This window comes from Salvelinus sp. IW2-2015, linkage group LG15, assembly GCF_002910315.2.
Source record: "Salvelinus sp. IW2-2015 linkage group LG15, ASM291031v2, whole genome shotgun sequence".
Taxonomy (NCBI): Eukaryota; Metazoa; Chordata; class Actinopteri; order Salmoniformes; family Salmonidae; genus Salvelinus; species Salvelinus sp. IW2-2015.
This window is the reverse complement of record NC_036855.1, coordinates 19,563,820-19,707,998: the sequence shown is the minus strand read 5'-3', so window position 1 is coordinate 19,707,998 and position 144,179 is coordinate 19,563,820. Positions and strand designations below refer to the sequence as shown.

At 42.4% G+C, this 144,179-nt stretch overlaps 2 protein-coding genes and 1 non-coding gene across 5 annotated transcripts; all 3 read left to right on the top strand.

The window, feature by feature from the left end:
* Positions 1–23,875: 23,875 nt before the first annotated feature.
* On the top strand, positions 23,876–24,840 carry nanos3 (nanos homolog 3). Its single transcript, XM_024003096.3, has one exon. The coding sequence runs from the start codon at positions 23,893–23,895 to the stop codon at positions 24,535–24,537; it is 645 nt and encodes a 214-aa protein (XP_023858864.1). The 5' UTR covers positions 23,876–23,892; the 3' UTR covers positions 24,538–24,840.
* A 13,421-nt stretch (positions 24,841–38,261) lies between these two features.
* lmx1bb (LIM homeobox transcription factor 1, beta b) lies at positions 38,262–105,823 on the top strand. Of its 3 annotated transcripts, XM_024003173.2 has the most exons (9): positions 38,262–38,507; positions 38,783–38,902; positions 39,685–39,871; positions 98,440–98,672; positions 100,167–100,342; positions 101,211–101,288; positions 101,717–101,783; positions 103,927–104,088; positions 105,226–105,823. In XM_024003173.2, exons 2-9 carry the CDS (start codon positions 38,839–38,841, stop codon positions 105,375–105,377), a joined length of 1,119 nt encoding a protein of 372 aa, XP_023858941.1. In that variant the 5' UTR covers positions 38,262–38,507; positions 38,783–38,838; the 3' UTR covers positions 105,378–105,823. The 3 variants fall into 3 exon arrangements, with proteins under 3 accessions (XP_023858941.1, XP_023858940.1, XP_023858942.1); XM_024003172.2 differs by having other exon boundaries at positions 38,262–38,902; XM_024003174.2 differs by lacking the exons at positions 38,262–38,507; positions 38,783–38,902; positions 39,685–39,871 and adding an exon at positions 57,984–58,136.
* A 10,163-nt stretch (positions 105,824–115,986) lies between these two features.
* Positions 115,987–116,042, top strand: LOC111975214 (U7 small nuclear RNA). Its single transcript, XR_002878779.1, has one exon. It is a non-coding gene; the product is annotated as a U7 small nuclear RNA (small nuclear RNA).
* The last annotated feature ends 28,137 nt before the right edge of the window (positions 116,043–144,179 follow it).

The window sequence follows — 144,179 nt, the reverse complement described above, 5'->3', positions numbered from 1 at the left end:
ACTGTTGTGCTGGAGTGTTTGTGGCCAACTCACTGTAGGTGTTGCTCGCTCTGCCCACTTTCTGGAAGACTGATGGACCAGCACCCTACTGGGACTGCCTCCTGGCTTCCAACCCAGAACCAGATTTCAAGGGCTGCTTGTCACACAGATGGAAAAATAACTCCACTCCCTCCTTGCTAAATACTCCTCCATTTTCCCTACTCTCTTTCTCTGTGTAAACCTGGGAGTGTGTTTAGCAACCCCACTGCTGCCCCTGAGGAGTCTACACAGACACTCATATAATCCACCTACTGTATAATAATGATCAGCTGCACTGAGACAGAGAACCATGCCCTCCAAACTATCTGGGACTAGCAGACCCCTCTGTTCAGTATAGGAATTGGCATTTCACAATTGTCTCCATTTCATGAATATTTCTTTGGTATCTATTTTTGGTGACTGCATCTATTTAACTGTTAGGAGGGTTGCAATTCTGAATTAGTAAGTGCATTGAGCCAAATGTCATTTTGCATTTACAGTAATCATTCAAAATAACACTTTTTTGCTTCTCCATGGGAGATTTTCAGAATTGCTTTAAGGAATTTCCCCCCCGATCTCCCCTATGCTGTCTGGAGGAATGGAAAAAAAAGAGAAAGGAGAAAGAATGGAATTCATAGAGCCATAGTCATTAAAATGATCTGAAAATAGCAACGCGCCATCATCTGTTCTCATAGCACGGGTCAGGAGCTTTGACATCTCCAAAATTCCTCCTGTCAGGGTAGGGGGCCATTTGTATTCTCTCTCATTAGGCAATTTGACTAATGACCTGCCGTGGCTGCAGAACTACTAAGGGACCCTGCGCCTCACGCCCTCTCTCCTGCAGCAGCCTGAGCACACAGCCTCTATTGGAACGGCACAGATGGCATGCCCGGGCGACAAAATAAACTACAATATGTCTCAGAGATGCTGTCGGGACTGGCCACTATTTCTCATGGCAGAGTCTGGGTAAGGGCTGTGAGTGGGCAGAAGAAGTCCTCCTCCACTTTCTTTATGTGGATCCACTCTCCATTTACCTTAAATGAGGCAGAGAGCATGGAACATAACCTAGAATAGAGTATTTGGACACTGGTGTGGTTGTGCACAAAGTTTATATTGTAGAGTTAGGATCAGAAAAATATATATAGTAGATGCATAAATCCTAAAGAAGGGATACATGGTTAAGATCATGTCTAAAGGGAAGTCCAAGTGCTTGAATGGAAAGTGGAAACTCTTTCACAATAGAGTTAATAGAGGTCATAACTTTTACAAACTGAGTCTGTGATAGATTTTGGCCAACGGGGAAGATTCAGTCGGTTTTTCACCATCATATTTCACAAACTCGCTCCCGCTGTCCACTCACTGTATCTCAGCAGAATTACCACAGTAGTGGTAGTGTAACCCAAACATTACTATACATTGATTCATAGTCACTTTCAAAATAGCCACATGCATATAAGATTGTATTGAGTAAATATTCAGTACTTACACATGATACAGGAGTCAGCCTGATTCAGCTGAATAATTACACTGGTCACAGATCAGTGCAGTTATGTTGAATAATTTTTTATTTAACCTTTATTTAAGCAAGAAAGACCCTTGAGGTTAGAAACCTCTTTTACGAGGGGGACCTGGCACGAGGTCAGCAGGAAATAGTCAGCATGTACACATTACACAAGAGCACATTACATAAAAATTGCAATGGTCAACAACATTTTCTTCTATCAGAGCTTCAAACTCAGACAGCAACACCCTCTCCTCCAGATGTAAAGTATTTTGTAGCTCATTCCAATACCAAGAAGCATTGTAGGATGATTTTTTGCTTATTCAGTCCTTGTCCTTGGACCTGTGAATTAGAGCCCTGYCTGAGAGTGGAGGCTGTAGGATTGTGATGTTGTTGCTAGCAAAGATATGTGAGGAGTAGCCCAAGCACCGCCTTGTGCCAAAATATGTGCCAATGTGCTCAAGCTTTCTGGTAGGAAGGGAGGGCCACTTCACCATGTTGTATYGTTCAGTCTGGCATTGGTTATGAACCTAAGCGCTCCGTGATACACTGCATCCAGCACCGTAAAAAGGCAAAGGCCATAAAATGAACCCTTAAGAGATTCCTTTTGTGATCTGTCGAAACTCTGATTTCATGCCCTCCAGTGCAACACTCTGGGTTTTGTCAGAGGTAGTTTTGGAACCAATCAAAAGCTCCAGCAACAAAACCATGTGTTTCTAACCTATGCAGCAGCAGATTCACTTCAAGTGTGAAAGAAAAGTTCATCAACATTTTTTTGTTGTTGTTAAGAATTGTGGTTCAAGTTATATGAGGTACACTACATGACCAAAAGTATGTGGACACCTGCTCGTCGAACATCTCATTCCAAAATCATGGCCATTAATATGGAGTTGGTCCCCCCTTTGCTTCCATAACAGCCTTCACTCTTCTGGGAAGGCTTTCCACTAGATGATGGAACATTTATGTGGGGACTTGCTTACATTCAGCCACAAGAGCATTAGTGAGCTCGGGCACTGATGTTGAGCGATTAGGCCTGGCTCGCAGTCGGCGTTCCAATTCAACCCAAAGGTGTTTGCTGGGGTTGAGGTCAGGGCTCTGTCCAGGACAGTCAAGTTTTTCTGCACCGATCTCGACCAACCATTTCTGTATGGACCTTGCTTTGTTCATGGGGGCTTTGTCATACTGAAACAGGAAAGGGCCTTCCCCAAACTGTTGCCACAAAGTTGGAAGCACAGAATCATCTAAAATGTCAATGTATGCTGTAGCGTTAAGATTTCCCTTCACTGGAACAAAGGGTCTTAGCCCGAATCATGAAAAACAGCCCCAGACCATTATTCCTCCTCCACCAAACTTTACAGTTGGCACTATGCATTTGTGCAGGTAGCGTTCTCCTGCCAGAGAACGTGTTTCCACTGTTCCAGAGTCCAAAGGCGGCGAGTTTTACACCACTCCAGCCGATACTTGGCATTACGCATGTTGATCTTAGGCTTGTTTGCGGCTGCTCGGCTATGGAAACCCTTTTCATTAAGCTCCCAACAAACAGTTATTGTGCTGACGTTGCTCTCAGAGGCAGTTTGGAACTGGGTAGTGAGTGGTGCAACCGAGGACAGATGATTTTTACACGTTACGCGCTTCAGCACACGCCGGTCCAGTTCTGTGAGCTTGTGTGGTCTACCACTTCACGGCTGAGCCGTTGTTGCTCCTAGACGTTTCCACTTCACAGTAACAGCACTTACAGTTTACCAGGGCAGCTTTAGCAAGGCAGAAATTTGACGAACTGACTTGTTGGAATGGTGGCATCCTATGACGGTGTCACATTGAAAATCACTAAGCTCTTCAGTAAGTCCATTTTACTGCCAATGTTTGCCTATGGAGATCGCATAGCTATGTGCTCAATTTTATACACTTGTCAGCAACGGGTGTTGCTGAAGGGTGTTGCTGAAATAGCTGAATTCACTAATTTGAAGGAGTGTCCACATACGTTTGTATATATAGTGTATGCTCGATCACCCACGCAGAGTCCTCCATTAGCCAATGTCTGAGCATTTCCCAGTAATCTGTGTGTGAGTTGGTTGTGGCAGTTGTGTGTGTGTGTGTGTGTGTTGTGTGTGTGTGTGTGTGTGTGTGTGTGTGTGTGTGTGTGTGTGTGTGTGTGTGTGTGTGTGTGTGTGTGTGTGTGTGTGTGTGTGTGTGTGTGTGTGTGTGTGTGTGTGTGTGTGTGTGTGTGTGTGTGTGTGTGTGTGTGTGTCAGTCAGTCATTGTCTGAATATTACCCTGTCGGCATTAATCTCTGTGTGTGAGTAGGTTGTGAGTGTGTGTGTGCATGCATCTGTGTGTGGGTGTGCGTTAGAGCCCTGGAGATGCTGTGTATGGGTCATAACGGGACTGAAGCTGAGGTCCTCGGTGACAATGTATCCAACAATAGAAATATGAGGGATTAGTGCTCAGCGCAGTGTACGAGGAAGCCCTTCCGTCCTGAAACAGTCATTTGTCTGCACCAAGGGGCTGGAGATGACAATGCAGCCATTCCTCATCGCACCTGACGAGCCATTAATAAGGCAATGATCCACACGGGGCGCGTGCTGACTCCGTTCTTTACACTACCATCAGTCAGGTCACAGGGCCCTTACTCGCTAACACCACTGCACTCATCTTCGTCCTCATTGTTATCATCTTCATCATTGTTATCGTCATGATCAGCATCTTTACATCATAATTTTCATTAGGAGAGTCATAATTTGAGCACCTGCACATTTTTGCATGGGCTCTGATGTTATAGAAATGGCATCCCACCAAATACATAATCACTCTATAATGCACACATTTCTACTGCACCATTTACACAAATATAGATTGGACCACACGACCAATGGTAAAATATTTAGAGAATCGCTAGCACAGACTGGAATATGTTCCGGGATTCATCCGATAACATTGAGGAGTTTACCACATCAGTCACCGGCTTCATTAATAAGTGCATCGATGACGACAATTCAGGACAAGGGCTGGAACTGGTTCAGGGAACAGAACCGAAAACCGGAAAATAAAAACATTGTTTGACGGAACAGAACCCACACTGAAAACTAAAGTAATCTATACTGTTCCGGAACAGAACCATTCATTTGAAAGCATGGGCACGGGTTAATAATGTTATTTTATGTTCAGGGCATTTTTTTTTGAGTCCCACAAAAATCGCAACAAAGCGTCTATGCGAAGCCCTTATTCTGTCACTCAAACTTATTGCAGCGCATGCCTGCCAGCTGGAAATCTTTGCCAGTGGGTGTGCATGTGTGTGTAGGCTACCTGCCACTAACCCTCTGAAGCGTAGGTTACTGTAGCCTACTGATGACATTACAAGCGTAGTTCAGAAATTAGGGAGAGATGTTTAATTTTCAATGCCAGTTAAGGATACTATAGTTATCATGTTTAAAATTTGATTTATTAAGTACTACTTTTTAATTCTAGTGCTGCTCTGTACACACAAGCTTTTTAGCTAGCTAGCTAGCAAACGTTTGCTCTATTCCAACGTTAAACCAACTCAGAATTTCAAAGACATTAAAAGTTCCTCCATATAAGGACTAAGATCGAATCCTAATACGCCCGCTCTGACGCCGTCGGATGTGGCAGGGCTTGCAAACTGTAATGGATTACAAATGGAAACCCTGCCACAAGCTGCCCAGTGACACAAGCCTACCAGACAATCTAAATGCTGTCTAAGCTTGATTCGAGGCAAGCAACACTGAACCATGCATGAGCACCCCCAGCTGTTCCCGTATGACTGTGTGATCTCACTTTCCATAGCCGATGTAAGACCTTCAAACAGGTTAATAACATTCAGACGGATTACCAGGATGCATACTCAGAGCATGCGCTGACCAGCTGGCAAGTGTCTTCACTGACATTTTCAACCTCTCCCTGACACATTCTGTAATACCTACATGTTTCAAGCAGCCCACCATAGTCCCTGTGCCCAAGAACGCCAAGGTAACCTGTCTAAAAGACTATCATCCTGTAGCACTCATATCTGTAGACATGAAATGCATTGAAAGGCTGGACATGGCTCACATCAACACCATCATCCCAGACACCTGGGCCCACTCCAATTCGCATACTGCCCTAACAGATCCACAGATGACGCAATATCTATTGCACTACACACTGTCTTCTCCCAACTGGACAAGAGGTACCCCTATGTGAGAATGCTGTTCAGTCACTAAGCTCATGACCTTAAGACTGAACACCTCTGCAACTGGATCCTTGACATCCTGACATACTGCCCCCCAGGTGTTGAGGGTAGGCAACAAAACATCCGCCACGCTGACCCTCAACACAGGGGCCCTTCAGGGGTCTGTGCTTAGTCCCCTCCTGTACTCCCTGTTCACCCACGTCTGCATGGCCACGCACGACTCCAACACCATCACCGACAACAATGAGACAGCCTATAGGGAGGAGGTCCGTGACCTGGCAGTGTGGTGCCAGGACAACAACCTCTCCCTCAGCAAGCCAAAGGAGCTGATCATGGCCTACAGGAAACGGAGGGCCGAGCACGCCCCCATCCACATTGATGGGGCTGTAGCGGGTCGTGAGCTTCAAGTTCCTCGTGTCCACATCACTGAGGAATTAACGTGGTCAACACACACCAACACAGTTGTGAAGAATACACAACAACGCCTCTTTCCCCTCAGTAGACTGAAAAGATTTGGCATGGGCCCTAAGATCCTTAAAAATTTCTACAGCTGCACCATTGAAAGCATCTTGACTGGCTGCATCACCGCTTGATATGGCAACTCCTAGGCATCCGACCACAAGGAACTACAGAGGGTAGTGTGCACGGCCAATTACATCAGTGGGGCCACACTTCCTTCCATCAAGGACCTCTATACCAGCCGGTGTCAGAAGAAGACCCTAAAAATTTACTCCAGCCACCATAGTCATAGACTGTTCTCTTTGCTACTGCATGACAAGTGGTACTGATGCACCAAGTCTGGAACCAACAGGACCCTGAACAGTTTCTACCCCCAAGCAATAAGACTGCTAAACAGTTCACCAAATAGTTAGCCGGACAATCTTAATTGACCCCCTTTTGCACATAAAAATATTGACTCATCACATATGCTGCTGCAACTGCTTATTATCTATCCTGTTACCTACTGTAGTCCCTTTACCCCTACCTAAATGTACTGTACATCTCTACCTCAATTACCTCGTAGCCCTGCACATCGACTCGGTACTTGTACCCTGTGTATATAGCCAAGTTCCTGTTACTCATTGTGTATTTATTCCTTGTGTTATTKTTTTTCTATTGTTTTCTTTTTCTCTCTGCATTGTTGGGAAGGGCCCGTAAGTAAGCATTTCACTGTTAGTCTACACCTGTTGTTTACGAAGCAAGTGACAAACGTAATTTTATTTGATTGATTTGAAATTTGTTTTCTTCACACAAATTTCTGAAACCTGATTCATTGCCCAGACAGACTAGCCCTGYCCATTTTTWTTTTTTTATGTTTTATTTCACCTCCATTTAACTAGGCAAGTAGGTATTATTTATTTAACATTTGAGTAGGTAGTGTATGCTTTAGACTGGGATTGTTTCAACCAGGAGATTGGACTAACATTACTTCAGCACTTTCCACAACTATACTATGTGTCGCTGGTAAATTATCAATTTCTCGCCCAGTGCAATCAGCTCCAAGTTCCTCCATTCATCTGGGTGTGAGATGGACCCTCCAGTATGGATGGTGGGGGGATACTAAGTGAAATGCACCCCAACTAACAATAAAGAAGCACCCCAGCCTTCAGTTCTGGATTAATCTGTCTGCTACACCCAGACCCATCAAAAGGGCACAATCTGCACTTCCAATTGCTGGGTATAGATTCTAATGTATTCCCCCACCTACCTCCCTCTTTGCTCCCAGTGACACAGTAGCACATGTTTATTCACTTGTTTTTATGGGCTTAAACAAGCCATCATATCCACCCAATCAACCAGCCCTGCTGCTGCAGATAGCCCTTCAGCTAGCACTGCTGCTAAATAGTCCCGCTCTGAGCGGGGTGAATCACACATGCCAAGGCTAGCTTTCTGAATGGCTATAGGGTGATGGTAAATGAGAGCCAAAGGCTAGCCTCTCATCAGTCCTWTCTCAGGGTTTAATATTACAGTAGTGGATTGTAAATGTGATGGTGGATTTCAGGGAGAGGTGATATTCAATGTATTTTTCTCAGTGCTTTGTAGTCATTACATTATGTGAGGTCATGGGTAGATGACAAAAATCTCATTGTAGCAAAATAAAAATCTAATTTCTGGGTGGAAGGTCCAGTGTCATGGATCCCTACTGTTGAGGTACACAAAAAGGCAGTCATACGTGTCAGAATGAAGGATCATTCAAATGCCATTGTTTGAAATACTGTTATTAAGTTGTATTCTCCACAGACTAATATCAGATCCAAAAATGACTCATGAGAAGCTTTTGGTTACATTTATGAGTTCCTTTTCCTGTGCCAGCAGGATGATGGACTATGGGTAAAAAAAAACACCAGTTGGAAGGTTGGCCTCTTGATATTTGTGGCCCCTCAGAGAGAGAAAGAGAGGAGCTGGAATTGGTGTGTCTCGTGATTTTGGAGATTTTAAGTGTAGCCGAGCTGTGGCAGTTAGTTCCCCCCTCTCGTCTGGAAAGGAACGAGAGCCTTTGTGTCCCCTGTCACCCTGTGTTAATTTGGGCCCTAATGTATTTTATAAACAAAGGACTGCTCTCTAGCCTGACAGTCGTGACACTGAATCCTGTGCAGGCTGCCTGCAGTATGGGGTTACACTATTAATAATCAACTGGCAGCCATCACACCATTTTAACCATGATCATTATGATAAAGGGCATACACTTAATTACAGGCCTGCTTAATTATAGCTCTGTTGAAGCTCATTTGTTTGGTGAAACGCTAATTACACCACCACGCTTTTGGCAAGTCTTCATTTCAATCCACTTTTTGCCTGCCGAACACTGTGGCTTATTTTCATGCAAATCAGTATCCGGTGAATGCTTTGTCTCCCTTCTTTCCCTTTTTCTGTGCAAGTGTGAGTGTGTCTTTGTTTAAGAGTGGAACATCTCTCCGACAAGACAGAATCAGGAATAATCAAGAGTAATTAAAGTGGAGGAGGGCGAGGCGAGGATTTTGGTAGAAGGAAGGAAGTGGGAGGGTGGAGGTACTCAAATACAGTGGAGAATAAAAAGTATTTCATCTTCAAGCTATTGCGGGAGGGTTGAGGTGGGAGGGGGGTTGTGGGGGGTTATTCATCTGTTATACTTTATACTCCTACAAGGTTGAGATGATTGGTTTTGTATGAAATGTATGAATTGTGTTGTCATGTTTATATTCTCTTATGTTTCCACTCAAAGTTGTATTGTCTCTTTTCAGCAATGGATGGCGTGCCCTTCACAATCTCTGAGAAATTTGCAGAAGTAAGTGTTTACAAAAAGATTTAGAATTATGCTAACTAAAAAGTATTTTTCTTTTAATCACCTCTAATTTGTTAAACTTAACTTCCTCTGCAGTCCTCTCCTCTCCAATCCTCTCCTCTCCAGTCCTCTCCTCTCCAATCCTCTCCTCTCAAGTCATCTCCCTCACCTCCTCTCCTCTCCAGTCATCTCCCTCACCTCCTCTCCTATCCTCTCCTCTCCTCCAGTGTAGACTGACTGATTAATACGTGCAGCCAGGCAGAGCTGGTTCAATGCAGTCCATTTGGCTGGCGGCAGCTGTCACTATAGCACCGTTTGTATTGACACAGAGAGAGGATGAAAGATTTGAAGCATGCTTACTTAGCCATGTGCCTAACCACCATGTTTCTTGTTTTTATCTCTCTCTCTGCTTTTGATTGCAGATGCATTGAGTCAATTGAATGGGCATTACGATCAAATCCTTGGCAGAGATCGAGGAGGAAGTGAGTAGGGGCTACAATGCTCGGCTGCCGCAGACGCCGTTGGCCCAGAATGTAAAGCAAACGTTCTTGGGGGTTGTAATTAAGTGTCTGAGATGGGCAAGGACCTTTTGGCTCCACTAAGCCCAGATTGAATTAGAGTACGCCCAAGCTGGGGCTGGGCAGCCACTCTCTCTGAGAACTGACTAGTTTCACTGTGGAGAAACCAAGGAGGCCATTGTGTCCTGTAATGCCTATCCATCTAATGCCTGTAGGGTTGGGTAGGTTACTTTTCTAAATGTAATCCATTACAGTTACTAGTTACATGTCCAAAATTATTACAAGTAATGTACATTTTGGATTACCCAAACTCAGCAACATAATCTGATTACTTTCATTTACTTTTAGATTGCTTGCCCATAAAAGAAGACGAAAATGATCTGTCAAATGCCTTTAGTGTGTCATCATAGTGGTCTCTGATTTGTGGTCAGACGCTCAGGTGGAACAAACTTAAACTTACACCTTTTTTCAATGCTGAATTGATTGTCATTGAGAAAACAGAAAGGTGTCATCATGTATTTTATTTCTCGCAAACATCCTTTCTGAATTTTTGAGAAATCAAAGAAGTAATGATCTAATTTCTGAAAAGTTTCTGTAATCTGATAACAATATTTTGCTGGTAACATACAGTAAGTGATTACAGTTAAAGTTTTTTGTAATCAGATTACAGGTACCTGATTGCATGCCTGCCAGAAATTCAGCCCTCTCACTATAGAAACTGATTGCCAGTATGAATCAAATCAAATCAAATCAAATTGTATTGGTCGCATACATATTGTTAGCAAATGTTATTGCGAGTGTTTGCGAAATGCTTGTGCTTCTAGTTCCGACAGTGCAGTAATATCTAACAATTCCACAACAAATACCTAATACACACAAATCTAAGTAAAGGAATGGAATAAGAATATATAAATATAAATATATGGATGASCAATGACAGAGCGGTATAGGCTAAGATGCAATAGATGGTATAGAATACAGTATATACATATGAGATGAGTAATGCAAGATATGTAAACATTATTAAAGTGGCATTATTAAAGTGACTAGTGTTCCATTTATTAAAGTGGTCAATGATTTCAAGTCTTTATGTAGGCAGCAGCCTCTCTGTGTTAGTGATGGCTGTTTAACAGTCTGATGGCCTTGAAATAGAAGTTGTTTTTCAGTCTCTCAGTCCCAGTTTTGAAGCACCTGTACTGACCTCACCTTCTGGATGGTAGCGGGGTGAACAGGCAGTGGCTCGGGTGGCTGTTGTCCTTGATGATCTTTTTGGCCTTCCTTTGACATCGGGTGCTGTAGGCGTCCTGCAGGGCAGGTAGCTTGCCCCCGTTGATGCGTTGTGCAGACGGCACCACCCTCTGGAGAGCCCTGCGGTTGAGCGTGGTGCAGTTGCCGTACCAGGTGGTGATACAGCCCGACAGGATGCTCTCAATTGTGCATCTGTAAAAGTTTGTAAGGGTTTTAGGTGACAAGCCAAATTTCTTCAGCCTCCTGAGGTTGAAGAGGTGCTGTTGCGCCTTCTTCACCACACTGTCTGTGTGGGTGGACCATTTCAGTTTGTCTGTGATGTGTATGCCGAGGAACTTAAAACGTTCCACCTTCTCCACTGTTGTCCTGTCGATGAGGATAGGGGGTTGCTCCCTCTGATGTTTCCTGAAGTTCACAATCATCTCCTTTGTTTTGTTYACATAGAGTGAGAGGTTATTTTCCTGACACCACACTCCGAGAGCCCTCACCTCCTCTCCGTAGGCTGTCTCGTCGTTGTTGGTAATCAAGCCCACTACTGTTGTGTCGTCTGCAAACTTCATGATTTAGTTGGAGACGTGCATGGCCACGCAGTCATGGGTGAACAGGAGGGGGCTTAGCACGCAACCTTGTGGGGCTCCGGTGTTGAGGATCAGCGAAGTGGAGATGTTGTTTCCTACCTTCACCACCTGGGGACGGCCCGTCAGGAAGTCCAGGACCCAATTGCACAGGGTAGGGTTGAGACCCAGGGCCTCAAGCTTAATGATGAGCTTGGAGGGTACTATGGTGTTGGATGCTGAGCTATAGTCAATGAACAGAATTCTTACATAGGTATTCCTCTTGTCCAGATGGGATAGGGAAGTGTGCAGTGCAATGGCGATTGCATCGTCTATGGACCTATTGGGGCGGTAAGCAAATTGAAATGGGTCTAGGGTGACAGGTAAGGTGGAGGTGATATGATCCTTGACTAGTCTCTCAAAGCACTTCATGATGACAGAAGTGAGTGCTATGGGGTGATAGTCATATAGTTCAGTTACCTTTGCATTCTTGGGTACAGGAACAATGGTGGCCATCTTGACAGCAGACTGGGATAGGGAGAGATTGAATATGTCCGTAAACACACACCAGCCAGCTTGTCTGTGCATGCTCTGAGGACATAGCTAGGGATACCGTCTGGGCCAGCAGCCTTGCGAGCGTCAACATGTTTAAATGTCTTACTCACGTCGGCCATGGAGAAGGAGAGCCCACAGTCCTTGGTAGCGGGCCACGTCGGTGGCACTGTATTATCCTCAAAGCGGGCAAAGAAGGTGGTCAGTTTGTCTGGAAGCAAAATGTCGGTGGCTGGTTTTCCTTTGAATTGCGACTCCACTTTGTCTCTATGCTGACATTTTGCTTGTTTGATTGCCTTGTGGAGGGAATAACTACACTTTCTGTATTCGGCCATATTCCTGGTCACTTTTCCATGGTTAAATACGGTGCTTTGCGCTTTCAGTTTTGCGCGAATTCCGCCATCTATCCACGATTTCTGGTTAAGGTAGGTTTTAATAGTCACAGTGGGTACAACATCTCCTATACACTTCCTTATAAACTCACTCACCGAATCAGAGTATACGTCAATACTATTCTCTGAGGCTACCCGGAACATATCCCAGTCCGCGTGATGCACCTACTGCATGTGCTTGGTTTCAATTAACCTTACTTGATCTTTCTTACCCAACAACATAGCCAGCATACAGACAGTAGAGATTGAAGTTCATATAGAGCAAATGAAACAATACAAACAGTGTACTAGAGGTCTTTGCGGGTACAGCAGCATAAATGATGAAATATCTCTCTCTCTGACTTATCCGGGCCCTTCCGGATAAGTCAGTTAAAATTACACATACCCGAGACCTGTGACAATCATATCTGATCCGACCCGTGTCAATATTTAGAAATCCGGACCCTCTGGGTCCTTGATCTGGTCTCGGGTAATGGTGGATCTGTGAAGACCTCTACAGTGTACTGTTACAAAGTGACTGCCCAGTGCTGGCCCCAGGCATAAGCAACATAAATGGTCGCTAGGGCCCCCCAACCAAATCTTGCTTAGGGCCCCCAAAAGGCTAGGGCCGGCCCTGTGACTACCCTACAGGCATTCTTAGTAAGGAACAAATTAGAAAGTGTGTGTGTGTGTTTTGGATTTTTGGACATTTCGCTGGTCCACAAAAGGAAAGCTACTATTTTAGGCTTAGGGGTTAGGGTTACAATTAGGGTTATGATTAGAATTAAGGTTAGGAGTTAGGGTTAGGGTTAGGGTTAAGGTTAGGATTAGGTTAAGGGTTAGGTTTAGGGTTAGCTTTAGGGAAAACAGAATTTTGAATGGGAATTAATTGTTTGGTCCCCACAAGGACAGTAAAACAAACATGTGCGTGTTTGTGTGTGCAATGCTGTGTGTGTGTGTTTGGGTGTGTTGGGGTGTGTGTGTGTGTGTGTGTGTGTGTGTGTGTGTGTGTGTGTGTGTGTGTGTGTGTGTGTGTGTGTGTGTGTGTGTGTGTGTGTGTGCATGTGAGTGTGTGTTCATTCTCGTGTGTGTGTGTTCTCACACTCTTATTGTGTGTGCACTAAAGAGAGTGACATCCCCCCACCCTCTCTCTCATTAGCACGATATCTGGGTATCAGAACTGCCAGGAAGTGACAGACCACTGTAAACGAACAGGTGCTGTTGGGTTTGAGATGTGTTACAGAGCAAACACTCCCTCATCAAACTGGGTGTCTGTTCTGCTCCCTGGTTCTGTATTCTGTCACATAGTATAGAAATCACACAGAGTCGCCATCTTGTCATCTGGTCTCTGAGAATGGAGCTCATTGTCATTGTCAACTCAGGTACTAATATTGTGTGTGTGTGTGTGTGTGTTTGGCCACTGTGGACTGCTGATGGAAACAGCCTGGCAGCTCGTCCCGTAGGCTCGCTCTCCTCTCAGAGAGTGTGATTAGCAGCAGGACACATGGCGAGCTGAGCCGGGGAAGTGAAGGGAAGGGCGCGAGGAATCATTCATTACCACGGTGGTAGCTGGAACTGATGAAGTAAATGTGAGATAGTGTAACACGCAGGATTTAGTGAAGTGGAGGACAGCACAAGATTAATGGTGGGGCCAGGTTGATGGYGATGAAGTCACAGCTTAGCTTGATAATTAGTTTCCAAGAGGAAACATCCCTCACCATTGTGTTATTTTTACTTCTTGCTACAATATCTCTAGAGATGGGAAAATATATAATCTTTCAGTTTGATATTACACATGCCAAATATATTTTCAGGACTTTTGGAGTGTATATTTTTTGTTAAATATGAAAAATATATGTCATATTTGAAAGTAGGGCTCCAAAATGTAGATACGGGTTTTCTGTTCTATCGTAATGTTGAAGCTAAAATACCCAATCAATAACTGAGTACCCTGTACTTACTAGTAACACCTGCTCAAATCAGTTGTTTACATATATTTACAGTTATCAAAAGATTAGTAGTATTTGGGGCGGCAGGTAGCCTAGTAGTTTGAGCGTTGGACTTGTAACCAAAAGGTTGCAAGATCAAATCCCTGAGCTGACAAGGTAAAAATCTGTTGTTCTTCCCCTGAACAAGGCAGTTAACCCAGTGTTCCGAGACCGTCATTGAAAATAAGAATTTGTTCTTAACTGACTTGCCTGCAATTTTTTTGGGGGGGGAATATTCAAGGAACTAGATATCTTTTTTTTCAGTGGATCAAATCCAATACCTCTATCAATGTATCTATTTAGTGCGTGCAGCTTTTATAATATGAAGACACATGAACAGACCGTTCTTGTTCACTTGTGAGTGGTTTTCAGTTGTCCAGCAGAGGTCACTGTCAGTGTACACTTACTGGAGGAGTTAGCGTTCTCTCTTCAGGGAGAAGAAAGCCTTTACGCTATTAAGCACATTCTAATTGACTGATTTCGAATTTCATTAAAAATAGATACATAAAAGAGAGGTTCTTGGTGGTATTTATCATTTGCACATGTAATTGAGGAAAACTGTTGTAATCACATACAGTGTTGTAGATAAGAACGTTTCCTAGGCATCAACTAAGCCATATTTCTTAGATGATGTTGGTTCCAGCAATTAGGCATTCTTTTCATTTCCCAAATGACTCGCAAAACTTGTGGAGATTATAATTGCTTTTAGCCACGCATATCTAATTTGTGTCTTTTTAAGTGTTAATTAGTAAGAGATTTGAGCTGACGTCTTTATGTAGTTTGCACTGCTGAAAATTTTTGTTATTGGCATTTGGCTAATGATTTTCAGAGTTAGTGTGTGAGAGTGTGTCTGTTAGTGTGGATGTCTCTCCATATGTGTGTATGCATCTGACGGCTCTTTTCATTTGCACGTGTGTGTGTTTCCGAAGTAAACTGTGTGTGTGTGTGTGTGTGTGCGTGCGTACGTGTCTTGGTGCATATAGTGTGTAAGAGAGACAGACAGACAGAGAGAGAAAGACAGAAAGACAGGAGAGAAGAGAGAGTAGGAGAGAGACAATGAGAAAGAGAGAGAGACAGACTGAAAAGGAGAGAAGAGAGAGAGAGAGCTCCAAATAGAGGTGGAATTGATGAAGACAACATGTCACATATTTTTGGCAGTGGAGCAGGGACAGGAAATGAAGCTCTGCTCATCTGGGTGACTGCCGCCCATGTTCTTACATGTCACTGTCCTGTCAGCCCACGTGTAAAAGTGGCAGACAGTGATACATGCTCTTCCTGATAACACCCCATTCCCCCATCCATCATCCACACAGACACACGCATGCTCACACTTACTTCTATTTGTTTATTTATTTATTTTGCGAGGTGTCGTGGCTCAATTTAATTATAACTAACCGTCTTGTGACATGTGATGCGTAACTTACATTTTCCTGAAAGACATAGGGGTGTTGGTTGGACGTAGAGATCCCCAATACATCCATTGTGCTTAGTTGGGATCTTGGAATGTAGCTAGATATTAAAACATATGTTATGATGTTGCAGCATCACCTAGAGCTGTTCCTCAGTATTGCAGATTAGACTATTAAAGTGATGGGTTGGTATTTTGTGGAGCCCAATTATGGGAGCAAAAACGTCTGTCTGGATTTATTCTTGGCAGAAACAGAGATAAATCTACAAGAGGCACTTCATTGTTATTGTTTGTCTGCTTGCCTGTTTTAGTAAAATTCCAGTAGGAGCAGTTCATAGGTGGTACTTCTCTTTAAACAACCTAACTATTAATTCCTGGAGTTTAAAAAACAAAAACGTTTATAATTGCATCCAAATATGTTATAAACTGATTTGAATTGCTTTCCTTGACTGCAATTTGTTTTTATTCTTGCGTGTGATGTGGCCTCAAACTAAACATAGAAATAGGAGATATTTTTTATCCTTTGAGAAAGCCTAGAAGAACAGTGTGATGTATAAAATGAACACATCTGGGAGATGGATTGTTTAAAGCAAATTCAGAAGTCTTGTTATTTTCCCCTCAYCCCATTTATGCACAGTGTCGCCTTTCCTTTTTGCATTATTTTCCATTCTCATCTTATTCCACAAGGTGACAGTATWTGCTCATATTTCTTCTTTCGGGTTATACCCAAACCCACTACCCCATCCTGTAATAGTAAAGGCAAAGTGCTCTGGTTCTGAGAGGACTGCTTATACGATGCTTAATCAAACCTTAAATTGAGTTTTCCTTGAAAAGATCTGTCAATGTGAACTAATATTACCTCACAACATATCTGAATGGGTTTGCAGAGGTGTTTTCCTACATAAACTATTTGTACTGGATATACTACTACTGTATGTTGTATCCTTCTATTCTTCTATTGTGTTTCAGTATGAGTACAACTTCAGCATGGAGCACAGCATCAGCCTGTATCTGCCACCCAGGCACACCCAGAGCCAGTACTGAGAGAGCCTTGCATGGAGTGAGGAATGCTCTGGAGGGACAGGGTATAAGACTACAGAACCTTCATGAATGGTCTCCCAGTCCACAACAGCAAAGCACTTACTGGAATGATTTCTTTAATGTCCAGATTAGAGCACACATTCACAATAGTRCACAATATCAGAAGTGGACTGGATTCAAATTTATCTTAAAGGAACAGGTAGCAGAAACCTCATGAACAGGATGTGAAGTTTAAAATAATTCTAAATATTATAATATTGGAGAAAAATATTCTAAATGTGCATTTTCAATCTCTTCATAGCTCTATATATTTCAGAGTTATGGTCTAATTTGGGAATTTGTGATCAAATTTGTGATCGCTTTACGCTTATTAAATTGTTTGTGCTCACTTATTGTTTGCTTTTGCTTGATAAGAGCCACAGTAAAAAATGTATCTCATAAACTCAGCAAAAAAGAAACACCCTCTCACTGTCAACAGCGTTTATTTTCAGCAAACTTAACATGTGTAAATATTTGTTTGAACATAACAAGATTCAACAACTGATAAATAAACTGAACAAGTTCCACAGACATGTGACTAACAGAAATGGAYWAATGTGTCCCTGAACAAATGGGGAGGTCAAAATCAAAAGTTAAGTACTGCAGTGCATCTCCTCCTCATGGACTGCACCAGATTTGCCAGTTCTTGCTGTGAGATGTTACCCCACTCTTCCACCAAGGCACCTGGAAGTTCCCGGACATTTCTGGGGGGAATGGCCCTAGCCCTCACCCTCCGATCCAACAGGTCCCAGACGTTCTCAATGGGATTAAGATCCAGGCTCTTCTCTGGCCATGGCAGAACACTGACATTCCTGTCTTGCAGGAAATCACGCACAGAACGAGCAGTATGGCTGGTGGCATTGCCATGCTGGAGGGTCATGTCAGGATGAGCCTGCAGGAAGGGTACCATATGAGGGAGGTGGATGTTCCCTGTAACGCACAGCGTTGAGATTGCCTGCAATGACAACAAGCTCAGTCCGATGATGCTGTGACACACTGCCCCAGACCATGACAGACCCTCCACCTCCAAATCGATCCCGCTCCAGAGTACAGGCCTCGGTGTAATGCTCATTCCTTAGACGATAAACGCGAATCCGACCATCACCCCTGGTGAGACAAAACCGCGACTCATCAGTGAAGAGCACTTTTTGCCAGTCCTGTCTGGTCCAGCGACGGTGGGTTTGTGCCCATAGGCGACATTGTTGCCAGTGATGTCTGGTGAGGATCTGCCTTACAACAAGCCTACCTCAGTCCAGCCTCTCTCAGCATATTGAGGACAGTCTGAGCACTGATGGAGGGATTGTGCGTTCCTGGTGTAACTCGGGCAGTTGTTGTTGCCATCCTGTACCTGTCCCGCAGGTGTGATGTTCGGATGTACCGATCCTGTGCAGGTGTTGTTACACGTGGTCTGCCACTGCGAGGACGATCAGCTGTCCATCCTGTCTCCCTGTAACGCTGTCTTAGGTGTCTCACAGTACAGACATTGCAATTTTTTGCCCTGGCCACATCTGCAGTCCTCATGCCTCCTTGCAGCATGCCTATAGTTCATGCAGATGAGCCGGGACCCTGGGCATCTTTCTTTTGGTGTTTTTCAGAGTCAGTAGAAAGGGCTCTTTAGTTTCTTAAGTTTTCATAACTGTGACCTTAATTGCCTGTTAATGTCTTAAGCTTAGGGATCGGCGTCCCGTCAACAGGACAATTGTAAATCATGCAGCGCCTTGTGTCACGATCGCAGATGTTATAGAAACAACAAATGTTGGTACAAATCAAATTTCAAATCAATTTTTTTTATTTGTCACATACACATGGTTAGCAGATGTTAATGCGAGTGTAGCGAAATGCTTGTGCTTATAGTTCCGACAATGCAGTAATAACCAACGAGTAATCTAACCTAACAATTCCACAACTACTACCTTATACACACAAGTGTAAAGGGATAAAGAATATGTACATAAAGATATATGAATGAGTGATGGTACAGAACGGCATAGGCAAGATGCAGTAGATGTATAGAGTACAGTATATACATATGAGATGAGTAATGTAGGGTATATAAACATAAAGTGGCATAGTTTAAAGTGGCTAGTGATACATGTATTACATAAAGATGGCAAGATGCAGTAGATGATATAAGAGTACAGTATATACATATACATGTGAGATGAGTAATGTAGGGTATGTAAACATTATATTAAGTGGCATTGTTTAAAGTGGCTAGTGATACATTTTTACATAAATTTCCATCAATTCCCATTATTAAAGTGGCTGGAGTTGAGTCAGTACGTTGGCAGCAGCCACTAAATTTTAGTGGTGGCTGTTTAACAGTCTGATGGCCTTGAGATAGAAGCTGTTTTTCAGTCTCTTGGTCCCAGCTTTGATGCAACTGTACTGACCTCGCCTTCTGGATGATAGCGGGGTGAACAGGCAGTGGCTCGGGTGGTTGTTGTCCTTGATGATCTTTATGGCCTTCCTGTGACATCGGGAGGTGTAGGTGTCCTGGAGGGCAGGTAGTTTMCCCCCGGTGATGTGTTGTGCAGACCTCACTACCCTCTGGAGATCCTTACGGTTGTGGGCGGAGCAGTTGCCGTACCAGGCGGTGATACAGGATGCTCTCGATTGTGCATCTGTAGAAGTTTGTGAGGGCTTTTGGTGACAAGCCGAGTTTCTTCAGCCTCCTGAGGTTGAAGAGGCGCTGCTGCGCCTTCTTCACAACGCTGTCTGTGTGGGTGGACCATTTCAGTTTGTCCGTGATGTGTACGCCGAGGAACTTAAAACTTACTACCCTCTCCACTACTGTCCCGTCGATGTGGATAGGGGGGTGCTCCCTCTGCTGTTTCCTGAAGTTCACAATCATCTCCTTTGTTTTGTTGACGTTGAGTGTGAGGTTATTTTCCTGACACCACACTCCGAGGGCCCTCACCTCCTCCCTGTAGGCCGTCTCGTCGTTGTTGGTAATCAAGCCTACCCCTGTAGTGTCGTCCGCAAACTTGATGATTGAGTTGGAGGCGTGCATGGCCACGCATCGTGGGTGAACAGGGAGTACAGGAGAGGGCTAGAAGCACCTTGTGGGGCCCAGTGTTGAGGATCACGGGTGGGAGATGTTGTTACCTACCCTACCACCTGGGGGTGGCCCGTCAGGAGGTCCAGTACCCAGTTGCACAGGGCGGGGTCGAGACCCAGGGTCTCGAGCTTGATGACGAGTTTGGAGGTACTTATGGTGTTAAATGCTGAGCTGTAGTCGATGAACAGCATTCTCACATAGGTATTCCTCTTGTCCAGATGGGTTAGGGCAGTGTGCAGTGTGGTTGCGAGTGCGTCGTCTGTGGACCTCTTGGGTCGGTAAGCAAATTGGAGTGGGTCTAGGGTGTCAGGTAGGGTGGAGGTGATATGGTCCTTGACTTTCTCTCAAAGCATTTCATGATGACGAAGTGAGTGTCAGGGGCGGTAGTCATTTAGCTCAGTTACCTTAGCTTTCTTGGGAACAGGAACAATGGTGGCCCTTTGAAGCATGTGGGAACAGCAGACTGGGATAAGGATTGATTGAATATGTCCGTAAACACACCAGCCAGCTGGTCTGCGCATGCTCTGAGGACACGGCTGGGAATGCCGTCTGGGCTGCAGCCTTGCGAGGGTTAAAACGTTTAAATGTTTTACTCACCTCGGCTGCAGTGAAGGAGAGCCCGCAGGTTTTGGTAGCGGGCCGTGTCAGTGGCACTATATGTCCTCAAGCGAGCAAAAAAGTTACTTAGTCTGTCTGGGAGCAAGACATCCTGGTCCACGACGGGGCTGGTTTTCTTTTGTAATCCGTGATTGACTCTAGACCTGCCACATACCTCTTGTGTCTGAGCTGTTGAATTGCGACTCTACTTTGTCTCTATACTGGCACTTAGCTTGTTTGATTGCCTTGCGGAGGAATAGCTACACTGTTTGTATTCGGTCATGTTTCCGGTCACCTGCCCTGGTTAAAAGCAGTGGTTTGCGATTTCAGTTTGCGCGAATGCTGCCATCAATCCACGGTTTCTGGTTTGGGAATGTTTTAATCGTTGCTGTGGGTATAACGTCTCCGATGCACTTCTAATGAACTCGCTCACCGAATCAGCGTATTCGTCATGTTGTTGTTGGACGCAATGCGGAACATATCCTCCACGTGATCGAAGCAGTCTTGAAGCGTGGAATCAGATTGGTCGGACCAGCGTTGAACAGACCTGAGCGCGGGAGCTTCTATAAGTGTCTTATATCGGCTGAAAGCTTAAATTCCTGTTAATATAACTGCACTGTCCAATTTAAAGTAGCTATTACTGCTTACTGCTATTGTTTGAGGAGAGCTACTAACAACAATACTTTTTTCACGCGGATAGGTTTGATAAATTCACCTCTGAGGTGAAATGTGTACTTACATTCTGAAATCTTGCTCTGATTTATCCTCCCAAGGGTCCCAGAGTTACATGAAGTGTCGTTTTGTTATATAAATAATTTTTCATATCCTAAAAGGTCCATATAGCACGCACGATCGATTTTGTATTTCCACTCGTTCAATTTGCAAAGAATGTAATCTGTGTAAAATCTAACTTTTAAACGTTGTTTCAACCAGTCAAATCACGTTCATATGTATTCCTCAGAGATCCTAGAACGTAACCAGACTTCACTATATCATTAGGGGTGTAGTATATCCTATTCGATACCAAATTTGGTCAGAGAGCGTCGCCTTCATGGCACGCCGATGACACGGCCGATCTTCATTTGATTGACTGTATCTTTGTCAAATAAGCACCAATCGGGGTCAAACAAAGCTAGCTAGATAGCCTATGAGCTGGGCTTTACGGGAGTATCCAGAAACCCTGTATCTGTTGCAAAATGTAGGTGCTAACCTTTTGCGACAGCATGCCTTTTCCTTTTGAACAAAAATTATTATGTTATGAAGTTATGAAAACTCGTTGTTTGCAAATGTTGAACTTATAATATAGCTACTAATACTGGAAAAGCTAAATCAAAGTCCAAGTATACAGATTGGATGATAATCTTGCAGAAACATGTCATATGAAGGCAAATGTCTCCTTCACGATTTACCCAAATGTACCTGGGTGACTTCACACTAAATGTCATGTACTCATACTTCAAGTTATCGGAAATGTATTTTTAATCCTGTAGTGCAGGTACCCCCAGGTGTACGCTCAATGCCGTCAAGGGTATGCCAATTAAAAAAGTGATTAACATTTTAATTTAAAAATATATATATGTATTTTTRTTWATTAAAATGTGAATCACTTTAAAAAATGTCATAAAAAATGCCATTCCATTTTTTTTCACATTTTCAAACAGTACATTTATATTTTCCAACTGGGCTATACATTTGTGTGAGCTTTTTTTCGCGCCTGCGTAGCCTCGTTTTACTGCCAAAAATAAAATGTAACCATCTAGTGTTCAGCAAAATAACAACACAATGTCAAATACAGGTAGCCTAGTCAAATAATTAACATCCAATCACATTAACCGTTACTCTCTCCCGGGACACGTTCACTCTTGCGCATACATTTGGAATTTGAAAAATATTTGACAATTTGAAAAATAAGCCAAGGGAGTTTTTTGAGCGAGAATAAAGATGGCTTTCGAGTAGTAAGACATGTATAAAAGCAACAGATWCCATTAATAAAAAGGGGKTAGAAGCGTCTTATGTGGTGAGCTACTGAGTGGCTAGGACAGGCAAGCCCCATACTATTGTGGAGGACTTAATTCTTCCTGCTGCCGCGGATATGGCTGGGACAATACTGGGTGAAAAGGCCCCAAAAATATACAAACAATGCCTTCATCAAACATTACTGTTTCACGACGCATCAGTGACATGGTAGGACGTGGTTTGAAACAATTACTGCTTTGCATATAAGCCAGTGAATTATATGCATTACAGCTGGATGAGTCAACAGACGTGGCAGGCCTGGCACAGCTCCTGGTATATGTCCGCTACGTTTATGGGGGGTCAATTAAGGAAGACATCCTTTTCTGCAAACCACTGGAAACCAGGACAATATGAGAGGATATTGTTAAAGTACTGGACAGCTTTGTGACATCAAAAGGACTTTGGTGGTCAACATGTGTTGGTATCTGTACTGATGGCGCAAATGCCATGACAGGGAGACATAGTGGAGTAGTAATGTTAATCCCGACGCCACTTGGGTACACTGCAGCATCCACTGAGAGGTTCTTGCTGCCAAGGGAATGACTGACAGCTTGAAAGACGTTTTGGACACTACAGTGAAAATGGTTAACTTTGTTAAAGCAAGGCCCCTGAACTCTCGTGTATTTTCTGTATTATGCAATGATATGGGCAGCGACCATGTAACACTTTTACAACATACAGAAGTGCACTGGTTATCAAAGGGAAAAGTATTGACATGTTTTTTTTAAATTGAGAGACGAGCTTAAAATTTTCTTTACTGACCATAATTTTCACTTMTGTCAGACAACATCACTTGCATGATGATGAGTTTCTCACATGACTGGCCTATCTGGGTGATGTTTTTCTCGCCTGAATGATCTGAATCTAGGATTACAGGGACTCTGCAACTATATACAATGTGCGGGACAAAATGGAGGCTATGATTAAGAAGTTGGAGCTCTTTTATGTCTGCATTAAGAAAGACAACACACAGGTCTTTCCATTGTATGATATTTTTTGTGTGCAAATGACCTCAAGCTTACGGACAATGTCAAATGTGATATAGCAAAGCACCTGAGTGAGCTGGGTGTGCAATTACGCAGGTACTTTCCTGAAATGGACAACACAAACAACTGGACTCGTTATCCCTTTCATGCCCTGCCTCCAGTCCACTTACTGATATCTGAACAAGAGAGCCAAATTGAAATTGCAACAAGCGGTTCTGTGAAAATGTTATTTAATCAGAAGCCACTGCCAAATTTCTGGATAGGGCTGCGCTCAGAGTTTCTTGCCTTGGCAAATCGAGCTGTTAAGACACTGATGCCCTTTGCAACCACGTACCTATGTGAGAGTGGATTCTCGGCCCTCACTAGCATGAAAACGAAATACCGGCACAGACTGTGTGTGGGAACTGATTTAAGACTCTCTCCAATACAACCCAACATTGCAGAGTTATGTGCATCCTTTCAAGCACACACTTCTCATTAGCCTGTGGTGAGTTATTCACAATGTTTGATAAACAAATAAGGCTTTAGTTCTCAATTCATTGAACCATGGCATCGTTTAGTTATCAACTCCAACATCTACCGAAAATGGAGTCCGAAAATAAGACTTTCCAACTGTGGCGGGACTACATGAAGCTAGCGGACGCAGTGCGGGAGATGAAGTTAGGGAACTTCACATCAGAACCGTCAACRGTTGACGGTCATCACTCCAGTATATGCTCGACCATGGTGGAATTTGAACAGTTCCCGCCGCGAGCCTTGCTGTCGCCGATAGCACCGGTGGCGACACCACCTCTYCGYCACGAAAAGGAACCCCTGGGTTCCAGCATTGTCCCCTTGCMTAAAGACGCTCCTTTACATCCGAGCCGCAGCGAGGGTCCCGAGCCCCCTACAGCAGCATCCAGACCCTCCGRGGGCACCCGGGGCCAGAGGGAGAGAAAGAAGGCGACCCGCTCCAAGACGCCGGAGGAAGTGCCATCGCCTGAGCGCAAGATCTGCAGCTTCTGCAAACACAACGGGGAGTCAGAGTCTGTGTTTGAGTCCCACAGTCTCAAGAACCAGGATGGGGACGTGGTGTGCCCGTACCTGCGGCAGTATATCTGCCCTCTCTGCGGGGCCACCGGGGCCCAAGCCCACACCAAGCGCTTCTGTCCCCGGGTGGAAACCACCTACAGGTCGGTCTATGTCAAGTGATAGAAGCGCTAGCTCTGGTCCAGGCCGTTACTGCGCTACCCTCTAGACCTACTAACATAGTCAACTTGTTGTTGCGAGATGGGTGGGACCAGAGCTAGAGAAGCGCTGAAGAGACTGCTGTTGTGTTGGCGACTTCCTTTAGCGTCTCTAACACACTGGATGCGGACAGTTGTAAGAGGATTTACGAGTGGATATTTAGCTTAGAAGTCGTTTGGAACAGGCTGACTAGTTTGTAGACTATGTAATAGCCTGTTAGTCGTGTGATTTGTTTTATTTATTGCCTTTACTTTTTCTCGTGTGTTTTCAACTTTGTTTCAACTATGTGTTTATAACGTGTGGGCATTCCCCACGGGGGGACCAGGATGAATATGTATGAACTTTCCAATTTGTAAGTCGCTCTGGATAAGAGCGTCTGCTAAATGACTTAAATGTAAAATGTAAATGTAAATATGTAAGATGGCTAAATAAAGAGCAAAATTATTGATTATTATTATTATTTGTGCCTTGGTCCTATACGAGCTCTTTGTCACTTCCCACGAACTGGGTTGTGACAAAAACTCACACTCATTCTTCTGTTTATTAAATGTATCGTATAGTGTGTGTGTGTGGCAGGCATACAATGATGGCTAAAAACAACATTTGAGAGTGCGCTGACTCTGGTGCTGGATGGGGTACGCAGCTGGAAGTTGAATGTTTGTGAATGGGTACGGACTATTAGAAGTTTTGGAACCACTGCAGTAGTGCATCTCCAAATATGATAATCTTTTCTATTTTTTATTTCGGAAAAATTGCCATAATGAGTTGGTACAATCAAATAGGCTATACACATGTTATATTCCTATTCTTGTTGAACTTTTTTAACTCAAATGTTATTGTGTACATTTTATACAGACATTTTATACAATGTCTAAGAATGAATAAACTGCTTACAATTCTCATGACTACCACTGAATGTCATTGTGTCTCCCTTTTGGTTGTCATACTAACATTTAGGATTGAGCCTGTGTACCAGTAGCAGGGATTGAGACTGCAGGGAATAAATGGAAGGCCGCATCACTGCTCTGCTCTCTCTGAGAGAGAGACAGATCCAGTCAGCTAGTCAGTTCTCTTTGAAGGTGTACTGTATGAGGAACAAGCACAGACATCCATCACAGAGTCCATCATGAGCACTGTGCAGCAAGAATGAGCAATGCTTCATGATATGTGAGCCACCACTTCAGAGACCCCCCCCCCCCCCCCCCACACACACACACACACACATTCCAGCAAATTGTATAATATGTTATCAAAAATGAAGTATTCCCTGCCCCCCCATTGTAGTCCAGTTTCACAAAGGACCTAACCTGTAATCTCCCTTTACCTCTCCACTCTAGAATCACACCTCTTTCTCTTTCCAAGGGCCAGTGCTTAAGTTTAAATGGTAGCATGTTGTCTCTTCATTTTACAACATTTTAACAACAACTGCTGAAATGTGTCATTCTGAACGAATGGAGATAGCAGAACCTATTTGCTCATCTCTGCAGATTTAATTTGTTTATGAAATTACATTAATGTAATGATTTGCTTCCTTAATTAGACTCGCTTGTTACCTTGATGAATTAGTGATTTCTGTATAAGCAGTGTTAATATGATTTCTACCGAAACTCCTAATGACTTTTGGTATTCCCAGGTGTTTAGTGATGTGTGCAACAGATGACAACCCTCTGTGTTGTGACGGTCTGTCTCCTGTTCTGCTGTTCAAGGTGACACCCATCACCCCATATCAGTGAAGCCCTAAAGCACAGTGACAGCCCGAGACCGCACCCTCACACACTCCCCCAATAAACTACACACAGCTACACTACATTCATTGTATTTATTTAACTTGGCAAATCAGTTAGGAACAAATTCTTATTTACAATGATGGCCTACCCCGGCCAAACCCTAACCCGGACGATGCTAGGCCAATTGTGCGCCGCCCTATGGGACTCCCAATCACAGCCGGTTGTGATACAGCCTGGAATTGAACCAGTGTCTGTAGTGATGCCTCTAGCACTGAGATGCAGTGCCCTGGACCTCTGTGCCACTTGGGAGCACCCATGCACACATACTCTACACAAGAATATACAACCTCATAGGTTTCACTGTAGAGGTAAGCAGGGTTAAGTGTTTTACTGTAGAGGTAAGCAGGGTTAAGTGTTTTACTGTAGAGGTAAGCAGGGTTAAGTGTTAATACCAACACATTGCTCTCTTCACAGTTTGAGACGCTCTCTATGCAGTTTGGGAGAAGGCAGGAGGAGCACTGTGTTATGTGACAGTGGAGTGACAGTAATGACAAATATGAGTGTTTGCTATCAGCCAGCCACAGTAACTGTTGTCTCACACTCTAGTCAGCATTAAACCCATTTTCACCTGATCCATCACATGGGAAGCAAGCGTTTGACAAACAATGTGAGTGAGACTGTTTTTTTTTAATGATCCCTTGCCCCCTTAAGACTAGTCTTTTGTTGTCTAATCTTTTATCGATTGAAAGGTAATAATTGTAACACAGATCCAATTAGACCAGAATAGAAGCACAGCAGGTCAGATGTGATTTCAGGGCTGAATTTGTACACTTAGACTGTGGCGGCCCATGTCACTTTGTGGGGGCGCATTGCTGCTGAGCTGGGGACTGTGGCTGGCCAAGCCACAGCTCAGAATAGGCCCTCCTCCATCAGAACCACAGCTCCTTCACAAGCCATGCCCAGCGCCCCTTCAAAAAGCTGCCTCACATGGTTTCACTTTTCCCTCTGCTCCACTTTGTGATATTGAAAAATAATAATGATATTCAGAGACCACACTGTAAAATCAGAAAGGAATAGGTCTATATTTTGTCCCTGTTTTGTGTAAACCCATGCCCTAGTTAAAAGGGTAGAGGCTTGCACATGTGTCTTTAGCGGATCTATTTAAAGGTATCTCTTTGTAACTCCCCTGCTATTTCTGGCACTGCTATATACAACCATTGGCATGGAGATCTCTTCATTTTCAGCTACAATACATGTGAGATTTGATTTAAGGAAGTTCAACTGAACTCTGGATCAGCACTTCAAAGCTCCGCCTTCTGAGAGTCAGGCCAGATGCACCATAGTCATTTTTTACCTCACACCCAAGACACGGAACAGTATGTAAGCATGTAGACAGAGGTGGATCTGCCAGTTGGAAATTGGAAAAGGAAGCCTGTATTTATGAGGTGGTTTGAGGGGCTGTGTTAAGACTGGCTTAGCCTCTCACTCTCCCTCTGACAGGCCTGCTTCCTCTGTGACCAGGGAGAGGGAGGTAAAGAGAGTGACGGTGTGAGGCTTGTCAGGGGCAGGCAGCCCGATAGACCCAGGGCATACAGCAGGCAGGCAGGCAGGCAGGTCTCCTGTGATCCAGCAGCCCACTGATAAACTCTGCCTCCAATGTGAAAAGGAGCACAGGGAGCCATTAATCCCAGAGCATGTCGGGCTGTTTTTCTATTTGATGTGCTGCAGAGACCATGTCTCTCCCGCTGGCACAGAGGGTCTGATCAGTAGCAACGGCATACACACAACTTCCACCGATACACCACTAATCTGATTATAGCAACGGCACACGCACAGTCCCAACACACCCAACCTACAATACGCCTCTACACCACAAATACTTTTTGCATTCGCAAGATATGGATAAGCAAGAAGTTTAGCTTTGTCTTTTATCATACTGTAGCTTAACACGTGATCTATGATCTGGTAGGTTAGGTTAGCAACACAGATATTATTACCATCTAGAAAATGTTTCCTGCTTTACGTGCAGCAACACGTGACACTGTAGTTTGTTTTAATGGGCTTAGCGCTGTGTACCTGGATAGGACCATCCATGGTAGAGGGAGGTGGTACTGCTCTAAGTGGTACTTCAGTACTGTTTGAAGTTCACCTAGAGGCCTCTAGTCTCTTTGTTGTTTTGTGAGTGTCGTCAGGTAGTGGAATGTCCAGCCTTTTAGAGGGGAGCTTGAACGTGTGGTCCTCCCTGCACCTCTACCTTAACAAGCCTCAACAGGACTCAAGGGAGAGAGGGATATCAAAACCATCTTGGCCAAGTACAGCAAGCGCTGTGGTGCAATGAGTGATCTCACAGAGGAGAACAGAGCCCCACGGCTCTCCTCTCCTATCTGCCATGGCGTCTGGGCCATGTGAGCCACATTACTGTAATTGAGCAAGGATGGAGCCGGGCGTGAGGTGATCTCTCTCTCCCTCCCTCTGATATTTTTCCATATGTGAGATGACCAGTCAGAATCTTTTTTTCCCTCCTGGGAGAGTAGGCCTTCAACGCAAAGTGCCTGTAACACAGAGATCAATTAACTCCTTTCATGTGAGATCAAAGGGCCAATGTGCTGTGTCCAGACCTCAGCAGAACCTGCAGCCTCATTAAGCTCTTCTGATTGGACACATGAAGGGAGTAAGCTGCCATGTGTCTCATATGTGTGAGCTAGTCGTAAACAATGGTGATGTGATTGACTAGGACGGATGTTTGCAAACAAACCAACTTGGTAATGAGATTTTGTATATTTCAGATTATTTAGATCATTCAAAATATGTGTACAACAAATGCAAACATCCCTTCAGGCATATGTTTGCAATAATCAACAGTCACACAAAAATGTCAAGGAATAATGTGTTTTCATATCTACTGGACGTCAAATACTGTAGTGAGACGTTAAAACTCCCCTCAGTGGAAATGAGAGATTAGTAGTTGTTATGTAGTATAGTACTACTATGGGAGAGTTAATGCCACCAGATGACATTGTATGACAAGCAMGGAGGGGCTGGAGGTGGTGTGGTACAGCAAGGTGATGGACCATGGGGAGAGAGGAGAGACTTACTCCACAGACAGGTGCAGTGACCCCGCACACCCCTGGAGGTGCTACATGCATTTTATTGGACATTTATGGCCGGGCAGCGTTTTTTAACACAGCCACCTGGATGCAATAAAGGGTCAGCTTCTGAGCTCCGGCTGCCCATAGGATTTCCAAGCAACTCCCGTGGGACGCTTGCCCAGTTAAGATGTTTATTAAGCTGAAAGTGGTCCGGAGGGAAAACACAGAGCAGTACTGAGAGATTTGGGCAGCATTTTTCTTGTTAGTTGCAGCGCTCTACAGAGGATGGGTTTATTTTCCCTGCTGAACCCAGAGGGAGGACAGGGTCAGTTCATAGGGCACGAGGTTGCCAAAGTGGTAACTAGGCACATGAACTCCAGGAAGGAAATTCCAGCAGACCAGCAAGGTCACTTTCTAACAATCACCCTCTCAATTACTCCCACATTACTGAGGGGGGTACTTACCTACATACGACTTCCATGCAGACCTGACCCGTAGCATGTTCGGTGTACATTCCTTTAATTTTTACAAGATTTTTTGTGACTTGCAGAAACAAATTCTAAATGGTACCAAATGTATTTTAAGATCCTTTTACATGAATAATCATTCAAATATTATTAGCAAGAAACCCTGTGCTGTATTACTACACTATAGATGATTGTTTTTCTAGTGACCTCCGTGAGTACCACTAGACCACTAGTTCAAAGCCCTGGTCTTCAGCCCCAGGTGGGGGCTCTAATAACTTCATTTAGCCTGTTAGCTCTCCTTTAAGGGGCTGAAAACACCCACTAATATATTCATTAGACTTTATGGTTCTCTGCTCTGGCTTTCTCATCTTGACAAAAGCCAGATAGCCTTTTCCCCTCACTCACTCACTCACTCACTCACTCACTCACTCACTCACTTCACTCACTTCACTCATTCACTCATTACTCAGTCCCTCTCACACTCTCTCTCTCTTCTCTCTCTCTCTCTCTCTCTCTCTCTCTCTCTCTCTCTCTCTCTCTCTCTCTCTCTCTCTCTCTCTCTCTCTCTCTCTCTCTCTCTCTCTGTCTCTGTCTCTGTCTGCTGTCTCTGTCTCTGTCTCTGTCTCACTCTCACTCTCACTCCCACTTTCACTCTAGGTATATGTAACTATTCAGTCAGACGTTCCAAGTATTTCTTCGTTTCTGGGAGGGATATGCTGAAGTTGTGGTCAGTACATAAGGAGCAGCACGTTGTGATGGAGAGGGGTTTTAGAATACTATGCCTAATGTTCAGGACAGATTGCAAATGTTCACTTGTGAGAGATGCTGTCTAGTTCTTCACTACCAGATCCACCCAGCGGATAAACATCTGGTGGATTTCTACCTTTTCTCTGAAGCCTTTTAATGGGAAACACACTCACACACACACACTTCCACAAGAACACTGTGTTACACCTATGGACTGCACAAGAAAAGTGACGTGTTCGTGAAGTAATTAACTCAATTATATAACTAAAAATAATAGTTTAAGTACTTTTCTTAGTAACTCTGGCCCCTAAGCCATTGCACAGTAGGTGTGACTGTGCATTGCCTACAGACATCTACTAAACATTATGGACTTACGTTGCATGTATAACTGTGCAATAAATTATGAAATCATGTCTAGTCTCTGTTTAGCATAATTTGTGATAGTATTGCAWGCAATGCATGTAAATGCCTTTGGATTTGATGTCAATTGTCTCCAAGTACCTCTGTAATGGATTCCCCATAGTGTGGTGTTCGTCATGATTATACAGCTTTCAGGACTCCTAAAACTAACATGGTGTTATGACACAGCATGGAGTCTGTAGATCCATTTAACGTGTCTTTCAGTGCTCTAGCCACAAGGTCTGTAGGCACATATCATTTAGAGAGCTCATAGAGAATTTATGCGTCCCACATGAGAAAGATCTGCTTATGCCTGTTGTAAATGGCACATATCCTACAATCATGCTAGGAACCTCCTGCAGCCTTGCTTTCTGTCAAGGGAAACATTATTGTTCTGGAGACAAATCAAATGAACAACACAACCATCCGATGAAAGGCATTGTAAATCGTGCTAGAAGTTGAGAAATGTTTGCCATCGCTAGAGCCTCAAAGCAGGCGAAAATATATTTCTGCAGCTGTTACACTCACTTCTTCTATAATTATTTCCCAGGAAGGACACTCTATCTGTCCATTTTTGTGAGCAAATGGAACGTGTACTGTATGTTCTCTATTGTTTCAGCTGAGTAGTCTCTGCTCTGGCCTTTCTATCATCTCCCACTCACAGACACAACTCCCCTGTCTGTCTATTTGGCCTATTAACTTCTCCAGATGTGGCTTGGTTTTCTATGTACTGTTCTACAGCTTCGTTCTGCACTTACCTCAGATGCTTAATGTTTCTTAGTCACAGCACTATACATATGCCAGATGGATCATGGCAGCCTTTACCAACAATGGAATGGTCAACTATGGTCACAACCATCTGGGTAGTGGCACGGAGAGATGTTGGGTGACTGACAGAGATTTGGTACTAGCACTGTTTTGTTAATACAACATCTTGCCATGTGTTTTGGGTATTTGATAAGTGTTTGGCTGTATGAAGACGTGTTTTACAATACCTTGTATATATGACACAAAGCAGAGAAGAAAGATACCCATATCCCTGAAAACAAAGCCTTTTCCAATGCTGGTTTGACACTATGTTTCATCTGTTGCTATCTTTCATCTGCTCTCTCCKCAATGATTGGAGGAGGACTTTTGGTGGGGAAAGTTGTTTGATCTATGTGAATGGCATGCCATAGGCAGACACATTTTGTGTGTTTTACGAAACTCTGCAGTAATGGCAAGTAGAACAACCCTTCATTGGCAACCCAGTATTCTTTACGCCATAATACATCTATTCATCGGTGTTTGGATAAGATGTGCCAGTCTTGAATTTAGTCATTTTTGATGATATTGTTATTTATTCCTATTAAATATTGCTCAGATTATATTACTCACTCATTATAGTCAGATCCAAAATGATTGAAATCCTTGATAAAATTGAGCAAAAAAGACTGTATAAAATAAATAATACAAGTACTGAGCTATATTGTATGCAACAAAAAAATAAGAATAATTGCCCCCCCTGTTCTATGCAACATTAAATTGCTGTTCACTGTAACCTTGTGTAGCAATTTGACATTCTCATTTATTGTGGATAACACTTATTCAAGATTTTGGCATGACACATTTTGTGTATAACGTTATTATGATCTCTTACCATATTAAATTGAAAGTAGTTCTGGAACAAAAACAGTAGCTCATATTTCTGCAGTGTGTGGGAATTAACCATAAGTGAGTCACATGTAACTGTTAGATTGTACAGCAGGGGGCATCATTGTAGTTCTGAAAGAGAAGAGAGCCATCGTGCTTCATCTTTTCTCTCAGGGGGGGTGTAAGGCTGGCGCTGTGAAAATTATAGAATTTCAGCACTGTTGTTTTGCTGTTCTTTTGTTGTTGTTGATTATCTATGTTATATTATGTTTGTTTTTATTGATGTTGCCTGTACTTTCTGTGTACTGTATCTGTATGAGTACATTCTGCTGTGAAAGCGACCATGTGTTTGCTGTTTGTTCAGAAAGGAGTAACCAGTGTATTTTAAAAAATAATGTCGTTTTGGGATTGCAGCATGATATACATATAATATGCACTCATATTTCAATATTTTTTAGACATTTTCAGTGTTTTAATGGCAAATTATTTCCCTTTCATATATTTAGTTGACTATTAAACCCATGTTTGATTAGGCTAAATCAAGGATGTTGTTTGTAGTTTTGGATATGAGTGTATCAAAGAGGGCATGATTGAGTTGCATGATAAAGGATTCTGGTGGTCTATACTGGCCTCCAGGAGGGGCCTTCAGAAATCAAGAGTTGAATAAACAACACCTAGTTAATAATATATTATGGCCATTTTGTATGATATCTCAGAGATCATGTTCTGTGTACCTCAGCCGATGCTTGTAAGCAGCTATTTAAGCTACAGTAAGCCATATCTTGTGTGGGGCTCGGGAGCTTTTATCCTTGCCTTTAAAGACACATCATGGAGAGCCAGGGGTTTTGAGGAACATTCATTAAAAGATCAAAGTGAGTTAAACCACCAAAGTCCTCCACCACTGCAATTTACTGTATGTATCTGGTGTATGCTTTCAGTCAGGAATTGGCTRTTTCACTAGGATCTCTAGACTAAATAAGTCACATTTACACATTTTTAAAGGGAAGTTTGATTTGCGTTCCTGTATTTGTATATCCTTTTGTAGCCATTGTCAATATTTTGGAATACTATTTATCTGACATTAATATAATCCGATCTGATGTATTTAAAGTATAATTATAGTGTTTTGTAGAGTACAGGATTCCAGTAAAAAGCTTTACAAACTTTTCCACAAAATGTACACTCTAAATGGTTATTCTCATTATGTTGATTATTGATTATGTTGGATATGTTGAACTGAAAGCCAACCTATCAATTTTACTGATTTGACCAATTTTAACTCAATTAAACGCATTATGTTTGCCCTACAATGTCATCATCATTACTTAAAATCGTATTTTGTGCCCCATGCACATTATTGAAATCGAAAAACTTTTATATTGGTGAGAGCAAACTAAATTGAGGTAGCCTATAGTTACCAGAAGTTTGTAGACGTTAAGTGTATTAAAATGTACCTTTGAAATACATAACAATCAAATGCATGTTTATACTTGGCTACATTATACCACGATTTTAGGTTTTGTGTTTGTATTATTATTATTATTATTATTTAAGGTAACAGTAATAACAGTAAATCAATAACTTAAATAAAACGATTTTTTTTGTGTGTAATTCAAGTAGTTATCACTATGTTTGAGACCCGTTATTATGATGGTGGTAAAGATATAAAGTTGATATTTGAATTGTTTTATCAATATATTATCTATAATATATATTTTTATATAGTAGTTATAACCCGTGTTTAATTCCTTGTCGGTCTATTATAGAAGGTTTGGCGATGAAAATAACAAGTAACAGGTTCTTCGAGCCGATAATGAAATAGGTATTGACCTGACCCTTCACATCTCTCTCAGTGATCTCACAAACACACACTCTTTGCCCCGGGCTCTGAAAGTTAACTGTTCACGGAGGGGAAAAACGTGCCGAATAAAGAATACACCACATTTGGTTGTCATATCACTGTTGATCTATATATACGATAATAAAACGATTTAGATATTTAACGAATTTATTAGCAGATTCAGTTTTTGTCTATTGATTATTGGTCTGTTGTACTACAATATCGTCTATTTTACCATAAGATACATGTAATCACAATGGACACAATAATAAATTACAGTTTGTAACCACCAATTAAAAAATTTGACTCAAATTAGCATTAAAAATAGGAGTTAGCAGTTTATTATTCGGTTATTTGATTCTTTCTCTTATGTCTTGAATGGCCTGTTGCCTATTTAAAATATACATCAAGGAAATGTTGTTGTTGCTATATAGGTCTGCAACGAATTCAACTTAAACTTGCATGCATTTCATTTCATTCAAACAAAACCTCTTTATAATTTCGGTGGATGCAATAGAAATGGGTTGTTTTACTGAAAACAGAATCTTCTTTGCATACTATTGGGACCTTTCCCAAGGTGCACATGCAGCACACCTGCTGCGTGAAGTTTCTTCGAAAGTAGGACTATAGCAGGACCGGGTTCTCACGTAGAGACCATTAAACGCCGCGGGCAAAAACACAGCTTTTGGTTTAGTATTGGCCTATCCGATAGCCAGTAGTTGGTGTTCATGATAAGCACGTATGACTTGTCTTGTCGATATGATGCAATGAGAGTAACATATATACCATCCTCACAGAAGGCAGGTCAATCCCATAGGCCTACCGTTCAGGAAGCTTACTATTGTTCTATCTATTATAGACCTATACTCTTCTATTGTACGCGAATTAACTATTTCTCAAAATGCGTTTTCTGAATATGACATAATACCTTTGTCTGATGCCTCTGACATACAGTATATCCTATAAGCAAAGTAAATCCAACATTAGTCTCTGTTGAGGCAGTAGTTTTGTAAGAGAACCGAAGCATATAAACAAATATATTTACCAAATCAAATCCAGCCCAATCCAGAATATGTCTAAATAGTCATGCACGAATAATTATTGTTCAGACAATTCTTTATTAGACCCAGTCGTTAGTAGTTCTTCTTCTGAACGCCAGAGGGCATCGGCTTGAACATTGCAAAGTAGGTTCACTGTATGTTCCACAAAGGATATCAAGAACAATATGGATACCAGGTAGCTCTAACCTAAAACTAAGACTACACACTGTAGTATCATTCGATCACGTGTAGTACTTTTTTCATAGGATTATGTTATGCATTTTATTTTCAAAACGGCATGTTTAATTTTGTAATTTGTCTTTCCTATTATTTTCTATAGGCCTATGTGTAATAAACCTGGTTATGTTTATATATGTGTAATATAGGCTGCCTGGTTATGTTTAATGCCTTTACTACGATTGTAAAATTATTATTATTTGTAGTAGTAGTAGTAGTAGTATTATGTTATTTTTGATTGTTGTTTTGGTTATTTTGTATTTGATGTGGTTGCTAATTATTGTGTAAAATTCTATCGAATTTTAGCTCAAATAATTTGCATCGGCCAACACATCATTGGCATCTTTACCATATTTCTTATTTATTAGCCTATATGTATACATATCCCAWCTTTGGCTTTGGTTGGATCAGCCCTGCAACAACATGAAGCAATACTATTGGAAAAAAAGATGGGCTAAATGCAATAAACTATTACCACCTGATTTAGGTCCTTTAAGCTATTTAAACAACGATGAAAATGTAGCCAGTCTCTTTTCTATCGCTGACAAGTCGGTTTGAGTTTGATCTAGTATTTATTTGACTACTTGGACATTTAGGATATCCTTTGGATTTAGACGCGCGGCGATAAATAATAGCTGATCCAAGTAATTAACTTAAGCAGAGGACGTCTCTTCCAACCCACCTCCTGGCCGATGTTGTGCTTGATCACATTGAGATTAGAATCACATTAAACCGCTGAGCTGAGGAATCTCCAGACCTAAAGCCATGCAATGGGCGACGGAATGGTCAAAACCATGAAGGTGTGCGTCTATTAGCCAATTCAAGACTTTCTAGGCCTTTATTTGGTGTAGAGATATAGAGAGGGGTGAGGTAAAAGAGGTAAGAGGCCTTGTATCTCAGAGTGACTGCTTGAAGTGTCGTTATGCCTCTGAGGTACTGAATCCCTGGAGTACTGCGAAAGGGGAGGCATGACGAATTATCTATAGCACCCTGTGATTTAAGCTACGGTCGACTCACATTCCTCACCTTTGCAGACAACTTAAAACATGAAGCCCGCATTGGAAAGCTAAAATATTTGCATAGCCTTTAAGACAAACATGATGTTATAGTCTATAGGCCTACACAATGGCAACTAGTTGCATTTAATAAAACATGGTTTCACATGGTTTCTTTTTTACATATGTATCATTGGTTAAAATTGGAAATAATTGAGGAGTGCTTCTTTTCTTTTGTGGGGGATACTATTTTCGATTCCAAGGCTTGCTTTTCTGAGCCATGCTGTCATGAATAAATCTGGTTCCAAGTCCTGTGCATCTCAATCACAACCGAGGACACGTGCAATTGATAAAAAAAGATTAAAGGAATTATAGCCCTCTGCTGAATTATAATGAAGGCCTGTGTCCGGCACAGAACAGCATTGTGTCAGTATGAATAATTAGTATAACTACACTTGTTTGTTTATGATAAATATTGTAAATAAAATGCAATTTTTTAAAACCAAAATTAGTTCCGAAAATTACACCACAATAATAATATTTTTGATTCCTCGGGATGCACACAACCAAAAAGAGAAGCATGTCCAACTGTGTACAATCACTAGGCTTATGCAAATAGGTGCATAGCCAAACAGGTCGCATTCCATGATGTATTAGGCAACAATATTACTAACAATTTAACATAGACCTAAATTATGAAAACGATAGCCCTAATTTATTGAATGAGATAAAAAGGGTTCCATCCTGTTTTTAAAATAGATTGTACGTGGATAAGCTCTAGCAACATGATTAGAGGAAGAAAAAGTCAGTATAGGCTACTTTCTAGACGGGCTACTTTCAAGTATGTTTCAGTGGAAGCCACTCTCACCGTCGGCATCAAGGCTGCACAGTGCTCAGTTATCGCCACCCATCGCCAGGTGCATCGGCTGTACAGGAGTCACTAGGTTCGAGTCTTTGTAGCGCACAGTGGACACAATACCACAAAGCATGTGAACGTCGAAAGCGTATTGGTCCAGTACTTAATTTCAAAGCTTTTACTAACCTATATGAAGACATGAAGAAGAAAAAGAAGAAGCATCAACAACAACAACAACAAAAAACAACAAAAACAACAACAATAGGCCTACTAGGCTGCTTATACTTCTACTGTAAGAATTATAATAATAATTTATGTATTATTATAATTATTATAATATCAATTGCAATAAAGAAGTATTATCTTAACAATGGTTCACTTTTAACTAAATAAAGATATATTGCAAATGGCCATAGCAAGTTAAATTACTTGATATACCTTTAGATTACAATGTACAGTATTTGAGTTGTTGTACACTGACTGTATTTTTGTTTCTCTCACCATATTGTGTCTATAGCTTTGTTCAAAGTGATAGGCGAAACATAGTTCAACTTTTAGAGCGCACCAAAAGTGAGCACCAATAGCATCTCAATGTCAGTAAATAGTCTAAAAAAGTGACGCGGCRCCAGAGGGGTGGGAGGAGGATCCATTCGCTTCAATCTCGTAATGCAGACTTTTCAAGCGGCAGGGATCCGTCCAAGGGGCATAGCATTTGAAGAGTTACCATTGGAACATTTCACTCATATTTTCTGGAGTTACAATTGTTGTTGTTTTAGTAGTTTTTCTTGGTAGAAACATACGTCTCGAGCGGATAAGCTACATCCTCCATATAATTCTCTTCTGGTCACGCGCGGGTGCAAACAAGAAGATAGCCTACAGTATACATATTCAGTCCAAATTAACAGGTGACTGCTCCAAATAGTGTTTGTCAGGTTTATTGTCGCTTCTCATCCGATTCTGTGACATATGACGATTCTGCTTAGGATAGTCCTACAAACAGTGGCGCCTGTCTTAACATTGGGACGACTTTTTTAAAATATTTTTTTTTTAAGTTAGCGATCTGGGAAAACGCATTGTTTGTGTATGTGTGTGCAAGTAGCCTCAGCAAATATTGTGGCATTTAGCTAGTATTTGAAGCGAAGGAAAGTCTGACAGTACATTGTTATGGATATTGCAACAGGTCCGGAGTCACTGGAACGCTGTTTCTTGAAGAGAAACCAATCCAAGTACCCAAGGATGTTAGACGGTATAAAGACTGAAGATCATCCCCATCGTCAAGCTACCCTTGGAGTCGTGCTTGGTAAGTCCGCATAGTTTCATCTGCATCTAAAAGAGCCCGGAGACAGATATCACACACAATACGAGAAAGTTCTAGAATATACTTAAGTGTGTGTCCTGCAGCTATACGTGCAGACTATCCTCTCACGAGGCATAGGCCTCCTTAACATTTGACATCTTTTACCATTTGCTTTAGTTATCATTTTAATTATGAATGTAGTGCATTTACTGTAGGCCGGCCTGTTTAGCACAAATAATACCACAAATATATAATTGTATTTATGATCTCCCTATTACACTGACAAACTAGCCTATTTCATTATTTTGTGAAATTATCACGATTTCAAATAATTGGATTACCGTTACAGCAATTGATTGCTGTTTTTTAGGCATATCACATTTAACAAATAGTGTATTTTCACCGCAAACTGATACCTTCTCTTTTCAGATTTTGTGGTTGTGGTATAGATAGCCAATTTAAACACGTTCATATCTTAGGTTTAGAATATTTAGATAATTCCAATTATAAGATTAGGTAGGCCCTAAAACCGGGTCTTGTAGTGTGATATGGACTGTTTGTGTCTTTTTTATAGTTACCTGTTTATGACATGTTTATAATCTATGACCTTATATTTATTAGCTAAACTGAACATTTACATTGTTTAGCTAATAAATATAAGGTCATATAGATTATAAACCGGTAACTATATAAAAAAAGAGACACACAGTCCATAAAGTATAGCTAGTATGCATACTATTGTTAAAATATTTTTGCCCTTTTAACTTATTTTACATCCATTTTAGGGACGGAATGCCATCACCAATCTGTATGTGAAGGATGCCAGCGTCCAATATCTGACAGGTTTCTGATGAGAGTCAACGATTCCTCATGGCATGAGGAGTGTTTGCAGTGCGCTGTGTGTCAACAACCTCTAACTACCAGTTGTTACTTCCGAGATAGGAAACTGTACTGCAAACATGACTACCAACAGTAAGAAAAATAATATTTACATATAGACTATTCTCTGGTTGTTTTACGCACAATGAAAGATCACCAAGTAGGCTAGGCCTATTCACTTGGGCCGCATGAATGTAATTATATTTAGAAGGTGTCCAACAATTGTATAATTCCAGCCAAATAATCAATTTCAATTGAACTTTATTCATCCCATGATCTATCAGTAGGCCTACACTATACGCTGATGTGTAAATTTTTTCCAGTATTGTCACTCTCACACTGTGCGGTCCAGATACGCGCTCCGACTACTTGTCAGTTGCCAGACGCTCTTTAGAAAATATTGCCTACATTTATTATATACCTATAATTGAGAACATTTTGCTTTTCAATCGTTTCTCTCTATTTGTATGGCATGTGATAATTCACTTTAGTGTTAATCGTAATACGTTTCTAACGGAGATGTATTCTTATAGCCTATCCAGTATCGACGACTTAGTCAAAACTATAGTCAGTCACAAAACGATTGCTTTTACTGGCACTTAATTATCTGCAATTTTGTTGATATTTTCTGAGTTGTTATGACAAGGATCTCTTGGATTGGAGACCGATGATGGTCACTGCAGCGTTTAGCGGAGCATTTATCCTAACCGCTGTGTATGGTACGTGGAAAGCACAATTCAATTGAACAATTTTAGATTTAAATGTAGCTACACCTTTTGTTCGTTTCAAGATAAAACGACAACCAAAACATATCGACCCACCTTGTGGAATAGTTTCTTGGTATTATTTCGTTATTAATCCAATATCATGGTAATAATTACACACACACGAACAAAATAGAACTAGAAGGAGCTATAAGCCTTTTCGAATAAAGTGGGCCTATATGAAAATACTGGCTTTAGTGTTGTTCCTTTCTTACATTAGAAGAATAACATGTGAGCATGCGACCATTAAAACAACTCCACGCGCAAAGCAACAATGGCCTGCTAAAGATTTGTGGCCTTCGTGGTCTTCAAATGGTTTTACACTCTGAGAACTTAAACTATAATTCCTTGAACTTATTATTATTGTTATTATTATTATTTGGTCTTTACAACTTTTCGGAAATGTTTAATTGGTAGACTAATAAGACTTGAATGGAAATGTATTGTGAAATGATTACACAAACGACATTTATTTGTGTAGTTATTTATCTATAACCAACAGTAAGAACATGGGCACATTTCAGTTATGGTATTTTGCTGCGGATTAGCCGACATGCATGCGTGGAAAGGACAAGAGAGTCCCGGAATTCTATTGGCAAAGTTACATTTGCGCGCATCCAATCAGTGCGCCTTGATAATAGTGAAACTCACTGGCTGGTGACGTTTGCTGTTGTCTCGATGGGAGGCTTACGTTTATTCCGCCTCACTGACTGTGTGCAACATGTGGCCCTATGTCCCCACTCATTGTATTAGTGCTCTTCATGCTTGTCACTACATTTTAAACTTTTTGTGTCAGGGTTTTTTAACATTGCTACTTCAATCACTGGGACATTATAGCTCCCTGCTAGATGCCCTGCAACAAACAATGAGCTACATATATTGCCCTGCATCACTGTTTTTGTCAGCCATTCATCCTGCTCTGTCCGACATGACCATAGGCAGTTAGTGGTAACAATGTGGATTTCATAGCAGCAGCTCCAGGATGCCATTGCCTGGGAGATGCAGTCAGGAAACAGTGACATAGACAAACGGTGCAGGCCAGCAGAGAGGGGTCCTCTTATTTTACCACCTTTCTCTCTGTGTTCTTTGCGAATAGAGAATGTGTGTGTGTGTGTGTGTGGGGGGGGGGACCAGAAGTCCCCACAAGAATACTAAACAAACACAAATTTGACCAACTGGGGACATTTTATTGGTCCTCACAAGGTCAAATGCTATTTCCAGGGGGTTAAGGTTAGAATTAGTGTTAGGGTTAGAATTATGTTTAGGTTTAGGGTTTGGAGCTAGGGTTAGTTTTAGGGTTAGGAGCTAGGGTTAGGTTCAGGGTTAGAGTTGAGGTTAGGTATTCAGGTTAAGGTTAGGTTTAGGGTTAGGGGTTACATAAATAGGATTTTGAATGGGACGAATTGTGTTCCCCACAAGGTTAGTTGTCAAGACTGTGTGTGTGTGTGTGTGTGTGTGTGTGTGTGTGTGTGTGTGTGTGTGTGTGTGTGTGTGTGTGTGTGTGTGTGTGTGTGTGTGTGTGTGTGTGTGTGTGTGTGCGTGCGTGCGCGTGCGTGCGTGCGTGCGTGCGTCGTCCGTGCGTGCGTGGCGTGCGTGCGTCGTGCGTGCGTGGTGTGGGTAAGAATTGTGTATGAGGTCTGAACAGGCAGTAATTTCTAGTCACATTTGGGGTGTTGTTTTGGCCGTGAACTTGTTGTAATGGTGTGAGCTTCGAGGATATCCAGAGCCTCTAAACAGCAACCTGCTGATTCCTGTCATGTACTCCCACACTATTATCCATCATTACACAATCCAGCCTCCCTTTCTTCACCTTCCATCAGTCTCAGGTCAACAACGAGCAGGGGGGTCCCATGTGTACACAACACTACCTGTATTTGTTTATTTCTTTTGCATTGATGGGATACTTAGAGATGTAATTGGCACCATTTTGATTTTTATGACACCAATTTAAGGTGCATTTATCAGCCCACAAACTGTCGTGAGCTGCAAGGCAGACTCCTTGCCATACAACAGGAGATGTGCCTAATTACATTCCTACAGAAATTGATTCATGCCCCATAATCATATCTGGCTACCGTAAATCAATGGATTGGCAAACGTTTATTTTCACACCTATAACACAATTTATGTATGTTCAGACAGAGGAGATTTTATGATTTTGTGTCCCAGTAAATTCTCCCTCCAATGTATTTTTACAAAACCTGTTAGGCTGAATTATGATATTTTAGGATGAAGGTACAATTTAATTCTATAAATGTTCAGAAGACCGCCTGTTGATATTAACAACTGGATTGAGCATTTTCCCCCGCGTTATCGGTCTGCTAATATAGGACTAGTAAAGGCCCTGTGCAATACAAACACAAATACAAAAATGCAGATTTTTCAGGGGGTGCAGCACCCTCAGCATCGCTACTTCCCACAACTATGATGTGTAGTAGTTTAAACTAGTATAGGTAAATGTAAAGTAAAGCCACTACTAACCAAAGTAAATAGTTGTGGTTGGTTTTGTTGTCTGCTGGGTGGGAGCTGTAACCATAGAAACCATGAGGTGGTCATTTGTCTGTCGGTCGGGGAATGAGATGATGTGTGAGAAGTGTAGTGGAAATACACCATCCCCCTGATAGCTGCTTCTGACCTGGTGTTGGGAGTTCAATTAGACATCATTAGAGGACACACATCTCGCTGAGAGGGGCGTTTTCCCTAACCAAGCATCTGGTCTGAAAATACCCGTGTAATAAGGGTGTCACTTCACATGTGTTGGACAGTAGACTACTATTGAGGAATGTTGAGCATTCTAATGGTCTGGCTGTTTTGTCCGTTTATGAGAATATTAAAGTGTATTATTTCTGAAGATATATTGTTGTCAACTATTATATTGTGATGCTCAGACAAGTGCAGATGAGTGACAACAGATCTAGGGAAATATTAAAATTAGAATGCATTGTTTTGCTGAATAAATATTTCTGCTATCTATTGCAATATTACGATTTCTAATCTATATTGCTAACCACTTGATCCACTATATGAATATACAGTATGTTGAAGCAGCAGTATTGTTCAATTCACTAGCCACATTATTTTAACAGACCACTGAACTCATAACACCAGAGCCCCCTTACCTTCACTCCTTCCCTCGTAATTCTCAGTGTTGGACGATCCCCTGGTGTGCTGATAGGTGCTTTTTATGCTGGATTGGGGTGTCCTCCTGTGAAATTGTGTTTTTTAATTAGCTGTGTTTGGGATGCGGGGTGGTGGATAGGCTACATGCTGACGGCTAGGTTTCTACATAAGCTGCACTAACTTACTGTGTTCCACTCACTGTAGTGTACTACACTCCGGCGTGGCCTTTGTTCTCGGTGTGAACAGGGATGCACGCAAAATGGAAAAGGTTTTCTCCTGCCGCAAAGCTACTCTTACACATACATACTGTAGCTATGGCATGGTGTTCAGATGATAGGATAAAAGACTAGGCAGGTCAGAAACAGTGAGATGTATTTCACAAGACGTAGTGTTCTTTATTCTCACATTTTTCCAAAAGAAAGAGTGAAAGGGGGTGAAGAAGTAGCTACGGCTAGTGCTGGTGTCGAAGTAGAGGGCCCCTGCAGAAAGACAAATCTAATATTAGCTGGTGTAAGCTGGATAATATTGCTTCAGCTTGCCTGGATTCTTGGTGCACTGACTGGGTTAGCTGTATTCCTCTGTAAGGAAGTATTGGGTTCTGTGTCAGCATTGCCTGGCCTATCCTAGCAACATAAAATGATGCAATCATCTGTCATTTCATAATGTGCAAACCATTTCCCCCTACACATTGTGACCTGTTAAGGATATTTTATGGGTATTAATGTGTAATGCCGTATGCACTTTGTATTCACTTGGTGCATTTCCCAATGGTTAATTGAGTTTCCAATTATAAGCTTGTAGATTAAATTATTAATATTTTATTGAACAGGTCATAATACCCAACATAATATAGGCGTAGTCATTCGTAAACTAATACTTTACAAAATGGTGTGTTTAATATGTCTGCAACAACGTCTTGCTTAATCACAATGTGTGTGTGTGTGTGTGTGTGTGTGTTTGTGTTGCGTGGTGTTGTGTGTGTGTCTGTCTGTCTGTCTGTCTGTGTGTGTGTGTGTGTGTGTGTGTGTGTGTGTGTGTGTGTGTGTGTGTGTGTGTGTGTGTGTGTGGTGTGTGTGTGGTGTTGTGTGTGTGTGTGGGTGTGTGTGTGTGGTGTGTGTGTGTGTGTGTGTGTGTTGGTGTGTGTGTGTGTGTGTGTTGTGTTGTGTGTCTTTGTGTGTGGCTTTGTGTGTGCATGCATGCTTGCACGTGTGCATGATAACAGTTGAAAAACAAAGAGCTAGCAGAATACTTTGGCAAGCCACAGAGGCTCAACCATGTTAATGCCCATCAACACTTAAGAGGCCAGGCTGATGGGTAGGGATGTGGGGCTACACCTCTGTGGCTTGGTGTGGGGGAGCTGTTGGCCTGAGGAAGAGAGGAGGGGAGTCAGACCTGTACTGGGAGCTGTCTAGTGGGTTCACATGAGAATGATAGCAAAGGATGCAAAGCAACTCAAGCATGCAATTTGTTGGTAGCCACAATAACCTGATCTACTAAAGTTGTTTGTTAGGGARCCAGTGAGGGAGCCAGCGGGACAGGTCAGTCAGATATTAATACTCCTCAGCTACGGTAAAGAAACTAGTACATGGTGATTTTCATCAGCAGCTTCAACTCTTTAGGGGATCAAATGTATTTGCAGAGGATGACAACTATTCAAAACACACCGCAAATGTTTACTGCAATATGCTGCAAAAATGCAATCTAAAAATAACAGCTAGAATGAATATGAAAAAAGCTAAATATCCAGTTGATCATTTCAAAGCTGAGAGAGAAAAACAGAGAAGATACAATGAAAAGGGGAGAGAGTTAATGGCACATTAGTAGAGGTGTCAATTTGGGAAAAGATAGTAGGATTGCCGTTTTTCATWGATTTTATTGTGAAAAATAGATAAATAATTGTAATGCATTTTTTTTACAATAACGTTTTAGTATATGTATCTGCAAAACAGCATTGGCTCTTTCCTTGCCTGTTCTACAAGCACCCCAGTCGAACGTGCATGTGGAATTGAGACAAGGCCTCTTCTGGCTCAGGATTTCAGGGCTGGCCCCCTGCACTCTGTAAATGTGATCCCACTCTGGAATGTTTTTCCAACACGTAGGCTTTTCACAGATACASAAGAAAGGGGTGGCATCAGGGTGGCAAGTGCTGCAGTCCGAGTGCTGTATGCTTGTAGCTCACTCTCACACTAACGTCACACATTCTACAACCACATGGGGTTCTGGGCATACAGTGCATTCGGAAAGTATTCAGACCCCTTGACTTTTTCTACGTGTTGTTACGTTACAGCCTTATTCTAAAATTGATTAAATAAATGTTTTCATCATCCATCTGCACACAATACCCCTTAATGACACAGTGAAAATTGATTTTTTTGAAATGTTTGTAAATGTATTAAAAAATTTAAAAACAGAAATACTTTATTTACATAAGTATTCAGATCCAATGCCATGAGCCTCGAAAATGAGCTCAGGTGCATCCTGTTTCCATTAATCATCCTTGAGATGTTTCTACAACTTGATTGGAGTCCACCTGTGGTAAATTCAATTGATTGGACATGATTTGGAAAGGCACACACCTGTCTATATAAGGTCCAACAGTTGACAGTGCATGTCAGAGCAAAAACCAAGCCATGAGGTCGAATAAGTTGTCCGTAGAGCTCTGAGACAGGATGAGGCACAGATCTGGGGAAGGGTACCAAAATGTTTTACAACATTGAAGGTCCCCAAGAACACAGTGTACTCTATCATTCTTAAAAGGAATACGTTTGGAACCACCAATACTCTTCCTAGAGCTGGCCACCAGGCCAAACTGAGCAATCAGGGGAGAAGGGCCTTGGTTAGGGAGGTGACCAAGAACCCGATGGTCACTCTGACAGAGCTCCAGAGTTCCTCTGTGGAGATAGGAGAATCTTCCAGAAGGACAATCATCTCTGCAGCACTCCACCAATCAGGCCTTTATGGTAGAGTGGCCAGACAGAAGCCACTCCTCAGTAAAAGGCACATGACAGCCAGCTTGGAGTTTGCTAAAACTCACCTAAAGGAKTCTCAGACCATGAGAAACAAGATTCTCTGGTCTGCTGAAACCAAGATTGAACCCTTTGGCCTGAATGCCAAACGTCACTTCTGGAGGAAACCTGGCATCATCCCTACGGTGAAGCACGGTGGTGGCAGCATCATGCTGTGGGGATGTTTTTCAGCAGCAAGGACTGGGAGACTAGTCAGGATCGAGGGAAAGATGAAAGGAGCAAAGTACAAAGAGATCCTTGATGAAAACCTGCTCCAGAGCGCTCAGGACCTCAGACCCCTTCCAACAGGACAACGACCCTAAGCACACAGCCAAGACAATGGAGGAGTGGCTTCAGTGGCCCAGCCAGAGCCTGGACATCTCTGGAGAGACCTGAAAATAGCTGTGCAGCGACACTCCCCACCKAACCTGACAGATCTTGAGAGGATATGCAGAGAAGAATGGGAGAAACTCCCCAAATACAGGTGTGCCAAGCTTGTAGCGTCTTACCCAAGAATTCTCGCGGCTGTAATCACTGTCAAAGGTGCTTCAACAAAGTACTGAGTAAAGGGCAGGAACACGTATGTAAATGTMATTAAAAAATGTGCACAAATTTCTATAAAACTGTTCTAGCTTTGTCATTATTTGGTATTGTGTTTAGATTGATGAGGGGAAAAAACAATTGATTCCATTTTAGAATAAGACTGAAACGTAACAAAATGTGGAAAAAGTGAAGGGGTCTGAATACTTTCCGAATGCACTGTAGCATTAGGCCTACCCTCAATCAGTGGATCTCTCTCTTTCTCTCTATCTCCCTGTTTCCGTTTCTTCTGCCCCTGTGCAGTCTGTAATCATATTTTGTTGGAGCAGTACATTCACTGATAACTCATAAATCATTACTGTGTTACTTACACTCACTGATTAATGAAATCTGTCATGCTCAGTAGGAATGTCATAATTTTGGAGCATTTTGTGACTTCTTTGACATATTTACAATACCAGTCAAAAGTTTGGACACACCTACTCATTCCAGGGTTTTTCTTTCTTTTTACCATTTTCTACATTGTAGAAATAATAGTGAAGACATCAAAATTATGAAATAACACATATGAAATCKTGTAGTAACCAAAAAAGTTTTAAACAAATCTAAATATATTTTATATTCTTCAAAGTAGCCACCCTTTGCCTTGATGACAGCTTTGCACACTCTTGGCAGTCTCTTAACCAGCTTCATGAGGTAGTCACCTGGAATGCATTTCAATTAACATGTGTGCCTTGTTAAAAGTTCATTTGTGATATTTCTTTTCGACTTAATGCGTTTGAGTGTTGTGACAAGTTAGGGTTGGTATACAGAAGATAGCTCTATTTGGTAAAATACCAAGTSCATAGTATGGTAAGAACAGCTCAAATAAGCAAAGAGAAATTACAGTCCATCATAACTTTAAGACATGAAGAACTTTGAAAGTTTCTTGAAGAGCAGTCYCAAAAACCATCAAGCGCTATGATGAAACTGGCTCTCATGAGGACCGCCACAGGAAAGGAAGACCCAGAGGTACCAGCATCAGAAGTTGCAGTCCAAATAAATGCTTCACAGAGMTCAAGTATTTGRATTTATTATGGATCCCCATTGGCAGCAGCTACTCTTCCTGMGGTCCAGCAAAATTAAGGCAGTTTATAATTTTTTTTTTAAACATTACAGCACATTCACAGTTTTCACAACACAGGCCCCTACTCCACCACTACTACATATCTACAGTACAAAATCCATGTGTACGCGTGTGTACAGTGTGTATGTTATCGTGTGTGTATGCATGTGCCTGTGCATGTGCCTATGTTTGTGTTTGTGCTTCACAGTCCCCGCTGTTTCATAAGGCATGTTTTTATCTGTTTTTTAAATCTAATTTTACAGCTTGCARGAGTTACTTGATGTGGAATAGAGTTCCATGTAGTCATGGCTCRATGTAGTACTGAGTCTCCTATAGTCTGTTCTGGACATGGGGACTGTGAAGAGACCTCTTGTGGCATGTCTTGTGGGGTATGCACCGGTGCATTCAAAATGTCAACACCTCTCATAAATACAAGTAGTGATGAAGTCAATCTCTCCTCCACTTTGAGCCAGGAGAGATTGACAAGCATGTTATTAATATTAGCTCTCTGTGTACATCCAAGGACCAACCTTGCTGCCCTGTTCTGAGCCAATTGCAATTTTCCTGAGTCCCTTTTTGTGGCACCTGACCACATGACCGAACAGTAGTCCAGGTGCGACAAAACTAGGGCCTGTAGGACCTGCCTTGTTGATAATGTCACTGGCTCTACTTAAAGCTAGTGGCATGTCATTAATAAAGATTTTTTTTAAATCCTGATTCTACCTGGATTATGTTGGACAGGCTTCCATTAAAGATCACCCTCTGTGTTCTGTTAGACAGGTAACTCTTTATCCATAATCTAGCAGGTGGTGTAAAGCCATAGCACATACATTTTTCCAGCAGCAGACTTTGATCTATAATGTCAAAAGCCGCACTGAAGTCTAACAAAACAGCTCCCACAAACTTTTTATCATAATTTTCTATCAGCCAATCATCAGTAATTTGTATAAGTGCTGTGCTTGTTGAATGTCCTTCACTATTAGCATGCTGAAAGTCTGTTGTCAAAKTAGCATTGAATCAGGTCAAACAATTTTTTTCCAAAAGTTTACTCAGGGTTGGTAACAGTCTGATTGGTCGGCTATTTGAGCCAGTTAAGGGTGCTTTACTATTCTTAGGTAGCTGTTACGTTCTGACCTTTATTTCCTTTGTTTTGTCTTTATTTAGCATGGTCAGGGCGTGAGTTGGGGTGGGCAGTCTATGTTTGTATTTCTATGTTTTGCTATTTCTGTGTTTGGCCTGATATGGTTCTCAATCAGAGGCAGCTGTCAATCGTTGTCGGAGCCCGCCTGGGATTCGCTGGAGCAGTGCGAGGAGGGTTACAYGAGAATGGAGGAGGCTACACGCACACGGCAGSGCAACAGGAGAAAGAGGCAGCCCCAAAAAGTTKTTGGGGAGGGCACACGGGGAGTGTGGCGAAGTCAGGTAGGAGACCTGCGCCAACTTCCCGTGCTTACCGTGGAGAGCGAGAGTACGSGCAGACACCGTGTTATGCGGAAGAGCGCAAGGTGTCTCCTGTACGTGTGCGGTACATAGCAGCACCTCGTATCGGCCAGGCTAGATTGGGCATCGAGCCAGGTGCCATGAAACCGGCTCTACGCATCTGGTCTCCAGTGCGTCTCCTCGGGCCGGGGTACATGGCACCAGCCCTACGCATGGTGTCTCRTGTACGTGTACATAGCCCAGTGCGGCTTATTCCACCTCGCATGGCTACAGTGAGCATCCAGCCAGGTAGGGTTGGGCAGGCTCGGTGTTCGAGACCTGTAGTGCGCCTCCACGGTCCGGTCTATCCGGTGCCTTCTCCAAGCACCAGCCCTCCTGTGGCAGCCCCACGTACCAGCCCTCCTGTGGCAGTCCTCGACCCACACCCTCCGGTGCCCTTACACACGCACCAGGCCTACTGTGCGCTCAAGCTCAGGCGGCAGAGTCTCCCGTTGTCCACGCCGCCTGAGCTGCCCGTCTGTCCACGCCGCTGAGCTGCCCGTCTGTCCTGCGCCGCCTGAGCTGCCCGTCTGTCCAGCGCCGCCTGAGCTGCCCGTCTGTCCAGCGCCGCCTGAGCCGCCGTCTGTCCAGCGCCGTCTGAGCCGCCCTCTGTCCTGAGCCATCAGAGCCGCCCGTCTGTCCTGAGCTGCTAGAGCCGCCCGTCAGTCAGGAGCTGCCAGAGCCGCCGCCAGTCAGGAGCGCCGAGCCGTCCGCCAGTCACCCCTCAGTCCAGTTTACCCCTCAGTCCGGAGCTGCCCCTCAGTCGGGCTGTCTTTCAGTCGGAGTTGCCCTCAGTCCGGAGCTGCCTCTTCAGTCCGGAGCTGCTCTTCAGTCCTGAGCTACCCTCAGTCCTGAGCTACTCTCAGTCCTGAGCTACCTCTCAGTCCTGAGCTACCTCCATGACCTCAGCATGACTACCCCAGTCATGAGCTACCTCTCAGTCATGAGCTACCCCTCAGTCCTGAGCTACCCCTCAGTCCTGAGCTGCCCCTCAGTCTCTGAGCTGCCCCTCAGTCGGAGCTGCCCCTCAGTCCGGAGGAGTTTCCTCAGTCCAGAGGGCCCATCGTCCAGAGGCGCTCCTCAGTCCAGTGGGGCCCTTTATTAGGTTCCAGGCCAAGGTCGGCGGCGAGGGTCGCCGCTCAAAGGACGCTAAGAAAGCGGACAAAGACAATGGTGGAGTGGGGTCCACGTCCAGCGCCAGAGCCGCCACCGCGGACAGATGCCCACCCAGACCCTCCCCTATAGGTTCAGGTTTTGCGCCGGAGTCCGCACCTTGGGGAGGGGGGCTGTCACGTTCTGACTTTTATTTCCTTTGTTTTGTCTTTATTTAGTATGGTCAGGCGTGAGTTGGGGGGCAGTCTATGTTTGTATTTCTATGTTTTGCTATTTCTTGGTTTTGGACTGATATGGTTCTCAATCAGAGGAAGCTGTCAATCGTTGTCCCTGATTGGGACCATTATTTAGGTAGCCTGTTTGTGTTGGGTTTTGTGGGTGGTGTTTTTCACTCTTTGGTGTCTGCACCAGATAGAACTGTTTCGATTGTCACTTTTTTTGTTTTGTATTTTGAGTGTCACCTTTATTAAAACAAGATGAACAATTACCACGCTGGCATTGGTCCTCCGATCCTTCTAACTTATCCTCCTCAGACGAGGAGGACGACAGCCGTTACAGTAGCGGAATGACTTTTGCTTCCCTCCAAGCCTGAGGCACACACTTTCTAGGATTGGCAAGAAATTGGTTGTTGTGACCTTTGGTGCCAGTTAACTGCATACAAGGCATATAATTTTGTTACTCAATTTTGTGCTCTATTATCCTCAGTTGTTTTCCATCCAAGTTGTCAGACCCCGGTGGTTTGTCAATGTTGGTTTGTCAAAKKATTCACCTCTTCCACACTCACTTTACGGAATTCAAAATGACAATTCTTGTCTCTCATAATTTGGTCAGATATACTTGAATGTGTAGTGTCAGCGTTTGTTGCTGGCATGTCATGCCCAAGTTTGCTAATCTTGCCAATGAAAAAAACATTAAAGTAGTTGGCAATATCAGTTGGTTTTGTAATGAATGAGCCACGTGATTCAATGAATGATGGAGCTGAGTTTGCCTTTTTTCCCAAATGTAATTTAAGTTGCTCGAAAGCTTTTTTACTATCATTCTTTGTCATTTATCCTTGTTCCATAGTATAGTTTATTCTCCTTTTTATTCAGTTTAGTCACATGATTTCTCAATTTGCAATACATTTGCGAATCCTAGATAATCAATCAATCAATCAATCAATTTTATTTTATATAGCCCTTCGTACATCAGCTAATATCTCGAAGTGCTGTACAGACACCCAGCCTAAAACCCCAAACAGCTAGTAATGCAGGTGTAGATAAGGCTACTATATTTTAATCACTACAACCGATGGATATGGATACTGCTCTCAAGCAAATTTCTGCAGCATTAGTAAAGATGTGATTAATATATGTTGATGATTTCATTCCTGTGCTGTTTGTAACTACCCTGGTAGGTTAACCTGAATCAGGTTGCAGGCACTGGTTACAGTTTTAAGCTTTTTCTTGAGTGGGTAGCTTGAGTGGGCAGTCAATATTTAAATCACCCAGAAAATATAGCTCTCTGTTGATATTACATACGTTATCAAGCATTTCACACATGTTATCCAGATACTGACTGTTAGCACTTGGTGGTCTATAGCAGCTTCTCACAAGAATGGACTTTAGGTGAGGCAGATGAACCTGTAGTCATATTACTTCAACAGTACTTAACATGAGATCCTCACTAATCTTTACAGGAATGTGGTTCTGAATATAAACAGAAACACAGCCACCAWTGGCATTTCTACATTTTATGTACATTTTATAACCTTGTATTGCTTCCACTGTATCATCAAAGGTATTATCTAGTTTCAGAGATAGTCAGAATATGAATGTCATCTTTTACTAGCAAATTATTGATTTCATGAACCTTGTTTCTTAAGCTATATATGTTAACGTGGGCTATTTTGTGCACTTTCCTTCTGGGATGCTTGCATCTTTTCATTTCTTTACTGGGAAGCTTAGCAGAAGTAGATATGCTCATGTTTTTTTATGTCAGTGCAGGGTGAGCTGCACACAGTGGACTTCCTCCTAGGGCACACCGCCTCAGTGCTAACAGTATAAATATGGTTCATAGGCACATGATTACTGCATACAATCAGCAGTGGCATTCAGGGTAGTTAGAGGGACATAAATTAGGTTACTTACATTGTCTCTATCAACGTCCCTGGTGTAATGTACATTTGCTGAAGCATTATGATAACTCACAATGGTAGGGATTAGCTGAGCTGGGCTTGGGTCATTTATAAGTCATTGTCTCAACGCAGCCTTATAATGCTGTGAAAGGATCCAGGAACCCAAATGATATGGGTGGATTCCATCCTCCTTATAAAACGCATTTTGTTTCCAAAAGGTATCGAAATTGCCAACAAAAGTTACACCCATTGAGCTACAATAATCACGTAGCCAGTTGTGAAGAGAAAGAATCRRGCWAAAGCGRTCAATGCCACGATTCAGAGATGGCACAGGGCCAGATATGATGTGTCTGTTAGTGTCGAGCAGAGAGTCAATCAGCTCTTTAAAATCCAGTTTCAACTGTTCAGAGCTGCCCAWCATAATGTCAGTAAAACCCACATGGACTACGATAGAATCGTAGTACATTCGAGAGTAGCTTAGTAATGTCATTTACACAAGCTCATTGATAGGACATTGTTTTTGCACCAGGAACGGTCACATTTCTTACCATGGAGCTGCCCAAATCACTGCTGGCAAGAAGGACGAGGAAATCCGGCCACTCCCACACTTCATATGATTCGGAGAACCCTTTATGGACGGGCGAGAGGCAGGATAACTTGAGCCCGGCACCTGGTGCAGGCCTCCAACAGATGGAGAAGCCCCGCTCGATCCAGGGCAGGGATGGAAGGTTGCCGATGTTGACTTCGAAATCGTAGTATTAGGCACTGTGGCCGCGGACACAGGCACCCCCAGCAACAAACGTGCAGGAAGATCAGGCTCCAGGACGGCGAAACMATTAATTGTTTGTATCTGCTCCGGGCCTCTCATTGGGAGTGTAGACTGCTTTGCGGGAGGCCGCTGTCTTCGGCTTCCACAGCTCGTGACATGCGACCATCGTTGATTGCCTTGCTCCTCTTGCTGTTCTCCGTCGACTCTGATATCAGAAGGGGGAGCTCTGGGCAACACCAGCCATTAGGATAACGACAAACGACAAGGCGGAGATGCATCCAACAAGTGCAAACGCCGTCTAGCCACCGGCTTGGAAAATGTAAACATTCCACTCTGTGTTTTCCCCAGTTTCTTACATAGACTGGTGACCTGCGTGATCAAGGAAGCCACCTCAAGCCTATAATCCTCGGCAAGCAAACAATTGCCGCATTGGAACCAGATCATTGGAGTGATCTTGTTTGTCCCGAAACAAAGCGTAGTAGATACAGCRCCTACAGCGCTGGAACCGTTCATTTATTTCTTCAAATAAAGAGGGATCCGTTGTAAAACTCATCTGGTACCAACTTCGTTAGCTTGATGGCTAGCAGCTTAYCGTCTCWCTCAAGCAAGCTTCAACCTGTCTGTTAAGCGGGAATCCGGGACAAGAAATAGCGGTCCTAGGTGTTAAAAGCTAACRGCGTCGCGGAATCCACACAAAAACAATTATTRATATTTAATGAATAGCGGTTTTGTTTTAATCAAAAATAACAAACCAAGTGTTTCCAGCATACAATGTTCAGCTGCACACTCAAGTAACAGACACATCTCAACATCAACTGTTCAGAGGAGACTGCGTGAATTAGGCTTTCATGGTCGAATTGCTGCAAAGAAACCACTACTAAAGGACACCAATAAGAAGAAGAGATTTGCTTGGGCCAAGAAACATGAGCAATTGACATTAGACCGGTGGAAATCTGTCCTTTGAGCTGATGAGTCCAAATGTGAGATTTTTGGTTCTAACCGCCGTGTCTTTGTGAGACGCAGAGTAGGTGAACGGATCTCCGCATGTGTGGTTCAACCCGTGAAGCATGYAGGAGGAGGTGTGATGGTGTGGGGGTGCTTTGCTGGTGACTCTGTGATTTATTTAGAATTCAAGGCACACTTAACCAGCATGGCTACCATAGCATTCTGCAGTGATACGCCATCCCATCTGATTTGCGCTTAGTGGGACTATCATTTGCTTTTCAACAGGACAATGACCCAAAACACACCTCCAGGCTGTGTAAGGGCTATTTGACCAAGAAGGAGAGTGATGGAGTGCTGCAACAGATGACCTGGCCTCCACAATCACCCGACCTCAACCCAATTGAGATGGTTTGGGATGAGTTGGACCGCAGAGGGAAGGAAAAGCAGGCAACAAGTGCTCAGCATATGTGGGAACTACTTCAAGACTTTTTGGAAAACCATTCCAGGTGACTACCTCCTGAAGCTGGTTGAGAGAATGCAAAGCTGTCATCAAGGCAAAGGGTGGCTACTTTGAAGAATCTAAAATCTAAAATATATTTTGATTTGTTTTACACTTTTTGGGTTACTACATGATTCCAAAAACCCTTGAATGAGTAGGTGTATCCAAACTTTTGACTGATTTTGTATGTACTCTGACACTTGAGCGAATGTCATTACTTCAAAACAAATTCTCTCTCTGCCACTCMTTTTCTTCATCTCTTAATGAGATTAGCTTCCAAACACTGTCTGCCCAAGCTGACTGACAGAGATCTGCACTTTTATCATAGACTGTGACACTAAGCTGTGCAGTGCTTTGTCCTGGGTAGAGGGCCTGACGGAAACAGGGGCTCCTAATCCCTTTACTTGTGTCAGGTCCAAAGAGGAGGAAGAATGGAGGCAGAATAGGATGGGGCTCCATAATGCCTCAGCTCCAACTTCCCCCTAAGCCTTCTACCACAGCCAAGTGAGCAGGGGACTGATCTTATGAGTCACACCCCCACAAACATTCAACTCATATCCATAGTTCAGTGAGTTACGGAAATGGTGGGGGGGGGGAACGGGGGGGGCCACTACAATGTCGTGTTGTGTTAACCCTGGAGCCCACAGGTATGTGTTTGTGTTATATGAATGAATGCATGATTTGACAAGCTGAGGTGCGCCAGGAATCTCATAATAAGCCCGGCACGACCAGTTCCATGTAGCAATCCCAAAAATAGGCCCTCGCTGCAGCATGAATCGGGGTGCTAACACTTGCGTGTACCCTTCAGGTAATTACGTACCTCTCCAGACAGCGGAGTCAATGGGCAAACTTTTACCATCAACAAAAGACCCTCACTAGTTTGGAAGTGCTTGTTCGACTGACTCACTGAACATCAAATCGATACTTGAACCATGAGACTGCAATCTCCAAGCTTTCTTCCGATCATATGTGCTGAGATAGGAACTGGCAGTCGGGCCGGTTCAATGGCAGCTCGATGTCTGGCATCATCCTCTCTCTGCCCTCCTTGACCTGTATCCACAGCGCCTGTCCTGTCTCCAAGCCAATGGCGTACTCAGAGTCCAGGTTCACTATATGCAACTTGCGGCCTGTAGACGTATGAACCTCCAAAGTTAATTCAGTATTGAAGTGAGGACGAGAGTTCACTTCATAGCAGTACAGGGTGGCCTGCAAATAAAGTGTTGGTTGATGGTTCTTCTAAAATCTGATTCATGTTTATAAGGTACAGTGGGCGGGGCAACTGAAGTAACAGTAGACAGGTCTCGAAGATACTGTTGTACATTTTGGCCCCTGCCTCAAACTGCCATAATCAAGTAACAAGCGAACGGGCAAGTGATGTGTCACAGTGTAAAAAGCGAACAGCTCCGTTTTATTGGAAACCAGGAGAATGTATTGTGTTCTCCCATCTATCAAGGAGAGCCAGGGCCCTGGATCGGCGGCTAAATCCGAAGCCAGGCCACCAGCAGGCCTGTCAGCGACTAAATATGCTTAGGCCTATTCCCTGACCAGGAGGAGGAGAAAGGTTTAAGGTAAACGACAACGATCGACACTCAGACCAGCGAGTTCCTTAAACCTCCTCTTTGTTTGGGGATCCACCACTGATTGACCATCGTGTCTTGGCAAGAAAAATAACCCTGGAATGAAAACATGGCAGATTAGGTTCCATGTTCCTCTCCCAGACCTCTCTGTCAAGCCCCACACCACAAAAAGATTGTCCGCAGGCCCGTGAACCGATGGAAGCTTCAAAAGCCAACGGAGGGGAAATATTTGGATGATTAAGAATGAAGGGAGCTGGAGAGAGGAGAGGAGGCAGGTGTGTGGGTCTGATACCCAGCTGGCAGATGCTGAGCTGGTTAGTGTAGTGAGAATGCGAAAGTGTTACTAGTGTCTGATGGCTGCCTGCCGCGCCCACCCGGTAGACAACGACACCATGCGGCAGAGAAGAGAAGAGAGGAGAGACGAGAGAGAGAGAGGAGAGGGAGGAAGAAGTGGAGAGAGAGAGAGGTAAGAGAGAAAGAGACGAAGAGAGAAGAGATGAAAGAGGAGAAGAGAGAAGAGAGAGAGAAGAAGAGAAGAGGGGAGAAAGGAGAGAAAAAGACAAGGAGAGAGAGAGAACTGGGATATAAGAGGCATTTCATCATCAGAGAGACTATGATACTGATCGTCTGTGACCCCCTCCCTCCCCCCGCACCTCACCTTCTCTCTCTGCTGGCTGGATCTTAATATTTCCCCGAAAACACCCACAATACATCTTCCTGGGACATTCCAGCGCTCGTGAGTACTGCAAAATGACCCTGCACCTTGGAGAGGGCTGGATAAAGGGATGAAATATGGAAGATTTACAGAATGAGATAGAACATTGTTTCTGATATATTTTCTTATGAAGTGTTAATGAAGATTCATGTGTCTCAATTCTGTTGAAATTGTGAAAGACATTGAATAGGAAAAACACATTTATTCCTCCTTTAATTATTTATTGTTTCTCTTTTTTTCTCTCTGCGTTGTTGGGAAGTGTCACGCCCTGACCTTAGAGAGCCTTTTTTATTCTCTATTTGGTTAGGTCAGGGTGTGACTTGGGTGGGCAAATCTATGTTTCTATTTCTTTGTTGGCCTAGTATGGTTCCCAATCAGAGGCAGCTGTGTATCGTTGTCTCTGATTGGTGATCAAACTTAGGCAGCCCTTTTTCCCACCTTAGATTAGGGGATCTTGATTTTGTTAGTTACTGTGTAGCCTGCAGAACTTTACGTTCGTTGTTGTATTTTGTTGGTTTTTTTGTGTTAATTTTAAATAATAGTTAGATGTTCGCCTATCACGCTGCACCTTGGTCTAATTCATCTAACGACGGGCGTAACAGGAAGGGCCTGTAAGTACTATTAGTCTACACCTGTTGTTTATAAAGCATGTGACAAGTACAATTTGATTTGATATACTGTACTTATGTTTTTGTATGAGAACTGTCACTATATGGATTCTACAGTATAGTCTATGTTGAGAATAGTGTGAATCTTATTTATTGACCTCTGGATGATTTGARGTATTTACCATATGTTGTTTCGTTTGCTCAGTTATTGCCATATCTCATCATGGATAATACTTTTCAAAGAGTTTTACTGTACCCCCACAATCTCTTTGATTTGTCTCTCTTTGGCCCTGTAGCTGTTTACATTTGTTCAATGCCAGTGCCTTAATAAGATTGTTATTTTGAGTCAGTGAGGTGGAAAACCCCATCGATGGAAATACATGCACAGTTGAAGTCGGAAGTTTACATACACCTTAGCCAAATACATTTAAACTCAGTTTTTCACAATTCCTGACATTTAATCCTAGTAAAGAATCCTTGTATTAGGTCAGTTAGGATCACCACTTTATTTTAAGAATGTGAAATGTTAGAATAATAGTAGAGAGAATGATTTATTTCAGCTTTTATTTCTTTCATCACATTCCCAGTGGGTCAGAAGTTTACATACACTCAATTAGGATTTGGTAGCATTGCCTTTAAATTGTTTAACTTGGGTCAAACGTTTCGGGTAGCCTTCCACAAGCTTCCCACAATAAGTTGAGTGAATTTTGGCCCATTCCTCCTGACAGAGCTGGTGTAACTGAGTCAGGTGTGTAGGCCTCCTTGCTCACACAAGCTTTTTCAGTTCTGCCCACACATTTTCTATGGGATTGAGGTCAGGGCTTTCTGATGGCCACTCCAATACCTTCACTTTGTTGCCTAACATATTTGCACAATGAAGTATGCTTGGGTCATTGTCATTTGTAAACATGTTTGCGCCCAGCTTTAGATTCCTGACTGGATTGATTGATTTGCGGATCAATATTCACATATTTTTGTCCCTCAATGATGCCATGCACTTTTTGTGAAATGCACCAGTCCCTCCTGCAGCAAAGCACCCCCACAACATGATGCTGCCCCATGCTTCACGGTTGTTTTCGGCTTGCAAAGCCCCTTTTCCTGCAAACTAACGATGCGTCATTATGGTAAACAGTTCTATTTTGTTTCATCAGACCAGAGAACATTTCTCAGAAAGTACATCTTGTCTCTCTGTGCAGTTTGCAAACCGTAGTACTGCCAAGAGGCATACTGAGTGTTGAAGGTAGGCCTTGAAATACATCCACAGGTACCACTCCAATGGACTCAAATATGTCAATAGCCTATCAGAAGCTTCTAAAGCCATGACGTCTTTTCTGGAATTTCCAATGCGTTTAAGGCACAGTCAACTTATGTGAGCGTTAACTTTTCTGACCCACTGGAATCTAGTGATGTACGCTGAATTAATATGAAATAGACTCCCTGTCTGTAACAATTGTTTTGGAAAGTATGATTGGTGTCATAGACCGAGTAGGATGTCTAAGCTTTGCAAAACTATTGTATGTTAACCTCTTGAGAATACAGGGGTATATTTTCGCATTAGCATAATGTGCTTCTAAGCAGATTAAACTGCTTTATTCAATCATTGGTCTTCGCTATAGTTGGCATATGAAATCATACATTGGAAAGAAGACAATATTAGTTTCGAGAATCCGTTTCAATTTGTCTCTGGAGTGATACATGGAAGCATTCAACAGAACATTTCCCCATACAAAGAAATAAAGATCAAGAAATTTGTAGCGCATCAAAGCTCTGCTATCTATGGTCGTGCCCTATGAGAAACCACAGCCGTCTCCCTTATCTGGTTCAAATGACTCAGAGGAGAAATTCTTTGTTTATTCTGGAGACGGAAAATAGGGAACCCAATGCTTGGCGTGACGAGACCGTTTAATGAATCAGCTCGAAATTTGACTGCGTTGGTGTAGCTGTTTTTGCTGCGTTGTGTCAAACTCTCTACGATTGTGACGATTTGGTTTTGATACATGACCATTATCGTATGTAACTGTTTTATCAATATAGTTTAATCAGATATTTGGAATGTTTCCCGGAGTTTATTTCGGTTAGTCAGTTGTGGATGGTATTTCTTGTGAGAAATTGTGCATCGGCCGGTCTAACCGGTGCTAAATCATGTGGGAAAAAGAAATTCTGAACGGAACCAACGACTCATCTTGACAGGACAACTGGTTGATTGCATCGTTCGATATAGATTCAGCTCATAATAAGGCCAATTAGATTTTAAGATCATATTATGTTGTGCTGTGAATGGACGTTGAGGGCCTAGCAAATCTGCTGGGTTAAACTATGTTCCTTCGCTAAACGTGGTTAGCTAAATAGATTACATATTCTGTCTTCATGTAAAATTTTAAATCTGAATGGGGCTTTATTCACAGAGACTGTATTTATCGGTCCTTGGACTTGTGATTTAATTGATGATTTAGATGCACAAGGTCTTGTGACGCTATGCAAGTCGTCTAATCAGTGGGGTGAGTCTGGGGGTGTACCGGATCAGGGTTCTGACTGTGGGGAATTAACAAGGAAAAGTTTGTGGAGTGGTTGAAAAACAAGTTTTAATGACTCCAACCTAAGTGTATGTAAACTTCCGACTTCAACTGTACATTGTGGTGGGATGCAAATACAAACTCAGCAGTTTAAAAGGCAAACTTGTGGCCTATGGCAGCCCTCTGACAGCCCTATGGATGCCCTATGGAAGCCCTATGACAGCCCTATGGAAGCCCTATGACAGCCCTATGACAGCTCTATGGAAGCCCTATGACAGCCCTATGGAAGCCCAATCTGTCTTCGGCCCCTGTGCTTGTCGCTACCTCCTCCTGAGAGAGGGCGGGTGAGCGGGCCCAGCCCCCTGGGGTGGGCGTCTGTCTGATGTCAGTCCTGCAGGACTGCCGCTGGGCTCTGCCCCTGCCGACACAGGGGACAGGCATCCCACCTCTACACCCCCTAGGCTGGGGTCCAGCTCTGAAACCCAACCCTCAGTCTAGCGTTGTGATCCCAGCTGGAGAGACAGCGCTGGCTCTGACCGGGGCCTCTCTCTCAGTGTGGAACTGGGGTCACGAGTTGCCTCTCTCCCTCTGCTCAGTCTACTCTACACCACAGCAGTGTGCACTGGGACTGGAGAGTCCTCTGCTTTACACAGACTGGCGGTGTAAGACTTGTTATTGGCAGACTCAAACACAACAGACTGATGGGTTGTGTATCTACAGTAAATAAACAGCAGTTACTGTAGACCCAACAGTATTTGTTTGAAAAGTGTCGTATTTCACAATTGCTGTTTGAATATATATTTATTTTAGGGATTCAATATTTTTATATTACTGGTGCCAGCACACGTTTTTGACCTAATAACCAGTATTTACACGATTCTACAATTTTTTTACACTTCATTTTATTCTTTCACGTTCAAAGCCTCTTAAGCAGATGGAGGGGGGACAATATTGTAAGTATACGCATACTGTGTATATTATGTTCATTCAGTGCATTCGGAAAGTATTCACACCACTTGACTTTTTCCACATTTTTATACGTTACAGKCTTCTTATAAGATTAATTCAATCGTTTTTTRCCCCTCATCAGTCTACACACACGACTCCATAATGACAAAGCCAGTGGTGTAAAGTAAAAATACTTTAAAATACTACTTAAGTAATTTTGTGGTATCTGTACTTTACCTTACTATTTATATTTTTGAACTTTTATTTTTACTTCACTATATTCCGAAATGAAATAATATACGTTTTACTTCACACATTTTCCCTGACACCCAAATGCACTTGTTACATTTTTTATGTTTAGCAGGACAGGAAAATTGTCCAATTCACGCACTTATCAAGACAACATGTGCTCATCTCTACTGCCTGTGATCTGGCGGACTCACTAAACACAAATGCATTGTTTGTAAATGTTGGAGTGTGCCCCTGGCAATCCTTAAATGTTAAAAACAAGAAAATGATGCTGTCTGCTTTGCTTTATATAKGGAATTTGAAATGGTTTATACTTTTACTTATACTTTTGATACTTAAGTATATTTAAAACCAAATACTTTTACTGAAGAAGTATTTAACTGGGTGACTTTCCTTTTTACTTCAGTCATTTTTTATGAAGGTATCTTTACTTTTACTCAAGTATGACAATTGGGTACTTTTTCCACCACTGGACAAAGCAGAAACGGAACAAAACTGAAATATCACATTTACAGAAGTATTCAGACCCTTTACTCAGTACTTTGTTAAGGCACCTTTGGCAGTGATTACAGCTACATGCATGGCACATCTGTTTTTGGGGAGTTTCTCCTATTATTCTCTGCAGATCTACTCAAGCTCTGTCAGGTTGGATGGAGAGCGTCGCTGCACAGCTATTTTCAGGTCTCTCCAAAGATGTTCAATTGGGTTCAAGTCCGGGCTCTGGCTGGGCCACTCATGGACATTCAGAGACTTGTCCTCGAAGCCACTCCTGCATTGTATTGGCTGTGTGCTTAGGGTTGTTGTCCTGTTGGAAAGTGAACCTTCGCCACAGTCTGAGGTCCTGAGTGSTCTGAAGCAGGTTTTCAACAAGGATCTCTCTGTACTTTGCTCRACTCAGTCTCGTAGCAAAGGGTTTGAATACTTACGAATTTCTGTTWAATTTTTTWGAAATTTGCAAAAATGTCTAAACCTGTTTTTGCTTTGTCATTATGGGGTACTGTGTGTATATTTATGAGGAATATTTTTTATTTAATCTGTTTTAGAATAAGACTAATGTAACAAAATGTGGAAAAAGTCAAAGGGTCTGAATACTTTCCGAATGCACTGTATTTTGTGTGGTATAATACATTCAGTGAGTGAGTGTGTGCATAATGTCTGTGTTTGTAGTGGATCTGTCCCACAGCCAGGCATTGGACACGGTGTTGGCAGGCGACACAGTCTGTGGCTTCTCCTCCCGGTTGCGCGGCTCTGGATGCAGTAAGCGGTGCGTGCCACCCAAACCACCGCCCCCTCCATCATAGGCAGGCTGGCCCTCTCTCTGCTCTCCCTTTCTGGGCCCTGAGCCCTGGGCTGTGGCCTGTGGATGAGTGCTACATCCTGGCTGTCAGCACAGGGGTTAGCTGGGGATTCGCCTGCGGTGGAGGTGTAGTATCAGGCCCTGTCTGTCAGCTCCTCGTTCTCCTTCCTCTCACCCCTTTGCATGGCCGGCCTGCAGTGGCACAACACACACACCCCTCCGGAAGACAGGACTYCGAGTGACTCAGATCTCTCAAATGAAAATGAAAGGATTTCCCTCAGAATAGGCATATTCATGGCCATGCCAGTGAAAAAAGGCTGTTTAAAACCCTTAAGTGCTCTGGTGTTGTGTTTTCAAACAGACCGGTAAGGCTTTGACAGATGGTTTACTATTTCACTCTGTATTTCATTTCAGTCCTTTTTTGCAGATACGTTCTAGCTTCAGGGGGAATGCACTGACCCAGAGCCTATATTTGCATACAGTTGCTGCTCACTTGTGACCTCTTATTCTGAGTGGCTATACACATTCATCAATTGACAAATGAATGCAAAACGTCAGTCGAGGGAATGTTTGCATAAATGTTTCCTCCAGTCCAGGGGTGTTAATGTGTATGTGTGTGTGTGTGTGTGTGCAGTAAGTTTCTGTACATGAGCATTGTAACATTAGTGTAAATAGCTGAACAGGCTCAATAGGCTTTTGGAGAAAATGGAATAATCTTCATAAATGTCAAAGCTTCTACTCTTACGGAGTTACAGTGTATCTCTATGTCTCTCTCTTTCACATATATACCCTAAACATCTTTAACCCACATGATCAGAGACACGCTTATACATGTTGTAGGATTTGTGACCATAATCAGATTAATAGGTCCATCTACGCATGAAGGCATCTTTTAGCTTTCAACTGGATCCCAGTTACCATGGCACCGGCTGGATGGCTTGTAAGGTCAGAGCATGCTCTCTGACACGTCAGATCTAATGCAATAGATACTACATAGATCTCTATACTGTGACATACCATTTTACAGTCTACCTCCAGTCCTATTTTGTATGTAATCAAATATTCTAACTAATTAAGTTTTATCCATTCTTTGTAAATTGGACATCTCCATATCCTTCTCTTTCAGAGACAGAAGTAAAAAAAATAAAAAAAATACTGTTGGCCTTGAAAAAAGTGCATTAGCTGAAGTATGTTTCTAATCCTTATTAGCGTTCTCCAAAGTCATGTATGAAATACACGTTTGGTGCCACACTATGCAGCATATGTTTTTCTTTTTCTCCACAACTATTTCTCAGAGAGAGATCATCTACACCCGCTGCTCTTCATTATTTTATTCTAGGTTTTAAGTTCACCATAACTCTGAGATGGGAATGAATGCAGAAGAAAGAAAAGTAAAACAGCTCTTTCCCCCTCTCTTTCCTGTTCTAAATGCCCTTCATTGGATAACATGTTTTAGTATAGCTATCAGGGCTGTGATGTAGTTGGAGCTAAGAGTTTTGAATTTTTTTCTTATTGTTCATTATCGGTAGTAAAATAAAAGAGCACAACATCATTGAGGCGACTGCAGAGCTAAGTCTGTGAGCTCATGCCAACTGCGTCAGTCTTTCTTGTCTGCTTCCCAAATGTGCATAGTAAAGACTATAAATTATGTGTGTTTCAAAGGTTTCCTCTTGTAAATCACGTGTATGTGACAGCCCATCGACATWCCATGCAGTATTGAGCTCTTGTAATTACATCAATAACTACAGTCTTGCTGATATCATTAATAGGTGTGGTTTTATATTTACATAGGGGATCATCATGACTATAAGTGCATTGTCAGGTGAAGTTATTCTCATGTCACGGTACTTAGTAGTGGAGTGATGTTGCATAGGGTTTGATGGGTATTCTTTAGATACTGTACACACAGCCGACCCAGAGATGTTCTCCCTCCCTCTCATATCCTGGCACTAATAAACTCACACACACACCACACACCACAGATACACCCCCTCAAAGAATACACGCATGCAGACATGCAGCACTTCTGGGTCCAGGGGAAGCGTGTGGCTTTGGAGCCTGTCAGGGAGTGATGTCCCACAGAGGGATGGCAGGAAGATGGGAGAGAGAGAAGCCAATCTACACAACAACACCCCACTATGACCCTGGGGGAAGATATGGAGGAGGGGTGGCCATCTTTGCCTGGACAGATCCACACACCTTCTGTTGCATTGGCAGGTGATGTAGATGGTCAACATGTTAATGTACATATTATTTGGTAAATACTCAATTGACCAGATATGCCATATCTATTGATTAATATCAAGGATGAATTTGAATCTGAATCCACAGTAGAAATATAAGCAGAGGCAGAGCTGTAATGTACAGCAAGAGCCTTATTATGTCACAACTTTAGCTCTGTTTTCATGGGTTTTCTAACCAACAGCAACAAAAACAGAGAGKGCGAGAGCGACAGACTCTTGGCAGAGTCATTCTCTGCAGTTATAACTTTAGAAACCGCTTATAGTTTGCAATATTTGAGAAGCAATAGTAGCTTTCTCTCCCAGACGATGCGTAATGAGGGAACTGTGGGGTGCGAGAAACAGCGGGTGGTTTCTGGAAGCATCACTAACACAGGGATCAGCAACATTAAAAAAGATTTACACCCCAAGTCCTTGAAACAMTTTTTTTTGCTCAATAGCTCCTCTTTTACAGATATTTCAGGGAAGTAATAAACTGCTCTGAAAAGCGTTTGAGTGGCTCTGAAACATCCCTTATGGGCAGTAGGGCTCCATTTCTGTTGCATCGGCTAATTATGGAGCTGCTGTGTATGGGGGCTTTGTTTGAGTTTTGTCTTGTACAATATTACACTATTGTTATTTGAGTGACAGACATCCTTCAAGACTTCCAATCTTCAGGTTGGTTGCTTGGTTCAACATTTGCCTTAAGCCATAAATGAATTTAGCTCTTATAGGAAAACAATAGTGGAACTAAGTTAGGAATGCTGCTTGGCTCCATGGTAGCCTCATACAGACTCTGTTTTTCTTGATGGTTTAGTTCTTTTGAAGCTGGCTCCACGGTCCAGAATGGAGCCCTGCACAGTGTAAGATGTCATACTCACACTGTGCTGACCAACATGTGCCCATAACATTTAATGGCGCCTTGGCAACTGCTAATGGAAACTTACTTTGCCTAGTAGCAATCACGTTTAGTTCCCCTTCTTCTGGTTGCATTTTTAGTTTTTTACAATAATTATTCCTTTGCTTCTTTGATATACACAGGCATGAACACATGGTTGAGAGAGGAAAAATATGCATTATCTGCTAATTATTAAGATTATTGATGGGATATATAAACCAAAACGAAAGGGAACATTTGTCTTGAGTAAGACACGGTGCCCTGCTCGCTGTGCCCTCGGCCTGAATGTTTGTATTCTTGCTGGGAAAGAGAGGAACATCACAGAGTGTTCCTCTGGAGCTGTGTGCCTGGGACTGTGACAGGGGCTGGAAGGGCAGAGAGGAGGAGGAGGAGGAGGAGGATCAGGTCATGCCATGGCACATGTGTCAGTGTGGGATGAAGAAACTTGTGAAACTCGAACAGGTTGAGATGTCCAAGACTGCTTGTGATTAGTCACTCTGATTCCTTTTGACAAACAATTCCTGTGGTCATCTTCTTCACGCTCTCTGCAAATGTACTTCCGCTCTCACTGTTGTGTGCTGTGTGTTTTGTTGTGGCATGTCTTTGTATGTGTGTGTTTGTGTGTTATGAATAATATTAGATTAGTTATATTGGCCTTTGGATGTTTTCTATATTTATGCTTGTAAAACTGGTTGTTTGGATCATGGATGCTAATTGGACAAGCTGTGTTCCAAGCCATGCTGGCATTGGCCATCACAAGCACACTATGCTCGCTAACAGTTGCTACCATCTGAAAATGAACACTGCACCTCCATAAGAATATCATGTTCATGTTGCTGTTTGAATCATCTCTTGTATTTATCTCAACTCACACGTTATTTCACCTTGCTTCAAGCCTAGTATTTAGTTTGTTACAGCGGGGTTAATATAAGCATTGCTGCCTGCCTGTCCATCCTCAGAAACAATGTTTCACTTTTGATTTTCGATCTCGGTACAATACATAGAGTGAARGGTGCCCAGACGAGACGAGACAACTTTTTCTGAGCCAGGCAAAATCACGCATCAATGTCATTATCATGSACATATCCAAGTAAATGACAAAACAAATGAAAATGCAGCTAGTGTACTGTCATTCCAGGCTCAGTTTGACGTGACTGAGTTAGCTGAAGTTGTCTAGCTAGCTAGCAAGTGGCAAGAACGTTATCCAGCCTGTGTAGCAACCATTTTGTTTAGAACAGACGACCAGGCCTTTGCATTTACATTATTACATTTTAGTCATTTATCAGACGCTCTTATCCAGAGCGACTTACAGTTAGTGCATTCATCTTAAGATAGCTAGGTGGGACAACCACGTATTACAGGCATAGTAAGTACACTTTTCCTCAATAAAGTAGCTATCAGCAAAGACAGAGCGTATAAAGGTGGCGGGCGTGTAGTCATTTCATAACGTAGTCAAATGAAAGTGTTGGATCAGGAATGTATTTTTCGGGGGGGGTTGAGGTGAGGAGGGAGATTATTTATTATTTAAAATATTATTTGAGAGGTAGGGTTTCAGGTGCTTTCGGAAGATGGTCAGGGACTCTGCTGTCCTAGCTTCAGGGGGAAGCTGGTTCCACTTTTGGGGTTCCAGGACAGAGAAGAGCTTGGACTGGGCTGAGCTGGAGCTTCCCTAGGTGTGGGAGGGCCAAGAGACCAGAGGTGGCAGAACTGAGTGCTTGGGTTGGGGTGTAGAGCTTGAGCATGGGTTTGAGCAAAGCAACTATGCAAAAATAATTAACGACTAGGTCGCATCTGTAGCAACATGACCGAAAGAACTAACAACCAGATTTTTGTCCAGACTATATCTTCTGGTGGAAGAATGAAATTGAATGAATTTACTTATCAAAATAAAATGTAAAGCTGCAATATGTAACATTTTTGGTGACCTGACCAAATTCACATAGAAATGTGAGTTATAGATATGTCATTCTTATTGAAAGCAAGTCTAAGAAGCAGTAGATATGTTCTATGTAAGCTATTTCTATGCTTCCCGTTCTTAAGTTTTGGTTTTGTACACCAGCTTCAAACAGCTGAAAATACAATATGGAAAAGATATTTCACAGCGGTTTAGATGATACAATGATTATCTACGCTCTACTTGCTTCTTTTGTCACATAAACTGAAATTAGGCTAACTATTCTAATTTTAGCAACCAGGAAATGGTGGAGTGATTTCTGCATAGTGCATCTTTAACGAAAATATGTAATTAATTGTTATTTATATATATTTGTAACAGTTTTATAAAAGTAATAAGGCACGTGAGGCAGTGCTGTATCATGAATAAATGACATTGTTCGGCCCGACGCCATATACAGCACTGCCTCMTGTGKCTTATTGCTGAATTAAAAGACAGTTAGTATGGTAGTATCAAGATCATGATTATGTTTAGGTCAGGGTCAAAACCACATTGTTTACAATAATGTGTCTGGTTGGCCGTATCAAAGCCAGTCATGTCTAAGCTGTCCTTTTGAATGTGTAGAGATGTCTCACGGCAGAAGGCGTTACGGTGGTTTTGGGGTAATTTTGCAATGCCTTTCAAAGCTTCAGATGAAGCTCTTCTCCTGAAATTGGGTGTAGGTGGCCTTTTGGTTGTGAGAGAAGCCAGGTATCTCTGCAGCACAGATGATATTCAAAGATTAATCTCCCTGTGAATAGCATAGCCTACTGTCACAATGAGAGAACATTTCATAAGATAAAACCTCACCACAACAGCAACGTCTACACAACATTATCTTCAGAAAGCAAGAACTGAAAGGAGTCATTGAATGTCCTTTATCTGTCAGCATACTACAATAATCCCAAGACATTTCAATAGGAGAGACAGTTGTACGATATGTTCTTGTGCCTTGGGATTTTATCTGTTTCTGGACTTCCTTGCAGATGCCTGGCATCAAACCTCATGGCACTAAAAGTGTCATGAGAAGGTACGTGTTTACGGTGAAGATCCATAAGGTTAGAGGGATCAAAGCCCTGTTGAAAGGACATTAGGCAAGGAAACAGYAACAAATAAACAAAATGGCCTTATTTTTGTCATCCACGGTTAATCATGCTATCAGATTTACAACTCATCCCAGGGTGAGAAACCATGCCGGGGAGAGGCCAATTTCTTTACTATATTTTTCTTTATTYCTGTGAAAAAAAGACGGAAAATAAAAACCAGACCACTTGAACATAAGAACAATAGCAGTTAAAAGTAGAGGAGAGGAAAAAACTCACAGAAAACAGTTGAACTGTCACACCACAGACATACAGTATATTCTGTTTTTGGCTCTTTTTTTATTGCTCTGTAATATTTTATTTTCTCTGTCCAGGATTGAAACAGAACACTAATTGGATGAAAATTGTGTTTGACAGCATTTTCATTCTCAATGCGTTTCTGGGTTTGTGAGGAAACGTTGAGCAGAACACTGTGTGAATGAAGCATTCATGTCAGACAAGAACCAGTATGTGGCTCGGTTCTGTTACTCAGCCGTTAAAATACTGGCATTTTCTGGTGCTCGTCGGCTAGGGAAGTCTAATTGATCTGACTGTTTTAGCATGGACTGTCTTTTATTCTTGAAGTCTAGCTGAGCTTGAAGCTAATGGCTGAAATGGTCTTCACTACTTTTAGACTAAACCCCTGCTTAAAAATGCTTTGGAATAGCATCATCATTTTTGGGGTTGTTATTTCAACATTGTGGACAAAATGATAAATGATAGTTTCAGACCTGATGATGTAATGCTTACATCAGTAGAAGAAAAYGTTGTATTTATTTTGTAAAAATGGTACAGACTGAGGACAGTAGGTGAATCATTTTGTAAGTGTTTTATACATCCTGGCAGACAGCTCTGTATTGGAATGCATCTTGTGTGGCTTGGAGCAATGTCTTAACTGAATCGTGTTGTGTGTGCATTTGCGTGCGCTCGTGGGAGTGCATGTGTGTTGCGTGTGTAAGGTGAGATGACAGTGTTCATAGTCAAACCTGTGTTAGGGGCAGTGTAGCCTACCACCCAAATATCTGGACCTGCCCTACCTGGTCATCTACAGTGGAAAGAAAAAGTATATGAACCCTTTGGAAATACTTGGATTTCTGCATAAATTGGTCATAAAATTTGATCTGATCTAGTTTAGGCACACTTTGTTTGTCTATTGTTGTGACTTAGATGAAGATCAGATCAAATTTGATGACCAATTTATGCAGAAATCCAGGTAATTCCAAAGGGTAATTCACACACTTTTTCTTGTCACTGTATTAGACTGGTGCAGGTCTAAGTGGGACTTATTACTTGTGAGATAAGTGTGGAGATCAACCTGATCCTACTCAGGGAGATATATGAGGTGTCGACACTGCAAGAGTTGCACCTGATCAGGAAATGAATGGTGTGAGGGTACAATTGCGACCCCTGGCCCTCTTTCTTCAACCCACYCTGCAGCACACAAGATCATTATCTGACTTACAGGGTAAGGGTAGCTTACACTTGCATCTTAAATTCATCCCTGGGAATTTGTTTTCTTGTATTCAAATTTGATTTTATACAGAAATACAGTCAACAAGATCTGTTTTCTCAGTATGAGTCAGTCAGTTTTTCCCTCTCTGATAAGGTATGTGGGGGAAACATTCCTGGTTGGTTGGTATGAGCCTCAGGGCCTACACAAGTCTACCTCCTTCTTTTGAAGTTCCCCGTAATCCTTCTATATCTCTCTCTGAAACATACCTCTGCCCTCTTACCTTTTTATTTATTAGACAATCACTCACCTGTAAAATATGATGAAGATGACATATTAGAGGTCTTCAGGCAGATTGCTGCTGCTGCACATAGATTAATGGCATGGAGAGTGTTTTCTTAAGCACTTAAAACACATTTGAGCTTTACATTAGAAGATACTTACATGCCAAGAGTGTTTGCTCATTGGCCAGGTGCCAAGACATATTTACAAAAGTCAGACCAGATCACTTCGGTCCTGCATATTAACAGTAACCGTAAAACAAAATGATTACACGTTCATTACTGTACATGATATTAGTCATATCAAAATGTATGGTTACTTAACATACTCATCTGCCTTGATATTTAATAATAATGACTTTAAAATACTTTGGTTATTCTTCTGAATAACAGTAGTTTACATCAGTTTGTTTTATTCCAATTGTATAATGAGGTTTTGGGGACTAAACACACGTGTCAGTGTCTGTTGGTCATCTGATGTGATAAAAAGTCACCGGTTGTTCTTATTGAAGTGAGAGCTGTTGGTTTGACCCCGACATACAGAGAGAGTCTCCTAGGTGGCAGGCATGATTGTCACACAGCTCGGGTAGGTTTTTTAATCATTTGATCTGTGGTGGGGACCTCTCCTGAGACCCGGGCGACGTTTAGCAGTCTGCGGCTCAGGACCCCAGGGCTCGTCTAAGTCATGCCCGTATCTGAGCTGCCGTTATTAGCTCTGCTCTCGAGCGTGCTGCTCATCTCCCCCTCGAGAGTGGCTGAGAAATGGAGAGCGTCGAGCAAGGCTCAGCGGTGGAGGGGCATATAACAGTAATTACTCCATTGATATTCCTCACACAATAATGCTGTCATCAGTCATTTGCATAACCCCGCTCTCTTCACACAGGCAGATGAATGTATATGATATTGTCATGTGCCTCAGGGAGTTTATATTATTTATGGATATATGTTTTTCTCTCCTTTATGCTGCCAGTACTAGAAATACAGAAGCTATGATCAAACAGATGCTGGATTGTGTTTAGTTTAGCAGTGCAACACCATATATTGTGTGTTTAACTGTACTGCCCTCTGATACTGTAATCGAATATAATTGTCCTTTAACAGGTCCTTTGGTCTTTCTGCTGACACAATGGAATTTTTCCACAGGGTGATTTGGGTGAATGGGATCAGATTTGTTGGATTTCTCTTTAACACTTTTGATGGGACATCTTGATAGAGAAAATGAGGTACGATGCATTAGGTGGGTGGATGTCCGTGTGTGACACATTCTCCGTCTCTATAGATGAGGGCTGTGGGGGGGTCACTGGATGCCATAGGGCTTTGCCTCAGCCCTCAGTTAATAGGCATTGGTCATAGGCTGTCTCCTCTTTATTTCCTTTGCTCTCCTGCACCTGTCCTCCCAGCCACGTCTCCCGCTGGAGTAGGGCCCTCAGGCACCGCATCATTTGTTGTTGTGAAGAGCCAGGGGGGTGGAGGATGGGTCGACTGAGGAAGATGTGCTTCAGAGAGAAGCCATCGGAAGGGGTGGGAGAAGCAGGCGTTCCAGTCAAATCTCAGCTGCTGAATATTTAATGATGCCTGGAGTGTTTATTTAGTTAGCCTGTCGATTTTTACTGCTCTGTCAATAGAAGATCCCATGTAGCAGCGTGCTGATGATCTTTATTGTCTTGCCTCCCAGGAGAGGCCCGGCGCTAAACGTAATTATGGATTTTCTTCCACTGCAATGTGTTTGATATTTTTACTGATCTAATTTGCAATCTGGTAGTTTATTGTTTGGCATTTTAGTGGCGCTCAAGTGGCGAGGCAAATTTGATTTCCTCATAATTCTTTCTAACATCATTAATGCTGTTAGCACATTTCACAGATCTTAAATAAAGCCAGAGAATCCTCCCATAGATGAAAACATTCCTTTTTTATTGTCTCTATCCTATTTTCATTTGACTGATTCTGGTTCTAATTACAAATCATCTCGGTAGTTCAATGTCTATGTGAAATATMACATTATAATAGGATTTGAATGGTGGGTCCCGTTGCTCTGCTAAAGGCATGTACTGCAAGTTCAATAACATGTATAGAGCTTTTGTGGGCATGAGAGGGTGGAATCAGAACAGTATTTCTCTCCCTAACACTGTAGGCCACATTCTCAGAGACAAATGAGGGCATTTCTCACGACAACCACAGAGGGTGTTGAGGCAAAAAATCTATCTTATATTTTTAGAAGGCTGCATTGTGGTCCGGGTGTTTTTGCAACAGAGCTAATGCTGTTAGCATGTAGCTCTGTGAGTGATGTGTTAGTTAGAAGCCCAACATTAGAGCTAGCTAATGATGTTAGCATGTAGCTCTGTGTGAGTGATGTGTTAGTCAGACGCCCAGCAGTAGTGCTAATAGTGTTAGCGTATAGCCCTTGAGAGGGATGTGATCAGTTAGCCAATGATGGAATAGTGTCATGTCACCAAGGCCTGCTTCCTCACTCGAGGAGCTGTCACCTTCATAAGTGGACGAGCAGAATTAGTGATGAAATCTGAGTCCTCCTAATCTGATGGTATGCTTGACACACAAAAGTGAAAGAATAGCCCTCCCAACCAGTGATGAATGAGTAATGGCTACTATAAACAGAGCAGTCAAAGCTGTGTAAGGGAGATGGGACTGATACTCATCTTTCCACCTCATTTTGAACCATTCAATATACCTGCAAATGCAAGTGGTACTTGTAGTCTCTCAAAGTGGGGAAATTTGGTGTCTCAATACATAGGATTCGATTCCTATTATACTTTCTGGCCAGCTATGTCTTAATAGCTTGGTTGGTTCTAATCTATTGCATAATCTGTAGCCTCTAGCCTGAGGATCTAGACATAAGGTTAGCTCATCCCTGCTCATCCCTGTAGAATGTATGGCACGAGAGGAGAGTGATGTGTGTGTCATGAAGAGCACACAGCAGCATACCACCAGTGGGGTGACAAGCAGGCCATGTCACACACACACACACACACACGCACACATACACACATACACACACACTCCACATATTCACGCCTGACTTTGTTTCCAAAACAAGCATTTGACACGTCAAAGGCAGACCCCGCCGTGTTCAGAGAACCACATCGCATTAGTGCAACCTTTTCTCACCTGACTGACTGACACACTCTTCAGCCATATAGCTAGCAGGATTAGATGGCTATAATTGGGAGCTATGTGTGACTTTTATTTGCTTTAACAACATCAGATAGGAGTCTAGGCTCACTGAACCTATGACCCAAGGGTTGTAGAGGCCACATTGAACAGGGACTGTACTATGGATGCTTAGAATGATATAACAGTGCTACATTTTGTTCTCACCCAATATTAAATTACTTATAGTTATTTATTTCTGGTGTTGCTTGTCTCAAAGTATATATATTTTTAATTGGGGGAGATTATCTAATCAAAATGTCAAAGGTTTATTTGTTTAAACAGATTTGGACCAGTGGGCCTCAACCATGAAATGTGAAAGTAATACCTTAGAATGTCGTATGGAGTGCGATAATAAACATATATACAGCTATCTTAGAGAATTTTCTGATTTATTCACTGATACTGTTGAAATAGTCTAAAGCTCCCACACCCTGTTTTACACTCTGAGCTCTCTGCCATATTTCTGTCTCCACTACCTATAAATTATTGGAATATTATAATCCCATTGAGTTTGATGTTGATTCATATGAAGTACCCACCTCTTAATATGAAGCTCTTTATTAGAGCACACCATGCTCTATAAAACAGTAAACACATTGTTTTTATTTGCAATAATCCCCTCAATTGCTACTGGTTAAACCCTAGCCTGGAACTGACTCCCATTATTGTGTTGAGACATTCCTGACAAAAGACAAAGTCCTCTCTAAGTCCTCTCTAATTGAACACTCTCATTAAATCATTGTGAACTTCCCCTGCTCTCATCTTATGTCGATTGCGGCTTGGGAAGAAACTCTAGTAGAGAATTCAGAGCCCCTCTCAGCCAAATCTGAGCAGAAACCAATCCAGTCTGAGAGATGAGCAATGTTTATCTTCCAGTCTTTCCCCCGATAAAAAAAATATAGTTCCGTTATCAGAAAAGGCGAGAAGGGGGAGAGAGCTAGAAGGAGAGGAGGATTTCACAGGGAGAGGAGAATGTCATCCCTACATAATAGTTTATGATTCATCCCTGCACCTTTGACTAAATAATGAGAGATGACAATTAGAGCAAGCCATGGGAGTAGGAGTCAAAGGGCTGAGATTCCTCTTGGCAGAGGCAGCCCTGTCTGAGTGTGCTCACAGCAAACTCAATCCAGATGTCATGGCCCGTGCTGCCATAAGCCCAGGCTGCTGCCAGAGCAACACAACAGAGCCTTTCTGCCATCCACCGATCCAATCTCTCAGCCTCCGTGCTGCAAACATGACAGGAGACTCTCCTGGAGAGAGCTGGGGACGGGCCCCCCCAGTCCAAATGAAAGAATTCCAGCTAGCCCCCCTAACAAAGCCAAGGGCTGCAAAGTATCATTTCTGCACATGCTGATTTATCTAACCCTTGGTTTATGTCTGTATCCTTCACCTCCCTCCCTCCCAGCTTTCTCCCTTCTCTCTCCCCTTCTCTGTCTCTATTTCTCACAACTTAAACATGGGAGATCAGTGAAAATATTTGAGGGGTGTGGGAAACACCATCATATACTGTAAGTAGGTCTATAATACATTTACACAGAGCATATTTAAATATCATACATTTAATTAATCCTTATTCATCTATTTCTATTTAATGTTATGCTGAACATCATCTGTTGCTCTATAACTCATTTTAGTTATTTCAGCCAATACATAGCTGGGAATCTGATGAGTTCCTTTTTCTTTATTTTCTTCAGAGAGGTTGGAAGGGGGGGGTGACTTGTCACTCAGCACACCGGCAGCATCAATGGGCCAATACGGGAGAGAAAAGGCCAATAGAGCGCTATTGATATGTTTAACTAATTAGCCGTGATGACGGCAGGTGTGATTGTGGGCATGGCAGTGGGGTCAGCTCGTCATATGGCTGTTAACAGACACGATATTGCACTGTGGCCTGATCTCTCCATTCCCACACAATGGCATTAGAGGCTCCCCAGGGAAATAAAGAGTCCCTCTACCCTATCCCCAGTGCTCTTCAAATTAACTCCCCAGAAGGTTAAGCTCCCGGATTCATAATTATTCAAGCCCTTTCTCCCCATCCACCCTCACCCCCTCTCTGTCCCTGCCACTTCTCCTGAGTGGCACTCGCCTTTTTTGTGGGAAACCCTAGGAATTAGATTAGCTAAGACTGACCTGTGAACATATAGCCAGATGACAGATCCAGCTTGATCTCTGCCTGTCTAGCTGTCTTTCTATCTAATCTAGCTGTCTATCTCTCTGATAGCATGTTATTGCTTGTGTGAAACTCCCTATGGATGAGGCATTTTCTGCCTCACCTTTTCTGTAATTGCATAGGTGTGTGGCTCTCAGAGAGAAGGCCATGGTCATAGATCTAACTTGCATGGATATCTTTATGAGAACAAGAGATGGTAGCTTTTGCTGGTGCTTTAGATGTGAGAGATTACTATTTGTTCCTTTAGCATGTATCAACGTCACAGTCAATACTGTAGTACAGCCAACTAACTGAATGGCATGGTATGAGCATGATGTTACAAAAAAAAAGGAAAATAATACATTGATAGTCCACAAAAAGGAATATTTGAATGCCAATGCGTTATTTTATCTGTATCTAAGCTGTACTTTAATATGTGATTTTTTGGGGCTCTTAGTAGGGTAATAATTTCTTACTCATATCCACCATCTTAAAAGGAATGCTTGTGGTGGTCAGAAGTCAGGCACTGTACTGCTCTTTAAAGCAGCTTCATTTCTAATGTCATCCACAATGATTATTTATGGTTTTCAAGGATTTGACCATTTTGGAGCCATAATGCATTTCTTCCATACAATACTGTATGGATAATCCAGTAGAGGAGAATACCGGAACATTCTGATTTGCTAATAATTGATAGCATAAGAGGCTAACTTGTCTATGTATGCAAACTGAAATATAGTGTAATTCTGCTGCCACTGCAGTCAGTTTTAATCTACAACTATATTTTAGCCTCTGAAATGTATCATTGCCCTTGTGGAAGTACACAGAGACATTATCTGAGAAGCAGAAATACACCCTTAATAGATGTTATGGTTCTCAATCAGTGTAAATCTACTTTGGGTAGGTACCTCTCTCCTCCACCTCTGAAGCAGTGGAGCTGTGTGGGTCTGAAGTCAATTGGGTTTCTCCAGAGGCCTCAGTAATGTAATGAGGAACTGGTCTGAGTCTGACTGAGGGTTGTTGGGCTCCTTCTCTTCTCCACAATCACATAATTAATCTCGTGCTTCTACAATGCACAAGGAGGGAGAAAGAGCTCACCGTCTRCATCTCATGACAGATATGTTTGTATTTGATGCGTCATGGTAGTGTTCTGTGGGTCCTGCATGTCTCCAGTTTTTAAATGGTTTATAAACCCATTCCTTCATGGCCTACAGAGGGTTAGTTACAAAACAACAATGTCCCTTTGGGCCCTATTAGGAGACCGAGAAAAACACACACACTTCTCAACCAGGTARTCTAATGATATGTATGCAGTTTAGATAATGACTGAGAGTGAGATAAAGTGAAATGTGTATTACCGGTAATAGGATCTCCAATGCGCTACCCCTCTTAAGCATCAATGGGCTGTGTATTGTTGCTCTTGTTCCCCCAGTTTACCAGTGGGAGCGTGAGATGAACTGCCAGTGATAAGTATGTCTCTTTAAGTCTTGTTGTAGTGCGGGCTGATTTCCTCAACCAGGAAGTTTAGGACTCAGGCCATAGACATCAACACAACCCACAGCAAATCAAAGCTGGCTTTAGATAAATAACCCCAGAAAACCCCTGACTTGTATAAACACCATGCCCTATATTGGAGAGGGAGGTTCTGCAGTGGCTGAACTCATCGTTTGTTCTCAGCTCTGTTTTTCTTTGTGCTTGCTTTTTTGGGGGGGTGGGGGGTTCTCACATGCATGGTCAATTAGTGATAGATGACACATACCTGGGGCTGTCAGAATGATGGACCTGAGTGGGCTGTTGTCAGAGGTGGAATAGAAGTAGCAGTCATAATAGGAGGTGTCAGGCAGGCCTGTGTGGAAAGGCTTGGGGACCCATAGATGGGTAACATTTCAGAGGCATGATGGAGCCTGGCTCTCCCTTTAAATAGATTAGCTGGCAGTGCTAGACCAGGCCCAGGTCCACCCAGAGGGCCAGGAGGAGAGAGATATACACCACCCCATTACTGTGGAGCTGAGGGTCCAACACAAGCTTCATTAATAATCTGATGATGAATCACTACCTTAATTAACAATTTATAGCTAGTGCCTGATCCCTAGCCTCCTCCTCTCAGCTGACTTCTTAAAGGTTTGTATACAACACTTCCTCATGTATTTCCTTTCTTTAGTGTAGATATGTAGAGAAACTGGTAAAAGACATGGCGATAGTACAAATTGTACAGCGYGTGGTTTGGAATTCCCATAGTTAGAGTCTATGCTGACCATAATATACTACACAACACACATGGCCACATTCATAAAAAAGTGCCATAGTTTACATTGTTACTTAGCAACCAATGTTACCTCTTAACTGCTCGTAGGCGTGCAGTAGACCCGAGACTGCTGCGCAACTCCCCTTGGGACACTTACAAAAAAAGATTGACGTTTTAAAACTGCAGTGAAAGTGCAGTAACTGCAGTCGACTGGTGTTTTGGATAGGCGAACTGTTGCCATTTTGAACCGTTTCATGTGTCTGAAGGTACAAACTCTGCCTTCCAGGTGGGCCCAGAGAGTAAATCTGGTGCACTATATGCCTAACGCTGGCCAATCGGATGGCTCAGATTACCATGTCTGCAGTAAAGTAACAGGCATAAAAGAAAGCTACAGCTAAGTTGATACTGTGAGATTTCAAATCGTTTAAAACCATGACTAGAGAGAGACTGTCAACGAATACAGCAAAGAGCTGCTGTTTTTATGAGTGAGTTCATGTTTAAGTTCTTGCTCAGCACTGTCAACACTTTGTATTCAACACTTTTATAAGCCACAAAATGCATGTTCTTATTTCCACTCAGCGCAACAAGTACTGCAGCAGTAATGAATGAGTAGGAAAGTGTATCTATAGGCTTGCATTGCATTGAATTTGTGCATGAGGCAGAAATAATGCTGTGCGACTCAAGTTTCTCCATCAGCTGGAAAATGGTGTCCCTTTTGGTCAGTGGAGGAAAGGGAGAGCGGAGGGATGTTGAGAGGCGGACCCTCAGTCTGCTGCTCTCTCCGTCTGCTGAGACTGACCATCAGATGCAGGCAACTTCAGCCCAGTAAAATACAAATAATTTAAATATATGCTCACTCAGCTGTGCCTCACAAGTAATAAAACAAAGGATCTATTATCGGTGTGCACATATAGCCTACCTTAAATTTAGAAATATAATTTAAAAACATGGCCTAAACAACAATGCATTGGCAGGGCTATTCAAGCAAAGCCAATATGCGGTGATAATGTACTATATTGGGCCTATAGCTTACTGCACAAACCTCATTGCTACAGTACTGTTTTTAATTGGTTAATGTTGCATAGGCTTATGTTTTTTAAGTAATGTTAAAACATCTGGCTGCTACTGTKGGCTGAATGATAGAACAGCTATTTCCATGTTAAAATGTTATGGAATGCATTTTCTACATTGTTTTTGATGGTAGGCCACTCTGGTATGCATACATTATGATCAAATAGCCACAATAGCCTACTTGGCCACTGTTAAAACTGTAACTTAAAGCGGGTACAGCCTCAGTGTTCACAGTYAACGCAGGCTGGAAGTAGCACAGATTTTCACAAAATTCAAGTTTGCTTTCTAAAATTTTGTCAGTGTCGAAAACAATTAGCGGGAACATTGGTAGCAACGCACTACTACCACTATTACTAGTAGTAGTAGTAGTAGTACTTTTACAGATCCACTGTCTCATTTGCCCAGTRATGCAACTTATAAACWTGATCTCCACTGTTAATTATCTCTTATCTAATTATCTCATTATCTCCAACATTTGCAACATTGTTGCAAAATATGAAATTTGATCTCCGTTGTGTCCCATAATAATGAACGTGTCGGGAGTCGGGAAGAGACAGACAAGCAGCTTTTCTCAGCCAGTTGAAATCATGAATCCGCATAATTTTATGGATATATACAAAGAAATGTCAATAGAAAAACAGGTGAAACGCATCAAAATGCAGCTAGTTTGCCATATTTCCAGCTTCATTCTGAAGTGATTGTGTTAGCTGTGTAGTTGGCTAGCTAGCAAGGGGGAAGAGCCTCCATAGCAACCATTTTTGTTGTTGCCATAGCTACCTGCAAAGTTCTGGAACTATCAACCAGCGCTTGGGTAGTTTTGCTTTACGTGGCAGTCAATATGAATAGAACTAACGACCAGAAAATGCCTAAAATTGCACTTGCCAACCATTGTGAGTGAATGTAGCGTCATGTTTTGTGGAAAAAATGTATGGTTTAGTAAAGAATCGTGCTTTTCAATGCTGGTAACCCGTTGTATAAGAGCAATAATACACTCGAGTCCATGTGTTATGACATTTTTATCATGCATTATTGCTTAAATGTATGATGCCATGCTTAAACAGATGGATGGCAAATAAAGGGAAAAATATCTCAAATGCACTATACCTTTTTCACTTTTACTCCTGTGTGCTGTGGTTCTTTATTTTGAGGGTTTTATTTCAAATATTTTTTATCATTTTCACCAAAATGTTATTTTTTTTGCATGTGAGTGAGTACATGCGGGGTCAAATTTCTTAAACTCTTAACTAGATAAGGGAGGGGCTAATTAAATCAAATTCATTATCCTCAGCTTCAGAAATCAAGCAGTTGTATTGGAAATAAGGTTAGTCTCTCCCTCATCCATCATGCCCTAACTAACCAATTTACAGGCCAGCCTTTTGCATGCAGCATTATTACCTTGTCATAAACAGTTACCTTTAAAATCCTTGAATCAAGCAGTGATAGCAGGAGCTTTTATCACATTAGTATGTGCTACTGTGTCAGCCTCTTTCTGCCTAAAATAAAGTACACTCCAAATAATCCTATTACCAATGCTGGGCAGAGACAGTGCAAACGACCACTAGTTAAAGCTGCCTGATAATTCCCCATAATTAAGATGTATTGTCTCCCACATAAAGGCTTTTTAAATAGGAATATGGTGCTATTTCACTAAACAACGACATCTTTTCCCCTTTATTTTAAATGTTTATGCAAATGTCTTTTAAATGCACAGAGTTTGGTGGATGGCTGTTCCCGCGTCTACATCTTCACGTTTTCGTCTGACGTGTCAATAAGTGAATGCCGGTCTCATGTTGCCTTTTGACTGTTCTAACCACATTAGACACACTCCCAGCGTTCTAATTCTGCAGCTGCGTGTGTCAAGTCACACTGTGACCATTGTCTGAGGGACACAAAAGCCACAAAAATGTATACTCCCAGCTCAATTGAACTGCCTCACTGTTTGTCTCTCATGACAAAACCAGAGGTTCTACCATCTACACATCTTTGAGACACACACTAGAGTCTGATAACACACTAGAGTCACACTAGAGTCTGATAACACACTAGAGTCACACTAGAGTCTGATAACACACTAGAGTCACACTAGAGTCTGATAACTTTTCTTTTGTTTGGAACCATGGTGGTCACAGCATGGTCACAGTGTGTTGTGGATATTATTTATAAGGGTGCACCATAGGGCCAGCAGCCCTTAAAACCCATTCAGTGATGAAAGCGTACTCAGAAGCACATGGGGCTTGTCTTCCACTCTATGCTGGGAAGTGAATTACTGAGTGACAATCTGGAGAGGGAGAGAGGAATCAGAGAGGTGTGTGTGTGTGTGTGTGTGTGTGTGTGTGTGTGTGTGTGTGTGTGTGTGTGTGGTGTGCTGTGTGTGTGTGTGTGTGGTGTGTGGTGTGTGGTGTGTGGTGTGTGTGTGTGTGTGTGTGGTGTGTGAGGGATAGGACAGGGTGAGGGGGGCTCATCACTCAGTGTTTACTCACAGTAAATTGAGTTGAAATAATGGTGTTTCTCTGAGGCCAGACAATGGCCCAGGCCGCGGGCCGTGGGCTCCGGCTGTGGCAGAGCTGGACCAGGGCACTCCAAATGAAAGACTGGGCCTTGGGCCATGGTGACACCAGTCGTGAAGCAGACACCCCTCTGACAGTCACCTGGGAAGGACAGTGGGGGAGGGGTGGGGAGGTAGGAGTGTGGGGGTGACAAGGCCTCAGGGCTCTGTCATTAGGGTATAGAGGTGGGAGGTGGAGAGAAGGGCGACTGCCCTGAGGATAGGAGAGCTGCAGGCCCTGGTGGCGCAGGGGGCCACACACCCCCTCACCCCCCTGGGACTGACCTCGGCTGGTGGGGCGCATCGTCCTTTTAGCCACTCAGCACGTCCCCATAACCTCTGGCTGGGTCTGTGCTTCACCACCCCTACCTGCTGGGTGCTTATATGCATATTGTGTGTGTGTGGGTGCTTGTGTGCATTTCCCCCTACTTTTCTGTGTGTTTCAGATGCTTTTCATTAGCTTTAAGCTCTGCGTCTTCCCCTTTATTTATCATTCTGTAACATAAAGTGCCGCCACTGCATTATATAAACAGCTGCTTTTTGTAAGCAGGGCCAGAGAATGGGCTGCTCCCAGGCACGATGAGGGGGCTGCACGTGCCCAAAGGGAGTGTAAAATTGGCTTGTGAATACACACCCTTTCACTAGCTGAGAGGGATCACCAAGGTTGTCAGTGTAGGAGGATACATTCACTGTCACCCTTTCTGAAGAGAAATCGAGATCCATATCAGTTGTTTTGTATAGTGAGTGGTGTTTGGTAGACAAGCCACATTCACTGCACATACAGCTGGTACAACGTCACATACCCTAGAAAGGTTGGATCTCTGTTAACCAGGATTCATCCTCTTACCTCACAGCTGATGGCACTTACAGGGTATGTTTAGAAAGAAGTCCTGCTGAGGTGTTTTTGGCCTCAAAAGACTTCTAACTAAATGGGTCAAATCCCTTGGTGGACAGTCAGAGGGGTAGTTTGCAGTCAGGAGCCATGGTTAAACCAGTGAGATGTGTTGTGGTCAGTGCTGGTAGGGAATGTTGGGAGTCAGTGTGTGGGTTGGATTGTGGGGAGAGTGGACATGCTCTGCCATGCTTTACCGTTCCTCTCAGTGCCTCGAAGGCTCCACGTGAGGATTTTGTCCAACCTGTTCTCTTCCAGCTGGAGTGATTCACACAAGCACTCAGCCAACCGCATGAAAGAGAGCTGTGTGTTGTGGTTGTGTGTGTTGTGTGTGTGTGTGTGTGTGTGTTGTGTGTGTGTGTGTGTGTGTGTGTGGTGTGTGTGTGTGTGTGTGTGTGTGTGTGTGTGTGTGTGTGTGTGTGTGTGTGTGTGTGTGTGTGTGTGTGTGTGTGTGTGTGTGTGTGTGTGTGTGTGTGTGTGTGTGTGTGTGTGTGCGTGCATCCAACTCACATCCATAGTTCAGTGAGTTACGAAAATGTTGTGTGGGTGGGTCGGGGGCGGGCATCTCAGACAGACAACTCCATTGCCAGATCTCTGGAGGCGAAATGCATGCTTGAATACTTGAAGACATGAACAGAATAGCCTCACGGTAACATAAGATGGCAACAAGTAGTGTGGGAAAAACCCATTCAAGATGAAACACACAAACATACCTCCTATTCAGATATACCAATACAAGTTTCAGCAAGTAAGGGACAACTCAGACAATTATTTATTGTTCTTTTGGGGTTGTTATTTGTTCCTTGCACAATATCTAAACATTACAGTATGTTACTCTCATCGCTGTGATGCAGAGAAATTGCTTTTCATGTTTTTCTCTCTATATTGCAGCACATTTGATGTTCTTTATGCTGTTGTTATAGAAACTTCTGGGCTCTCTGCACATAGTAAATGCAGCCTAATCATTCCAGTTTCACAAAGGGAAAATACTACTCCTCAGGTGCTGTGGCATTTTCAAGATGGAAGGTTTAAAACACAGAACACAGAACACAGGCCTTTAATATTTCTGCTGCTTTACAGTATACAATACAAAGTCTGCAATATTTCCTAACAATAACATTTACAACACTATTTATTTGGTCAATAAATAGTGTTGTAAATGTTATTTTAGGAAATATTGCAGACTTTGTATTGTATACTGTAAAGCATCAGAAATATTAAAGGCCCAGTGCAGTCAAAATTCCGTTTTCCTGTGTTTTGTATTATATTGTACAACAGCTGATGAAATTGTTACCCAGAAATTATTTGATATTGAGATTTAAAAAAAATCTGCATTGTGCCTTTAAGGCTTAATATCTGCAAACAAGGATTTAATTGCTAACCCTCTCATTGCCTGCAGTAACTTACCTCTTAATGAATCTGTGCAGACCTTTCCAAGTGATTTTATGATTGCCCTCTCGTTTGATGATTGCCTCTCAGGGAAAATGCTGAATATTCCTCTCTGATTGTCATCCCTTACTCCAATTACATAACAGTGTCACATCAAATGCGTTAGCCTTTGAAAATAACCCAATACCTAATAAAGTGGTATTTGAGTGCAGGATTTTCTTCCATCGTTTTGATTTGGAGTGGCACCAGACCAGTTCTGTGACTGTATATCTGTGTGTAAAACAAAACCAAGTCATGTCCATGTTTCAGTTGTATTATCATACCATAACTGACCTCGTTATGGCATTGCTGGTCTATGCGTCATGGTGCAGCTTTGGCAGAAGGTCCAGAATGCTTTAGCTAGTCAGTTTCCTGCTTCCCCTAACATTCCAGAGGAATCCTGGGCCATCGCTCTATCTGATCTTAATCTCTGCAGTTTCAGTCTCTGTCTTTAAAAGCTTGCAGCTCCCTGTCATTGGTGCAGTGATATATGAGTGACAATTCTTTGTCAACAAAATGAAAGCACCTGACTTCAGCCTTTATGTGCACATATAGTCCATCTATTTTAGAACACAGACAGTACGTCACAATGTCAATCTTCAGTAAATTGCATGTTTTGTGTGAATGCTTCACTTCATGAATTCACATTTTTTGTATTTAAATCTTCCTCAATTGGCTCCTCTCTTACAAAACATAGACAATACAGAGATATTCAGGCACTGAAAAGCTTTGTGATCTCACAATGAACATTTTCATTTGCCTCGGCCAAAGACACTTGATATTTATAGGTGGTCTGTAGGCAGAACAGCGGAGTAGATTGTGCTTTTGGGGGGAAACAGCAGGTTTTTGGTTAGCTCTGTGGTGTGTGTGTGCCCCTCTCTCTGTCTGACACATTCCAACACTGTCCCCCCTCTCCAAGGCTCTGAGATACCAGTTGGTTTCTATGGCTACGGCCATACATTCATGCCAGCCCTTCACACTAAAGACATATTTGTTTGTCTAGTGTAACTATGTCACACAAAACTTGTTTTAGCATAACACCTGCTAATCTTGGATTTAGTATTTTGAAGGGGCCTGCGGATCAGAAATTCAAATATATTCTTTGTATGCTAATCTCAGTGTTAATCCCTGGCCTTTGGGTCCTGAAACATCCTGTCATTGAAAAATATAGTTTTTTTTCTCCATTGGCTTTCTCTATCCCATCCTGTCCCACTCTCTCTCATTTGTTCTCTCTATCATTTTACATTGTCTGTGGCTTCATCTTCTAAAGCTTTTGCTAACCCTGTCAAGAAAAGGCCTTTCATTATCTTTTTTGAGAGAACCAGAGTTTACAGACGTCCCTTCAGTGAACTCTGTCCCTAGAAGAAGCAGCAATGGGATTTTGAGTAAACCTCCTCCTCTCCCATCAGCATCCCAGACATCTCCCTGGTTAATGTGTGCTGTGCTCCCTGCCTAGAACATGTCCTTTAAAGAACACTGCCTCTGTGTCCTGGCTGTGGCAGGGATGCTGTGGTGTCCTCACGCTGAGACCCTCCAGGACATCCATCACAAACATGTTATAGCTCCTGCCAATGTTGCCATAATTTCCCACAAAACAATCTTTAACCAGATCTCTTAAGAGCCTTACTACAGTATGGTTAAGTTGCCTGCCTGCACTCTGGGCATATCCTGTCAAAACCTTCTTGGAATTAATACTGCACGTTTTTAAGGGAGTCTTTTGTAAATTGTATGACATTATGAAATTATATAAATCGGATACAATATCTGTATAGTAGATTTAATTTTACAGCCCAAATACTTTTTCAGAGTCAACTAGGGGAGTCAGATGAGCAGCTGTTGACTGTATTTCTCTGTGTGCTATGCTGTTCACAGCTAGTTGCCAACCTGCAGTATGCCTATTAAATGTGCATTTGTGTACTTAGCCAGACAGGAACATGAGGGCTGAAGGGGGATGTTCAATTCCGGACCATTGAGAATGAATTAAATATATTTCGAATTTCTGTGATAATTGTGCTGGAAATGTAACATTTTGCTTRAGATTTCTTCTAATCAGTACTTTTCTGTAATTAAGATAATACCCAAGGATAATTAAAGCTGATCTCCATCCAAAGTGATATCAAACCAGTGGATCAGAGCAGTCTGAGTTTAGAGGTTTATGTCGCTAAGAAAGACAGAATCAGTGGAGAGAGGGAAAAAGCAGGAACACAAACAGACCAGTTGGGCTCCCATGGACAATAGCTAAGCCCTGGCTGCCTGGGATTCTTCTCTTATGACTGATTTTAGGCTGAATCTCTGTTGAATAAATTGAGCCCTTCACCCAACAATCCACCATCACAATAATCACCACCTCATTGCTGATAATTAAAACCTGGGCAAACACTTGTCTGCACCAATATCCTAAAGATGAGCGGAAGCAGAGGGGCAAAACACACTTGTGATTCTCTTCCAGATTGTCTGCCTCTCCCGCTCTACCTATTAATCCAGTGTCTTTTCAGCCATGGTAAACTCCACAAGATGGACAGGGCATAGTTTGTGGTAAAGGGGCAGGCTCCATTGGCCTCTGCATGGAGCTGTGGAATTTTTCATTAGTGAATAGCTGGGTCACAAGTGGATCCAAAGCCGTTTTAATATTGTGTTCGCCCACAGATTAGGAGCTGAGAAAAGAAACCAACGCGTGATGTTCTCCACCAGACCCTGTCTTTCCATATTTGCAGAGCACCTCATATTACTGTTTGTTTTATTTCTTAGTCCAGGACCCTCTGGGGTCAATAGTAATTATAAAGCCCTCTGCTCCAAATGTTTATTTTGAACTATTTCACCGCTGAATGTAAAAGCTGATGTTCCATATCTATTTCCCCCCAAAATGTCCCAAAATATAATTCCAGGTTTTTGTTGTTAGAATCCCATTATTTAATACATTTAAACAACCATGTGCATCTTGATTCCTAGGAGTGCTTCTGTATTGTGTTGAGTTGAGTTTATAGAGTTTATAGTTTTTTTGTGTCTTGAACATTTCGTCTTAGATTGGTGTTTGATAGAGGATCAGGTTATTCATCATCAAAGACCTCCATCTTTACTTACAGAAAAAAAACTGGAACTTTAGCCATTACTATTGGTTTATTTTATGAACTGTACTTTTGAAGGATGATGTCAGCTCTCAGATGCAGTGGGTGGTAATGAGCACACAGGCCCAGAGCCTCCTCAGACCTAACTGCTGCCCTAAGTACAGCAGGCCTCAGATCCACTGTCAGAAGAGCCGACTGTATCTGTGGGCAGTTATAGGCAGCAGTATACTCCAAAACATCTTAGAACTATGTATCCAACTGTAGCTAGCCATCACCAGCTCCCTCTCTCAAAAGAAGCAATCACCCAGGATGCCTCATTGAGTGGGCCAAGCCCTTAATGGGGGGTCTGCTACACCTCACCTAGATTAGCTTGGAAGGGACAGACAGAGAGAGGCCCTCAATAGAGTTATTAAAAATATAAAATGGGTGCGGAGGAATTTACAGTGGCTTTAAATGGGAGCTATCCCCAGCCCTCGCTCTGTTCTCGGCAGCTCTCATTTGCAGAGCATGTGCTGTTAAGATGTCAAATCTCCAGCAGGGCGGCAGGTGAGATGGGCCATACAAACAGTTTCAGTTACTTTCAGCTAGACTAACTGGTTTGGAGTGAGAAGAAGCAGAGCACTCTTAATACCAGTCTGGTAATTCACAGCCTTCGGCCTCATTTGTAGAGGAGTAAATTCAGCTGTTTTGAATCCAAGATAAAGGTCCAGTTTAGAGACAGTTACAATTACATAATGGACCTAAACCTTTAGACCAGGGATTGGCAACTTTTATGGGGGTGGGGGCCACAACAAACAAAAAAACATTAAGTTGAGACCGACTGGGGAAATAAATACAAAATTGGAACTCAGTCGGTCTTCCCAGAGCCGCCAGTTGCCTATCCCTGCTTTAGACAGTCGGGTGATTACCGTGAATATTATGCTATTAATTAGCAAATGTACATGTAGATGCAATACTCAGGAAGGTAATCTATTCTATGTATCGTAAGACTAGCGTATTTGGGTGATTTTTTTTCTTCTTCACCCACTCTATTACTCAGAGGGAGTGATGACACTGAAGGGCTTGAATGTGATGTTGCATTGAGCATCCACCTTCAGAAACTACAGCTGTCCAAACAGCACTTGTGTAGCTGGCTGCCTGCTCATTGGCTTACTTGTGTACTCAGCCTCTTCTGCTGGCCAGCCATTTCACTGTCCTTTCACATTTCAACACTAGCTTTTCTCTCACTGTGTGCTACAGATGTAAGATCTTAATTTGATCACTCTTGTTGCTAAGAATTTTCCTGCAGCGCAGGAAATACAAATGAGCTTTGTGATTTGCATACATTCACTGAAAACCAACAATAACACATGGTTGTATTAACAGTATTGCACTTTTCATGTAACCTACTTTTGTTCAGCTAATAGCCTGACCACCGATCAAGCAACATTATGGACTAAATGTTCAAATCATGTTGCTGCAGAATTAGTTTGCTGTGAAAATATATGTCAAATAAAGATCCCAAACCTGTAGAAGTACAACTCTTTCCCTAACATGCATAGAACGCTATCCCACTCGCTCTCTTGACTACAGAGTGAAAAAGATAGAGGTTAACTGTATGGTGTTAATTTGCTTCTGTTATAAACTCACGGGAAAGATGGTGATAACATAGCAGAAGCAGGCCTTTAAACTCAACAACAACACAATGGGACTCCATATGTCAGACTTAAGTAGCCAACGGGTTGATCAATGACTGGAGGAATGTGGGTGTTGTTCTTGGCTCTGTTTTCTGATGCTTGGTGCCGCAGAATGTCTTGTAAATGATAGACATAGCATTACGATAGGCAGCAGTGACATTTTCCTATAGGTGTGATGAGGCTCACCCAGGTCCTTTTATTCTCCCACAGTTGACTGTCAGGTGGTGCCCACAGGGTTTACAGTGTCTGGGGATCCTGGAAGACCAACATGCTATAGTAGAGTACACCTCCACAAACAAATTGCAATTTTAAGGAAACAAACAGCAGCTATAGAAGTTGATACATTTTTCCATATAAAGCGATGTGAAGATTTAATATTGATATCAAAGACGACATGACACAACTGACTAAAAGCAGAGGACTGTTGTGTATAGTTGTGTAATACAGTGTGATATTGCCCAAACTAATATGACTAGCTGGCTGTCTGTGCGGCCAGAGGCTTGACTGAAGAAATCTCTCCGTATTCCAGTATATAGGAAATCGTGTTGTCATAGAAATACTGTGTTAATTTGAGCCAGACCGGCAGTGGGGGTCAAGTGACAAGAATAACACCTCCTCATCCCAGACTGTGGTTCATTATATAATGTTTTAAACATAGTGATATCGCAAAATTGTAATTTTGGGGCAGGTGCATATGAGCTATTATGTAGCTTGCTTCAACAAGGTATCTTAGCAAATGGCAGTCTGGTGAGGGAGTTGTTACATTCAGCAGACACTCTTAACCAGAGACTTTCAGGAGCATTTAGGGTTAAGTTCCTTGCTCAGATTTATCACCTAGTCGGCTCAGGGATTCAAACCAGCAACCTTTCGGTTACTGGCCCAACCCTCTTAACCGCTAGGCTACCTGCCACCCGTTGTTGTGATGGAAAAGGCCCCTTTGGGCCATTAGTGGTGTGCACATTTTCCTCTAATGCGTTTTACTTTTACCTGCTGGGAGTTTAATTAAAAAACAGAGGCTCAATTTAAAGCCCATTACTATGCTAATGTATTAAGAGTGGGGAGGGAGGTGATTAAGCAGCTTTTAGAGCTGACTGGAGCTGGCCCTGGGGACTAGAAGGATGGCATTTCTTATTTGGCTTCATTACTTTCTACACGTATCTATTTACACCAACCTAAGATACATGCTGAGACCTTACTGCTATTGAGCCATATCCTTTAGGATTATTAAAAGTAATGCTGCTCTAGATTACAATTGGATTGAGAGTAAATGAACAAGTTTTGTGTTGATTTGGTTATGATGACAGTCCATACTCTCCCATGTCAATGTAAGCAATTAGACAAAGTAGGGTTGTGGTTCAGGCTGCTATATTTAGAGCATGTGCCTCTGTGATCTAACATAGAGGGTGCTGTATGTAGTAACCAACACAATTGTACATAAAGTCATTTTCTAAAAGGTGAAATAAAGTTGAAAAGGATCGCTTTTATTCATCATTGCATGAAAATAAATCCACAACCAGTAAATCTGTTCAACTGTAAACCTCATCCTCATATGCACGTTGTTACATGCTGACCACACTGCTCGCGTCACGTGTGTGAGCGTTGCAAAATAAATGTACACATACATGTTTATTGAATCATTGCACTCACACTGCTTGAGCTTGTCAACGAGCGTCTGCGTAGCTAGGCGCTAAAATAGAACTTGGTTCTATTTGTGACGCTCGACGCACTGCAGGTCCTGCCTCTCCCATCTCCTCATTGGTTTTTAGGAGCATATACCCACGTGGGGGATTGAAAGATGAACTGAGGTCCACACTCCAGTCCAGTTGGTGGTGGTAATGCACCTTAAAGTGTGTTGCCAACCGCCATATAAAGTCCAAAGAAAAAGAAGAGGTCTGAAGGAGGAGAGATTACTAGAAACGAACTCGGTTCACCGTTTTATCTGTGGATTAATTGTTGGAGTAGAGGACCTTGTGCATTTCAGGTAAAACAGCAACCATACATAGCTAGCTAAATTGCCATAAATGTTTAATGCTTTTCAATCTGTCCCAAATTAATATAATTGGTTCAGAGTTTGTTTTGATATTTCAACCTGCGTGACCTGATCAACGCGGACGCACCCGCGCATGTGCTCTGGTCAGCATGTTACACTCCAGACTTCATTGGAACAGAGTTACCATGGAGCTGCTGTTTATTGGAGCTGTTATGGAGCAGCTGTTTATCAGTAACTTTGGCCTCTGGTCTCCCCCTTCTCAACCTTCTCTCCCTCCACCCTTCTCCTTGGTCTCCAGGACACAGGCAGCTTGGGCTGTTGTTGGGCTGCAGTGGAGATGGATAGTTGGAGAGAAAGGTCAAGCCAGAGATGTAGCCTGTAAATAAATCAATGAACTTCCAGCCATGCAGTGTTGCCCGATCGCTCCACAGGTCGTCAGTCTGCAATCAGTGTCCGGAGGCCTTCCTGTGGCTGTGACCCTGGCCTATACACCTCATCTCTCACGTCTGGCTGATTGACATGGCTAGCCTCACAGGCCCACACGCTTCCCAGTGAAACAAGGAGGATCTTCAAAGTGATAGTTTACAGCTGTTCTGTGGGTTAATCCTGATCCTCTCTTTCTTTTGAAGGGGATGCGGTGACATAATAGCCTGGGCTATTCTTCACTAAATTGTTATGCTATTTCTCTGGTTGTTCAATAGCAAAGGGGGAGTAGGTGAGATGAGAACATGTGTTGCTAAATGTACCATGATTATCAAACCACAAACTCCTCCATACCTCTCTCTCTCCTCTGGCCTCCTCTTTTATCTCACCCACTCACCCTGATCCTTATCACTGCGGTAGAAGCATTGAAAGTAATGTCTTTAGTGGGAAATCATTGGCAACATGTGGTGAAAGCTTAAGATGTTGTCACACTTTAAATTGCCTGTAATCAGTTCAAAGGGAAAGTTCATACTTCTCCAGCGGGCTTTAGCAGGAGAAAGAAAGAAGAGGAACAGGGAGGTGAAAACCCACGACTCCCCAAGGATGAGGCCTCTCAGCTGCACTGAGCTTAGCCTTTGACCATGCAGGGATATTTTTAGAAATATCTTTATCTGACAAAGCTTGTCAAAAAGTTTTGTCTTCTCCATCTGAAGAGGTGCTTTGAGGGTTCATAGCTGCACCATATCGAATACAACTATGCTGTAGTAGTAGGGCATTGCTCTAACCAGGTGAGAGTCTGGGTTCTTGTGAATCTCAACTGATAGAATGTGTACATGACAGAGAGAGAGAGTGAGGGAAGAGAGATGGTGAGAGACGTAAGGATGGAAGGAGGAATTGTGTGGACAAAGGATTGGAAGGAGATAATGATTCCCCTGGGAGCCCTCTTAAAGGTATCTGCTGAGAGTATGTCTTCTTCTAGTGATGAGGTCCAATGCTGAGAAGGCCTGGGTAAATGTTGACACTTTGCTGCTGGAATCGTGATCATCGTGATCATCACACAGGAGGGTCTTATGGGCTAATCCGTGCGCTCAGGTGTGGTAGGAGAGAAACACAGATCCTGACTGCAAATTAAAGGAGGGACAGAGGATCCTGCTGGTGGTCCTTTTTTTGGTCCCTGCTCTATCTCTGTCCTCAGTAAACGTACAGCACACCTGCTCTATCTCTGTCCTCAGTAAACGTACAGGACACCTGCTCTCTCTGTCCTCAGTAAACGTACAGGACACCTGCTCTCTCTGTCCTCAGTAAACGTACAGGACACCTGCTCTATCTCTGTCCTCAGTAAACGTACAGCACACCTGCTCTGTCTTCAGTAAACATACAGGACAGCGGCTGACCACACAACAAACTTCCTACCTCATCTTCCAGAGGGGTTAATATTGGCAGCAGAAGAAACTGATTGATCTTTGGCAGATAGATTTGATTGAGTCAGTTGGTCATTGTTTTGTCTGAGTCATAATCATATTTATACGTTTGGATGAAAGTAATAAACTAACAATGCTGGCCCAACAACTCTTGCATCTCTTCCCTCTTGCCCCATTAGGCCTAGCCTACACTACAAACTGCAGACCCTGTTCTTCTTATGTGTGGAGTCAGCACAACCAAGTTGATGTGTTTATTATAGTATTTTTATGGATCAGCGTAATCATCATAATCCACGTCTTTCCCTTGTCTCCCGTGGGCATATTCTCCCCACCGCCTGGGCCTCTATCTGCTAATCAGGTAATGTTAGGGAGGTTGAATGGCGTGCCTCCCCCTGGTCGGCCTTCACTGCTCACACACTGGTGTTGTTTTAAAGAGCATTCTTTAGGAGCTGAACTTGGAAAGGTATTAAAGCGGGATTAGGGTCCTCCACAATCCAGTGCTTGTGTCATTCAGGGAGCTGTGTTCTCTTCTCTGCACCGTGTCCCTCCACCCCCTTTCTGTTTGATTGTGGCTAGCCACGGGAGTCGGAGTGACTAGGCCTTTCAAAGGAGAGGAGTAGGGTTAAATCCCTAGTCCAGTGCTCCCTGCTAATTCCCCTTGTTCCTTAGAGAAGGATTTACTTCTGCTGCCAGCTTCTGAAAGGCCCTCTCTGCCCATCCGAAAAGTCGCCGTTGCCTTCCTGTGGAGGTGTGGTTGCCATAGAAGGGGCGTCATGCATGGATATTCCATCTGAACCCCACTGAGAATGGGGTACAGGGGCCGACAACAGGCTAGAAGTCTGGATTAGACCAGAGGACAAAGCAGGACAGGAAGATTCCAGAAGGGACAAATAGGAATTACAGCACCAAAAATAATGCAAAGTGACAGAGGGGAAATAGAAAAATAATGGCTTACAAGATTAGAATCGTAGAGGAAAAGAAAGAAAGAAAAGAAGGGTCTGAATAAGAATGTTTTATCTGGGTGAGAAGATTTGAGAGAGCGGTTGAAGGTGAATGTGGAATCTGGGACATATCAAAACCATACTAACAAGTCATTTCCTCTGCCTTTCTCCTCTCAGACGCCAATCATTAGCTAAACATTAGAGCTGGACCTCTGGGCTGGTCACCACACATTCATCCCCTCATGTCCCTCAACCCCAGCATGCAACAGTTAGACAGTCCTTCTCTCTAAAGTTATGAATTATTATTAATCTATCTTGTGAATATTTAGATTTGTTTAAACAGCGATAGCCAACATTCCATGCAACTGTAAGGTTGATCCACGAGGACTTTTTGTTTTACTCCTACACTTTTGCGGTAGATATTGGATTACAGATGTAGGACCTTAATTTGTTCGCTCTTTTGTTGCTGAGAATTTTCCTGCATAGCAGGAAATGCAAACTTTTAGTGTATACAAGGTTTAAGTTTGTAATTTCCACTTTAAAATTTCAGACTTGATATGCCCTAACGAAAAATATATCAACCCCTACAAAAAAATGCCATTAATTATACTCCACATAATAATTCACATTTCCTGTTAATGCAGGATTATTTTCCTGCTGTAGCAAACTGTTTCAAATTAAGATCCTACATCTGTATGTATGTCCCTGCTATTATCGTTTGACACAGCTTGAATATTTAATGTGTAATTGCTTGCTGCCCATGTAATGCAGGGCTGCCTTGCAAAAGATACTTTGGTCTCAGTGGGACTCTGCCTAAACAAAGGTTAAATTAATATTAGGTGATGTTTAAGATGATATGAATTACACATTTTGTTGGATCACAGTAATTTCATCGTTGAGCAGATAAGCATCATTCTGTAGGTCTGCAGGTTGCTTTCACAAGAAGTCAGCTTGTTTGCAAAATGTGCCAAAAATATATTTTTTAAGCGATTATCCTCTAGGTTTTTTCATAGTTTAATAATAATCGTCTTAATGTATTGTAATAATTGAAAGATTAAAGCATGCGTGTGCCAATTCTGATATCTCTGTTGTTTTGCCATTATAGTGAGAAAAGTTTGGCTTGCTGACAACAGTCTGATTTGTAGTAAATGGTCGCTCAAAGATGGAGCTGATATGAGATGTAGAGACTAGAAACAGCAACCAAACGTGTCTCTTGTTTCAACCATGCAAGCAGCTGCTCTACTGAACTGTGTGGCAGACACAAACTCCCTATCAGTTCTCAATCAGCACCTACAATAATATTAGCATGACAAAACCTTCCCTGGGTTTCTCTCCCCTCATATTTAAACATATTCATCACTATCGCTCATCCCTGTCCTGAAACAGCAGATGATGTCAATTGCTGCTCTCTCTCTCTCTCTCTATTCCCTCCCTCTCGCTNGGGCCTCTATCTGCTAATCAGGTAATGTTATGGAGGTTGAATAGCGTGCCTCCCTCTGGTTGTCCTTCACTGCTCACACACTGGTGTTGTTTTAAAGAGCATTCTTTAGGAGCTGAACTTGGAAAGGTATTAAAGCGGGATTAGGGTCCTCCACAATCCAGTGCTTGTGTCATTCAGGGAGCTGTGTTCTCTTCTCTGCACCGTGTCCCTCCACCCCCTTTCTGTTTGATTGTGGCTAGCCACGGGAGTCGGAGTGACTAGGCCTTTCAAAGGAGAGAGGTAGGGTTAAATCCCTAGTCCAGTGCTCCCTGCTAATTCCCCTTGTTCCTTAGAGAAGGATTTACTTCTGCTGCCAGCTTCTGAAAGGCCCTCTCTGCCCATCCGAAAAGTCGCCGTTGCCTTCCTGTGGAGGTGTGGTTGCCATAGAAGGGGCGTCATGCATGGATATTCCATCTGAACCCCACTGAGAATGGGGAACAGGGGCCGACAACAGGCTAGAAGTCCGGATTAGAGCAGAGGACAAAGCGGGACAGGAAGATTCCAGAAGGGACAAATAGGAATTACAGCACCAAAAATAATGCAAAGTGACAGAGAGGGGAAATAGAAAAATAATGGCTTACAAGATTAGAATCAGAGAGCAAAAGAAAGAGAAAGAAAAGAAGGGTCTGAATAAGAATGTTTTCATCTGGGTGAGAAGATTTGAGAGAGCGGTTGAAGGTGAATGTGAAATCCGGGACATATCAAACCATACTAACAAGTCATTTCCTCTGCCTTTATACTCTCAGACTAAGACGCCAATCATTAGCTAAACATTAGAGCTGGACCTCTGGGCTGGTCTCCACACATTCATTCCCCCATGTCCCTCAATCCCAGCATGCAACAGTTAGACAGTCCTTTCTAAAGCTATGAATGATTATTGATCTATCTTTGAAAAAGCAGGTGAAAATGTGGATTTGTGTAAACAGGGATAGGCAATTTTCCAAGCAACTGCATGGTTGATCCACGAGGGCTATCAGTGTTACTGATCTCTTTTTGTTTTACGCGTGTATATTTTTTGTGGTAGATTTTGGATGTTTGATGTACCTGCTATAATCTTTTGATACGCAATGCATGACTATTCATATTAGGCGATCATTAAGGTTGTATGAATAGCATATTTTGTTGTGATCACAGTAATTTCATTGTTGAACAGATATGCGTAATGTAGGTCAGCAGGTTGTTTTCACAAGAAGTCAGCGTGTTTGCAAAAAGTCCTTTTTTTAAGGGATTATCCTCAAGGTTTTTCCATAGTTGAATAATAATCTTCTTAACGTATTGTAATAAATGACAGATTAAAGGATTTCATCAATCCTACATGTGCTAATTTTGATATCTCTGTTGTTTTTCCATTATAGTGAGAAAAGTTCCAATAGCCTAGTTGGTTGGAGCACAGTGTGGGAAAATTAAGGTCGGAGGCTAGTTTTCACACTCAGGTCAAATGTGTTCGCCTCTTTGGATAATAATGCCATATTTTCTATTAAACATTATATTTGGAGGTTATAATCATTCAGAAAATGGCATAGTTGCTCTATTATCAATGTCAATGATCAATTGTGTGATGATACTATTGGATAGCTTGTAAAATGACCCATCCACTGGAGTAGAACCAGTCTGATTTGTAGTACAGTCTGATTTGTAGTACAGTCTGATCTGTAGTACAATCTGATTTGTAGTACAGTCTGATTTGTAGTACAGTCTGATTTGAGGTACAGTCTGATTTGTAGTACAGTCTGATTTGTAGTACAGTCTGATCTGTAGTAAATGGCAGCTCAAAGATGGACCTAATATGAGATGTTGAGACAAGAGACAGCAACCAAACATGTACTATCTTGTTTCAACCATGCAAACAGCTGCTCTACTGAACTGTGTGGCAGACAAACTCCCTAGCAGTTTTAAATCAGCATCTACAATAACATTAGCATGACAAAACCTTCCCTGGGTTACTCTCCCCTCATATTTACACATATTCATCACTATCGCTCATCCCTGTCCTGAAACAGCAGATTATGTCAATTGCTGTGCTCTCTCCCTTGCACAATGAAATAGATGTTCACCAGAAATAGATAGGCGGCTGCCAGCTGTCCTCCAAACCAACGCAAACAAAGAGCACAATAGTAAATCCAGCTTCAAGGCTGGCCAAGATCAAGCACACTCTCTGTTTCCTTGCTCCAGCTAATGGGGCTCCTTCTGAACGACAACAAATGAATTAAAAACTCTCCCAGCAACCAATAAAACAATACAAACAGTTTTACATCTTCATGAAAGGACAGAAAGGAAGATGGAGGTGTTGTCTGGGTACTGGTAATGTTGCAATGTACCATAGAGGCTGGTTTAGGATGGCCAGATGAGGTCTGATATGTAGGAGGAGAAGAATAAACAGATATAGTGGGTGTAGAATAGAATGGGGAGGGGACACAATGGGCATGTTCCACTTCTAGGCATTACTCAAACGGACCATGCTGACAACCTATTGCAACAGTTACATAGGGCCAAATATATCAGATGCTAATCCGACAGAGAAACAGTGATTACGATAAACAAGTGAAAAAGACTTGTGTAGGGTTTTAATGTGTGGATTCTAATTGAGCATTATAACTGACTGATCCCAGTGTTGGCCAGCTGTCTGAGGCTAAGAGGCATTTGGGTGCCCATGACCGAGCGCTGTTGGTGTGGCGTGGGGCTGGGGCAACACTAGGCACTTTAACACATGAGCTCTAGTCAAAAGAATCACTTACTGGTACTGGCTGCCCACAGGATCAGCCCACAGCCTCCTGCTCCCTGCCCCCAAACCCTCTTAATCAAAAGCCCATGGTGACAGGCCAAGCTAGGGAGACTAAGTAGACCCCCTTGATTCTGTGATGAAATAATAATATTAATGTTACATACATTTTCAATGCATCAATTAGTAATGGTACCTTTTCTCTCATCTTCTCCCGTAGATTGTTTGCCACCAAGTGCAGTGGATGCCTGGAGAAGATCGCCCCCACAGAGTTTGTGATGCGTGCTCTGGAGTGTGTATACCACCTCAACTGCTTCTCCTGCTGTGTGTGTGACCGGCAGCTGAGGAAAGGGGATGAGTTTGTCCTGAAGGAGGGCCAGCTGCTGTGTAAGAGTGACTATGAGAAGGAGAAGGACCTGCTCAGTTCTGTCAGCCCAGACGATTCTGACTCAGGTAGGACCAAATCCTATCCCAAAAACATATTCTGGTTGAGACACCCAGTCTTTTGTGATTCATTTTATTCTAATGGATATTATGGGCAGTGAGCAGAAGCCAATTAATGGCTGTTGGGTTCTTGTGTGGGCGGGCTGTTTTGCTGGAAGGAATTAAATCAGTGTATCATGTTGACTGACGGGAGGATTTGGGGCCTTTCTGCGGAGGGCCGAGCGTAGCTCCTCTTATCTGCTCCTCTGTGTTCCTTGCATCCTCGCCTCGCCTCCACACAGTGAGGCATCTCGCCAAGCCTTACTGTTCAGACCCATCTGGCTCTCATTTAAACACACACACAAAGGTAGAGAATTTATCAAACCGTCTGTGCCTGTGTACACTTTTGTCAACTTATAGGAATATTTTTTTAACTTCCGCTCTTCGTTTTCTCCCAGTGTATCACACTGGTATTTTATGGAGGGTCTCCAAAATTCCAGAGTTGACATGAACAGAGTATAACCGTGATGATGATGGGCAGTCAGAATGTTGAAATCAACTGGAGAAATGCAGTTTGGCCTACTACACCACACTATTTACAGTAGAGATGATCAGAACCAGATGACAGCAGACAGAACGGAACCATGATGTATGCATCTCTAAGCAATCACTGGAAGCCCACATCATTTGTTGCTTGAATTGACATTGCTGCTGCTTCTGAGAACACTGCCTTTCACTCACACAGGCCTTGTATTATCTTACTAATGCATTGGGGATACATTATTCAACAGTCAAAGCCATTATGTTTAGTGTTATAATTATGATTATCTTTCTATTACACTGATATTGCTTATTAGATTAGCAGACTATTTTGATGATTAAGCAATTTAACTAGTTTGTTAAGATAGCACTTAATGTATGCCAATAGAGAGAAACATCGAGATCCCTTTATGGACACATTTAATTACCATAGACAATAAAATCTACATCAGCTTTCCACCTTTTGGTAACTTTTGCAATTTGTCTCTTTATGCATAGCGTCCCTTCAGTCTTTTTGTCTGTTGGGACCCAGTGTACATTTTACTATTATTTTCAGGTTCTGAAATCTATATTTGATATTTCCTCTGATGTTTTGAGTTAATTTCCCATATGTGCTCATGCTGCCTTTTCATGTTGGGGTGGATCTGCTATGTAGGATTCTTATCAAAGATTTATTTGGTGTAAAACAACCATTGTAATGAATTACCAATGACACAATGTCAAATCTAATGACAAATGTGCATTTTTCATTATGCTTTTCAGTCCTCTGAATGTCTAAACGTGCATGTGGCCTAATGTTTTTGTAATAAATTGATAAAATGTATTAAAACCACATGTGTCTCCATTCATTATGGATACAGTTGTGGAGTCTGAATCTCTTGGAATTGAAAAGAACAGACCATATATTTATCAGTAGACTGTCAGGGATGTTGTCAGCTCAAACCCATGCTGATATTGGTGAAAAATGTCTGTATCTCCATGCAGAGAAAAGTGACGATGACGATGTGGATATCAAGCAGGAGAAAGGCACGGGAGGCCAGGGGAAGGGAGATGATGGGAAAGACCCCAGGAGGCCCAAGAGGCCACGCACCATTCTGACCACTCAGCAGAGACGAGCTTTCAAAGCCTCCTTCGAGGTGTCCTCCAAACCCTGCAGAAAGGTGAGGCCCTCTCCTGTCCTTCACATGACCTGATCTCTGAGCAGCTCTACTCTCACCAGACAGACAGACAGACACATGCAATACCACTGTCTGCGTACTGTACACTGAACAGAGTGAAAACTAGAGTTTTCAGAGTGAAAACACTGAAAACTAACACTCTATTTAACCTCTTACGCGAAGACAGCTGGCTGCAGTTTGAGCACAAAAGTAGCTGAGGAACAAGTTTATGTACAGAAAATTACCTGTAAGAATGGCCTACATTGGAAAAGCTACTTGAAATGTCTGCATGGCTAGATTATACACGCATTGTGAACTGAAATCTGGGTTTTGTGAAACAAAATCAATCTTTTAAGCTTGCTTTGACGTGCTTTTGTAGTATACGGTCGATACAAATCCACACTAATATTTTAGAATATCCCCCTGGACAGACTGGCATGTGGAGAATTGGATGCATGCCATGAGGCCTACAGTAGTTTTACAAATAAAATTCTCAAATTCAAAAAATCTCCAGCACCTCAGAGCGGTGCTTTGAAGTGGCAAGCAGCACTCTGGTCTGTGTTAACTGAGGTAGAGGGTAACGCAGCCCGCCTGCCCTGCGCCAAATGACATTCTGAGAGAGAGGAACTGCATTTAGCGTAGGCCCTAAAAGCATTCACTGCACCCGGTCCAGAGCTTTGAAGAGGCAGTAACCAAGCAGTCCAAAAAGACCGCCACATTAATTCAACATTTGAAATCAAAGAAAATAGAGAGGCAAGGTGCCCACTTGGAAATATGCCAGAAGTTTTTCAAAAAGCACATACGATTCCAATCTGTAGTTAAGTTTGTTTTCTTGTATGATGTTGAAATGCTTTTGTGTTGACTATTAAAGGTGAGGGAGACTCTGGCTGCTGAGACAGGTCTCAGTGTTCGTGTGGTACAGGTGTGGTTTCAAAACCAGAGAGCCAAGGTGAGAGCATAACCACCCCAAAGGCAGTGTTATTTGAGATAATGATGTTATTTGTTACTAATCAAGAGAACAAAGTAACAACAGCAATGGTGCACACGGATTGGCTGGAATGGGCAAAACATTACTTACTCTAAAACAGCTATCAAATCACCACAGCTATCAACGATAAATTTAACTTTTTCATTGCGTTCCTTTCAACTCTGTAAAGTTAAAGTGCAATGCTTGCAAATCTACCTCAGGCTTCCATTAGATGTCCACACCCACTGCCTTTTTTGATATTATCTTCAAAAGCCTTTGATAATGAAGTACAGTCAGATATGTGTTCCTGTAGTTCACTCAGGGGTGAGCAACAAGGAGCATCATTTTCAAATTAAAAAGAGCACATGTTAGTTTGGGGAGTACATTAAAACTCTGTCTCCTTTTTTCAGATGAAGAAGCTGGCAAGAAGACAGCAGCAGCAACAGGAACAACAGAATTCTCAACGGCTTGGCCAAGGTACAGTACACAGCCTTCAGGTCAGCCTGAAATAGGGCAACAACCACTGTCCCAGTATCATTTTTAATAGCTGTTTCAGTAGTTTAAAAACAGCTGTTATTACCATGACTTTAGACAGTTATTTTGCATTTGACATGATGTTTAAATTGTGATCTGGGATTATCACATAGCGAAATGAAAATGATGTTTCAGCCAGCTAAACGTGTAGCATGACACTTCAATGAGAAGCACAGAGGCAGGATAATCACATACTGCACACCACAGCTCTATGTGACCACTCTAAAACATGGCATTAATTGAGGAACATGCGAACCATGGGAGTAGAACGGTCGTAATAGCTTCTACTCATGTGTGACCCCCCTCATATTATCCCTAGTGTCCACTGGTGTGCGGAGGTGGAGGAGGCTAGCTAGCGTCTGTGGCCCCAGTCAGGCGTGGTACATGGGAGACCGTGTCAGCTGTGTGTGTGGGTGGGGAGATTTACAACTCAAACCCTGTTAAGCATCCTTGTAAATTAGATGACCCGTTCTGTGTGAGTACTGTAGTCTGCATGCTGTAGCCAGGTCCAACTCTCGTGTCCCCATTCAGATACTGCATCTCAGGTAGCCTAGTAGTTAGAGTGTTGAGCCAGTAGCCAAAAGGTTGCTGGATTGAATCCTTGAGCTGACAAGGTAAAAATCTGTTGTTCTGCCCCTAAACAAGGCAGTTAACCCACTGTTCGCTGGTAGGCTGTCATTGTAAATAAGAATTTGTTCTTATTCGTGTTCACAGACAATCTTCAAAGCAAATAAAAACAGAGGAAAATAAAGAAATATTGCAGATAATGCCATGGTAACACACTGCCAGGCAAAATACCTAAAGCAGTTGTAAAAAGTTTACAAATCATATTAGATTGGGATTTTTAGATTAAATTGTGGTAATGATATCATTCCAGTCATAGACAAAAGCTTAATTGCAAAGGCATACATCCACTATGGAGGAAGCATCTCACAATATGGTAAGGAAACACAAGAATTATAACAGTGAGAAGGAAGAATCAAAACAAAGTATACAGTAGACATAAGATTTACGATTTAAGAGATGTTGCACACAGTACATAAATATAGTTGTACAAGCTAAAGCAGCTACCTTTCTTTACTGTGGAAATCCCAAGGCTTACATTGACATTGTATTACTGAACAGACCTTGCCTTGGTACTGAAAAGCCATGAAGATCATTGAATCATTTTCGGTTACAGTATAAACTTAATGTAATAATGCTTTCATTTTATGAACCAGTTTGTAAAACTGACCTTGTGGTGTGTTAATTTATGGACCTTTTGTCAAACTCTCTAGGAAAAGGAATATAGTCATGCCCTGAAATGCCCAAAAGTGCATACTGTGGATAGGATAGTATGGGAGGAGATAGGATATACAGTGCCTTTCAGCAGGACAATAACCTAAAACACAAGGCAAATCTATACTGGATTTGCTTACCAAGAAGACAGTGAATGTTCCTGAGTGGCCGAGTTACAGTTTTGACTTAAAACGACTTGAATATCTATGGCAAGACCTGAAAATGGTTGTCTAGCAATGATCAAACATGTTTTCACTTTGTCATTATGGGGTATTGTGTGTAGATTGGGGATTTTTTATTTTATTTAATCCATTTAGAATTCAGGCTGTAATAACAAAATGTGGAATAAGTCCAGGGGTCTGAATACTTTCTGAAGACAGTGTATGTGTTTAAGATAACAAAATCCACTCTGTGCAGTTCACTTAAACAAGAAAACATCTCAAGAACATATAAAACTTCTGGAACTAAAAATAAATGAACGACAGACATATTTTCACAAGAGCTCACCAATGTAAAGGAAAGTGCAGGGTGGTGAGCTCCAGTCTTAAAGCAACAAGGGCTGTGTGTGTGTCCCACTCACCACTGAGTGAGTCAAGAGCAGCCTTCTATCAGGAAATGCTGGGAGAATCTCCATTGGCCACAGCAGAGCAGGGAGGGTTTCCATGGAGACAGTGCTTTTGGTCTAGTTTCTATATTAGATTTAGAGTCGATGGCTTTCCTTCCAGCTGAAAAATGCTTGTCAGGTAAATGCCTCTTCCACAACAGTCTTAATGTAAAGTCTTTCTCCGTGTGGTTGGCTGTGTTACAGAGGTGATGTCCAATCGGATGGAGGGCATGATGAACTCCTTCACGCCACTGGCCCCGCCCCAGCAGCAGCTGGTTGCCATGGATCAGAACGGCTACAGTACGGACCCCTTCCAGCAGGGCCTCACCCCCCCACAGATGCCCGGAGACCACATGAACCCATATGGTGAGCATCAGTCCCCCTGCCCCTCTACTCAACCTCACATACTCCCCAGTGTGGGACATGTGTTCAGGCCACAGACCCCTGGTTTAGGCCGCTCGCACAAAGTACAAGCACCCCCCCACCCCCACATGAGATGACACAAACAGGCCACTGGTTTATTTTGAAGTTCATTTGTAAATCAATCCAACATGTTTTCTACTACCCTCCTACTCCCACCTCACAATCATTCGCTATATTCTCTCTATGCATGGGGTTTGGTGACATGCTCTGGTATGCTATCTAAAAGTTTGCATTGCAGACTATGTGAAGAGCTTTTAGATAATCCAAAGGGCTTGCGGTAAATTATAATCAAAACAATGGTGACCATGATGAGTATAGTAATGTGCCACGAGTCAAAATAACAATTTTATGTGATTAATATGTGACAATCAGAGCGATGCAGCTGCAAGCAAGAAAAAATGAATATTTGAATCTATCTTGAATCTGTTGTTTTATTCTTCCCTTTACTTACACGGGGTGAAACTGGTAGAAGACAATTCTGAGCAGTGTCTCCAACCCCATAAAGATAGCTTCTTGAACTTGATATCATTTTTTTAAGCCACCATTTTGTTTCTTGCAATTGCAACACCCAAAGTCCCAGTCTCATCACACTCCCTCTATTTTATGGGATAAATAGAGGGAAGGATGATATTGCCAACACATTAAACGATATGCCTCTTCATCACTCTGTCCCCGTCTTGTGTAACAGTGTCATTAAAATCTGGAGTGCAATAAAGTTAACAATTCCCGCAAGGAAAATAATAGGACAAGAAATTATGAGATGCATATTAAGTTCTTTGTTGACATGTTCCTCTCAGATCTATAGTAACTGTCCCAGAGAGGAAGGACAATGACTTCAGAGAGTTATTGTCAAAACAGCTATCAGAATTACACTAGCATGTAATAACAATAATTCAAAGTGGGATTCAAGACTAACAATTATTCATTTTCAAGACAGTCATAAATACAGTACATCATCTGTATTATCAGTGCAATTGGAAGTTGCAGTGTGCTTTTATTCAATGTGCCGTGTTTAGTATTTATTTGTTATGTACATGATTATATTCTTGCAACTTATTTTTCTCTTTCTCTTCTTTACAGGTAATGACTCAATTTTCCATGACATAGACAGCGACACATCTTTAACCAGCCTCAGTGACTGCTTCATGGCATCTTCGGAAGTGAACATGCCAGCACGTGTGGGACCCATTGACCGACTCTATTCCATGCAGAACTCTTACTTTGCGTCATGAAAGAACCACAAACAGAAATGATGTTATGTAATATAGCAGATCATCCACAGAATCTGCTTCTCCACTTCCTCAACTGCCTCACATCAAGGAGTTTCCACGCTGCTATGGACAAGACAGAAGCAACAACCTCTTCCAGTGACTCCTGGATCATTTGCAGACAATGGACTCAAAGAGAGAGAAACTAGTTTCTCAACCGTGAAGATTCCCTGGGATAATTCTATTTTCTCCTCCTTTCTAAAGATTGTTGGTAGCATATTTGTATTGTACTGTCACAGAAGTAGCACACCTTTCTTTGTCCACCTAAAGACATTTCATTGAGCCACTGATTTAAAAAAAAAACTCTTACCAAATACTACAAGCCTACCAGTTCTCTAAATGCATGACTCCATAGTTAATCGTATGACCATAAAAGTGAAAAACCCTTAATAAAAATCATGTGAATTGTTGAGATGTCAGAATGTGGTTTTGAACTCCTTGTCCTCTTTATAATGCGTTCGGCTTGATCACATTGATAGTTTTAGCCCTAAAGAGAAGATATGGTGTTCATAGTAAATAGACAGTGTGTTCACAAGAGAGGATGTGAGTATGTATGTGTCCGGGCGTCGACATATACACCTTTCGAAAAATAAATGTAGTGTCTGTTTAGTGTAAATACTTTCCCAAACAGATTGGTTGTGCATGTTAAAATGGAAAACATTCTATTTATTTAACTATAACATGCTCTTGAAGGTACTTATGAATCTGAAAAGCTTTATTTAAAAGGATAATATTTTGTTATGTAACTAATGAGTACCAGTGGAGGCTTCTGAGGGGAGGAAGGGTCATAATAATGACTGGAATGGAGTCAATGGAATGGTATCAAAAACATATGGTGTCAATGGGTTTGATACCATTCTATTCACTCCATTCCAGCCATTATAATCCATTCCAGCCATTATGAGCCGTCCTCCTCTCAGTAGCCTCCACTGGTGAGAACATGATTATTAAAATGAATTTGTATGCCATTTAATTATGAACCAACCATAACCCTTTTTTTCAGCCAAGCTGTAAATGAGCAAAATTGTGCTATTTATTTCGTACAGACTTGAGACCATGTCAAATGTACATTTTGAATGTTAAGAAATTGCTAAATTACCAAAGTCAATTGGTTCATTGAATAAACAATATTTCCTTCTCCTGATAATAGCTTAATTCATGCTACACTAAAACACTGTTGTACTCAAAAGACTGAACCTCATAATAGCAAATTCWACATTGTATTGTGTATTTTCATTGTATAGTAATAGTTAAAGCGACTGAACTCAAGGTTTATTTTAATTTTTTATTAAACTCTGTGAATGGATGAAATTTGCAATTGCAACCATGTTCATTTATGATTTTATTGAGAGAAGGAGAGAGAAAGAGAGTTGGGGGGAGAGAGAGCATTTTGTTTATTATCTATTTCACTTGCTTTGACAATGTAAACATATGTTTCCCATGCCAATAAAGCCCTTAAATTGAATTGAGAGAAGAGGGAGGGAGAGAGGGGGGGAAATGGGTAATTTGGGTGACCGAAAAAGAGAGCAGGATACTGTAGCATGGCTTGAGTAGGCTCCAGACACACCCCCAGCAGCTGCTTGAATGTGGGCTAGATACCACCTGGGTGATCCTTCATCTCCCTGACAGCCCCTCAATGCAGTCAGGCAAGCTGACACTTCCTCCAGAGCTTTGCCTTGCCTCCTGCTTACTGCCTACAGTCTCTTCTAATCTGAGCTCTATTTTATCATACTAAATGAGGTGATACTTCTGTCAATGCAATTGTATAGTCCTCCTCGTCCTCCCATTCTATGTCCTTTTATGACTGCAGGTTAACATTCTGCAAACAGTGAATCACATGTGTATGTATATTTGTTTAGCTTTTAGCTGCTGTGGTCAGGATGTTCACTTCAATTTTTTAAAATCATAATTGGGTAGTAGCTGCCCTTTCTTTTTTTGCTGTGTGTTTGCTTCTGTGCCTCATGCACAGCGTACATGAGAGTGTGTGTCACGTTGGTATGAATGATTCGGGAGACAGGTGCAGGAAATGTGTAATTTATTTTTTTATTAAGCCCAAATTACGGCGTGCCGTGTAAAGGCACGGGGACGAAGACCAGACAAACACCATACAAAAACACGGTTGAAACCCAAACAAAAGAGCGAGGAGTACCTCGAATAAATAACACTTGCGCACAATGATTAACACACGGGACGAGACCCGTAATCATCTACGCAAACCACAAGGGCACGAAAGCCCAAAACACACAGCACAGGTACTCACATGCACCAACGGACATAGTAACATTAATCGACAACCCAATGGAAACCAAAGGGCACATATATACAAATACTAATCAGTGGGAATAGGGGACAGGTGTGTGTGATGAAAGTTCCGGAGGGATCCGTGAGTGAGTGAGTGAGTGAGTGAGTGAATGAGTGAGTGAGTGAGTGAGTGAGTGAGTGAGTGAGTGAGTGAGTGAGTGAGTGAGTGAGTGAGTGAGTGAGTGAGTGAGTGAGTGAGTGAGTGAGTGAGTGAGTGAGTGAGTGAGAGGTATTAAATAAATGTCCACCTGAAGACAACTCCACAGCAGCTAGAACAATGCGTGCGAGATCTACTGCTGTGATGGTGATGACCGAGGCTTGGAGGGCTTGTGGCGTGAGTGAGCTGCTGAAGGCCTCCTCTCTCTGGTACAGTAGTATATCTCCTTATCAACCTAGAGATCTGACATCACAGGTGTTGGAAGGTATAGGGTCGTTCGTCTTCCCCTGTCTCTCTGTTATTATCCCGCCACTCCTTAAAGGAGCATCGCTTACATTACCACTTCACCTCAGTATCTACAGATACAAATGACAGGGAAATGGGTACCACCCATATCACCTTGTTAATCTATGTGAGTTATGGCCTCTGGCTGAATTGCTGTCATTTCTCCACTATGACAGTCTTACCACAGCCAAATGCAGTTGCCATTTCTACTGTACAATATTAGCTTATATCCTTTTAATATATGTGTGGTATTATTAGTATGTTAGGAATGATTTATTATAGATGAACTAAGACTCTGTACAGCTGTGAAGAGATACAGTACGTCCAGGGAACATGCATCATAATGTCTCCTCTCAGGAAGCAGGTTGATATGATGGGCTCAATGGGCTGAGTTGTGCGTACTGATTACAGAGTGAAAGCCACAGCAAACTGGGATGACAAAGGAGCGTCATTTACAGTAAACATACAGGGAGCTGGCACACCCACGGAGTGTTTGCATTTCAAAAAGACTGTTGGTCAGGACCTCACCTAGTAGACATCAGGCCAGGTGAACCCACAGTGTTGGGCTCTGACAACAACTGTAAGCTCAGTTACCAGCAAACACAAGCATGTAGTGTGATATACTGTACTGTATAGTACTTTACTGTGCAGAGTTGACATCATGTTTATTCATGTTGGATTCCATTATTTGAAGATATTATATCATTTAGTGAATATCACAATATTTTAAACCTTTTCACTCTTAGGCACTTCTGGATCTCAATAATGTACTGGTTGTTTAAGCTTTTCCCAACCATAATTCCTTATTCCATCCACGTGTCTTCATATCCTGTCATTTCAAACCACAAACTGCTTATTGTCATTAATAATGCACCTCTCATCATCAACACAAACCTGAGATTCTAGCTTCTCAAATTAGAGCGGAACTAATCAAGCCAAAACAGTGCAGGCAGTAGTTGAATGCCAGCCTGTATCACTGTCTGCTCTGAGATTCAGCTAGCCCAGAGAAGTCCCTGTTAGGGACTAGTGGGGTGGCTTGGGCAAGAAAACACCACTCCTGAAACATGAGCTGACCTCTACCACTCACACACACCCTCACACACACTCTCATACACACATTTCCACTCTGTTAACCGTTGGCCTCCGTAGAGTTTTCACACATTTTCACCACTGCCGCTCTGGCACCACATAGGAAATTAGTCCAGCGACAATATTTTCATTTGATTACCAAAATCCCCCATTTTCCACCTGAGAGACAGTTGTAGGTCTGTTATTTTCTTCTAGATGTTTTCTTTACATTCCGCCCCAAGAAAAAACATATGTATGGTCCTGTTTGTTTATCCAAAGTATTAGATGAATAGCTACATACATTCTTAGCAGCAGGCCTCTTAAGAACACAGCATGGCTGGAGACAATTGATAGTACTACAGTATGTGTCAGTCAGTGACCTTACAACCATCCTCTCTCCATCACTCAAATCAGAAGAGGCCCTTCATTAATTAATCTACTGTAACAGATGACTGGGTTTGCTCTGAATATCCCACAATACATTGTTTTTATCTGACTATTGTTTTCATATCCACAGCATATTTTAACACAATGAGGTCCTTTAAGGCGTATTTTATCACCATTATTTCCCAACCTTACAATTAGAAGCGACCGAGACCACATTTCCCTCAGCCCAATTAATTACAGGCTGGGCCAAAGACAATCAGGCCTCTGTGGGCTCACCACTGTCTGGATCTCCCTGCTCTCAGCACAATCATCTGAGTTCAGCCCTAGTCCAACTGGGGAGCAGAGGAGCTTCTCTCCGTTTTTGTTGAGCACTTTTCATTGCTTGTGGTTAACTGTTAGGGAGAATGGTGGTAACCAATGTCTGACTCTGACACTTTCTTCAAGCCAGTCATTTTCTTGAAGAAAGAGTCTTGAAGGGCCCTGTACGTGATGAGCACACGACTGAGGCTGACTGACTGTGCTGTGACTGTAAACAAATAGAGAGGTCATAGCCTGCTATCCAGCCAGGTACCGCCCCCCAGAGAAGCTTTGAGTTCAGGCTCTCAATCAAAAATACCACACTCTTCCACAGATACTGTATGAAACTATTTGCGTCGTGAGAGGCTGGTCAACTGTGTCCTTTTGCTGAGAAAGAAATGGAATGTGATTTACCTCTCAGAGGTGTAGATATAGCCTTGGATAGCCCCAGTAATTCTCCCACGCTATTGGACACCATCTGTTTTGCTTTTTTTATTTTTCAGCATTATTAGTCCTTATTTGTACACGGCCGAGGAATGCAGTCTGACTGTTTGAAGTCTGAGGAGGATGGTGAGGCCAGGGGAAATGGATGTAGTAGAGATAACCTCCAGGGCTAACACAAGCCAGCACCCTTAACCTCCTGGAGATCCACCTTTAATGCTGCCCTACAATCCCCAAACACATTTTTGCCACAGACATTTTTGCACTTCCTCGTGGGAATTGTATGTCTTGCAAACTAGAACAATATATTGACCGGGGACCTCAATTTATAGAATAAGAATGACTATAGGAAGAGTTTTCCGTTTGCTGCGTCTAATTAAAATGGACAGACAGACAGTATTATGCTCCTATTATGAAACCTAAGAAAGGCTATTTAATGTGGATAAAGAGAAGTTAATTGGAAAACCTAATATCTTGCTTGTGGTCTTAACTTTAATTAGAGATTTGTTAGAACACTATGCAGTGGCAAAGTCATTGCTTGCATGCACTATAGTGTTTCATAACCATGAAATGCAATGTAAACTGATACATGTGTGCTTACCATTATTACATGACCTGACTTACCTTTTTGCAAATACACAGGACACTGACATTTACTGAGCTAACTTCTAACAAATTGAAGTTCACCTCTGCTGTTGTATTGGATGGACATACGTAAAAAATGAACACAGAATTAAACCTGTCACCAAGTTCTCTCTAGATAAGCTGTCTGTTAACCACAAGACTTGGAAGGGAGTGTGTGTCTGCAGTTTCATATTACTCAGGCAGTTTACAAACCGTCAAATAAAGAGCTCTATTTAAGTATTTTATTCCGTCTCATTTTCTTAAAAAAAAATGGCTTCATGTAACGGAGAGACATAATCAGTTTCATTTGATAGCCTGTTAAAGCCCGATGCCTTCTGCACTCTGTGATCCTATCACACTTGTATAGCTGAAACTGAATAGGAGACAACTTGTCCAGGCACACTCAGGGCAGGGAAGAGTCAGATGACTGGCTCGCAGCAGACTGTGTCCCTGCAGACAGCACATCTAGTCCTCTGGGAAGTAGAAGAGACCTTTCAGGTACCCTGGGATGTAGTACAGGACAAGGTGTTTAGGCTCTCTGCTATATTTCACCCCACGATGTTTTGACAGAAATAGCCATTGGCTAATAAATCACAGGTACTGTAGGCATAGAACTTGCCGTAGACAGTAAATCCTAAAGTCAACAGCCAATAACTAGTAAACTAAACTGTCAGGAATTCTGCATTTGGTGCACATCCTGTCATGTACTTTCTATTTATTACATACGCTTAATACCTCCAATAAGAGACCCTTTTTCTCTGCTTCCTGTAGGCCATTGCTGACTTGTAAGACATACATTTGCTCACAAAATATGAGTTTGCCTCTGTTCTTTATGAGGGAAGTTATAAAAAGCAAGGTCTATATTTGTTTACATAAATTAGCTTAAGTTTTTGTTCATGCCCAAAGGTCTTTGAAAAATAGTAAATCTGCAGAGTGCAAAACTTATTGAAGTGACACTGTGATAATTGTTCTCCTAATCTTTATCATTCAAATCAGCTGATGCCTCGAGTTTGCAGCATCTTTTGCACATATGTTATGAAATAATTTACTCTGATAGAATTGCAAAAAACTTCTAAACAATGAAATAATTTACTTTTTATCTTACTTTATATAATTGACCACTTTTAGAAGAACGTCCTTAGGTCAGTATAAATAATTCAATTTCCTAACAAGAGCAGGAGGGATACTTCTCTTACAGAGAGCGATGAGGGTCTTCCTTTTCAAGCTTTACCACGTCAGTGGCAGTGTGAGCCATACTGTATGACATTCTGAGGGGAGTAGCTACAGTAGTAAGGACCTTTGGGCCATGTTTAAGTGAAATGGTCCAAGGGATTAACTACACCCAGACAAGTCATGCAATGAATCCACAAAAATCTAATTGGCTGACCTCAATTATTTAAGCCCTCGTTAAACCCCACGCTGGAATCCTGCTTAACTCCAGTTGCAGTGACAAAGCTATTCTTTAACAGTGCAAACCTAATGACTATTGGGCTGGATTCTGGATCTTGTCACGTCACCCTGTGTGATCTATGTATGACCTAATTGACCTATCTGATAACGGGTGTTTTCTCAGAGAGGATAGAGGTCCCTACCACTGTCACTTGCGTGCCCTTCCCTCTGACCTTCTCTGAGATATTATGAAGGCTCCGGAGTTTTTGTCAGGACAGCAATGCTATTATTTTAATGTGAATGTGAATGTGTTTTCCATACATGTCTCATAAGATGGATGAATATATAGTGTAAGTACAAGCATGATTCCTTGTGCCTCGTCAGAGAGTCTTCTCTCTATGGCTGTGTCCTCCCAGACCGTATTGACTGTATCAGAGGCCTGACTGAACCCCAGTACCTTCTTCTCTCAGCTGACCAACCGGAGCACCACACCAGAAGACCGTTGCTCTCAGACGGGCAGCTTTGACTGGCTTTGACAGCTTTATTATAAGGCTTTAAACATCCCAAATAAACCTCAGATGAACAGCCCCGCCAAACTTTTCTTCAAAAGGTTAGGACATTCACGATATGGATTTTTATGGGCTTTCTTAAATGTCATGGTTTAATAATTAACTGTGGGGTCGTTTTGGAGAGAAATTGCACTTTTACAATGTCTCTGAGTCTGGTGAAGTTAAGTGTTGCTATTGTTTGTCTTCTCCGTATATATTTGGGGGGATTAACTGGTGGGTGTAATAACATATTCATCTCAATAGATCCATGTTAATATTTAGACATAGAACACCACAACATGTACAGTATGTCAAATCATTTGACGTTTCTTTGATCTCCATGTTATATAAACCTCAATCTCATTGATTGTTTACCTGTCCGTGTTGGGATGGGGATGCATTATCATTTTTTATAGTATATGTTTCTAGCCGGAGCAATAATCTCTAGTTGCAGATTACATCCTAGCACAGATATCAAAGGACATGACCTCCCAGAATGACCTTTGTGTCGATATTGATTACCTTACAGTCAACAGCCTAAGTGGACCTACCAGAGCAGAACATAGAGTTGTGGTGTTTTTCTGAAGAGGCTGTAGAGGCGTTGGTGACCTGCACTGCCCCAGCCTCAGACTCAGCCCCAGCCTCTGAATCCACCAGTACCGCCCGGCCCGGTCTTGTGTAAACAGGTTTTATGTATACATTCTCTCGGTGTGTTTACTCATCCGACTGTGGCCGTGCATGCATTTGTGTGTGTGAGGCTTGAGTTTCACAGACCCTCCCTCTAGTCCTACTCCTCCTCGCTTGGTGCGGTCAGACCGTCACATCAGTGAGGCAGAGCAGGCAATGGAAAGTCAAGGTCGTGATGGATCGGTTCCTCCCGGACATTTACTGGTTCTCTCCCAAGGTGGTGTGGAGGTACATGGGTTCACATGGCTCTGTTCCCCACCTCCCTGCATGTCATCAGACTCCCTGTACCCTCCTGATGGAAGCTCTCTGTTGACTTCCTCTGCTGAAAGGGAGGCCTGACAAGCTATATGGCGTTGAGCGCTAAGCCATGAATTAGGATAAGTAACACACGGTTTTATGTCTTTATGTTATAGCTTTTCACTAAATTAAAACGTTCTCAGAGAAGGGGTTTGAGAAAGATTTATTTCAAATGAACATTACTCATGCTTTGGAAAGCTCTCGTGTCATAGTTTTATGATGTCTGCATATTACTCAGAAACAACCATTCTGTATTAGCTCCTCAAAACAACATTTGAAATACTTCTTGAGCAGATCCAATCCTCTTGTTGAGATGCACATCGGTGGTGTCAATCACTGTGTAACTGGATCACCTGATTTGCCTCTGAGAGGAGGAAAACAATGTGATGCAGCAGCCTTCTGGGAGGGAGCAGGAGGCTCAGGTGAAGGCAGCAGGAGGCTCAGGTGAAGGCAGCAAGCCCTGACAGAGAGAGGGCTGTGTTCCCAGCCAGCCTGGAATGAGTTACCATCGCTCAGGGAGGAAAGGCTACCCACAAACCCCTTGCCTTTGGCTGTACATTTGAAGGTGCATGTCATTTCTTGTCAAGTTGCCCTGGAAACATTGGGTTGCCTCTTCACTGTCTTAAAGTTTGTGTTCAAACTGTCTGGAAGAAGATTCAAAAGATAAGCTGTCTCAGTGTCAGGTGAGGAATGTACATGCTTTAATCCTTCAAGTCCACATGAACTGTTTGTAAGAGTAAAGTGTAAATGTCCCTGCCCAACTAGTCCTGTCACAGGTCTGTTAGATAGCTACAGGTCTGACATACGCTTACAGAATGATGTGTATCCCAAATCTTTCATCCCTTACAGAGAAAAATAGATAATAACATAGTTTGTTAGTGCTCTTCTTGGTCTCCTGACAATAAAGAGAACACCATCTAATCTTGCATTATCCCCGCAGTAGGTTGTATGCCAAACATAACTAGACTCACACTGCAGGGATGATGGCAAACACAGCATATTTGTGTCACCACAGCAATTGGAACAGAACAACATTAATAGACCGTGCGGGTGTTAATACAATTAAGAGAGAAATATGCAAAGTATGTGACTGTACAACTGCCCTGCAGTATCTACATAGACAGGTGTCAGCCATCTTTAGTGTTTACGACAATGCTCCCCCAGAAAATTATGTCATTGTAGCCTAATTGAATTAATGAATGATGTCTGGGAGCTTGGATTTCAGCACGAGTTCAGCCTTGAACAATTTAAAGCTGTTAATGATCTCAGCAGGAGGAGCCCTGCTCTAAAACAATAAACTCATCAGCATTGGACATATAGAAACAACACATTACTGGTGCTTTAGGACCCAGTAGGCTACAAGTGCTGAGCAATGTCTTAATGGCTATTGGTTTCTCTTTTTCTTCCATGTTGACTGGACAATGAGGAAACGCTGATCTAGTATTATGGCCATATCCAATGACCAATAACTTAAGTCTTTAGCAGCCTGCATTACTTCACAGTTGTACACTTTGCTGATTCATTTGACATATTGGGGAAAGAAAGGTCCTACCTGCATACATTTTGTTCTTGTCTAAACATATTTCTTATGGCTCTACCCACATGAAAAATACTACAGTTTACTATAGTATTTACTGTAGTGGTTTTGCGGACTGTAGTATTCTGTAGTACTTACTATAGAATTCTGTAGTAAACGGAATACTGTAGAATACTATACTGTACATTGTAGTATCCCTCGATCATGTGTAGTACTTACTTTAGAATGTTGTTGTATACTGTAGGATACTGCAGTAAATACAACGGAATACTACAGTCCACAAAAACACTACAGTAAATATTATTGTATTGTCTGAAAAAATACTACAGTCGGCAAAAACACTACAGATTTTTAACTATAGTGATACCACAGTATTTAATTTGCATAAACCCTGCCCATTCCCCATATCCCAATTTGTTCCACCCATAAGTGAGAAACCTACATGCCAAGTTTAGACGATGTGTTGTGTTCGCTACAGGTTATAGAAAAGAGCAGAAGCGCTGAACTATCTTTTCAGACCCCAGTCCTACCTACCTACCTACAGTACAGGTTATGAAAAATTTGCTCTTTTAGTATTTGTCCAGTAGTTTTCCTCAAGGAGAAAGAACCCACTTCTAAAGATAAAAACACTATAGTAAATACTACAGTAAGGTTTGCAAAAATACTACAGTAAACACTACACTTTAGTACAATAATGTCCTCAAAAACACTACAGTAAATACTATAGTATATACAAAAAAACTATAGTAATACTACAGTATTTAGACACAGTAAACTGTAAATACTGCAGTTTTCTACATTAATATCTGCAAAAGCACTATAGTACATACTACAATATATTACAGTCCACAAAAACACCACCGTTTTTAAACTATAGTAATACTACAGTATTTAGAAAATAGTAAACTATAGTATTTTTTCAAGTGGTTAAGGCAACCACAACAAAAAGCAAGTTGACTAAAGACAAATATAAAGAATAAAGCAGACATGATCATCAGAAGGTTCTAGCACTTCATAGATGTATAGTAGTTAGAACCATGCAGTGAGCTGTCAGACAAGCAGTGTCTCAGTGATGTGACTTTACTGCCTCTGCCCAAGGACCTGTAACCATTTGACAATTATTGCAACCCCATTAGCACTGCTACCTCTGTCTGGACATGTGAAATGAGACTAAAAGTGTCGCTGTGATGAAAGAGATTCTCTTTAAGGGGCATTCTAGCAAGGTGTGTCAGCAGAGGGGTGATTAAAAAGATTAGGGGCGGGGGGCAGCATTTGTGTGTGTCTTCTTATCTATGTTATGGGTACATATACATGCATAAGATCCAGTGATCTGCTGGGGAAGCTGGGTTTTGTTAGCAGTACGGTTGAGGTACTCTATCATCATCACAGAACATAGAGAGGAGCTGTTCACTTGATATCCATGCAGTGATCCCATGGAGGATTTGACATGAATTGTGATGTTAGCTGGACCACACTGTTGAGTCAGCCAGGTGCATGCCCTCTTGGACCATGGTGGACAAAGGATTCAGGAAACGCTGTTCTAGTTGTAGAAGAAACACTTCATCTTCATCGAGTGGTGGTCATAATAGTTACATTGCCCGACGCCGTCAAGTTGATGACAATAAAATCTGCATTATCATTATGAGTTAAATTGCACAGATTGTGTCACATTTTTAAGTAGGCTTGTTTAAAAGATTAAAATAGCATTGTAAGAAAGAGTTATTTTGGGATTGTGAATCCCACTTTACTGTGTTTAAAAGTTTAAACAGTAAAATATACTGTACATCCACAGAAATTTGGATTGGGTATAGACTTTTTTTTCAAGTTGACTTTAATCAAGAGAATGCATTAATAGCCAGCTTTTCATCTAATAAAAACTAGCTGTCTAGACAACTTCATTGTTGCCACTGTTTCTGTCATTGCTAAATGTTGGACTTTTCACATCTGTCTTTATTTTCATTTGGTTTTTCACTGTCTATCACTGTGTGGTTTCCACATTTGCTGGGTGTTTTTCAAAATCCCCACACGAATCTTTCCAAGACTCTATAATACATTTATTATCATATTTTCTCCATGGTTAACCATATATACTTTATTCATTCCTTCAGATATTTTTCAATAAACAGTCAAAGAAATAAACATGTATCAATTTCTTATGGTCAGTATTTTTGTTGAAAACCATTGAATGCTCTCAAAAGCTAAGGCTTGGCAATACGCACATGGAGTAATACAACTCTTCAACAAAAAAATATTGATATAAAACAAACTACTGTATTTACAAAGAAAGAGAGTCGAAGCCTTTTTTATACAACAATCATACACAGCTATTGTGCCAAGTGTCAAGTTTTCCACCAAAATCCTTAACAGGATGGCTGAATGATGACTTTCTAGTCTCAATAGACCAACATGTTTTTGGACCAAAGTTTCTCAGTGTCCAGTCTTGTGGGCTGTGACCAGTAAGGAGTTAGTAGGATGAAAAAAATGCAGGTTCTAGTGTCTTGGATTAATTATTGTATGGCGGGGAACTCCCTGTTCTGTTTGGAGGGCTTAGCTTGCGCAGGGTGATGTTTTCTTTTGGGCCTTTTCCACAGGGATTGGTTTGCCCTCATCTTTGATAGTTAACCCAGGGTGACCCTGTCCCCAGGGCCCATCCAGCTCCCAACTCCCACCTCCCAGGACCCCCTGCTTCTCATTAGGTCCTGTCCACTCATGGGACCACAGTATATGAACCTCATGCCTCCTTCACAACCATCAAACCACGCCAACATGGATTTAAGGTAACAAATACTGTACAGTCTCTTTTGTAGCTTCAAAGCCCCAGAAGGGAAAACAAATGGTAGTGGGTTGTTCTGGTTCCCTGCTTGTTCTGAATGTTTCAAGTTTCAAGTTTTAGTGAAATGCAAGTACAGTGAAATGCCATTCTTGCTTGCTCTTTAAGTAGAACAAAAACACATGAGAAATAGAAATAAGAAGAACACGAGAGAGAGAGAGTAAGTAAGCTACTGTATATACAGGGTCAGTTCCAGGGTCAGTGCAAATACCATGTTTACAATGTGCCGTTCTGCCTCACTAGGAGAGACCAAAAAATGTCCTCCCACCAAAAAAAACTAGAATGGTCCCAGTAAGCAAAATGCAGTTGAAAAGACATGTAAAATACGTATTTTCTAGACGTTGAAGTTAGGTTCAATTTAGGTTCTGAATGGAAGGTGAAAAGACATATTGTCAGTAAGTTTAAAATACATATTTTGCAGGACGTTGAAAAGGCATCTTTTCCAAACATTGAAAAACATGTATTTTCCTAATATTGAAATCAGCCAAATATTTTGTTCTGAATAAAAGTTCAAAAGACGTAATTTATAGACGTCTGTGTTTGGGCCAAACCAAGGCTGGCCCAGACCCGACAAAATCTGAACCAAACATAGACGTCTGTACGTGCTTACTGGGGTGTAGCCTACCATGTCGGCTGCAATGGACATTTTATGAATGCCCATCCATGTGGTAGGCTCACCATTTGTAAAACAGGCCGTTGCATTGGCTTTATTAGTTCTGATTCCTGTGACTAATCAATTTGGCTATTTAAGCTCTGAAAATCAGCAACTCAACTTTATCAGGTGTTATTGTCAGCCTATTTGCAATGTGTTAACACAGCAGGAAATGCAAACGTATTTTATTTTTGGGTATGATCAGCTTCTCAAAAATGTATCGATACAAACTTGAAACCACTGATCACGACAATGGGGTGAAACTCCTGGACAACAGTTGTGATTGTCCATTCCATATTGTCCATTTTACTTTGACCTGTCCTGTTTTTAGGATATGTTGATTGTTAACATGACAGCTCATTTTTAATTTTTTTAAATTTAGGTTAAGCTATTTGATCGGAGAAACCTGCATGAGGTTAAAAGTGTCCGTCTCATTACACTGTCATACATTTTATCTCCAGCCTGTAGGCTGCAGAAAAGGCTGCATACTCTTTCTACAATATCCTATATCTGCTATATGATTTATGTTAGATACTTTTTTGACGGAATGTTGGTGGAGCGCCGCAGCTCTCTCCAACAGCACTCTGGACATTTTGCGCCCCTGCCTTTGACAAAGTCGACACTGTATCACAGGGTGACATCAGCGCTCACTTAAAAAGCCCATATGCCAATGGTTGAGAGAAATTGTAATTGCTTTTGGGCAGAATTATGTGAGGTTTTATGTGTTGTTGTTGGAGTTGGGTCTTGGTCAGTTTAGCTCAGAAAATGCCGCACTCGTCAATCTGCTATCATAGGCGGTGGCCTAATCCTGCCTAATGAGCGGGCCGGCAGTGGATACCGGAGTGATAGAGGTAGATATGTATAGGTGACTAGGCAGCAGGATATACATGATAAACCGAGTAGCAGCACTGTATCTGATGATAATAGGTGAGTGTGTGTAGAGTCAGTAATAATGTTAATAATGTTATGTACATTTGAAGTCAGAAGTTTACATACACCTTAGCCAAATACATTTAAACTCAGTTTTTCACAATTCCTGACAATTAATCCTAGTAAAAATTCCCTGTCTTAGGTCATTTAGGATCACCACTTTATTTTTAGAATGTGAAATGTCAGAATAATAGTGAGAGAATGATTTATTTAATCTTTAACTTCACTAGGGTAGGGGGCAGCATTTGTAATTTTGGATGAAAAGCGTGCCCAAATTAAACTGCCTGCTACTTAGGCTCAGAAGCTAGGATATGCATATAATTAGTAGATTTGGATAGGAAACACTCTAAAGTTTCCAAAACTGTTAAAATAATGTCTGTGAGTATAACAGAACTGATATGGAAGGCGAAAACCTGAAGAAAATCCAACATGGAAGTACTATTATTTTGAAAGGCTGTTTTTCCATTGAAAGCCTATCCACCATACAAAGACTTAGGACCCAGTTCACGATATCTATTGCTTCCTCTACATGTGGCCAGTCTTTATGCATTGTTTCAGGCTTTTACTCTGAAAAATGAGGGAGCTACAGCACTTTCAATGAGAGGCCAGTGAAAATTTCCAGCCATGAGTCCTGCCATGAGTCCCGGGTGTGCACATTTCTGTTTCTCCTTTTCTATTGGCAAAGCTTTTGTCGGATGAAATATTATTGATTATTTATGACAAAAACAACCTAAGGCTTGATTTTAAACATCAACTTTTATTGTACATTTTTGACTTTTCGTCTTGATTTTGAGAGCGCGCATTGTGCCTTTGGATTTCTGAACTAAACGCACCAACAAAACAGAGGTTTTTGGACATAAAGAGGGACATTATCGATCAAAACGAACATTTATTGTCTAACATGGAGACCTGGGAGTGCCACCAGATGAAGATCATCAAAGGTAAGTGATTCATTTTAATGCTATTTCTGACTTTTGTGAGCCCTCTCCTTGGCTGGAAAATGGCTGTATGGTTTTTGTGGTTAGGCGCAGACCTAACATAATCGCATGGTGTGCTTTCTACGTAAAGACTTTTTAAAATCGGTTAGGATGGTGTTCTTCGGCTTGCAAGCCTCCCCCTTTTTCCTCCACACATAACAATGGTCATTATGGCCAAACAGTTCTATTTTTGTTTCATCAGACCAGAGGACAATTCTACAAAAAGTGAGATCTTTGTCACCATGTGCAGTTGCAAACCGCAGTCTGGCTTTTTTGTGGCGGTTTTGGAGCAGTGGCTTCTTCCTTGCTGAGCGGCCTTTCAGGTTATGTCGATATAGGACTAGTTTTACTGTGGATATAGATACTTTTGTATCTGTTTCCTCCAACATCTTCACAAGGTCCTTTGCTGTTGTTCTGGGATTGATTTGCACTTTTCGCACCAAAGTACGTTCATCTCTAGGAGACAGAACGTGTCTCCTTCCTGAGCGGTATGACGGCTGAGTGGTCCCACGGTGTTTATACTTGCGTACTATTGTTTGTACAGATGAACGTGGTACCTTCAGGCGTTTGGAAATTGCTCCCAAGGATGAACCAGATTTGTGGAGGTCTACACTTGTATTTCTGAGGTCTGGCTGATTTATTTTGATTTTTCCATGATGTCAAGCAAAGAGGCACCGAGTTTGAAGGTAGTCCTTGAAATACATCCACAGGTACACCTCCAATTGACTCAAATGATGTCAATTAGCCTATCAGAAGCTTCTAAAGCCATGTCATCATTTTCTGGAATTTTCCAAGCTGTTTAAAGGCACAGTCAACTTAGTGTATGTAATCTTCTGACCCACTGGAATTGTGATACAGTGAATTATAAGTGAAATAATCTGTCTGTAAACAATTGTTGGAAAAATTACTTGTAGATGTCCTAACCGACTTGCCAAAACTATTGTTTGTTAGCAAGAAATGTGTGGAGTGGTTGAAAAACGAGTTTTAATGACTCCAACCTAAGTGTATGTAAACTTCCGACTTCAACTGTATGTGTGAGCAAATGAAGCGTGTGTGTGCGTGTGCGTGTGTGTGTTGTAGTGTCAGTGTCAGTGTGTATTAGACCTCAGGATAAGACCCAGATGCAGACAGTTCAAATCACATAAGTTTATTTGCGAAACAGAGGGTAGGCAAACGACAGGTCAAGGGCAGGCAGAGGTCAGTAATCCAGGGCAGAGTCCGTAAGGTACAGAACTGCAGGCAGGCTCAGGGTCAGGGCATGCAGAATGGTCAAAACCAGAAGAACTAGAAAACAGGGACTAAAGAGAACAGGGGTACGGAAAAACACGCTGGTACACTTGACGAGACAAGACGAACTGACAACAAACAAACAGAAAACACAGGTAGAAATGCACAGGGGATAATGGAGAAAAGAGGAGACAGAGGGCTGTAAAACAGGTTTAATCCTTGATACACGAAAAGTGGGATGTATACCGAGGGTGCGGGGCAACAGAAGATGAACAGCAGAGGGGCTAAGAATCTTAGATGGGGAAAAGGCCAATAAAACAGGGAGAAAGTTTGCGGGACTCCACCCGGAGGGGCAGAACACGAGTGGACAGCCATACCCTCTGCCTGAGACAATAGCGGGGAGCCGGGGTCCGGTGGCGGTCTGCCTGTCATCGACCCCTAGAGGTGGTCTTGAGAAGAGCAGACCGGGAACTCTTCCAGGTACGGCGACAGCAGCGGATGAACATCTGGGCCAAGGGTACGTTGACTTCTTCCTCTTTCTCATGGAAGAGCGGGGACTGATAACCCATCGACCACTTGAAAGGCGAGAGACCAGTGGCTGAGCAGGGAAGGATGTTGTGGGTATATTCCACCCACACGAGTTGCTGGCTCGAGGTAGTGGGGTTGGCGGAGACAAGGAAGTGAAGTGTCGTCTCCAGATCCTGATTGGCTCACTCCGACTGGCTGTTGACTGGGGATGAAACCCGGAGGACAGACTGGCCGATGACCCAATGAGTGTGCAGAACACCTTCCAGAAACGGGACGAGAACTGAGGACCACGGTCATGGGAACGCATCTGGCTTCACGTTCTTGTACCCCGGGCGGTAGGATATGGTAAAGTTGAACTGTGTGAAAAGCAGGGACCATTGAGCTTGCCTGGAGTTAAGACACTTGGTGGTGCGGGGATATTCCAGGATCTTGTGATCCGTCCACACAATGAATGGATGTTCCGCCCCCTCTAACCAGTGCCTCCACTCCTCCAACACCATCTTCACCGCGAGTAGTTTCATATTCCCACATCGTAATTCCTCTCTGTGGCATTAAGACGATGGGAGAAGAAGGCGCAGGGATGCAGCTTAAGGTCTAGGGCAGAATGCTGGGACAGGACAGCCCTGACTCCGACGTCCGAAGCATAAACCTCCACCACGAACTGACGACACGGGTCCGGATGGATTAATATAGGAGCTGTGGCGAAGCAGTGCTTAAGGTCCAGGAATGCCTGGTCAGCCGCTGGGGACCACGTGAATGACACCTTGGGAGAGGTGATTGCTGAAAAGGGGAAGCCAGGGTGCTGTAACCCCAGATAAAACGGAAATAGAAATTGGAAAATCCCAGGAAGCGTTGCAGCTGCACTCTGGAAGTGGGTTGGGGCCAATCCACCACCATTCTCACCTTTCCGGGATCCATCTGCACATTACCAGTAGCAATGATGTATCCAAGGAAGGAGAGATTGAATTCGCATTTGTCTGCTTTCACAAAAGCTGGTTTCCAGCAGACGATGGAGGACTTGTTGGATGTGGAGAACATGTTCTTGAGCTGAGCGTGACAAGACGAGGATGTCGTCAAGGTAGACAAACACGAACCGGTTCAACATGTGGTGGAGTACGTCGTTAACCAGGGCCTGGAACACAGCAGGAGCGTTGGTCAGACCGAGTGGCATCACCAGGTATTCGTTGTGTCCTCTAGCCGTGTTGAAGGCTGTCTTCCACTTGTCACCTTCCCATATCTGCACCAGATGGTAGGCATTCTGCAGGCCCAACTTAGAGAAAATGGTGGCCCCCTGAAGCGGCTCGAAAGCCGAGGCGATGAGTGGTAGCAGGTAGCGGTTCTTAACCGTGATGTCATTGAGGCCCCGGTAGTCAATGCACAGATGCAGGGTTTTGTCCCTCTTCTCCAGAAAGAAGAACCCTGCCCCGGCGGGGGAGGCAGAAGGATGGATACACCCTGCAGCCAGGGAGTCCTCGATGTACGTTTCCATAACCTTGGTCTCCGGACCCGACAGTGAATACAGCCGTCCCCGGGGTTGGTGTAGTGCCCGGGAGAAGGTCAATCACTCAGTCATAGGGTCGATGCGGAGGAAGCAAAGTGGCACGGGACTTGCTGAAAACCTCCCGGAGGTCCTGGTACTCCGCTGGAATGGAAGATGTCTGAGGCTTCTTCCAAGCCCACAGGAAGACTTGCCGGGGAAAGGCTGTGCCGACTTCAGGCAATGAGCGTGGCAGAATGGGCTCCAGCCCATGATAGCACCAGCAGTCCAGTCGATGAGGGGATTGTGACGCTGGAGCCATGAAAACCCCAATACCACGGGTACCTGAGGAGACTTGATGAGCATGAACTGCATAGTCTCGCAGTGGTTCCCTGACACTCCCAGGTTGATAGGAGTGGTATTGTGGGTGACTCTGCCTATAGAATGCCCATCCAGCGTTCTAACCTCCATGGGAATGGAGAAAGGCTGAGTGGGGATGCTCAGCTCTGACACCAGGGTAGTGTCCATGAAACTCTCATTTGCCCCAGAGTCAATAAGTACCCAGAGAGATTTTGACTGGTCGCCCCACCGCAGGATGGCATGGAGAGGGGTACAAGTAATTCTCCATATGGCCCACCAGAGTACTCGTACCTACTGATGAGCCTAGTCTTTTAATGGACAGGTAGACATGTAATGACTGGTAGTCCCGCAATACAGAAAACTCTTGGTGTTAAATCTGTGTAAATGTTCGGCAGGAGACAACCTAGCCCTGTCGAGTTGCATCAACTCTGGAAGAGGCGAGTCGGCAGACCTCGGAGACTCTCGGGGGAACTCGGGTATCCTCGGATTCTCTCAGAAACGTAGACGCCGGGGACTTCCAGGATTCTTCTGAGGCGAGGTGGAATCCTTGGGCGAGCGAGTGGGACCGGAATCAGATCTTTTCTCCCTCCTATGTTCCCGTAGCCGCCCATCGATCAGGAAGGTCAAGGAGATGAGCTAGTCGAGATCCGTAGGCAGCTCCCGGGCTGCGAGCTCGTCTTTAACCTCCAATAATCAGTTTAGGAACATGTCGAACAGGGTTTCCGCGTTCCAGGCACTGTCGGCAGCCAACGTGCGGAAATCAACAGCATAGTCTGCCACACTGCAGGAGTCTTGACAAAGCTGGAGTAACATCCGGGCAGCCCCTCTCCCGGACAATGAAGAATCGAAAACCTTTTTCACCTCAGCCACAAACTCCTCCAGACTGAAGCACACGGCATAATGTTGTTCCCACACCGCCGTAGCACAGGCAAAGGCCCTCCCGGACATCAGCGTTATGAGGTATGCTATCTTCGAGCGGTCCGAGGGAAAGGACGAGGGCTGCAGCTCGAAGATGAGGGAACAATGCCAGACATGTTCCTGACTCTCCAGCAAAGCGTTCTGGAGGAGGTAAGCGGGGTTCTCGGGATGCTGGGGTGGCCTGGAGAGACGCGCTGCTGACAGCTGGGTTATTGAYGGGCTGGGAGGTTACTGCCATGGCTGGCTGCCTAACAGACAATCCCCGGAATTGCTCCAGCAATGTATTCAAGGCACGTTCATGGCGTTCCGCCAAGGTCTGGAATCCTTCCGTAACTCCTCGTGTCTCCTTAGGAGGAGATGACGTTGTGGAGCTGGTCCGAGTCTACTGGGTCAGTCAGGGCCAGTCCTTACTATCAGACCCCATGATAAGACCCAGATGCAGTCACAGAAGTTTATTTACAAAACAGGGGCCAGGCAAATGACAGGTCAAGGGCAGGCAGAGGTCAGTAATCGAGGGCAGAGTCCGTAAGGTACAGAACGGCAGGCAGGCTTAGGGTCAGAGCAGGCAGATTGGTCAAAACCGGAAGAACTAGAAAACAGGGATTAAACAGAACATGGGTATGGAAAAACACGTTGGTAGGCTTGACGAGACAAGACGAACTGGCAACAGACAAACAGAAAACACAGGTATAAATGCACAGGGGATAATGGGGAAAATGGGCGACAAGCACAAGACAGGTGAAACAGATGAGGGTGTGACAGTGTGTGGGTGTGAGTGAGTGTTTCTGTAGAGTATGCATAGAGCAAAATCAAACAGAAGGTGAGACACTTCCTCTGATATCTGCAGATATCAGTAGTGAGAGCCAGTCCAAAGACATTACGTTCTCATGACATTTCAAACTGCATTATTGCTTGACACTTGAGGCTTTGTATGGGTATATTACTTCCTATTTGGGTTTAAGGCTTCATGTAAATGAGAAGAATATATTAATGCAAGGACAATATTTAGGCTTTGTTTAATTGTGCATTTATCACTCTTCTGTGTGTGTGTGTGTGTGTTTGTGTGTGCGCGCACGCACGGGCACGCGTGTTGTGTAATACAGTCATCACTATTGATTTAGGTGACAGGGGATATTGACGCTCGCTGAGTCACTGCTATCACAGTGTGTGATGATGATGAGACATGAATTTGTCTGGCCCGCCTCACAGCAACACAAAGGGCTGAATAGAGAGCAGGAGGTCGGGATGGGGCCTGTGGCCAGACTGGCGGCAGGCCCATCTGAGGGCCAACAGCCAGCCAACCAGCCAGCCACCTGCATGGTACTGCTGGCCTATTCTCCCTGGAGCTGCCTTCCTCTCTCTGCCAGGCATCATCTGCAACCCAGCCATATCCTGCTCTCTCCTACTCTAATATCTTCTCAGTCCATCTCATCTGTCCATCTCGTCAGCTGAGTTTGTATGTGACGAGTGTCATAGCCTCAGCTGTGATCTGGCTTCTTTTCAGCTGCTTTTCAGCTTTCACAATATGGTAGCCAGGACAAGGATTAGCTGGGCATTTTGTTGTTTGTTTGACTGTGCAACTTGTTTGTTGTCTCATGGCCTTTTGATCTTTTTCACTTTAGGCTTATCTAATATCCATACAATTTAATTTCATAGGACACAAAATGATTGCTTGTTTTTGTTAATGCAGTGGTGTGAATTGTGTTGATTGCCATTGTGTTCAATGAAATGATATAAGGTTTGCTACAAAACAAGAGAAAGTTACTGAATCTGTCATAAAACTATCTTGTACATTTTACTTTTCCTCCGACAATCATTATGTTCCCTCCTGTACTCCCTGTTCACCCATGCCTGCGTGGCGATGCATGACTCCAACACCATCACTAAGTTTGCTGACGACACGACACTGGTAGGCCTGATCACCGGTGAGGATGAGACAGCCTACAGGGAGGTGGTGCCGGAAGAACAACCCCTCCCTCAATGTCAGTAAGACCAAGGAGCTGATTGTGGACTACAGGAAAAGAGCGCGGGGGGGGGGGGGTTATGACAACGGACTGACCCTGTATACAGTGTGTTACTTTCTTGTGAGTTTTTATTTCTCATGTGTTTTTGTTCTACCTTGTTGTTTTTAGTATTACATTGTTATTGACAACTGCATTGTTGGGTTTAGAACTTGCAAGAAGGGCATTTCACTGTACTTGTGCATGTGACATTAAAACTTGAAACATGATGTGAATGTTTTATTAAAATCTTAGAAATGCAAAATCATATTTTGATAATATAATGAGCAGCGGGTGGGGTGGAACAGAGGAACGTTCTTAGCTGTGCCAAGGCAGTAAAAAATAAGGGTTGCTTTTATATTTGATTGTATAAGCTGTGCGATGTATTTCATAAACAATGTGTTGAAATCATATGATCAAACTACACTGCTGCTCTCCCTCTCCAGTTAATTGAGAGAAAAGCAATTGAAATATATTTTTAAAATATGCTATGCTCAACATTGTGACACACACCCTCATTCTTTCTTAAATCCAACTGTGTCTATCTTCTTAAAAGTAAAATAGCTTCACCTGAAATGAGAAATACCAAAGAAAATATTTATTAGAACTACTTTCATGATACTTCTTTGAGACCTAGTCTTAATTAAAGATGAAAGTGAAGAATATAAAAAAATAAAAATAAAATACATTATTGGCACTGTGACACATTCTTGTCACATTGTATCTTCCAAGATTAGTTGACTTAATTTACCTGCCACTGGGAAGGTGAAAATAATGACCAATCAAATGTCAATGCTACACTCCAAAGCTGGTAATATAGTAAGGCCTGAGAACATAATTCTCTAGTAGGATTCTGTATGGGTGTTACTTTTACAGTTTTCATGAAACAGTCAATTTATGGGGAAATATTTGTGGTGATATTGTCTAAGCTGTAGATAAGAGTTTGATTTTTTACTGTCTTGTCTGCATTTTGCTACACCCGTGATAACATCTGCAAAATATGTGTAAGTGACCAATAAAATTTGATTTGATTTGTTCTGTGGTCAACCTGCGGTGGGGCCAAACTTATCTCTGCCAGGTTAATACTGCCCCCTGGAACCCATTCACTGTATTGCAATCATGTTCAAAATGGAATTGTGAATTAATTCGAAGCAGTTAGATAATAAAATGTAAGTGTCAATATTTTGTAATCCTTTTGTACTTAATCAATATCAAGTTAAAACCATATCTCTGAAATCATTCTAGAAGTAAGCGCACATGTTAAAATGAAGTGTGGTAACTTCTTACTGTCATAATTAACGCTAAGCATCAGACTCATAACTTTGTCCATGTGTTGGTGATGGTTTTCATGTGTTGATAACTTCATTATCCGAAATGATTACTGCAGTTTTTAATAAGCCTATGTTTCATCACCATAACATACCATACCAACCTGCATGGTTCAGTATGATGATGGATTGCCTATAATGATTTTAAACTGAGAATGGTAATAAAACCCTGAATGCTAAAAAATCCCTTCGCCTATTGAGGGTATTTATTCCAAGTAATATTTTAAAATGTAATTATGTAAATAATTACTATTTTAGATATTGTTGTTGTTGGTAATTTCCAGACCATAAATAGAAAGTTGCAACATGTGTTTATGTAATAAATAAATAATTAGCATACCTATATTTACCTTCACATTGCAAGAGGCATTTGTCCAATTTTCATTTCATACAAATTTAAACTACTGTCTCTTATGGAACTTAATCAGTACAGACCCATCATTGGCTGCTTCAACTTTACAAACTGGTGTAACATTTACAATTGTTTTTAACATCAATAGATTTTAATTCCATCAAGGGTCACCCTGGGAGGTGAAATATTAGTTCTGTTTTGTGCCCCTCCCTTTTCCTGTAATGTTTCAGTTTGGTGCACCTTTGTTGTGGTGACATTCTAGTTTTCCTCTGAAAGACAGACAGTGATGTTTTAGGATTATGACCCCAGAACCCCAACAAACAGGTCATCCAAACATGTGATTCAGAGGAAGATAAAGGCAGACGGAGCACACCAGGATCCCTGTCCCAGACAATAAGAAGCTGAAACAGAGGAGGAGAGAAATTCCCATCCCAGCTGTAGGCCTTGTCGGATCCCCATCCTAAATTCCTGAGCTGTCTGGAGGAGCCCTCAGGACTGGCAGGCTGGCAGGGTGCGTTGTGGGAGTCTGGCCTGCTTCTGTAAGCCCAGGCGGGGGGTATGGAGGAGCTTTTGGGGATAATTTGATAACTTGTGCATTTTTGACCCCCTCATGGTCCCACTGTCTCTGCTACAGGGGAGTCAGTCTGGGTTAGATGGAGCCACCAGCAGCCCTTCAGTATATCTTACACATTCATGCCAGTGATAATTCACAAACCTGTCATGGATTGGTCTCTAATATACACAGAACCAATAATGTGTGTCAACCTCCAAGGTACAGTGAAGACGGAGTTCATGAGAAGGTCAAAGTTGGTGTACTTTACTACTGCTCTGGCCTTGATCATCCAAACTTGTTTTGTGAGGGGCATGACGTAGAGATCATCAGCCTAGGGCAAAGACAAGGCTGGTAGGGAGACTTTCTGAGACTGTCTGAATGCTGAAAGCACTTTCAGGGATACAACCTTTCTGAACAGGTTTGCAGATCCATGCAAGTACCAAAACAAAGTAATTATCACCAGCCTGAAGGAGAGTGTGTCTGTTTTAGACTTATCTAAAGTTCCATCAAGATACTAAAACGTAGTAGAATTGAAAACACAGACTAGAGTCAGATGTGGGGGGAGAATTCTGTTCTGACCTGATGGAAACCAAATCCTGTGCATTGCTGTTTAAGCAGAAATATCAAACAACTGCAGATAATATTTCTATGTGCGGAACTCACACTCAGATGTTCCCTTTCTTTGATGCTCCAAGAGTTTCTGCACTACGATAAATAAACAGTAATGCGGGGGAGAGATTACAGACCAAAATGGCTGCAACAGGGAGGAAGCTATGAATCTAGTGAATGGTAATGAATCACATTCACTTGCATGAAGATACAAGGACTCAGCACTGTGTGTATTGTCCATAGTCCTGTCTGTCATACTACATGAGAGTTGACCTGTTGTCATATGTGATGATTCAGGGGGATAGCTACTGCAGCCATAGCTCGCCATAGCTCTACATGGCTCTCTGTGTGTGACCGGTTCTCAAAGGGGGCGGCTGTGGCGGCTATCCATTATCAGTAACAGGTCAGGGTTGCACAATGGGGGCACTGTCAGATCTGTCGGGGATGCACTGTGGTAGGTACAGGGGTCACTTTGATCTCCATGCATATGTTCACTGGAGTGTGCCATGTCAGAAAACTGATCCACTCTGGACATTTCCCTCCAGTAACCATCTCAGAATCCATCTCCTGCAGACGAAAAAACAACAACAAGAAATACAAAAATGTGTGTCTTAATTAAATCAAAGGAAAGTGAGTTAGATAAAAGGATGCCTGTCTGGGTGGGGGGGGGTATGTGTGTGTGGTGTGTGTGTGTGTGTGTGTGTGGTGTGTGTTGTGTGTGTGTGTGTGTGTGTGTGGTGTGTGTGTGTGTGTGTGTGTGTGTGCGTGTGTGTGCGTGCGTGTGCGTGCGTGTGTGTCTCACATGGGAGCCAAGACTGCCCTGTCTGTGTTTGTGGGCCTGAGTGCCCCTGGTGGGTGTGTTCACTTAAAAGGGCTCAGTGAACTGTGAGGACATGAGACAGAGCCGCCCAGCTGGCCCAGGGCACCGGGACACGGGTTCACCCAGAGAACGTGAGCTGTGCCGGGGAACAGGGCTGAGACTGGCACCCACAACCCTCCACTCCACAAGTCAACAGGCCCGTCTGAACCTCCCTATGTTTTTACTTGCTTGTCGCTGGAAAACTGGGTTCTGGTATGGCTACTATAAGTATACATTACACTCAAAGATCTTTCCTGAAATTGTCAGTTTTTGTGTTATTTACAAAAAGTATTTTAGAGAAGATATTAGAAACAGCCAGACTCAGTAATGATCAATGATTATATTGACTGATTGATTGGTTGGTTATAGTCCAGCCCATTCATATTGCATTTACAGTACATAATAATTGAATGGCGAAGTAAGACAAACATTTCACTAACCATTTCTCAAGAGTAAATGTTATCATAATAAGCTTTGAAAGTTTAACATATATTTTCAGCCAAGATGTCTAAAGTTTGAAGAAACACTCTTCCTGCTGGATCATGTAATTCCGAAGAGAAGCACTGTACAGACAGTGTTATGTCCCAGTCACTGTCTGACTCAAGCTGAGTATCTGTATTAGGTTATAATGTTTGCTGTTTTAAAGTGAGGATCTGTCTTCTTTTCTTTCTTTTCTTTTTTGAGGACATTGAGGTAGACAGAGCCCGAGGGCCATCATCCGGCTGGGATCTTAGGAAGTTTCCAGACAACCATCCACCCTGTGGACCCTGCCGTTACTCTGGGTGAGGTCTGACGGATGTCAATTGAACCGGTATTTAAATATTTAAGCAACAAACATTACAAGTTCCCCCTTGGGTGCAGTTATCAGGTAATGCTGCCGCAGTGCTCCCCAGAGCATCATGGTTAGGATTACAGTGTAAATTAAAGCTGACACTAAGAAGTGCTCCTCACAGTGACCTGCAGAAACCAGCAGACAAAAGGCTCTATTATAGCGGAGGACAAAAGGGAGGTTACTGGAGATGCATGAGCCCACTCTCGCCTAGTCAGTGTGTCTGCTGGAGGAGGAATGCCTGGTGTTGCTGTACCACAACACGCGCACACACACACACACACACACAGCCGCAGGATACACAAACACATCATCCACTTTTCCAGAAAGCTTTCATTATTGTATATCATAAGATGTGATTTCTCAGGTTATCACACAGAAAGGTCAACAGTGATCTGTACCAGGTATATAGTATGTACTGGTGTCATACTGAAATGACCTGGCCAGAGTCCTGTGTTTTTTTGTGTGAAGAAAGTAATATCTGCCTATTCTGGTGTCAAGAGGTTAGAACAACACAAAATCTCTCTCTATCTTCTCTCTCTCTCTCTCTCTGTCTCTTTCTCTGTCTCCTCATGCCGACACCATTTGTGAATTCCAGGAGATTTTATCCTATCTCTCTCCATCTGCTGTCTCCATGGTCCTCAGCAGGCTTTCACCTCCACACTAATTCCCCACTTCATCTCAGAGTCAGGATGACAGGCCTGCATGGTCATTCTCCTCCCCATCTATCTGTCCACCCTGCTGTCCCCACCCTCTCTCTCCCCTGCACCCAGGCACTTTCAGTCCACGGACAAATTGGTCACCTGAGTTGCCCACATGACATGAAATGACTGACAGAAAATATTGTATAATTTGTTTGAATCAGAGATATCCAACTGTCTTTTTTGAGTTCTTGAAATAAAATTAAATAAGACTTAAAGGATTTCAAAAAATGTGATAGGCTGTCACGAGGCTGTCACAAACACAGAGATCCTACACATCACAGAGTTCTACAGTTTGTGGAATTATATGGTCACAAATACACCATAATTTCAACATTCCACTGCTTCTACTTGATGCTGGCTGTGTCATCATACCGAAACCACATTATGAGAACAGCTTGGTGATTTTCAATAGAGCCCTATGGAGGGAGAGGATTACAGGAGTGTAGAGGCCACTGGAGAGATCAACACACACGATGTTTAATAATGCATAGTGCCTTGCAGTGTTCACAAAGTGTCAGCTGCCAATACCAATCTTGTCACTTCACCACCTTAGATTAGAGCTACATACAGCCATTACTGATAGATATCCCTATTGATTTTTCCCCTTTGTCCCAGGTTGAATTGCTTTTAATAAATTATATGGTAGTACTATTGGCATCCATGTTCACACGTTTTTTTATTGTTGTTATTGTCACATGACCTGCATATGTATTGCCATACTAGAATATATATATATAGGTCTATATAAGCTGGTAATAAAGTCCAACAAGTCCAAGTCAAATTGTATACGCTTGGTATATACATTCTTGTGTCATTGTCTGTAATGTAGCTCAGAGATATTTTATTGCAAAGTACTGCAGATGCCCCCAGCATAGGTTCAATCTGATGGCAATGGTTCAGACTGAAAGGAAGTTTGCACTTAGTTATTGAAAAGATAAGGCGGTATGAAATCACATACAGGAAGATGCATGGTGCAGAGACAGGTCTCAGACAGGTCTCAGACGGTAAAGGAAGGTACGGAAATCCAGTTTAAGATATACTTGTGCATCCAATGAAGACCCAGCTCTTATTAAAGTTGCCTTTGGAATGTTTCAAAGGCTTCAATGGGAAGTTGTTAAGTTGGGAATAGAAATAACAAGCCAGGGGAGAGGGCAGAATGCCATCTGTCAAAACAGAAAGGGTTTAGTGTGAGGATGGCTTGGGGCAAAGTGCTAACTAACTTGTGATTTTTTTTGTCTCGCTAAAGATGCATTTTATATGGTAGCCTTGAAATAAATACAACAGGCCCAAGAAGTTGTTCATTAATTGTATATCAATTAACACCACACTGTAAAAAAGTGGCATCCAGTTACTTGTATGTTATTATAAAGAAAGGCACAGTATGTTACCGTAAATACAAAACTTTACAGTAATATACTGTTTAAACAAAGTTTCTTTATGGAATTTACGGTAACATATTGTATCTTATTTTACTGGTTGCCAGTAAGTTACAGTGCAGGTGCATCAAGTCTCATAAGCCCACAAAACAAACAGTTTGGAGAACAAGGTGCAGTGCATTCAAAAAGTATTCAGACCCCTTCACTTTTTCCATAATTTGTTAAGTTACAGCCTTATTCTAAATGCATTAAATTGCTTCCCCCCTCCTCATTAATCTACACACAATATCCCATAATGACAAAGCCAAAACAGGTCTTTAGAAATTGTTGCAAACATATATTTAAAAAACTCTAATATTACATTTACATAAGTATTCAGACCCTTTACTCAGTACCTTGTTGAAGCACCTTTGGCAGCAATTACAGCCTCGTGTCTTCTTGGATATGACGCTACAAGCTTGGCAAACTTGTATTTGGGGAGTTTCTCCCATTCTTCTCTGCAGATCCTCTCAATGTCAGGTTGGATGGGGAGCGTCGCTGCACAGCTATTTTCAGGTCTCTCCAGAGATGATCGATCGGGTTCAGGTCTGGGCTCTGGTTGGCCACTCAAGGACATTCAGAGACTTGTCCTGAAGCCACTTCTGCATTGTCTTGGCTGTGTGCTTAGGGTTGTTGTCCTGTTGGAATGTGAACCTTCGCCCCAGGTCTAAGGTCCTGAGCACGCTGGAGCAGGTTTTCATCAAAGGTCTCTCTGTACTTTGCTCCGTTCATCTTTCCCTCGATCCTGACTAGTCTCCCAGTCCCTGCCACTGAAAATCATCCCCACAACATGATGCTGCCACCACCATGGTTCACTGTATTGTAGGGATGGTGCCAGGTTTCCTCTAGACGTGACCCTTGGCATTCAGGTCAAATAATTCAATCTTGGTATCATCAGACCAGAGAATCTTGTTTCTCATGCTCTGAGAGTCCTTTAGGTGCCTTTTGGCAAACTCCTAGTAGGCTGTCATGTGCCTTTTACTGAGGAGGGGCTTCCGTCTAGTCACTCTACCATAAAGGCCTGATTGGTGGAGTGCTGCAGAGAAGGTTGTCCTTCTGGAAGTTTCTCCCATCTCCACAGAGGAACTCTGGAGCTCTGTTAGAGTGACCATTGGCTTCTTGGTCACCTCCCTGACCAAGGCCCTTCTCCCCAAATTGCTCAGTTTGGCCAGGCGGCCAGCTCTAGGAAGAGTCTTGGTGGTTCCAAACTTCTTCCATTTAAGAATGATGGAGGCCACTGTGTTCTTGGGGACCTTCAATGCTGCAGAATTCTTTGGTACCCTTCCCCAGATCTGTGCCTCGACACAATATTGTTTAGGATCTCTACGGACAATTCTTCGACCTTGTGGCTTTTGCTCTGACATGCACTGTAAACTGTGGGACCTTATATAGAGAGATGTGTGCCTTTCCAAATCATGTCCAATCAATTGAATTTACCACAGGTGGACTCCAATCAAGTTGTAGAAATATCTCAAGGATGATCAATTGAAACAGGATGCACCTGAGCCCAGTTTCGAGTTTCATAGCAAAGGGTCTGAATACCGTTTTTTATTTGTAATACATTTCCAAAACAAATTCTAACCTGTTTTCGCTTTGTCATTATGGGTTATTGTGTTTAGATTGATGAGGAAAATAATTAACTTTATCAATTTTAGAATAAGGCTGTAATGTAACAAAATGTGGGAAAAGTGAAGGGGTTTGAATACTTTCCGAATGCACTGTATGCACAGTATATTCAGTCCTGTAGATTGTATTGCTTTGTTATGAGTGTTTTATCAGTCTCAAGGTATGACGCAGTGTCTCTCTCTGGGTTGGATTAATAGCAGATGAACATGGTGTACATGTGCTTTCCAACAAGGGAAGAGCTACACTGAACAGTTGTGGTTACAATCTATTGATTTATGCATGTCCCTCGGTGCACTGTCATGCCTCTTTACCCTATGCAATGAATTATCTTTTGCATATAACTTGTTTTCATGTTCTCCTGCAGGGCAAAGCAGCTGTGGTTTGTTTCAGGTGAAACTGCTCTGCTTGAAAATGTTTGCAAAAACTGAACTCAATATTTTGTTCCCTCCTCCTGTAGCCTATAATCCTCATTGGGGTTTGTATGTGTACATCGGTAGCATATTTTCTTGATATTTCTAGCAGTGATAGTCAATGTATGTAATTGACATTGTTTGTCCAATCTGACTAACCCAAAAAGGAAACCAGTGGAGCTCAGGCATCTCCGGTCTCCCATGATGAAGATGGAGGTTAACTTTGACCCACAGACAGAGTGGGCGGGGATACTTGTCTAATTGAATTACTGTCTTAATCACACTCCCAGCTTGTAAATATTTTTCTGAACTTCTCCCCCTCAGTGTCTTCAGTTCAGAGACTATTACACACAGTACACATGATTTTACCTCAACTTTGAATTAGCAAAATAAGAACAGTAAATGGTAAAATAGTTTTTATTTAATGATATAAGCCCTATAATGGAATTTCAGGTGATTAAGTTTAAAACAATCTTAGCTAACCCAGAACTAAAGTCTTGTGTAATTGGTCAGCTGCTCAATTCAGTTCTGGGACCATACATGTTAAGAGAAGGGATTAAGAGATGCTAGAGTGAGGAACAGAACCGGAACAAGGAGCTCCACCCTCTTTCTTCGCAAGTTAACGGCAAGTCTATGGGCCCAATGTCCACTCCCCTTCAGAAATTTGAAAGATGCTAACCCCTGCGAAAAACAAATAACCAGTGACGAGAAACCCAAACAGACAGATTTTTCGGTTAACACGCAAAATCTGTCCAAGAGAGATTAGGTTTAAATAACTTCTTAGTTTACTATAATTAACGATTGCATTGGTTGCTTGTTTATTGGACTAATGGACGAATGATTAGATATTTTGTTTCAGATTTCTCACATCACCCCCTGATGGTATATAAAAATACAACACAGACTGTAAGTCACAGTACTGTATGTCTGAACATGTGGCACAGTACAGGCTTGCCCGGGTCTACAGTACAAAACAGTTGCTGTGTTTGGGCCCCTGATATATTCTATGTTGGAAGGCCTAAGAATATGTATCCAATTATGATGACCACATGAGGTCATACAGTACATTTTACAGTGTAATCTAGATGCATGATTTAGGTGAGGAAGGACAGAGGCTTGGTGGAAAAAACACTTGTCTGTGAGTGTTAGTTAAGGCCACAGTCATGTCACTTATTACATCGTTCTGGAATGAGCTGCGAAAAAAATTCTGCCAACCCCACTCCCTCTCCAGCCCTTCCACCGAGGGTGAGAGTTATGTGGAGTTTGAGCATGTTACACATTGTACTCTGCAGGTCAAAAGCAGTTTATGGCTATTCAAGATTGGTATTTTTTCCAAATCTGTTTTGTAGTCACACTGGCTTTACATTTCTGGTCCCCAAATCACTTGACAAGATTATTTAATTTCACTTATTTTTGATTTAAAACACTATTCCAAATGAATTTCCATGAAAGACCCATTTCTCCAAAATGGATATATCAAATTATTTATTTTTCCTTGATTAGCCTTTGCCAAGTAATTTGAGCACTTAAATTACATTTCCAGTCTTTCAGGTTCATTCACAAGACATCTTTGGGGAACGAATTAAAAGTAACTGTTGGTTTCGCACTTACTGCACAGAGCGACCTATATTAAAACTGACACCTCAAAATGTCCTGGACAGACATTCGGATACTTGGATTATTACATTCAAAATATCTCAATCACCTTTCATGGTTGACGTTATCCTTGTAGAGGGTAGTATGACAATAATATGATCAAGCTAATTGTGTTAGTATTCCTGCAGTGCGTCCATGGCTGATTCCAATCTGCAGAGTTTAAAATGTATGGCCACCATTGACCCTCATTGCTTTGCTGGCTTCCTCAAGAGAACCTGCTGTGGGCTGTGTGCCAATCGCTTTCAAATTTAAAGAGGTGATGAGGAAACTACCCAGAGGAGACAAGAAACACATCAGTTCTAGCACAATAAGACTTCTCTCTTTCTTCCATCCAACCTCTACATTTTAGCAAACCTCCTGAGCACTCATTTCCAGCCACTTTAACCTGTTCTTGTGTTGGGGGACTTATGTAGTCATGAGTCAGTGGACACTTAACTAACAGTGGGGATTATCTTTAAGGAAAGCCTGGGTAAATTGATTGCACTGAGAACTGGGCATTCTGACTTAAATTTCACCAAAGCCTCCACTTATGAACGGAAATCAAGAATTTGTCAAAGCAAGCTGCGTATAATGAGGTGAAACAGAACAAATCCTTAGAGGTGGCAGTCCACGGATAGTCCTGTGCTTCTATGAGGTGTGAACGACCAGCGGCCTGTTCTTGGCTGAAGATTTCAACCACAGTATATAAGAATGACACCTTGTTGGAAACTGTATCATGGACTAGGGGGCCCCCGACCAAAAACTAAAACAAGTCAGTCGTGGTTTCAACTTACTGTTTAGGTTTAGAATAATAGAATACACAATTTTGCAATTTCAAAATTTGGTAGAGCATCAGCGGTTTTCCTCTTGTTATGTCAGTCACTGAAAGTCACTTAATTAACCCATGTCAGCTAACATTTTATAGATTGCTAGGTAAGTTAGTCAAGACAGCTATCTCAACCTTATAGTAATCATGGCGTAATTACTGACAGGGCACGCAAGGCATGTGCCCAGGGTCCCTGATTATGTTAGTCACTTTACACCCAGATGGCAAAATGTGTAGAATTTCAGTAAATTTGATATAAAACTGCAACGTTTTCTCTCCACCCCATAAAATAGTTTTTTTAATTGCAGAAAATTCACAAAGAAGGGAGCCACAAAAATGTTTTGCCGCGAGGTAGGGACAGCCCCCAACCAAACTTTGGGACCCAAAAACGCTACAGCCAGCCCTGATCATGGATATCAGTATGTTCAGAAGGTTTGCTGTGTGAGCATTAAGCATAGCTCTGCTAGTGGCTTCTCAGAGAGAGAAAGGGGTGGGGGAGGGTAGCATAATTTTCTTGCAGGACACCTGCATGCTTGGTGGGCTCTTTTGATGGTTCTGAACTTGGGGTGAGTGTAAGTACAACACTGTATTTCCTTCGTCAAATCTGTCAGAATGTCACATAACTCTATCGCACCTGACATGCATTTTCAGGGATGGAGGGGAGGGAGAACAGACATGCCTCTGTGGGATCAATCACTAGATCATTACAACCCATTACAAGCCTTTAAAAAGAACTGACAAGTGACAGAGGAAACAAAACAATGGACAGCATTATAGTGTTGGGTAGCCTATATTCTTTATTTCTTTATTTTACCCCCTTTTCAATCTTGTCTCATCATTGCAACTCCCCAACGGGCTCGGGAGAGGCGAAGGTCGAGTCATGCGTCCTCCGAAACATGACCCGCCAAACCACTCTTCTTAACACCCGCCCGCTTAACCCGGAAGCCAGCTGCACCAATGTGTCAGAGGAAACACCGCTCAACTGACAACTGAAGTCAGCCTGCAGGTGCCCGGCCCGCCACAAGGAGTCGCTAGAGAGCGATGAGTCATGTAAAGCCCCAACGGCCAAACCCTCCCTTAACCCGGACTATGCTGGGCCAATTGTGCGCCGCCCTATGGGACTCCCGGTCATGGCTGGTTGTGACACAGCCTGGGATCAAACCCGGGTGTGTAGTGACTCCTCAAGCACTGTGATGCAGTGCCTTAGACAGCTGTGCCACTCGGGAGGCTATATTCTAAAAGCTCCTCAAGTGCTGTGTATGTGGATAATCAATGAGGATAAGAGAATAGCGGCAATGTTATAGCTGCTTCATGGCCCGGGCCTCTAGGTATGATATCAAAAAAATAACTGTAAAAAAATGTGCTGATAAACATTAGGCCTTTTTCTGCCATTCTGTTGGAACTGTCCCTTTCATTTTCTGTCTGACATTGTTAAGCTGTTCTCTGTCTCAGAACCTGTTAAGCTGGCGAGTGAGAGATCACGCTCCCGCAAAAACAGCTGGGTCTGATCTACTTAGTTAATTGACTTTCATTGAACAACAAAGAAAAAACAGGAAAACAAACTGTGAGTGGGGTGTCTCGCTTCCTCTTCCGTCTATGATAACATGACAACACCTCCACACTGAAGTCAGGGATCAATGCAATAAAGTGATGTGGTCAGCCTGGTTCACACACTACAGACAGTGGATGGAATGCTGCCCTGTAGAGCCTCCCTCCCTGTTAGCATTGACCACCACAACACGACTCTCAACATGACTTTAACACGGACCACTGACTGGTGGTTATGAAAGGGACCATCTACAGGAGGCCATTCTCCCCTGTAAGGGGGAGCACTGTCTAGTCCTCCCTGGGCTGACCTTCCACAGCTCCAATATTACTGCCCCCGTGCCCCTGCATGGCCCCTGGTCTGTAAATCCCCCCTCTGAGTCTGCACACGGGGGCGGATTGGGTTCCAGGGCCACCTCTCTCCCTGTACTGACCCGGCCCATAAACAGGGGGCTTTCATAAGAGATCACAGGTGCTTATTTACAAAATGGCAATTTTCTTCATAATTCCATGTTACTGCATTACCAGATCTTATCACAGGGCCAGTATCATATTCCTGAAGTTTTAGACTTTAATGAAAGATGCTTTGCATCTGGCTGCAGGTGGCTAAACCAACTAGACCAGGACTCCTGCTGGTCTTTGTCAGGGAATACCAGAGAAAGACATAAGACAGGTATGTGGTCAGGGACAAGGATAGGGATTTGAGATGGAAATGCTGTGTTGCAAAATTTGTAAAGTGATGTGTTCATAGGCAACCAATCCAGTAGCTATTTTTTCATTTCAGCTCTGTAATATTTCATTTCCAGGTTGGTTCACTTGTAAGATTGACAACATTGTTTGCCGGTTTCACTATAATATCTAATGTCTATATTTGTAGGCAAAATATTACTTTGTATTACTGTTTAGTTTTAATTGTAATCAAACTAGGTTATATGTTGTAAACATTTTTAAGAGGCACATTTCCTTAAGATTTTGGTAAATAAAGCTAAAGCCTGTCTTTTTACATGTTTTGGAGAAGATGTAATTTCAGCCAGCTAAGGATCATTAAAAAGAGATCATATTAAATATCACTTCTTGAGAGGGAGAGGGAAAGCGAGAGAGAAATAAAGAGGAGATTTGTCAGTCAATTCTGAGTGACCCAATCCCCTTAGCCCAACGAAAAAGAGGAGAGAGAGGTTTGAGGTCAGCTTTCTGTAAATCTGCCGATGAAATGTTGACAAAACAGCCAATTTTCTCTAATTTCATCGCAGCCTTCTTTCAACAGCCCAGTCACTCAGAACCCCTTCATTTAAAATAGCAACCTTTGACACGTACCTCATCCCTGACTTCTTTGGCCTGGCAGAAAGACGTTACAGTTGTGTCTTTCAGGTCAGGTGGATGCCGTTTAAGTCCTTGGCTTCATAAAGGCGGCCTTTGTCTCTTTAGCCTGCTCTCCTGGGCTTGAGTAAAGGGATAAGAAATGTAGTTAATAGCTCAGGATTGGCCTAATCATCAGCTGCCATTACTGCTCCAATATCAGCAGGGATGACAGACTTATCAATAACAAAGGCCCAGCTGAACCCTCCACCAGTCCGTCATCTTGATCTCTGCTCCACTAAGCAGGGCTTTCATTTGGGCTAAGCACCGGACAGCACACCTCTCCTTCTCTTCATGGTGTGCCAGATATCACTCATCCCCACAGGCCTCTCTGTGTTCGCTGAAATCCCAGGCCATAATTTCCACAATTTGCCTTAATTTCTTAGGCAAATGCAATATGATACATTTGAAGACGAAGCATTTAGAGCTTCATTATCATTTGTATCCATGCACCTCTAATTATGATTTTCTGAGACTAGTGTGCCGTACCTTTGTTCATCTTTGGTAGTTCAGATTTTCAGATCAAATTAAGATATCTAAGCTATTCATTTTCATCGAGGCGCCTAAATATTTAAAGGGACAGATAAAGCGCTAAACAAAAGATGCAAATGCATGGTTTTTGGTTTTAGAATCATTAGAATAAGTTGCTCTAGTCTTGCACAATGACAGGGGAAATATGCGGTGTGCTTTCTCTCTCTTTATAAACAATGGCAACATTTTCCTTGCTGATATCAGCTACATCCTCCCCCAAACCCTCAACGTCTTCAAGGAGTAACCTGAGAGGGCCGAGAGGTGCTCCCACACCTGGTCGAGCTGGCCCTTTCATTGACAGTCATGGTGAGGACCAGGCACTGACAGACTCAAACACCTGCTATTGGGAAATATGTTCTCCATCAGTGAACTATAGCTTCTCTCTGGACTAGAGGACTGGGAGGCCATTGTTCCTCCTGAGTACTGACAGCCAAGTTATTTCTGGACTCTTGCTGCACATGGAGAACAATGTGTTATTCATGTTATATTTACAAGGAGACAAATGGAATGTCCTCCATTGCTATTAAATGTTATTAAAGTGTAAACCATTTTCTTGCATGTCAATATGTTGTAGTTCAATTATGTTTGATATTGAAAATTAAAGTGACAGTTGTATGACAATGATAGGATTTCATTGTTCAGGTTATTCTGTTTTTATCCTGAAACAAAGAACTTTGGCATATGTTCATTTTTTGGGGGAGAGAATGTTCTATAGTCAAAACAAAACAGTAGAGCTCCCTATTCCTTCACACTGATACCTGAGATCATGACTTTGAACAGCTCCTAGCAGCCTTTGCTCCCCAAAGATTTAAGGAGGGGGGTCATTGCAGAATTTGCAAAGTCATCTGGAATAATAAAAAAAGAAGTGAGGCATCTCAGAGCCTCAAGCCACCCCACCTGGAGCCCCTTCCTGATCCTTGCCACAACACCACTCAAACCCAGTCCCATTAGTTTACCGCCAAAAAGTTATTGGTCAAGTAGCCTTAATGGCACTGAAACAAACAAAGCCCCTTTTCAAGAAAGATTACAACTTCAACAGGAAACCCTTTGATTAGGAGGCTGCTTGAAATGTTATCAATACCATGATCACCCCTGCAGGTCAGCAAAACAATTTCTAATCACCATACCTTGGCTGCACCTTCAGTTCTGTGTCGATCTCTTGAAAAAAGCAAATTACTGTTGAGAATAGAGGAGCAACTTGTTTAACAAGGAGCATGTGCAATGACAAAGCGATTCTGTTCCTTATGTCGATCATCCACCTGCACCCAGATTAGGTAAGATATTCACTAGAGCTGCCAAGCTGTCACTCACACAGAATGAGAAAAAATACACACAGGATCACATTCAGCCCTCTCGTCCATAAATACTGTAGGCTAGGAAGGACAGAGACTACCATAGTCTAAAAGAGTCAAAAAGAAAAGAGCTTTTCCATTCTTGCTTTATAGGAAGGATATAAAGCTGTTTTTTATTTTTATTTTTATTTTTTACAATCATTACAAATTCAGGTTTGTGAGCTTTAGTTTGTTCATCATCAAAAAGAAAAAGTTGCAGCCATGCACTAATTTGCCAATGACAACAAGGTTGTCCATTTAATACACTCCAAAGTCCACTGTGTAGTGTATAGCACACAAAGAGTATTTCTGTTTTGATAGATGTTCATTATGTTGTGTTATCACATTTCCAAATTGACTCCAAATTGATGTATTGATGTCTGTCTTTTACAGAAATATTTACTTTTGACAAACATGTTATATACAGTACATAGCTCCATACATATGCAAGATTTCAAACTCGCCTCTTTGCATATATTGGTCAATATCCAAGTAGAGAAACTAAATGTAGCTTCTGTTTTTTAGATGAATGTTTATTTTGTATTATGGTTAATATGTAAAAATAGATTTGGTTGAGGTGATACAGTTAATTTACACAACTCTGTTATCTGCAATTGCTACATTAGATCATATGTACAACACTATCTACTGCATTAACTGTAATTATAATTGTAATTATAAGTGGCTCCCGAGTGGCGCAGCGGTCTAAGACACTGCATCTCAGTGCTAGAGGCGTCACTACAGACCCTGGTTTGATTCCAGGCTATATCACAACCGGCCATGATATGATTGGGAGTTCATAGGGCGGCGCACAATTGGCCCAGCATCGTTAGGGTTTGGCCGGGGTAGGCCGTCATTGTAAATAAAAATTTGTTCTTAAATGACTTGCCTAGTTAAATAAAGATGAAGTAAACAATTATTGAGAAGCTAGACTGATTTA

Bases quoted from the DNA above. Each gene is read 5' to 3' on its own strand.
- lmx1bb (XM_024003172.2), top strand. From the start codon at position 38,767: ATGGATATTGCAACAGGTCCGGAGTCACTGGAACGCTGTTTCTTGAAG. The intron at 101,784-103,926 runs GTACAGTACACA...GCTGTGTTACAG, and splicing joins TTCTCAACGGCTTGGCCAAG to AGGTGATGTCCAATCGGATG. The intron at 104,089-105,225 runs GTGAGCATCAGT...TCTTCTTTACAG, and splicing joins AGACCACATGAACCCATATG to GTAATGACTCAATTTTCCAT.